General features: G+C 39.2%; 1 long non-coding RNA gene across 2 annotated transcripts; it reads left to right on the top strand.

Moving 5' to 3' along the window:
• Positions 1 to 66616: 66616 nt before the first annotated feature.
• Positions 66617 to 136540, top strand: LOC131982046 (uncharacterized). Of its 2 annotated transcripts, none has more exons than XR_009395347.1 (3): positions 66617 to 66753; positions 115993 to 116122; positions 136454 to 136540. It is a non-coding gene; the product is annotated as an uncharacterized LOC131982046 (long non-coding RNA). The 2 variants fall into 2 exon arrangements; XR_009395346.1 differs by lacking the exon at positions 136454 to 136540 and adding an exon at positions 118191 to 118550.
• The last annotated feature ends 7639 nt before the right edge of the window (positions 136541 to 144179 follow it).

The raw sequence follows: 144179 nt of genomic DNA, 5'->3' as shown, positions 1-144179 counted from the left end.
CTTAAACATGCATTCTTTCTGGTGGCCAGCAGGGGGCAACTCCACTGGCTGCAAAAAGTCCAATATGAAAGTCTATGAGAATATGACCCAACTAAATTGATTTATGACCTCAGTAAACATTCTCATAAAAAGTTTAGGGTCTCAATTGTTAGTTTAAATTCTTCTTCAATACAGCTTGATGTTGATTCAATAAATAATAAAAAGTAGACAGTAAAGCAGGGTATGCTTGAGGGCATAGCTACCAGTTTGTGTGTTGTCTTCTAACTTTGATGAACTGAAAACACCATGAAAGGCTCAAAGTTACTTGTAACATTTTGTTCACCAAAAACCGGCCCCGGATAAGCGGAAGAAATGGATAGATGGATGGATGAATGGATGGCCATTGTTCATTTTTGCATGTTGCTAGCTGATAAATAAGCTCCACCCTCTCATCCAAATATAGTAAAAACAAAAACAAAAACAACAACAAACAAGATGGTAATGGCCAAAATGCCAAACAAAAAAACAGAATGAAGAGTTGCAAAATGGAGATGACAGAAGTTCCCCAGGGCATGAATGGACTTCCAGTAGACCTGCATGCATACACTATGCAGAAACAAAAGCATGGCCCATATTCAGAAAGGCTACGCTTGAGAGTAAGACCTACTGTAGGTAGAAAGATATTAAAATAACTACAGATAATAGGTTCTCAACAACACTGCATTATTATAGTACTTTTTGCTGTAGAGTTTCAGCCCCATGTACTAAAATGTAAAGACCATCAAATACATACAAAGATATATTCTATCATGCTCATAAAGAAATGACAGAAATGTCTACATTCAGTTGTGTACAGAGACAAAATGCCACACACAAAGATACCTACACATATACTGCACACAGACCAATCAGAACATTCTCTAACATTTGTGTCCATGTTTAAACACATGTCCACACATACATACATGCACAGAGTGGGACGGGGCTGCTGATCTCCTCCACACTGAGCCGGGATGCTGCAGCAGTCTGAGGCTGACGGCTCTGAGATTTAAGGCTCGCTGCTGCACTCAGCTGCCTGCACAGGATTTTCTAATTAGAGTTGGCGACTTGGCTTCAGCTTCGCCTCGCAATAAATCACCGAGCCTCTCAGGTGCATTCCCCCCAGCCCTGCTCAGTGGCATTTCACTATCAGCACACTGATTGAGTTCCCCTGATATTTTGGTCCAGGAGAAGAAGAAAATGGAAACACAGTGTGTGTGTGTGTGTGTGTGTGTGTGTGTGTGTGTGGGAGGCTGAGCATCTTCAACACATGACTCAGCCAAACAGGTTTGTTAGAAGTCATAAGAGGCTGGGAATCAGTTAAAATGTGCACCATATGTCACAAATCATGAACTGATAACTTGTTTCTTCACCTCCATCTTATCTGATGAGTGCCAGTCATATTGTAAGTAAACCAGTGTGAGCAGAAGTGGCAGCTTTATTGTTTGTTTATTTTGCTTGAGTAAGGCTTCTGCACATTTAATTCCCTTAACACCTTATTGCAAAGATTTGGAGGCCAATGTTTATCCAATTTTCACTGTTTTGTTTTTTTCCCTCTGTGGTGCAGAATTAGAGTTTGGTCACGCAGAACGAAGCCAATTCAATTTCTTAACCAAACTTTAGCAACCTCAGTACTTTCTAGGGACAAGTGTGCAGATGAAAGTTCATCTTAAGTCATAGTAAGTCAGTTGGAAAATAAGTTAGGTTTGCATGTTTATTTTTGTCTGAATACAATTCTCATATGCTATGTTTATTATGAACAGTCGTTCCTCTTTCCATTATGGCTGTTGTCGTTTCCCAATGTGAGGACTTTGCAAAGTATAAGGGATGTTAAATGTATTTGTCTTAAAATGCCAGCACAGTATCTTTAGAAATCCTGTTCCTAAAGGACACTTGCACTGTGCAATTTATGTTCAATGCCAAGTCAGTGCTGATGCAGGACTTATGGTGTCCTATCTAACCAAATTTGACTGTAGTCGGACTATTGAATGGGACTTCAGCCCATAACTAGGGCCTTTTCTATCTTCTAGTAGATTTATCTGCCTTTCAAATAGGTACAATAGATTTCCCTGCCCATTCAAAGGCCACTCGCTTGTTTAGGCACCGAAAAAAGGCGCTTGTTGGGTTAAGGCTGCAAAACTACTTCCCTAAGGTTAGGGGCTAAAAAGTTCTTGGTTAGGTGTTATAAAAGTTATTTTACTGTTTTAAAAGTAACTGCAAATAAATGCCAAAAAAATGGAAGTAGTTACAAGACAACAAGATCTGCAACCTAAACAACAGAATAGGTTGTGTATCAGTGTAACCCCCTTTGCACCTATCACTTTAAATCAGTGCTATATCTAAGCAAGAGGCAGGAATTATAATCTACTTTAGAAGCGGTTAGGTTATAGGTTGTATTTTACCTGTCATACTGTTAGTATAGACCTATAATGTCAATAAAAATAACAATTAAATAAATAATAAAATAATAATAATTACATATATATATATATATAATTAAATATATATATATATATATATATATATATATATATATATACATTTCTGAGGTAATAAATTAAGTGAGAAGTTTTCAAATTTTGCATTGAAATAAATGGACAGATTTTTTTTTGCAGCCAAACTTAACACCCCCTGCTGGAATTTTCAGTAGAATGCAGCTTAAGGCACTTCCTGGTTTGCCTCCTTGCTCAGACCCGGAGGTTGCCGCCTGATTAAAACGACTCACTTTGGAAAAACGGCTGCCAGCATTTTGCAGTTGTGTTATATTTCCAGAGTATATAGGTTATTACTGGAACACAGGTCATACCTCAACAAGATAGACTAATACCCCGATTAACAGACCAAACATACATTTCGTGTTAAGGTAAAATGAGTAGGCATCCCGTCACAGGATCTGATTTAAAACTGACAATACAACACAAGTATGTAACGTCATCTCAGCTCAATGGGACCATTTCAAGGGTGTGTGACGTGCTTTCACACCTCTAGTTCTCATGGCTATTGCTGCCGTGTGTGCGTGCGCTGCAGCAGGAATGCAGAGCTGCACTGCAGACGAGGCCGAAATGCAGAATGACCGGCGAGCTCTCACTGCTGCCAAATATCAGCGTAACTGAAAAATGACCGCTCTCAGGAGTAATTTACTCTCTCTGATGGTGACACGATTGCATTGCACTTACAATGTCTTTGTGAAGATAAGTAAAGTGTGGCGGCGGAGAGAGAGGGAGGGAGAGGGAGCTTTTATCAGCCTTCACACACTTAAACACACACACTCTAGTGTACTCTACTGATGAGTAAAACACTTGTGTAATGACATGAATGATAAATGGATCTGTAGTGCTGACTGTCACACTGCAGAGTGCCACTGAGGAAGACGTGCTGCTGGAATTTTTCTGTTCACCTTCTGATGTGAGCAGAGTGACGGAGGATTATAATGCATCGGTTTGATTTCAGGTGCCGGACTGTTTAATGACATTATAGGATTTGCATTATCTATGCTCTATTGAGGAATTTAATTGACTGGATTTACCAAAAATAATGTTATCTATAACACATTTCTCAATTGTATTCTCAAATATATATATATATATATATGTAACAGATGTGGGTCAGGCATAAATACGCTGGACTCAGGAATCACTTTTTACTGTTTATTCCTGCAGAAGACAGGTAGGACACGCCGAGCTGCCTCTGGTTTGCACTGCACCTCTGCTCCTTAAACATATAAAAAAAATAACAGTATTTAACTAAATGCAGAAATGTATGTGAGTCACATGACCAGACGACCTGCTGTAGTAAAAACCGGCACCAAAAGAACTAAATAAATACTTCTGCTGAACTAATATTAACAGTTGAACCGCCCAAAACATCTGTGTGACAATACAATATATATATGTATGACGGGTTCCTACACAACTTACCCTCATCAGTGTAAACAGTACTGTGAGGGATGGACGGGAGAGGCTATGGAAGCCCAGGAGGCACAGGAAAGACGAAGTGCAAAAAGGGACATTTCAGGGAAACAAAACGAAAATAAGAAAATAACGGTAAATGAAAACATAAAATTAGGATAAAATTCACAAATACACAATATAATAATTAAATAAAAGCTTAAATTCACAATTGCAAAATTTAAAATTAAAGTACATTTTTGACTCTGTTACATATGTATATATTTTAATTTTATTTTTTATGTTACTATCAGTGTCTTGAGAAAACCATGCATCTCCAAAAGGTCCCCTTTACCTGAAAAAGATTTCATGCCGGTGACAATGTAGCGAGTCTACCTGCATAAAATTGTTAATTCAACTTAATAAATCCAGTTGCACTAGTTTTTTGGTCTAAGATGATCCCTACCTCATGATAAATATTGAATATGTGTCACACAGGATTATCAAATGATCTGTTTATTTCTGTCACACTGTTGAGTCTAGTATGCAAACAATTGGGACATCTTCCTTCATCATGACTTAACTTTACTGACAGTCTACCTCATGCTGTATTTTTGTGGCGGTGTGTGACAACAAGCTGTCATCATGCTGTCATCTGTCGCTGCTCTCTGTGGAGGCTCAGTCGATGTGACTCTGTGGCCCGAGTGCTGACCCGGACCTGCAGGACAGAACATGTTGCATCTATTTTAAGTCTTTTCATTGGGGGACTGTCAGTTCTTGCACTGATTTTAAAATTCTTTTACTTGTTTTTAAAGTACTTCATGGTCATATTTGTGCTAAATTGTCCACAGTGCAGAATATAAAAACCTTTGGTGAGGAACAGCCGGCATGAGGAACTGAATGAGAACAGACGGTGTGTTTTAAAACTTAAACAACTTAAAACTTTTAAATAACAGTGGTTTCATTGATATTTTATTGTATATATGTTGTAAAATGTTACTGTATTTAATATTACTACTATTATTATTATACTATTTTTCTGTCATTCATCTTGTTTTTTTTCTTTCTTCTTTTACAAATTTTATTATGTTTTATAATTTTACTGCATTTTATTGTTATCACTTTTTTATTCGTTTTCTTTAATCTAGTTTTTATTTCACTCAGTTTTATGACCATAACTATTTCTAAAGGCCTTAAATATTTTCTTTTTATTACAATTAGCTACATTTTTATTTGCATTTGTCTCTAATTGCAAATCGTATACGCAAAAGCGTATTATTGGCTTGTCAATCTTCTGTCCGTGTCAACACTTTAAGCTGCACTAGCCCTTATGAAAGGTGCTATAGACATAAAATTTAATTGACTGATTGATTGTGGGCCTAAATAACTAGAAGGGCTGGCTTTCATCCTGCAGAATGTAACCTGATGCATGAGTCCATTCTGGTATTGTTTTAGCATAATACATTTGACATATTATGTATTCAGACAAACTAAGTTTTTGTTCAGTCGTACTAAATCGTTTTGGAATGCACCCCTGTTGTCCACAAAGGTGAATGTGCAGAGGAGGACCTGGTGCAGCTGAGACCCATTTATCTGCACACACAAAATAAGATGAGATTAAATAAAACAAAAACTTAAAATCAAGTCAATTTTATTCACACATCCCAAAATCACTCCCCTGGGACACATTTTTATATCCCAGGGGAGTGATTTAGTTAACTCATTTCCACTGGGGGAAAGAGTTCAGTCACCAGCAGTTATCAGGACTCAGCAGCAAAAAGCAGAATACAAATTTAATTAGAAATCATTTGAGCACATAAGTAAAGACAAGGCTCCATCATTTAAATGTGTCACTTTAAATAGTAGTAATGTAATTGTTGTGAACAGGAAATATGAAGAGGAAAATGTGTAAGAGAGTGCACATTTTTAGCAGTGCATGATGTAATTCTCTGCAGCTTCACCTTGTTCCCTTCCAACTCTTCTGCACGTGTACGATCATATTCCTCCTCTTCCTCCTGATAAGATGTTCCTCGTAAAACCCCCTGGGACGCCCCCTCACCTCCACCCCCCTGCTCCTGTTGCAGTAATACATTGGATTGATCAGGGCAGATCCATACAATTAGCCAGGAGTCAAAGCTTTTGAGTTAGTGTCCTTCATGTCCAGAAGTGCTGACTCAAAGATCTGACGCAGGGCAACGTCAGGCCTCGTCTCCACCGTACGCAGCCAAAACCAGGCTAATGTTTAGCTTTAAAAAGAAAAGTGTGTTTGTCATAGATTAATTCCCCAGTCAGGTGATAATTTTAGAAGTTTTGAGTCAACAAATGCTGATGATGAACTTGCTGTGGAGGAGTGTGTGAGGCATTTTAGCTTCAGGATTTTTGGAGGAGAGCAGCAGTTGTGAAGTCAAAGGTCACGCACCATAATAAAACTGACTCAGAGGCTTGTAAGGCTGTAAATTCACACCGAGTTTAGCAGGATTGAATTCTAACTCTGCCCGGGTTTCACTTCCATTCACTACGCTCTCCAGTAATAAAAACTGTATACGCCTTCATGGCACTTTGAGGCGGTTTGGATGAGGTTTTCAGTCACCCGAGGGAAATGATGAAGTTGGTCGTGGTACCTGCAGCGCGAGGTGAAAAGGCAGGAAGGGACTGAGGTGTGACACGCTTCACGGACAGAGAGAATCAGGGGAGCAACTGCATTTATTATGGTGTGAGAAGTCAAAGTGTTATTTTTTTTATTTCATATGTTGCCTCCATCTCAGTCCAGTCAGTCAAACAGCACAAGGCTGAACGTTTCTGAACGAGTCTCTTCTCAGATTTACTTACTTCCTGTGAAGCAGCAAATACAGAAAATATTAATAATAACCATTTTAAATACTGAGTGTATTGTCTGTTGATTTGAGAAAAAAATTATGGAAATATTGCATTTTTTATGATAAGCGATTATTGCCATATGATAGGTCATAAAAGAGCATAAATCAAGAGTTAATAATTCATTAATAGCTCAAATTCATGAATATGAATGTAAATATACCTTTGTGGAAAAAGTTAAAATGATTGTCCTTTAAAAGAGGTTAAAAACATTTAAAAGTGTGCAACATGGTTTATACTGTTTGAGAACATTCATATACCTGTAAAAGATGTCGGATCTGTAATCTACTAGTTTAGCCTCTTCGAGAAAACTGATCTGTGATTGATTAGTATGCCTGCTAAGAGACGGAAGGGGGATCGTGGGCGCGAATCGCGATGTCTCATTCTTGGGAGCTGCTTTAGAGTAAACATCAGCTGAGTGGTCATTCATTCATTTATATCTCCGCTGTTCCAGGTATGCAAATGTTTATCTTTTTTTAATATGTAAGAAATAAGTTAGCAAAAACTTTTATATCTAGCGGCCATTACAGATTGGCACAAGTGATGATCACGTGATTCATGCATTCTTTAGGGCAGGGGTGGGCAAGTGGAGGCCCGGTGGCCGCATACGGCCCACAACCCTCACTTTAAGTGGCCCTCAGTACAACTACATGCATTTGAGCATGTAGCAAATCTTAAAAGTGCAGTGTAAAAATGCACAAAATTACTTCTTGCAATTAATGTTGGTCTGCTGTTCTTGCACTGAAAAAAAAAGAAATCACGTAAATCAGAAATCAGTAAGTGGTTATTTTTTATTTGCTTCAAACCTTTTGTATTCCTATTTATACTGTTAAACATGTATTTGAGCATGAAATATGTTAAGTTACTGCACTGTAACATATTTAAAATTGCAGTTTAATCATATCTGGTTAAGTGCACAGTCCTATATGTAGGCTTTATTTGCCTACTTTATTTATTGTTTTATTGTCGAAGTATTTGTATTTTGTACTTATTTTAGTATTTAAAATACAATAATTCTCGGGAGCTGTCGTAGAGGAAACATCGTCTAAGTGGTCATTCATTCATATATATCTCCCCTCTTCCATGCTGTAACACCCGCCCCCTCATTATTTCTGCGTTATTTTCACCTATATTGCATGTGAATATTTGTGCAAACTGAAGTCTCTAAACAGTCCGTGAGCTGCATAAATCGGGTATGACTGGAAGGCTGAGACTCTTATGGATTCAATGAGCCCAGTTTTCCTCATGTGTGATAATATTAGTCAGTGAAACTTGAGCTCAGTATGTAAAATGAGCTGCTGTGACCTCTAGGATACAGCCTCATGAAACTTTACAACCACAAACTAGAGACCTGGAGCATTCAGAGGATGGATGGCTGACACACTACACTGACAATAACAGCAGGCAAGTGCTCGTCATACAATCACACAAAATGCACAAATCTACAAAATATTAAAAATTCTTGGAACCAAATCAGAGCATGGATTTTTCTGTGTTGTTGCAAATTTCCTAGTGTAATGATATAATATTCTGGAGGGATTTGTGGCCATTTTAATCCATTCTAAATATTTGAATATGGTTTAATTCAACAGCATGTGTGTTGAACAAATGGTATCAACACACAAATTGCTGCAACAAGTTATGAGACATGGAAATTAACTTCAGAAAGGCAAACATTAATATTCTGAACTCGTATACATCTCAATATGTTTAATGAATTGATCATTTAATCACTTTTTTTTATTAGATTTATGACTAGAACAGCTTGAAACACAGTGTTGAGCTTCATGTCAAATTAATCTTCAGGTTTCAGATGATATTCACCACTTCTATGTGACATTTATTGTTGAGTTAAATCCAAGTGAATGTTTGTGCCACAAATAGGAGACGAACAGGTGGCAGTAGGCATAAAAACATCCCAACATTTGAAGCTGAAATGTCCCCAGCCTTGTTGGGGTTAAATTTCTGTGTCATTCAGAGTGCCATCAACATCCCTCATGTGTTGCTGCTTTTAAACAATTTGCAGAGCTTTTAGTGTTCCACTGAGCTATTAAAGCCCTCTGTACAAGAAATATCACTCACTTAAGCTGCGTCTTGCATTTAAATTTTGGGTTAACAAAGTGAAAGGCTCGGACAAAAAGCACATTTGGCCCGTAACAGCTTTTTGTGATGGAGCAACATTGGAAAAGAGCTTTTTAATACATTAGTGTTTATCATCAGAGTGCAGATATGCCGCTCCGTCCTCATACACAGAAACAGGAATAAGCAACAACAAACGCTCTGATTTATACATTCTGGACAAAGTTATGGATGGACACAGTGTGGTTTATTATATATTAGGTGACAGTCATTAATTTGGTCTGTGATAGTCTTTGAAACGACCTGCCTGAAGAGTTTAAAGTGTCGCTGAATCACTGTCGTCTGTTAAATCACTTCTTTAATCTCAGTTTATGGACTAACTATCACGTGAACTCTTTTATCCCTGTGTGCTTTATGATTGGTTTAATTCGTGACTCCAACTACACACTACTTAAACAGTCTTCTCTCTAGAAATCTATGTTCAATCAATATTAAAACATGCTTTTAACTCTGAAGTAGAAGTGCCACATATGCAGTTTGTAACTTTAGCAATTTACATGGTAAGGTGGGTGCGGTGGAGGGTTGGAGATGGGCGGTCGTTATCTTTTTATGATCATTATTTTCTCTTTTTTATGTAAAGCGCTTTGTGTTGCATCTCTCTTTTATGAAAAGTGCTATACAAATAATGTCTGATTGATTGATTGATGGTAAAGAAAGACAATATGAGGTATTTCTTTCAATTGTAGAATAAGCGTCTGTTCCTAATATTGACATTTTTTGCATAAATGATGCATATTTTTTGTGCATTAGAATATAATGCTAAACATTATTGATGGCTCCTCTCTGTCCCTTTCTGCTGCGTATAAATCTGCACCAGAAGTCACAGAGATAGTCGAGTGCAGCAGTGAGACATCAAACTGTAAGCTAATGTGCATCGACAAGAAATCAACAATCACATCTTACTGAACAAATATGGAGGATGACTCGGAGCGATTCTTTTCAACACAGAGACAAACAGAAGACAGAGTCTCCCCTCACAGAGGAGCCGTAATGCGTTTTGAAGGCTGTGAGTAAGTTGATGGGATCGTCGCAAAGGCACAAAGCTTCTGGAAAGAAGCCTGCGAGCGCGACAAAGCCGCCGGCTCCCGAAGAATCAAAGTTGCTGTGCTGTGACAACCCGGAGAAGGAGAAGTCAAAACGAATTCCCCACGCTGTGATTGACCCTCTCGCTTGAAAAACTTGTCAACTCTGCTATCGTAGCGTTACGAAAAACATGGATCAGACATGCCTGGGAAAAGACATCTAATCGCTCACTAAGAGAAGAAAGGAAAATGAAAAAATGTAAGAGACAGAGCGAAAATGGTTTGATTTATGGAGTTTGATGGAGCTTATCGGTGGCAGGCAAACAGTGAGGAGACATCAAGTTGACAAAGTAAAATTCAAACTGGGAGTCATTTTGGAGCAGATTGACAGTTAATTCCCTTAAGCCTTTTTGGAGTTCTGAAAGTTTGGGGGTCGTGCGTGAAATCTCAAAGTGAGGCTGAACATCAATTTAGCACTTTTGTGTTTCATTTTCAACAGCTGAACTTATTAGTTGCAAAGCAGCATCGCTCACTGCTCTGCTGGAGCTCTGACGCTCACAGTGGACAGAGAGATGCAACATGCATGATGCTCTGACAGCATCGAGTGGAGACTTCACCAGACACCAGGGGATTCATGTTGCTGTTGCACGTGTTATAACTCCAAATGACAATGGTGAAGCACATGCTAGACAACTGGATTCCACATCAGGAATCTTGAACATTGGATGGTTGGATGACAGTAGAGATGATATCAAAAACATCAGAAAATGTAAATTTGGGTTTGAAAATAGCTGTAACTGTTAACAGGAACAAACCCCAACTGTGTTATATTTACATTAAACTATGGTTGAGTTCAAGCATTATTTATTATTTGTTGTAGTATTTGTTTTTTCATCCAAAATCGGCCAAATGCTTCCTAATGACCTTTTTCCATCCCATATTAGACTCATGTTAAACTGCATTTTAAGAAATATCCTGCTAACAATAACCTAATCTGATATGAGACAGACAGAAGAACAGACAAATAAAATAAAAAAGACAAGTGAGAACTTTATTTGGCGAAGGTACTAAAGGCTCAGGGCACAACGCGTTCTCCTCCCATCTCTTCACATACTGACTCCTTTTTACAATGATACCAATGCAAGTAGGTGTTTCACTTTCCGCTAGTAACTTGCAGAGCACCTTTTTCATCTAACAGAAAGTTAACTTGGGTTAGGGTAAAAGAACAGGGTTGGGCTTGAAGAACAATTGATCCATTCTTTTGAATAATACTTGACATTTATTTAATATTATGAGACTAAAAACCATTGAGGAGGCTGCACATTCCCTTTAGGTTGAAACTTTTGTGTTTAGACCTCTTTCACAGAAAAAAAAAATCTTTTATTTATTTTCCTCAATCGTTTTTTGTGTGTGTACAAGCCAAGGATAATTAATCAAGCTGGTGTTGGGTTCTCTAAGAAAATGTTTTTTTATATACATAAATAATGTGGCGTTTTTAGTGCACTAAAAGAGATATCAGTCAAACTGGAGTTGGGTTGTTCATTTTAAGAATGTGTTTTATCTGTTATAACTCTCCATGATGATGGCTAAATCCTATTTCACCCCTAAATGACACTGGTATAGTGCATGTACTTGTTTTAGCTTTCTACTTTCTGTTTTAACATTCTTCCCCAGTTGCTGTCTGTATTACTGCTGCACACTGTGAAACAGCAGCACCCATCAGCATCACACTCAAAAATCAGGTGATTTTAGTCTACAGGCATGGAGCAATGTGGGTTCTTATTTTGTTTGTATCTCATGCTCTTCAGGTTTTGCATGAGGAAACAAATCTGCTATCAGTTTGCCTATTTTCCACTATATGACAGTTTGGATGCAGGTTTCAAAATTATAAAAAGTTTTATGTAGAAGGAAATAGACTGTTAGAACTTGAGGTTACAAGCCAGGTGTTTTGATTAAAATACAGTCAATGTAAACCATAGACTGCATAAATAATGGACGTAGTCACCATGACGTCACCCATTGGTTTGTGGCCCGTTGGAAGCATCGAGTTCAGCGTTACACTCGTCCCATCTTGCGTTGCCATCTTGTTTCCGATACGTGGAGCAGACCATATCTGGACTGTGGAGGAGTGAGAGGGATCTGATTTGCTCCTGATGATGGCTCGCCTTGTTAGCCACCTGTCAATCAAAGGTAGCCACGCCCCAAATCATATGATTCTTTATCTTCTATTTTCTTCTAAATGGGGCCATTATTTGAACTATTCTATCTCTCGAACCACGTGACTATGGACAGGTGAACATGGCGTTTTAGTATGAGCGGTGACTCGCCAGACCAAATTTAACCCCTAAAAAAAAGAAGACAAGCTACAAAATAACACAAAGAGGAGGAATATCTGTATCCACTGGATGTCTCAGGAGCGGGTGACAAGACAGAGAATTAAAGATCAAATCTCTGCAAGAAACACTATGAGTGCAGCGAAGACAAGCGGGCATGACGCCGACGCAGGTGAGGAGGCTCCAGCGTGGGCGAAAAGTTTGTTCAGCTCATTTCAAAGTAATCAAGAATCAATGCCAGTCAAACTGGATGAGATATGCTCTTCTATCCGAACATTATCAAAAGATTTTAAAGCTGTGCAGCACAGGGTCGCAAATGCAGAAAAACGCATAAGCACTCTGGAAGATGACCTGGGAAAAGAGAAATCTGTGGTGCAGGAGCTTTCCAAAAAAGTGGCATTCCTGTGTGATCGGCTGGATGATCTTGAGTCGCGCAGCAGAAGGAATAATATAATGATAATAGGCATTAAAGAAGGCACGGAGGCCAATCTGACTGGGCTGCTGGTCCGCATATTTCGGTATGTTCTGGGCGCAGGTGAGAGTGACCCAGTGCCTGAGGTGGCTCGGGCCCATAGAGCGCTGCGCCCACGGCATAACCCTGAGGATCCACCACGCAACAAAATAACATTTTCTTGAAGAAGATTTTTTTACAAGCGATTGAGACCATAGTGTTCTGAGGTAATAAATCAAGTGAGAAGTTTTCTCACTTTGTATTGAAGCGAATGGACAGAAATGTTTTTGCAACCAAACTTAGCGCCACCTGCTGGAATTTTCGGTAGAATGCAGCTTAAGGCACTTCCTGGTTTGCCTCCATGCTCAGACCCGGAGGTTTCCGCCTGATGTGAACATGAGTTTGTAGCTCACCTTTGCAGCATATATAAAATAAATATTGAAGCTTTTAGTGCAAACTGAAGGGTATTAATAATCCATCCACTCGCTGTGGTACAGTATGTTTGCAGGTGCTTCTGTCAACTGAAGATCCTGTTAGCTGCAGGGACTTTATCCTCCTCTGCTTCCGTCCCTGTCACTCGCTGTCACTGTTGTGAATGCAGCATCGCCCCTCCTCCTCCTCCTCCTCCTCCTCCTCCATCACCATCAGTGTCACGGCCTGTTCAAGGCTCCCCAGAGGGCCAACTCAGAGGGAGGGTCACAATTTATAGGATCTCATTCAAAAAAACATTGATTTTATCGACATGGTCAATGCCAAAAGATCTTTGAAATATTAAAATAAACATGTAAATTCTGCTGGTGTCCTCTGTGATTGAACTGCACACTCAGAAACACGGTTACAGGCAGTAAATACTGTGCAGCTTCACTTCTATTCAGTTCACCTCCATCTGTATTAAAATGCAGAACTGTCCTGCCAAGCCAAAACATCAAGACAAAATATCAAAATGTTTGCATGAAATCTTATTTCCTATCTCTTCCTTTTGTGTCTCCCATAGCCTTTTCTCTTACACTCAATTTTCACAACATACAAACACACTCACACACACACACACACACACTATCTCGCGGGTCACACAGCTGGTCCCTGAAGAGGTGTCTGTCATTGCCTGACATTGTGTGGTATTGTTATTCAGCTCCACGTTCTGTTCGCATGACAAGATATTCCGGCCCTGATGGAGCTGCGTCGTATCCACTGTGGCTCATTTCATGATCGTCTGCAGACACGGTGGGGAAGCTGGTCTGCAGGAGAGCCATCTGCTTTTATGGCGACGAGCTGTGGGAGCAGCGAGAGGTCTCACAGTGGAGGAGAAAACACAATTGCTACCGTAAAAATGTGGAAATTTAAGAGGAAACAAATGTTGGCAGCATGAATTTTGAATGCATCAGAATAAGTAACAATAATGAGAAGAAGGATTCCCTCAGTGACACCTCCATCACTGTGTTATAATGCAGAACTACATCTAGATATCAGCCACATCTCGCATCTATTCATACCTGTGGAGCTTACCGGACACACAATAGATAAAGATAGTCAAGGTATGTTGGCCTGGATGAGCTGATTCAGGGAGGTATTGTAATAAAAGAACCCGTTTTTAATGTAATCAAACAGCTGAATTGTTGAGTAGAGGCCTGGGGCCTCATGTATTAACACTGTGTACGCTAATTTTTCCCGCACACAAAATGAAAAGTGAACTTGCTATGACAATGTGCAGACCGCTGTGCAATCTTTCAAGCTGCTGTGAGAATGTGTGTTGGCACCGCAAACTTTTGTTTGGCAGAAACTGTTTTTCTTTCATGCTCTATTTAAAATGTGTTTCACATCTAAACTAAAACTACACAAACTGGCTTTGTGTTTACAGTTTACAGCTCTCTGACACTGGAGGAAAATGCCGTTTTCCACCCTCAATAACCTGTTCTAAATATGCTGATTTTGATCATCTATTATTATATTTTTATATTTCCCCTGTGTACTGCTGCTTACTTGTGCAATAATAGTATGTTGAAGTCTGAGTATTTTTAACTCTGTTTATTTTTTAAGATTGTATATTTTCTTGAGTCTATATATTTTTGGCTATTTCCACAATTTTTTAATGCATATATACTGAAATTCCCTCTGGGAAATTTTTAACAGATAACAACATTAGGCCTTAATTACTGTGTCAAAGTCACGATTGCTGAGTGTTTCCCCTTTGGTTGAACATGGAGATGTTAACGCTACAGGTGCACAGCGATCCATAACGCACAGATCCCTCTCCCCGGAGAAAAAATGTGTGTGGGAATTCCTTTCAGAACAAGTCAGGTGTGATGCATATTTGATCCCGTATGTGATGATTAATTGGGACAGCGGTTTCGGTACAATTAAGCTACAAAACTACGTCTCTAAGGTTAAGGCAAAAAATGTCCCAATCAGGCATTAAAAAAATAGTTTAAAAGTAAAAGAAATGCACGTAAATGTAGGAAGTTACGGTGTTACAAGTGACACTGTAAGCACCTAAAGTGACATTGTTACTGATGTTACTTCAAATAAGACATCATCAACTTTTGTTTTCACACGTGTGACGGTCCCTTGAAGGTACCATCAGCAGAGTGTAGATTTGGAGCAGTAGTTTTCAACGCTGCTCTTCCTTTCTCGGCTGCATCCCCGCCAGCAGCAGCACATTCTCTTTGTTTGGTTTCTGCTGTTTTCACTTTACAACATTTACACTTCAAATTGTTCACACATCCACATTTCCATTACTGATGTTACTGACTTACTCACTTCACATTTGTACTTATAACCTCAGTTGTTTAAGTTTATTTAAGAAATTCATTAATTTCTAGATATCTATTGTGTCCTATGCCGTATTTGTCATAGCCTAGGAGCCGGGTTGTGACAAATTGGGGGCTCGTTCGGCCGTGTTTGTTCCCTTTTGTGCAAGATTATTTGAAAATATTTTTGTAAATTTGATATTTGATTACAGTTTATCACCAGGTGGTAGGGTGTTTGTTTAGAGCTTGTTGTAGACCATTTTCTGGGGGATTTTTCTAATATGAGGGTCTAGTGTTTTCTTTTTGGTAACTCACACTTAGATCCTTTGTTTTTCGGTTTACCTGTGTACGTGCAGGCCTGTAAAAGTTTGTTTGCTCTTCTGGGAGAGTGTAGAGGAAGGGACGCTTTGGATGACTGCTTTGTTGGGTAAGTAGACTATTTCATAATGATTGTGTAGTGTTTCTTATCTGAATTTGGCCATTTGAGTAAACAAACCTTGAAACAAACCCTGCTCTGCTCAGCAATTCACTTTAATACAAAATAACAATGGGGACCTGGTCTACAAAGATGTAGTGGAGTTTGCTTATAACAATTTGATTTACTCCTTTTTTTTGGCTTTTAAAATGCAGTATGTATGCAATTGAATGGCCAGTTTGGAAGATTTTGGCATTCCATAATTCCAAATTGGTTCAGTAAAAAGGCATGACATTCATGTCATGAACACATGGGGACCTGGTCTTCAAGGATGCAGTGGAGTTTGCTGATAACAATTTGATTTATTTATTTTATTGGAGCAGCATGAATACAATTGAATGGCTATTTTGGAGTCATACAGCTGCGTGACAAACGGGCTACCGCAAAGTGCAATGTAATTGACATTTTATACAGTCTATGGTAATTGCGCACAAAAATTTTGAGTGCAGATGGCGTGACCGCAGTACTGAAAGCATTTTCTTACAGGTCAGTCGGTCCACCATGGGCTATGGAAAAAGTGCGCCGGCACACTGTGCAGTAAATGTTATCACACACTTTTTCCCACCCAGGTGTTTCCTTCTTCCCATTCCTCTCTGTATTTTTGCATCCTTTTCAGTTTTTTTCTCAGAGTACTAGTCGCATTGCTGCCCGAAGGTGTACCGATCTGTAAAGCAGTGCGGGCGTCTATGTCACCGTCACCCATGCATGATGCTTTGTTTTCTTCCGATATCTTCTCCGCGAGCGACAGTACCTCCTCGACCAATGGGATGAGCGTATTCTGTACGCTGTCAGCTCATTGGTCCCAGAGCAGGACAGGGCCTGGGAACAAGTTTACCGTAAAATTTTATATAAAGCACCCTTGTTATTCTTTTTCCATTGCCATTTTACTATTTTTTGACTCTCAGTAATACGGGACAAAGTGCGTCCCTTTTCAGCTCAACATGAGACGGGTGCTTTTGTTTCTAAATACGTGATGATTCCGTTTTTCAAGGGGTGGTTGGCAACCCTACATGTGCAACATCTTGGTTTAGTGTTGTAGAATGCTAGCATTAGCTAATTAGCACTAAACACAAAGAGGCTAATGGTAATGCCATCAGTTTTGCAAGATTTTGGTCTTAAAACTAATATTGAACAAGTTTTAGCCTGATAATGGGGCTAAATTAAAAGTTAAGTGATCAAAAAAGTTGTTACTGGAATGTCTCAGTGAGATCATCTCTTTAATAACTTTTCTCTTTATTAATTATTCATTATTTGGTGGGGACATTAGAGCATCCTGCTAGCATACCAAAAGGCTGCTCATATTTAAAATTATTACAATAAGTATATATTATTTTTGTTTGTTTCTCTGCATATTGACCCATATCTATACATTCAAATAGTGAAAGTCGATGATGGACTCATGATCTCTGAGAAATAAAGGTCAAGGTTAAAATATTGGGGAATATTTTAGCACAATTAGCACAACAATCCAAACAGGATCACTTGTTTCTTGACCTGTGGCTTAAAGTTTCATCAGCTTTTATATGAATTTGTAGACAGGTTATTTTGCAAAATCCTGCTGCAACTAAGTGAGACAAACAACTTCCATGGCAAAAGTAATAAAAGTAATATCACAAATGGTAGCAAATCAGTAGTCGTACCAAACATAGTGAGCATAAAAGTTTATGTGTTGTTCTTCTTTTCTAAAAGTTCAGAGGACCTGAGGGAAAACTCCATGAAAGGCCCAGAGCTCATTAAAGTCCGTTCTGCAATATTCAGGAACCAGCAAACAAATTAGCAACTCAGCCGCAGAATAATGAGAGCAAAAAACAATTTATCACTTTGCATGCAAGTCCGTGCTCATGAGTGTGATGGAGAGTTTGTTGGAAGCATTTCCTCGAGCAGAGTGCTGCAGAGCTCCAGCAGCCCGATTGTGGACTTGATCATCATGAGGACTGAAGGAACGCGTGATGATAATGTCCCGAGTGTCACAACTTTAAACAAAGAAGAAGCTGGTATGAAACATGTGAAGGTTAGAAAGAACAGACACGCTGTCAAGCTCTTCCCACTCCGGTTTTACACGTCATTAACATTCTGTCGCTTGTCTGTGTACCAATCAGCATGTCAAACAAACAGCTGAGGGGGGGCGAGGTGGACCGGGGTCAGAGCTGCAGAGGTCAGCTGGTTACCCGCGTCACTTTTCATTACTGAAATGTTTAAACAGCAGCAGCTCTGACCAAACACCCTGCTGCTGCACAACCAGCACACAGAAGCACTGATGGCATGAACTGTTCTGCGATATTATTTTATTTTTAAATTTCTTCTTGTACGAACATTATCTTTATGCTGCTGCTGCTGAAATGTTCCACATGTGTCTGTGACCGGCAAAGCTTAATACGATGTATTTTTGTATGTTTTCACCCACTTAGCATGTTTTAAACATTTCCCACAGCATAACATGGTGTTGTTGTTGTTGTGTTTTTATTGTTTTATGTTTTATCCACCTTTCAGTCAGCTACTAGCATCCATGGATGTCTATACAATCTGAAAATAGCCTAGTAGAAATTTTAGAATTAAGGCAAACACAACAAGCAAAAACATTGTCATGATTTTTTTCAGAATAGAGGGGGGGAAACATTGAAAACAAACATTTTGGGGTATATTTTAATATACTGTATTTAGTAGATTTCTCCTAAATTCACCAATACCCTTTTTCGACCAGAGCTGGTTCCCGGTTTGCTTTTCCACAGGCTTTAGAGCCATGTTATTACGTCACTGTTAACATCTGCATATGTCTCCGCCAGTGTTGACAGCTCCTCAGTAAGGAGGTAGCTATTGGCTGTCCTAAAAGTCGCTAGACGTCGATAGATGACGTCATCACCAAATTTGCATAATTTACCATGTGCATGTACTTGTAATGGAAGCTGTAGGAGAGAGGAATAACATTGTGGGGAAGACAAAGAGTGAGTAAAAAACACCCTAAATATGTTTAGAACTCTTCTCTGGCTCTCTAAGGAGGCGGTCGGAGGCAGTCGCTTTTTTTTTCCTCTGTCCCTCTGTGTGTTTTTCCTGCTTTGCTCTCTTGTCTCGTCTTACTTTGGAAGACTCTCTACATTGCTCTCAAAACTGATTTGATCAACTGGTCTCCCAACGCAATCGACACCATCTTCTCAACGAGAAGCCGGGGTTCGGGGGAACCCTCCTGCCCTGACGGGACGTTTACAGCTGGCTACACGATGGACGCATGTGAGAGGTGGCGTGTCATGTGCCTGGCGGCTTTTTCCGTGGAGGACATCGAAGATCTCTATCTATTCGGACCTTAATAACAGGGCTTTTGCTGATTGGATTAAGCTTTGTTCTGGTTTATCGAGATACACAGAAAACGGTGACAGCTGTCCAAAACCCCATAAGGCTGCTCGTGATGATTGATACGATGGGCAGAGCTGTCAGAACTCAGACTGTGGTCACAAACAGCACTTTGGATGAAATCAAGGAGCGACTGATGGCCCTGGAAAAGCGACTGGGTCGATCCGGAGACCAGTAAGGACATTATTGACAAGATGAGTAGCAGAAAATTGCTGCCACTTTCGCCTACAGCTGAAATTCCAATCTTATCTGGCCTCCCCACAAACAGCCCTGACTCAAGGTCTTTTGGAAAAATCCTCAGCATAAATGAACCTGTTATGATGAGAAAACAAGCAGTGTTATTTCAGTATAATTAATGGTAAAATAATTAACTTGTGAATGAAAGATAATGTCATTAAAATAAAACAAAATACAAATTAAAATGCAATTTTGGCTTTTCTCAGCATTTGACATCAATCCGGATTTAATCTTTAATATGTATAACACTTAACAAAACTCTTAAGCAGCTGGGTATCACATACTTCCTTGTGCTTTCAGAAATCATAAGTGACTTTTCCAATAATTCCAGTTGACGCAGGGCCACAAGCATTAAATATGCATGAAGACACGGGACAATGATACGTTTGTGTATTAGTGCCACCAGCAGACTTTCCTGTAGAGTTGTTGTCCTGTGAATCTGACAGCAGTGTGTGACTTTGTCAGGGGAGATTTCTCTCCCAAAGAACATAATCCCTTCCTGGCATGAACACCTTTATGTGTGTGTGTGTGTGTGTGTGTGTGTGTGTGTGTGTGTGTGAGAGAAAGATTCCTCCGTTCACTTCTTCTATCACACGTGTGTACATGTGCATAATCCATTCAGCAACTCATGTATGACTGCAGTCATGAGAAAACACGCCTGTGACTCCTGTTAAAGCCCCCGCAGACACACACTCTGTGAGTCTTCTCCTCAGCTTTGTGATGCCTGTTTCTGGATCTGCATAATCCGTCCGCTGGATCACACTATCTGATCCAAGTTCTTAAACACACTAAGGATTCAGCGCTGTCACTCAGCAGCAGCTGCAGCCGTGGCGGCGGCTCTGCAGAGCAGCTAGTTAGCTCAGAGTTCTGACTTCCTAATCAACTGTTTCATTTTGTGTCACTGTCACGGAGGCTCACGTCTGAGAGGCGACAGCCAGCGAACAGAACGCAACAAAGTTGAGCTGTAAATATCCACCAGGAATATTTCAGCTGTTTGCAGAAATGTACTTGTCACCATTTCTGAAACTCAACACAATCAGATTTACATCTATTTTAGTCTATATTTACTATTTGAGTCTATTTAAGTCGGAAAAATGTTAAAAAGTTGGTGACTGAATGCATAATTCTTCGGCAGGCAGTTAGAGGGTTAGGATCGGTGCAATTCAAAACCCTCAAAAGAAAAACAGACATTTTTGAAAAAGACTCATACATCATAAATTGGTTGTGACTAAATATGATTGAGAATTCTCTGTTCTGACGTCCTGGCAGGACATCCTTAATGTCATGAATCAACAGCATCAGTTTTAAGCTCTATTTAAGGACACTTTTTTAACTTTACTTCACAAGTGCACATGGTGTCAAATAATTTGTCAAAGATGTTTTTTTAATCATCAGAGTTGTTGACAGTTTGCATAATCTTTCAGCAGGCAGGGCTATCATGGGCCTAATTCACCACGCAGCCATCAAAAGCAAGTAAAGGAACTAAAATAAATAAATAAAAATTTGACTCATAAAAGGCCGACTCCCTGGCAGGAGGCCCTTCACTTTCCTTTCAATTTTTTCCTGTGTGTACAGTTGTGGTAATGTCCAGACTAACCGTATTACTTGTATTATCCCTTTCACATATCATCTATTTGCTTAGACCACATCAGACCAAATATGTTTGAGTATGAACTGCAGTGTTTCTGTTGTATATATTTTTTTCCACCATTGCAAAAATAATTTCAATCACTGCTTCAGAATTTTATGGAATGCAGTTGCAGTTACACATCTCTGTGCAGCTGTCTGCTCTGCTGAACTCAATCACACCCTCGTGCTATCAGACGATTCAATGGGCATTATCAGCTCATAAGAATGGGTGAGTAGGAGACTGCTCCACCTATGGTTAGGGCAAAAAATGTCCTCATTAAGCATTATAAAAGATGGTTTAAAGTGTTACAAGGTTGACGTGAGCAGTTAGTTATGTCAAAAACATGGGGCTCTGGCTTTATTTTAAATATCACTGTCAACTTTTGTTGTGACCTGGTTTGTGTGATGAACTTACTGTTTATCAGACAACAAATGAGACTTAGTAATCTAGAATTAGCAAAGGGCGCGATTGTTCACTAATCAGAAGGTTCGATCCCTGGCCCGTGCAGTATAATCACATGCTCCTGATTAGCAGGTGTCAACTTGTGGTCAGCAGCAGTGGTTAGTCTAACCTGAAAGTTTGCTAATCCGGGAGTCGGGGCAAAGATCCTAGAGGGAACACAGGGACCGGATTATAGTTGTTGTTTTTTTCTTCTCTTGTTATTGCCATTCCCAGGAAAGTAATTTAAAACTTATCTTTTTATTCCTGAGTCAATGTGTGAGCGAGACATTTAGGTGCACAGCAAAGGTTAACAGTTGGAACAACTGCGTGGTTTCTCTCCCTCTGTAGTGTGACTCATAGCTGACTGTCACGCTCAACATTTATGTTTTCATTTTATTGCTTTCAAACTCAACAGCTCATGTTAGAATAGTAAGTTATTTTTAATCACTCTCCAATATCTTCGTTCTTGTTTCCATTATAGTGCAGGTTTTGTATTGTATAACACCTGTAGTTTCTGCATCACATCGGTTACAAAGTTTTATATCTCGGTGGAAGACATATCATGGATCCATATGCAGAATGTGTTCTGTGATGCCTCCCAGTCCAGTGACTTCAGCTGTGGTAACACAAACCTGAAATATCTCCTCAGCCTGCAGCGAGCCGGCAGACTGTACACCAACTATTGTGATGTATGAAGTGTAACACCAAATATAATCTTATCTTCTGACTCGCAGCTCGGCCAGTGTGGCAGCCCGCAAAGTCACAGCCAACCAGCGCCGTGTTTGAGTGTGTTTGAGTGTGTTTTCTGCCGCTGCGCCTCGCGGCTGCTTCGGCCCCAGTGTGTCACAGCGAGACCATGACATTGGGGACGAGCGTTTTGGCATGGAGTCACAGGGGGAATCCTCTCCTCCTTTTTCTCCTTGCGACCACCCCCCCTTCAGAGGAGAGTCGTCTGCCACCCAGTTCCCATTGACAGCACCAGAGGCTGCGGCTCTGCAGCCCTATTTATAGGCCCATCCCGTCCACGGCTGCTGCCAAGGCCAATCTGTGTGACTCTGGCCCAGCGGCAGCGGATTTAGCTGTGTTTTCCTGATGGGATTAGCAGTGACATCACATTTGGAATCCCTCGAAGCAGCCAGGCGGGCCCTTTTGCGTCTCTCCTCCTCCTTCTCCTTCTTCTTCTCCTCCTTGCACATAGATGCTCGCCGTGTACACCCGCGATCTGATGCCATCTGCTCCCGCACACTCATGGAGCGAGGCCCATTAATAATGAACTAACTGTAGCTACACGGTGCGTAACAGCAGATGACGCCGTGGCTCAGACAACTGGCAGAGATATCGGTTGTGTTTTGACACACATTCAGAAGTACCATAAGCTTTTTATTTATTTTTCTTTCAGAGGTGCCTCGTTTGCATTTCAAAGTCGTTCCTGCAGCATCTGATCATCTGAGCGCCAGTAACCAAACAGGACAAACGTCGATGTTGTAGAGCTAATTGATTTTCGTGCCATTAATCAGTGTCATATTTGCCTCGGCTTCTATTACTCAGTGGTGTTTGTGAACAATCCCCTTTGATGTTGTAAGGAGGGGGGATCCCCCGAGTCCAAACTGTCATATCAAAGTTGCCTTCATTAGCTCTGCCCTTTTACCACTTTCATCCATCATGACTCAACGACCAGCTTCACGACACACGACATGACGCACTCTTTCTGTTAGGCAGGCTAATGCACTCCCTCGCAACTATTTTTTTATTTCTTTTAAAGACAAACTCAATCTGACTGATGAATCAGCTCCCGCTGTGCGGTACAGTCGTCCCACTAATATCTCTGTGGAACTGCAGTCACGACTGTGTAAGCTCTGTGTTTGTCTCCAGAGTAAAAAGCTTGTCATGTCTGCTGCCTGGTGTGAAGGCTTCACGAGCCTCTTGTTTTCTCATACGTGCTGAAAAGAGTCATCGAATCTTCAAAGCTTTATACAAAAAAGAGCATCTGTGAAAATAAAATGCTCTGACAGTGATAAAATGATGGAGAAATTAATCTTTCACATACTGGAAAAACATGGATGATAAATGGACTGTGTGTATGTTGTATTTGTTACAGATGGATACAATTAAGTTGTATGTAAAAATAGCTTTATTCAGTCAACACCAAGGCTGCTGGAGGCAGAAGAGCCCCATACTGAGAGCTAATAAACACACATCTCTAACAAAACAGGTGCCTCTTTAATGTTTTTAGCTCCACTTTCAGAGTAAGTTCTCTCCCAGTAGAAGGGGAACCACGCATGATGTAGATGATTGATCTGGACATGTAAGACAACGCTGATTGGTCAAACTCAGCCAATGCAGCTCCAGCAACCACCATTTTACAAACCTGTTAGCCGTCTAAGAACAGACATCACAAACTATAGCTTGTGACAAAAAATATGCTAGAAAACATGAAATGGACTGCCAGTTAAGTCCAAGCTTTACTGAGCTTATATGTGACGGGGGAAGTACAACGTGATTTTGACTCGTCAATCATCAGCCGACTCTCATCACTTTCAATCTTGTAAGCAGTGTAAAAGAGAAAAAGAGCCCAAAACACCTATTATTACTATATTATTACGCCTGCTATATTTTAGCAATACATTATCCATTACACATACAGCAGAGTTTACAGTTCTGGTCTTAAATGGTAAATGGAATGTACTTTTATCCAAAGCGCTTTACACTACACAATATGCTCATTCACCCATTCACACACACATTCATACTGGTGTTAGGGGCTACCAGGGCACACTGGTGCCACCATTGGGAATTCATTCACACACCGATGAAGGCAGCATCGGGTGCAATTTGGGGTTCAAGGATACTTTGACATGTAGGCTGCCATGGTCTGGTATCAAACCACCAACCATCCAACCAGTTGGTGGCCGCTCTACCATCTGAGCCACAGCCACCTAAAGTTGTTTAGGATCAAAATAAATGATATTTTTACATAATTGAATGAAGGTATTAAGGAAATGTCAACCTAAAGTCCAAATTAAACATGTACAGGAGTGCAGCGGCCACTTCCTGAGCTCTCTTCTCTTTATTTAAGATTAAGATTGAGATTACCTTATTAGTCCCACAATGGGGACCCCTTATAAACCCTTATAAGTTTCAATAAAGAAATAATAAATGAATTAAGTCATTATAATTAGATATTCTTGAAAAGAACAATTTGACACACAGTGCTGAGCTGCATCTCAAATTAATCTTCAGGTCCACCACTTCTATGTGGTGTTTATTGTTGACCTGCTATCTCCCCCTTAACATCCACTGCCCACAACCACCACTTCTCAAAAAAAGGACTTGGAATGGTAAGTAGATACTTTTATATTCATGCACTGCACTCCTTATTTATTGAATTTTATATCAAATTTGACTTTGGTGTAGTTGATATTACAACTTAGTGTTTGGAAATTGCTTTGCTGTAAACAGGACAACTTTATAAACATTGTAGACATAAAGTTGCCTTTGTGTATAAGATGCAATACGCAAAGAAACTTTAAATTCCAAAGATGTGTTTACATGCTGTAAAGCCGATCTATACGTTCAGCCAGAAGACAAACTATCCGCTGCTCAATTAAAAGACATTAAATTATTCAGTGGGAACAATAAAAAGCCAAAATGGGATCTCATCTACATAATACAGCTACAATTTAGAAACTAAAAAACAAATTAGGTCTTGCATCAGCAAGTGTTGCTCTCAGCCCCTGGTGCAACATTTCCCATCATCCTCCCTGCTCCTAACCCTCTCCTCACTTGGTTTTGTTGCATGGCAACATCAGCTTATTGAACAGACTGTGGTGAAACACTGAGACTTATTGCTCCTTTGCTGATTTCATTGATATAACTCTCTGAGATAGATGGCTCTGCCCGGTCCACAGCAGAGAGAGGAGAGCAGCTCCGTCCTGAGGGTGGGGGTGTGATTCAGTGCTCATCTCTCTCAGTCTTCATGCCGACATAGATCTCACTTTTTTATATCACTGAGCTCCATTTGCATTTTAATGGTGTGTGTCAGGGCTGCCGTCGGAGCCCGCTGGCTATTCTATTACTGTTACAGCCCTTCAATTAATTATGCAGAAGGTTACGCATCACAAATGGTGGGCGGGGCACCGGCCCTGCAATTAGCGGCCGGAGAGATTGGATCCTACATCATTATCGGAGGGCGGAGGTTGCACATTCAGCTGTTGTTCTATGCAAAGAAAATTGGCCACTTTATTTATTTATTTTTTTAATATTTAGAGATTAAGATTTCCACAGCTGAGCAAAGAGGGGGGTAGTTTTTAATTAACTTTGTATATAATCGCGGTAGATTGTTTTTTTTCCGCAGATAACACTCCTCCCTCTGCAATTAAGCTGGCAGCAAGCCTTGATCCCTCTCAGCGATAAGGTTCGGAGGCAGTGTGGTTCATGAATGAACAAGCCGCTAATCCAGTGAACTTTAGCTGTCCTGATCGTATTTACCCAGTCAACACTCCGGCAAATGGAAGAGATGTTTCTGCTAAGTGCATTAATGTGCTGCAGTCTCTTCATTAACGAGATACATTCAGATAATCACTTTTACTTCTTTACAGCTGCGCTCGTCTTTCTGTCGGGGTTCAGAGTCTTACATTTCCTTCTGAAATCCATTCTGAAATGTAATGTAAAATGCATAAACATCCATTACAGGTGTTAATCCTGCTTCAGTTTGAGTAAAGTAGTAGCCTACTTGTTATAGTTGTGGTTAAAAAAGTAATAGAATTAATTTAAGTGAATACCATAAATAAGGAAGTAAATTTGTTCTTGCACTGTTTCCATTTTTGGTGCTTTCTACCTTTCCTGCATTTTAGAGGAAAATATTGTTCTTCTTACCACATGATATTTATCTGACAGCTAGAAATGCCTGGTACTTTGATATACGAAATAACATTTTATACACAAAATGTAAAATTACTTTATAAACTGTTTTGTATTGCATTTTATATAGTAGTTACAATTACCTTGACCTCAGCCAGCAGCCTGTCCTCATGAGCAGTTTGTATGAGTTCTTACAGAAAGTAATGCACTGAAGCTGCAAGCTGCAGAGATCACCTGGCAGGTGGATTTGTCAAACCTCCAGTCTTTCAACCAGGAGGCTGGTGTTCTTGACCTGTAGTTGGAAGTTATGTCCATGTTTAAAACAGAGATTGTGACGAAAGGTACAACAGTGGTTAACACATGTCAACAATGTGTACCCTAACCATGTCCTTTCTTCCTAACCTTAAGGAAGTGATTTTGGTGCCAAAACGTAACTCTTTTATAGCAGGTTATAACAGCCGTTATCACATGTCAACAATGTGTGAAGATTATGTATTTTTAAGCCGAACCATTTTCGTTTTTCCTAACCTTAGCATAGTAGTTTTGATGTCTATCCTTAAGGACATGGTTTTAGTGATTTAACTTCCACTGTACAGCATAACAATGTGTTTATAACAGCGTTTGGGACAATAGGTACAACAGCAACCATCACATGCCAACAATATGTTGAAAATATTGTTTTTTTAAGCCCAACCATGTCCTTTTATCCTAACCTTAGGATAGTGATTTAATGCATGTCCTTAACTAAGCGCCTTTGATGCCGTAATCATCTTACAGCAGGTTACAACAGTGTTCATGACATGTCAACAACTTGCACCGTGTTGCAGTCACTTGTCAGCAGTGTACTGAAATTATTGTTCTTTAAGCCTAACCCAGATTTTTTTCTAACCTTAAGGATGTAGTTTTAGTGGTTAAACATGACCTCTGTACAGCATTAACAATGTGACGAAGGGCACAATTGCAGTTTTCACGTGTCAACATTGTCATCAATGAGTTGAAATGATTAATTATTACCCTGTTCCTCTTTCCTGAATTAATGGAAATGCTTTTGATGCCTCAACCTAACCAGTTTATAGCTGGTTACAACAGTGGTCGTTACGTGTCAACAATATGTTGCGGTCAGCAGCTAGCTGAAAATTGCTGTCACGTCATGTTACATAGGATATCATACGAATTGTGCTGCAGAAGATGTAGACTCCCTGTGTGGATGTTGAAGAGCTCTTCAGTTGAAGGAAAGTGAAACCCTACAAACTCCAGAGTTGCTGCTCTGCAGATTCACCCAGTGCTGAGAGCATGAAGGGAAAAGACAGTCTGTAGTATCTGTGTCGCCATGCATAAAATCATATAAAAGGTGAGCTGTCCCCTATAATAATGCAGCTGTATTTTTGCACTTTGGGACCAGGTTTTTTGCCTTGGGGTTGATGTCCAGTAAAGATATTGTTTTGCCAGTTTCATTCGGGAGCATCTGGGAGTTTGGGCATCACAGTTTTAGGGGCTGCTGCTGCCAAGAGTAGTGATTATTTGGATGTAAAGAGAAAAATGTCTGGACTGAAACAGATAGATGTTTTCCAACTGCCTTTACTGACCAAATGAACAGTTGCAGGGTTATTTATTTTATAAATGTTCTTTTTCTGGACAGTGTGGAGCACAGATCCATACATGCTAATTTATAAAGGAACGGGAATTAAATAGTAATTTAACAAGCATTGTGTATTTGCCTGAATTTTGGTAATGTAAATATGTAACTTTGTGAGTGAGATTACATTTAATGTAAAAAGAACAAACTGAGCCTTTCTGCACATGTTATGAAGCACTTTTTACTCCTCCCCCACAGCAGTGATATCCATCTGTAACAAGTGTATCTTATTAAAGCTTCATTATAGCTTATCTTAATAATATCTCTTTCTTTGTGCTCTTATTAAGATAAAATGATGCGGCTTTTGAATGGAGTTTGTTTGAATGGGACTGGCTGTACAGTCCCGAGAGGTCTTTCTGTCATGAAAAAGAAGTAGGTTCATCAACATGTCATATCACATGGACAGTATACATCTAGATGGTACATTTCATATTTTTTCATTCATGCAATTTCAACCTTCTGATGTTTTTATATGCTCAAATATTTAATTTCACCATGCATCCTGCTACATTTGTTTTTAGTTCAAATAAACAGCAACCAAATGGTACAATTAACGTAGCAATTTATCAACAACGCTTACCGCAAACATTTGGTCGTTTTGCAGTTAGAGCATCTCCAAGAATGGACCTATGTGAACTACCAGAGCCTGTAACTAGCCAAACTTACTGGGGATTTCCACCGGGCGCGTTACAGCAGCAGCACGTCAGCTTAGCGAGCCGGCTGTATACACGCGAGATCACGCGATAATCCTGAACGTATGCGAGACCGCGAGATCCCGCGATAAACTGTGTGTGTATAAGGAAACAACAACAGACAGCTTACTTTGCTTCTCCGACCGTCTGAGACCCTTTGATTGATTGCCGGCTGACCTGCTGCCCCCGGGCATGACGTAATGTTGATGTGAAGTAGTTTTGGACTGCATGAACTGCGTATTGTGTTTTATTTTGAAAGGGGGCGGAAGTGTTTTACGCTGATTCTGAGTCGGACTTCCTGTCTGGTGCGATCTGCTCTGTTGAGATTCACGCGATTTGGCAGTCTCGCGGAGAAATAGAAGTCCTACCTAATGCTCGCGTAGAGACGCTGACGTGACGCTGCTGTTACGTTACGCAGCGCGCCTGGTGGAAATGCTCTCATTGATTAGAATGTTACCTATTTGCAACGGCATACGCGACGCTGACGTGACGCCGCAGTAACGCGCCCGGTGAAAATCAGGCTTTACAACGTGGTTGGTGGAATCCTGTCTGCGTTGTTACAAAATCGCTGAAGGTTAGACAGCAGAAACAAGCTTACAGCATACCCTGTTTTATTGTCTATTTAACTCCAAATCGGACCTGCACTTACATAATGGACATCATGTTGTATTGGGGAGGACCATAAGACCATTAACTCATGAGAATTTTCTGTGTTGGTATGTTTTGCTGAGGTAATAAATCAAGTGAGAAGTATGCTAATTTTCTCAGAAGCAAGTTTTTTGCAAACAGTGGAGTCACCCCCTGCTGGTCTTTAGAAAGAATGCAGGTTGGAGTCACTTCTGTATTGTGTTTCATAACCAGAGGTTGCCCGTTGGTTTGTACAAATTATTATTATTATTTGTGTCTTTTTTGTAACGGCACTGCGCTCCCTGCCCCACTTGACACCAAATTTGCAGATCAGTGTTCCAGTTTTCTCTGCAGCAGGAATCTGATCACTCATTTTCAGTCATTGCATTTCAACCATTATAGTGGTATGGTGTAATATAAAGGAAGCACCACCAAGGATGTAGAGGCATGTAGAAGTGGAGAAGGTTGTTCAGCAGCACAGCTAGTATTTGAATTCTGCTTTGCCCTCTTTTTTTCAAGGTATTTGTCAGTTTCACCTGGTCCTGTTGTGAATCTCTGATATGAACTGGCCTTGGGGCTGTGTCTGGACCTGATCTGAAGCCGATCTGGGCCTTCAGGCCCGCTCTGCAGTCGATCTGGTCCTTGGGCCGGCTCTGTGGCCCTTCCTCCTCTGGAGGCTGAGTCTGTCCTCGGGCTCTGCAGTGGGCGCACTCAGTATTCAGCTCAGAGTCCACAGCGGACGGCTGGGGGAAAGAAATACGACTCCACTGTCACACTTGGCTGATGTCCCTGTGCTCCTCGACTCCCTCCCTCATTTCTTCCCTTCCCCCCCTCCCTCTCTTTCTCTCTGGCTCAATATCTAACTCATGTCCTATACAAATGGGCCAGTGGGGAGTGTTTCTGTACGTGTGTGGTGCAGAAGGGAGGCCTTTTATTGTATGTGTGCGGCAAGGAGGGGGAGGAGGAGATGAAAGGGGATGCAGGAGATGGAGGAAAACAGAGATAAATACACAGGAAAGCATAGCATGAGAGAGGGAGTGACAGATGGAGAGAAATTAGACCCTACGTCGGAGTATAACCAGTTTTCCTATGAGCCATTTTTTCCCTCAGCGATGCCTCAACAGCCCACATCCATTGTGTTTTCTGTGAAGGCAAAGCAGGAAATGAAGCCTTCACACGCTCCGGCTCGATATAACAGACCTCTAAGTGCACTTATACGTCATTGAATCACCGGTGACACCTCGAAATTTGTAACTCCATAAACTGCAGGCTTCCATAAACGTGAATGGCCGTCGCAGAGCAAATTCAATTTCAGTCGTTGTGGAGAAACAGTTCTATCTCCCTCGCAGATGCACCATCTTTAATTTAGTTTTTTCCTATCGCTTAGTATCTTTTCTTACTCTTTGCTCTCCATCATCCTCCGCTATTCTCTGCCGCCATAATGACCCAAATTCTCCCTTGGGGATCAACAAAGTTCACTTTATCTGTATTTTCTGGAGCTCCTGAGCAGTGCTGATAAGTGCCGAATGCAGACAGAGACTGCTCCTGTTGGCAGTTAGAGAGGAAGGAGAGAGAAAGAGGTTTTTATGTTGCGTAGATTTAGTGGGAAATAGGCTGCGACATATATTGATGCATATCTCCAATTATTTTTCAGTTATAATGTGCAACTGTCTTGAAAAAAAAAGGAAATTTCATGCAGTTTAGCATTTTGTGAACCTCAGCAGTTGTTGTTTTTTTTTAAACAATTCTGACAGTAGAGTAATTGAAAATAAAACTAAACTGGAAGTGTGAGGGAATTTAATTTGTGTGTGTGTGTGTGTGTGTGTGTGTTTACCAACCTATCCAACAGTGGACTTGGGCCTTGTTATACATTCACCAACAGTGGGCCTCATAGCCAACAAGGGACTTTTTGATAGACATGCGTTAAATCATATATCACATATAACTTTTTTTTTCTATTTCAGCCAAAAACAGACTTGGAAGTGTGTTGTCGAGACTTGTGTTAAGTCTAAGCTCAGCGCTGTCTCTGCAGGCTGCAGCAGGGATTACAACAACTCAATCACACACTTCTTTTGCAAACAATGCAGTCAGTGGACGTTCCCTCTTTGACAGGTAGAGATTGCTCAAAGATGCAAGCACCCTCTTAGCAGTTTCTTTAAAAAAAAACAGTTGCAGTTATATTATGGGAAAATACCATAAAGGTATAATTTATGTTAGTGTATTATGTTATGTTATGTTATGTTTATGTTTAGGATATATTGTGTTTTTGATGTGGTTAAAGACGGAGGAAGAGAAGTGGAGAAGTGATGTTCAATGCACACAAGCTCGGATTCAGTTCTCTCATGCTGCAGAATAAATGAATGAATACAGGACAGAAGGATCTTATATAGTTGTGGCTCAGTGCCAGCTGTTCTTGAACACTGAAGGTTCCTAAAGCATAGTAAGAATGTGTCCTTTCATGGTTAGTCTCTCTGTCTGTTCCTGAAATACACACATACCTAAGTATAATGTTTGTGCTGAGTCTATATGCATACTATGCAGGATCATGAAAAAGCCACCTAACAGCTGATAACGCCCATTCAATCTGTTAACAGTAGAAACGGGTGAAGAAATGGCAATTCAGTGTGCTTTCAACCCTTATTTGAACAGAGAGTGCCATCTAGTGGGCTCAGAAAATACAGAAAATAGTTCATGATGGCAGCACCCTTATATATTTGGCTTAATTTTCATACAGGGGGAGTAAGTGGAGAAGCATCATCCATCTTTATACTGTCTGATGAATAGATGACACTGTGTTTCATGAAGCTTAATTTCCATTTAGTTTACAGCCTCACTGTACGGACAGAGGACGTTCATTACATGTGTAACATGCAGACAAAATTAAGACAACCTTTCTGACTTAAGAATGTTGTGATAGACTTTGTGATCACCAACAGTACAGGCAAGGCAAGTTTATTTGTATAGCACAATTCAACACAAGGTAATTCAAAGTGCTTTACTTACACATTAAAAACAGCAAGACACAATTGAAAACAGTGAAAACAGTCAATTAAAACAGGGAAATAGAAATAAAAATAGAAATAAGATAAAATAAGTTACAGCAGGATAAGAAAAGAGATAAAATAATAAAAAGCACAAGTCAAACGTGGAGTTAAAAAGTAAGGGCAGTAGAGTAGAGCAGATAAGTGTTAAAGTTAAGCGTACGCTGCAGTAAACAATAGTGTTTTTAGTCCTGTTTACAGTCCTCTAACATAAATGTTTCACCCAAGCACCCACCCCAAATGGTAACTTTTGTGCTTTATGCTATGTTTTCTTGCATCCCCAGTCCATCACATCACTCATCAAATCTCAGCAGCTGGCAAAGTAACTGCTGAGTCACTGGTATTGATCAACAACCCCATCAGTCCCTGCAGCTATAATATATTGTGGTCATTTTGTACAACGGGTCAGAAAAAAATATTACCTAATGCCCCTTTAAATATTCTCCTGAGTGTTTGCAACATCGATCTCTGAGCTTGTTGTGCAGCTACGAATGATCCCGGTCAGAACCTCGATGTACAGACAGCTGAAACAAACACGAGAGCTACTTTATATCCATATTTTATTTTCTTCTACATCTCTCTTCTCTCTGTAACTTCACCACAAGACATCGTGAAGCAGGAAGCTGCTGCTGCCTGCCAAGAAGTCTTCATAGAGATGGGCAGTGTTTAAATCTGCCCTCACTTTTCTTTTTCTCCCCCTCCTTGCTGCAGCAGATTGAAGCTGGAGCCTCAGCAACAAACAAGGGCTTTCTGCCCATTTTTAAGCCCAGGCGCCGCCTGCCTCTCCGCCTGCTTGCCCGACTCTCATGGGCCGATGATAGATTGCTCTCTCTCCGCCTTTGTGCTGGGAAATTGCTTTGTTTTGTTAACAGTCTGCCTCTGTTCCAGCCCAGACAGCAGAGATAGCGCGCCTCCTTTTCTTCACTTATCTGCCGAATATGTCTGCGGCCGCGTTGAAATGAATTACAGTTGAATATGTAAAAGGTGGAAGAAGGCTGAGGGGGACACAGACATGTCCCACATGCTCGAAGCATGGAGGTGGAAAAGGAAAGAGTCTCTGTGTCTGAGTGGGTTCAAAGACAAGAACATGCACACATTAAAAAGCAAGGTGGGATTACACCAGTAAGTGTCCTTTGTGAGGACTCATGATGAGTTTCAGACCTGAATAAGTTTATTATTTTATGGAATAGAGGACAGTTTTATAAAGTTAGGACATTTCCTCTCATGTCTATATGTTTCACCTAACATATATATATTTTAAAAAATGCTCTTCTTCTTTTCTCTTCTTCTCTTCTTCTCTTCTTTAACATATAGCACTCCTGTAGCGATGACAGTTGGCTCTTAAAGTTATGTACTTACTTGATTCCTGTGGTCCAAGTCTAGTACCATCAGGTTGAATGCACTTAGTGTAAGTTGCTTTGGACAAAAGCATCAACTAAATGACATGTAATGTAATGTTTATGAAGTATATTCATAAAGCATTAAAGTGTCTTCTCACTGTCTTCGTCTTTGTGCAGCTTCAAAAATTTGCATCATATTCTGTCTGAACACATAGTAATGTGATGCTAGCACTCCCAAAAATTATTTACGACTAACAGTCACTGTTTTTAAAAGACAACGGTCGCTGTTTGAAACACGTTGTTAATGTTGTGATCCAGCACTACTTCTTTAGGTTTAGATGACAAAATGACTTGGTTAAAGTTGGGGGAAAAGAGAAGGATTTGTGTTAAAATAGCTACTTCCGTACCTTACTGCTGGACAAAGATGCCTAGGTCATGTGGAAGGTGACATAAACTCCTTATGGGACTTAAAGTTGTTTTTTTCCACTGGTGATACTTTGCTTATTCCTGGCATGTTTAATATAAAAGTACAATGTGGCTACCTCGAGAGTTAATATTGACTTTTGTGAATCCAGTTTGCTTTTTGTATTATTTTTTTTTAATATATAATAGCTATTTTCCAACGATTTATTTTGGAATTTCATATTTTTTTCTGATTTATAATCACTATATTTGCTGTGGAATACTAAATACTTCCAATTATTTTTCTTTTTTCTGTTGTTTCCAAAAAAATCCAACTCCAACTCCAAGCTCACTGTCTGTGTAGTAGTACAGCTAGAGTGGGGACAGCAGATTGTCAGAAACTGAGAACAGTCTTCAAAACTGGCTTCATTTCGAGAAAAAAAAAACAAAAAAAAAACTCCTATTTCTTTTCAAAAGAAAGCACATTTTGGAAAGTGAAGACAGTTTTGAAAAGAGACAAAATTGTTACAATGTTAGGATATTTGAGAAAGTGCAACACTTCTGCCCTGAGTGACACTTTAGAGGTAAAATACATTTTCAGTTCTTCAAAATTTCATTTATTTTCTTTTTTCTGCTTTTTTAGATTTTAGATATAGTGCATGCATCATGTCAGGGAGCTTCTCCTCACAACTTGAAGTACAAACGTGTGCATGTGTGGTGTTTGGGAGTCAAAAAATCTGAGCTAATTAATTTAATATCCGTATCTCTACGAGAACTGAACATCTTCATCTGATAGTGGTGTGAGAAACTGATTACACACTGATTACACACTCACACACATGCACACACACACGCACGCGCGCACGCACACACACACAGCTACAAGAGAGCAAAGTGATTTCAAACAGAAATCTTTATCCGTGATGCTTTGGCCCGGCTGCTCTTTACTCTAATGGCTGATAATAAGCACTGTTTGAACTGAATAATTCCACTGAATTGACAGACGGTGAGAAATGCATCACAATCGGAGGGGGACGATGCCAAATGGTCTTGCTGGGTTGGTATTTTACAGCTGGCAGGTCTATTAGGCCGCTAATGGGGATGTTTTTATCAAGGCTGCATGTGTTAAAGAGAGTTTAGAGGGAGTTTAAACATTTAATAACGTGGGTGGATTATTTGTATCTCCGGGTCCATTTATTTATTTATTTATTTCGACTTCTCTCAATGATCATGAAATATCAATTTCAGGTTTTTTTCAACAGTTCCAGTTCATATTCCTTCTCCAAGTTATTTCTCCTGGGAAATAAACATTTGGAGCTAATGCAAATAATAGAGAGGAAAAAAGTTGATAAGAAAAGTTCTGAGCTGAACAAACCCTGGAAGACCTTTAGTTTCTCTGGACTCCTGCTGTCTCCTTCCAGCAGCAGGTCACATTAATGCTAACACAGATCACTGGTAACACGGCAAACCTTTTGGCATTTCCATGTCTCTTTGTGTTATTCACTGTGGTTAATGCTGTGTGCATCGAAATACTTTTAGTTTGAACTCAAATGATAAGTTAAAACTAAAAGTATTTTCATGCAAACAGCAATAAATTAGTAAATAAATAAAAATAATTTTAAACAGCCTCGTGCAAACATGCATCCTCTTGATTTTTTTCTTGTTATTATTCTTCTTCTTGATTTTTATTCATGATTATTTAAGTTCAGAAATGCAGTTATTATTGTTATTTTTTTAATATTCTGGTACATGTGTCTCAAGGTATTTTATTACTTGTTTAACCTCCTGTTTTTTCTTTTTTTCTGAGCCTGTCTCATCAGTTCAGCACCTTGGACAGCGACACAGATCCTTCACACTCAAGCTGAATTAAGGGTTCTTTTAAATGTTTATCTCTGATATACTGTGTATTTTGTTGAGTGAGACTCATATTTTTTGCAATGTAGTAAAAACTAGAAGAAAACAAAACTTCCCAAGAAAGAAACAATATTTAATTAAACGTCACAGTATTTTTGTAGACTCGTGTTTTTGATGCACACGCTGCACAGTTAAGTGTGGAGATAAAAGTGTTGATGTAATTGACCAAAAATAATAAATAATTATATGACACAGTACGACAGCCTGTTGGTGCCAATCTGAGAGGAAAATGTGATCAAATTGTTTCTTCTCTGGGGCATTGACGCTAGCTGATGATAGTAAATGAAACAGGGAAGTCAGTGCCACACAAAACAATGGCTGCTGGTGTTCATACACCAACATGTGTGTTGGTGTGAATTTTTCATATCTTTATTTCAAATCAATAAATAAAATGTGTCAGTGTTTGTGTATGTGTGCCTGCTGCAAAGTATTGACGCTGATGGCTTCTGTCCTGAAGTGACGATAGGGACACTAGTGTGTGTGTGTGTGTGTTTGTGTGTGTGTGTGTGTGTGTGTGCGTGTGTGAGAGAGTGTGTGTTTAACATATTGGCTTCACTCGTACTCAGTGTTTCGTGAGACTGGAGCTGCTGCTGGGAGGTTCAACTGTCAGTTCAGATAATCAGTGGAGGCTTTGATTACAGGTGTACACACATACACACACACACACATACACACCAGGGAACAGAGCAGTAGAATGCTCGGTTTGGCCAGAAGCCGCCAGAGGCTACAATAACGCACACACACAAACACACACACACACACACACACACACATACACATACACACACAAGGCTGCCTGTCGAGATGTAATGAAGTCTCTGATGTTTATTCTCATGAGTTTTCTGTTTTGAGTGATTCGTTTTTTAATCCTGTCATAAACTGATATAAGTAACTCTGCGTGCGTGTGTGTGTGTGTGTGTGGGGGGGGGGGGAGGGTATTGACGCCATGTGAAAAATAATTTGGTTTCATAACTAGAAGCAGAAAGGAAGCTGCAGGAGTCTCACTTGTTCTCGGTTTATTTGTTGTGGTTTGAGGTCAGACATCAACAGAGGTGAAAGTCTACTTGTCATTTTAGGTTTAGTTGATTTGAAGAAATAAAAAATGAATAAAAACAGCAAGAATATAAAACAAATATGAATGTGCTGCTGAACAAACTCTAGAAAACTTTAACAACCGTCTCATCTTGACGGAAACAAGAATCGAAAGCAGTGGATACGATAAAATACCACCAATAAAACCAGTAATTAGTATTAACTTATGCTGATTTACCCTGATAGTGTTAACATAACACTGTTTTACAAGCCTGGAATGTAGCTGTGAGCTGCTAGATGTCCCACTTTATTCACTGGTTTCTGTATATGCGCAGCAATCTAAGAAATAAGCTAAATGAGCTTCATGAGTCAAATGAGTCAAGCATGCACGAAATCGCCGCCTCAATCGCATCCAATCAGCGTTGACTAGTTAGTAGTGGTACTTTCTGAGCCGCTATCTGAGCTGCTAACTGGTGAAGTTGGCCGGATCTTAGGCGGATCCTCTCTCCCAAGCCACACCCATAGTGGCTCACTAGAGGGTAAAGTACCGAATAGAAATGCAGCTATTGTTTACTTTTGATTTCACACAGAGAAAAAAGTTACTATTTAGGGCTATTTACTATTTAGAGGACTTTCACCCAACATCTGCCCTAAATAGTAACTTGTGTGCTTTATACTATGTTTCCTTGCATCCCCAGTCCATCACATCACTTCCGCCTTGGCAATCTCATTTGTAATTACTACGGCTGGTAGAGGGCCCAGCTTAACAGCAGACTTGATGTGCAGATGAACTACTGGCCTACCAGCAGGTGGAGCAGGCCCCTAATCGCCCTGATAGAGTGCTCAAAATTGCCATTCAATAGTCTGACTGCAGTCAAATCGAGTGTGTACAGAGCAGTGTTTAACAAACAACACAAAGGCAAACCATTGCTGCCTCTACAGCTATTTTAAAAATGCGTTTTCCTCCTCCTGGTTTAGGTTATCACAAACATCAAACAAGCTGCTCTTAATATAAACTGAAGCCCTGTGAGTGAAAAGATGTGTGTGCTCAGAGATAAACAAAAGGTAAAGTCTGTGTGTTTGTGTGTGCTAAGATGAACAAAGAACAGTCACGATATGAGTGTGTGTGTGTGTGTGTGTGTGTGTGTGCGTGTGTGTGTGTGTGTGTGTGTGTGTGTGCTGGCATGTTGAACTTTAAGGGAATCAGTCCAGTTGAATGGAGCTTCGCTGGTCTCTGTCTCAGAAGACAACACATTGTGCTACAGTGCAGCCCTGATATTTAGTCCGCAGTTCAGTTTTCAGCACAGAAAATAATCGATATAACAAACAGCGACAGCGTCCAAAATAATCAGATGACTTCAGGGACTCGTTTACAAACACTAAGTTGCATAAAAAGCAGGTCGCATAAATTAAAAACAGACCTAAAATCATTTTCTGAATTAATGGAAAAAGCCCAAAAACATAAACAACAATGAAGTCAGAGTTAATTCTCTTTAAGACTAATTAGTCTCACTGCAGAAAGCCTGGTAAGACTTAAAATGCACTGTAGAAGCAGATTATAAAACCATTAGAAAAATTAGAAATTATGTTACATAGTCTCTAGAAAAAGAGCAGATAAATATATTCTGTTCAATCATTCACTCGTAATATTTTAATCCTCTTCACATCGTTGGAATGATTTCATTACAGTCTTATTTATTCATTGAATAATTAACACTGACAGTGAGGTACAGTAAAGAAAAATCATGGCTGAAGAGATTTTAAGGCATATAAGGCAAATTCAGCATGATCAAGGAGTTTTATAATGAAAAACAAAAAGACAGCCTCTATGTCCAAAATACTTCTTGCAGCAAAATTATCAGGCCATTGTTAGATGCAAGTGAACAATAATCTGCATCTTTTAAGTAGCTTCAGACGGTCGTTATCAGCCTGTTAAACTGGTTGCTCTATTATTGTTTGGCCCTAGTGGCTGTTGTAAGTATTACAGGAGCAAAGAAGGAAGTAACAGCATCCATGTGAGGAGGAAGGTTGTCAAAGTAAAAGCATGAAATGAAAAGTAACTTTGTTAATCAATTTTATATCTAAGTCTAATAATAATAATAATAATAATCTTTATTTATAGAGCACTTTTCAAAACACAGGTTACAAAATGAATGTTATCACGGTTTATAGCTGGCCACCTATCCTTACGATTACACTACCAATCTATCTACCTCTAAGGTTAGAGCAAAAAACTTCCCTGGTTAGGCGTTATAAAAAGACAGTTTAAGAAGTAAAATGAATGCACGTAAATCCTGGAAGTTAACTCTATGGAGTCTTTGGCTATTTTGTCCATTTTTTAATCCTTTTCATGTCTTTTTGTGTCTTTGTAAGTCATTTTGTGTCTTTTTTGGTAATTTGTGTCTTTTTTGGTCATTTTGTGTCTTTTTTTAGTCATTTTGTGTCTTTTTTTGGTCTGCTTTGTTTTTACGTCTGGATGTGATGAAGAAGCCATGCTTTGGCACTTTTTGAGACAAGGAAAACATGAACAAGATGTAACATAGTTTTGTAAGTACCTTATAAAATGTGACACATCGTTTTGCTGACTTCACATGAGACATGAAAGTCCTGGTTTGTTTTACACTTCCACCTCAACTCCAGTACGCCCAAAGAGCGACTTTTCATGTTTTATACTCTGTTTCCTTGCTTCCTCCTACACTTTCACACTCTGTAATGCCACTTTAACCTCTGAGACATTGATAATAACAAAACCCATAAGAGTGTGCTGTTGTGTTAAACAACACACGTTAATACAGTTGATGACAACCTACTGGACCTACCAGTAGGTAGAGCATGCCTCTACTTGGCCCCACTCATGAGCTGATAACCGTTGATAACACTCGTTCAATCGTCTGAAAACATTTGAGGGCCGCTTGTGCTTAACAAAGTGTGAGAATACTCTACAGTGAATAAAATATACAATTTTAAAAAGTACATTTTTGAAAGTGTCTATTTGTCATGTGACTTAAACTATCTAATATTCAGATTCTGTTCTATAAACTCTGAAAGCATCCATCCAGCAGCAGCACAGACACTTCAGAAGAACTGAAGAGTCTCAGCGTTTTGCAAAGTCCAAGTGGAGAGATGCTTTGGTGTCCAGAAGCATTTGTTGATAAAAGGTTGCATTAATCAACTTACTCAAGTGTAAAATTTCACTCTTTGTCGAGCCCAAAACACACAGAACCTTCTCTTTTTTCCTGAGGTTGCTCTCAGCGTGCGTCCACAAACCCCCGCCGAGCGGAGGGAGGAGAGAGATAAACCAACCGCCAATTACTGTGACCCCTGAAATCTGTAGAGACAGTAATGTTCCATCTGATTTATCCAAGTCTTTCTTCTTTTTCTTCTATAAACCCACAGCCAACCGCAGCCCAACTTTCATTTTATTTTTAGTTTTCATTATTTAAAGTAACTGTGTGGCATTTAGACTTTTTGTATCATCAGAGAGGACGTTGTTTTCATTGAAGTGACAGAAACACTGAAAAATCATATTTTAGTGAAGTATATTTAGCTGTCAGACAGGATGCAAAGAGATTAATTAAATGCACTCGTGCTTTTTTGATTGTACTGCTTTTTTTATGAATCTTTTCAAGTAAAATTGTTAATTTTGCTTTCCCTTAAGTAGACTTTGATAAAGACTGATTGAAATATTAATGACTACTTTCCTTTTCTGCTTGACTCGAGGACCTTTTCTCTCTAAAATTCATTTGTGAGAAGCACTCTTGAAAAAAAAAAAAAAAAAGATAGTCTAGCTTTTGGGAGCAGCACTGGACTGCAGAGTTGCTTGTTTGTAAGGAAATATTTGTGCATGCGCACACTGAGTCCAGTCTGACACAAATCACCGAGGTGCCACTCAGAAATCGTATTCCACACACATCGGGTTCAGGTGAACTTCGCCCGGGTCACCAGTCACTCAGCACGAGGTGAATTTACTCTTCATCCTATTTTTTCTACCAGCCACCAATCCATCCATCAGCCCTGTCACCCCACACACCCATCCATCCATCTAGCTATCATTCAAACATCTGACCCTCCATCAGCCACCCATCAGTGCTCTCAGCCCTCTTTCTGCCTGAAGACAGAAAGAAAAACACTGCAGGGGGACAGAGAGAAGACATTTCTGCTATGAACATCTGATGGACGTTGTAAATACATGATAATTACTGTTATAAACATTTGGGGACAATTGTGATATGTAAATAATCCAGGTTAGGTGACAAAACCACCTTGTTAAGGTTAGGGGAAAAAATAAGCTGGTAAAAATGACTAATTGACGCATAATTGTTTGAATGGCTTCTATTTTCACTTGTGAATTGTGTGTCAAGACTCAAGACTGACATGAGACTCAAGCTAATTTTGCATGCCCACACATCTGTAAGCCAACCTGCTACGACAAAAAAAGGTCTTGCTGCGCAGTACTGTACATACCTTGATACAAATACACTGACTCTTTTACTAAAAAGAGGACAAGACCTACAGCAAAGCTGCTTTTAGTCTGTCTGGCTGCAGACAGAGAAGCAGTCGGCCCTGAAACCTCGGGGCTTTACTTTATTTTGCTTTATGTCTTTTATTTGACTGGGACAGTGCACATTAAACAACAGCAGCATGTTCCAGAGTCAATCATATGGTTATTTTGCCTGAAGGAAGGGACATTAAAGACAAGAAACACAAGAGTAAAAAGCAATTACTCATCAGTGCGATCCGAAAATCTGGTACGGAAATATGTATAAAATCCACATGCAAATTGGTCCACATCACTACTGTATATATTGGGTCCAAACATGGATTGCATTAATTTCCATGTTCTGTCTTCCAGACAGAAAAGCCACACTATATGGCTAGAGATTGCCCAGCATCTGGGATATGATAAAAATGATAATGTAGCTGATATGCACTTGCTAACGATATATTTTCCTCACGTAACAGGGTTTGGGTTCGATTGGTTTCTGGATTGCATAGTAAACATCAGGTACCTCAGCATCTCCATTATCTCAGCTGCTGGGCGATCCAACACATATATTTTCCTTTATTTGCAGTGTTTGTCATACAATGTTGGGTATTGCGAAACCAAATTGATAACTTTCCCATATTTTAGAAGCAAGCTAGCTATGACAGTGACCTCGAGGTGTGACCTCAGTTGGGTCAAAGGATTTTATTGGTTAAATTTTTGGTCTATATTACCAGGCGGCAATCTCCATGTCTGAGCTAGGAAGCAAACCAGGAAGTGCCTTAAGCTGCATTCTACCTAAAATCCCAGCAGGGGCCGCTAAGTTTGGCTGTCCATTCATTTCAGTGCAAAATGAAAAAACTTCTCACTTGATTTATTACCTCAGAAATGTTTTTCGGACAACACTATGGTCTCAATCACTAGTAAAAAATCTTCTTCAAGACAATTTGATGTTAATAGTTCAAATAATGGCCCCATTTAGAAGAAAACAGAAGATAAAGAATCTATGATTTGGGGCGTGGCTACCTTTGATTGACAGGTCACTGACAGGGCGAGCCGTCATCAGAAGAGAAGCAGAGCAATGCGTATCCACGGCAACATGTCAGTAAAGTTATATATAACGTTATATAGATATAAAAAAGGACATTTACCGATTTGGTCTCATAACTTTGACCCTTTCACTGTATTTTCAATTAATTAGTTGATTTGAACGTTTTGTTGAAAGATAGTGACACAAGATGGCGACGAGTATAACGCTGAACTCAATTGCTTCCAACGGGCCACAAACCAACGGGTGACGTCACGGTGACTACGTCCATTATTTATATACAGTCTATGATATTTACGTAGGCAGAAATTCACTTAAATCGAGGTCCCTCTGAATATTTTCCCCCCACATGTGGATGAGTGCTGTCGAGCAGTGTGCAACAACCCACAAAACCTGTTTTTATACTTATTTATTTCTGTGCAAATTTACCAGATGAAATTCATTGCTTAATCTAATAAACAGGTTTAAAATAAGACTTATAATCTCAATAATCATCATCAAACATTCAGCTCATTTATTTTCAGATCTGTTTAGCACACTACATTGCACTTTCATGTATGAAATGTTCTGCTTTACATACAAAATGTGATCTTTCAACCATTCATCTGCACATCCATACATCCACTTCTGCATTCATTCATCCGTTCAGCCGACATGATGTACGTTTGTGTGTGTATGTATGTACGGGTCACTTCATTTTCTGTCCATGTTCACGGACTTGGAAACAAGATTGCCAGTCTAGACGGTCTCATATCTGCTGCTCTGATAGCTTAAGTGTTGACACTGCTGCTGAAATGTTCACATACAACACACACACACGAGTTTGCTGGCAACACACTCTGTAAAATGGGTCTTCACGCAGCATGAAGCCGTCACTCTGGAAGGCGAGGGGCTTTAATTGTGCTAAAAATGTGAAAATGTTCACTTCAGACAGCACTTGAAAAGGAATGTGTTCAGTCTGCAGGCGAGTTAGGATACAGAGCGTTTTCAGGTGATGTAATAGCTTCAACCCTCAGGTCACCATGTTGGTTAACAGTGAAGCTCTGAGTTTGACTTTATCATCAGAGCAGAATGTAGCAGAAATCCTTAATATCTGTGCAGTTTCTGAACATATAAAACTGATAATTTAGCTGCTATCCAAATGTTTTTTTGTTATGTGAGCATGTAAGATACTGTTCTTTTATTTCACAAAGGTTCAAAAGATAAACACCAAACCACATAAAGTTGAGTTAATAAATAAGCTCATCTTTCCTTGAGTTGGGTACCATTCACATTTGAATAGATACTGGTACTGATAACTGGAAATCAGTAATGATACCCAACATTACCTTTTTTCAGTACTTTTATTCTCTCTGTAAAAATGTAATTTTAGTTGACAAATAAGTCCAAATTCCTTTATTTCAACATTGTTATTCCATGTTCAGAACATGTTAGTATTTACATAAAACATTCTACACAACAATAATGGTTATAGACCCAATAATTTTTGAGATAATTCAATCTGGACCAAAGTGGTAGACCCAAGAACTGACATTTTCATCAATGCTAATACTGTTAGCATGGTTAAAATGCCAAAAATTCACTATCCATGCTTTAAATTACCTCAGGGAATGTACTTGTTTTTACAAGGGTTTTGTAAGGGTAAGGGGCTAGAGAATGCATAATGTCAATGAAGGGTCCTCACAAAAATAAGACAGTATAGTATGTGTGTTTGTGTGCCTGAGGTCCTGCTAAACCGTCTACCTGTGTTCATGAGCCCGAGCAGCAGACGGTGCAGGGAGACGACCTCCACCGCCATCTGTGATTCTGTGGCAGCGTGCCACCCTGCTAACACTGATCCACCCATCCATCTATCTATCTGTGGAGTGGACATCGAGGGTTGTATTATTAATATTTCTTCCCTGTGTAGTTTCAGTTCATGTTTGTATTTTGGTCTGTCAATCAATGTGTGACTTCAGGCTACAGCATGTTTTGCCTTGTGTGTGGGCTGGTGTGTGTCAGCAGGCCAGTGCAAGAGGGAAATGAAGACATCCGCAACATAGTTAACACACTCTGTGTGTGTGTGTGTGTGTGTGTGTGTGTGTGCGTGTGTGTGTGTTTCAGCAAACACTGCTCAGTTTATATTCCACAAACCTCGACCCCTTCAGTCTTGTTTTTATGATAATGGGATTTTTTGGATGCAGGTTAAATTGCGCTTCAAAATTCAGGAGCACGCTGCAACAGATCTGGGAAGGCTTTTGATTTTTGGTTTGAAATAAAAACAAGAGTTTTTCTGCATCGCTGAATATTAAACTGCAGACTTTATTTCTTCGCTGAAACACACTTTTTAAGTTCCTACAAAACAAGTTCTATGCAAACAGGCATATGCATTTATCACCTATAACTTACTCACAATTCCGTCATCCCCCTTGCCACATGGTTGTATAACACATACAGTACTATATCAGATCAAAATGGCCCCACAAGCATGAGGAATGGGGATGTATTGCCAGCGTTGCCTTGGGCTTAACCTCAAGGTTTCCCAGAACTCAATCAGCTCGATGGAACAAGCCCGGTGAGTGGCGTTGGCTTTTATCAGTGCAGACAGCACAGTTTATAATAAGTGAAATATATACAGTCATCATCCGGCTGCACGCTGAGAGGCTCTTTATGCTGGGAGAAGCTGACACATTATAATTATCATTGGACCCAGTGGTGCTATAAGAACTAATATTACACACAGGTTTTAATGAAAAAGCGCGATAGTGACAAACCTAAGAATAAGTTTGTGTCAGCATTTTGAAAATGTTCCGGCACTGTATGTGTTTATTAACTGAACTTCGCTGTTACATAACAACTGAATGCAACATTTATACAATTCATGCGAGAAAAGTCACCGCTTCTATTGATTTTATGACCAAACAATTATATGCAAACTTCCTCTGCATTTCAACTCAACTCTAACGTGAATTCTAGTTTTACGGATCTTTTAAATTCTCAGTTTGTTATTGACACTGTTAGAAAGGGGATAATGCTAATATCTGTTTATTGTTAAGGTGTTGGTGGTGTTGCAATGATTGATATTGAAAGGTGTTTCTCATATTTTGTCCACCCATGGAGCAGAGCTGTGGTATAGTTGCATGTTGTTATATATTCATTGGTGATAAAGTTGAGCAGCTTTGTTATTTTCATATTACATTTTTTTATGTTTTCAGATCGGTTGCTCACTATTTCCAAACAGCGTCAACTCTTGATAACTAATCACCAAGGCTGATGCATATCAGCTCGATATTAGCACATTATTTAACAAATAAGTCGTTACTTGGTAGTACCTTATTTTACACTTCTGATTTGCTGTCTAAATAAAATAAGAGACCTAGACTCGAACTAAACTACTTGGTTTGCTTTAGGGACCAGAACGTCTTAGTTCAGTTAAGAAAAAGATGGTTTGGTGTAAAATAAGTATGTGATACAGTTACGTGCTACTTGATGTGGTTGCGTAGCTCGTAGTTCCAAATATTAGTTAAAATAACTTGACGTTTACTTTCTACGTATGTGGACTTTGTCACTCGTTATACTTTGCATTTATACTTACCTGCCTTCCTCGTATGCTGCCATCAAAATTTGCAAGACCACCAGAAGCATTTTTGGGGTGGAAACAGTATGAAAGCGATGCTGTGTTTTGTGACACTGCTGCTGTGTTTTGCACTGAAATGAGTCTTGCCTTTCAAAGGATATAATTCTTTGTTTTTGTATAGTTTTCTTGGTCACAAAGTGGTAAACTCTCTGGTGACTTTGGATGCTGTTATAAGAATTGTGGTTGAGTTCTGTGGTGTGAAACAGAGAGGTATGTAATGTTAAGTCGACCCTCTATTGATAGAATTGTGTACCTGTACTGTGTGTTTGTCAGTGTGTTTTTATGCACATTAAGTTGAGTCAGGGAATCGTTCAAGTTGAGAGAGACATAAAGAAAAGGAAATGAATTGTGTGTGTGTGTGTGTGTGTGTGAGTGAGAATGAGAGAGTCAGAGAGCGAGTGAGTGTATGCGATGGAGTATCAGAGTGACAATAGCATTTGACAGTTTAGCCCCATGGTGTTTGAATATAATGGCCTCTGTGTCGCTGGCTGCCGGCTCAGTATCTCACCTTTTGCTCTCATACATACCAATGGGTGGCTATTCTCATTCATGGCCTGTGCAAACCGACTGAGTCAAGGGCAAACATGATTATGCAACGGAGAGAAAAAAGAATTAATCTAAAAAAGCAAGGAGACTCTGGTTACAGCCGAGTGCATTTAATGAGTATTTATGCCATCTAATGGAATGCAGAGTGTGAAATGAACGCTGGGAAGGTTTTTTGGGAAGCCTGCTCGTTCAGCAGCTAACATAAACACTGAGCTGGTTTGCCATTAAAGCTGGACTGAATGGGACAACAATGGACCTTGCGGATGGAGAGGCTAGCCTGTGGTTGTAAGGTTTTAAATATAAATCTCATGTCAGTGGGGATATTAAAACAAAGATGAAAGAATCATTTTATCCAACCTGAATTACCTGTATTGAATATAAAAGAAGGAAATGTCTTTTAGACTGTTGATTTTCGTCCCTATATGGAATTATTATTATGAGTTCTTCTTTCTAAAGGTGTTCCTCAGGGCTCAATTGTTGGTCCCCTCTTACTCCCATATAGGTGGATCACTAGCAGTTTTAGTTAGATTCCATACACAAGTCTTATGCAGCTCATACTCAACTATATCTCTCCTTTAAAACAAATAAGAACAACAACAACAACAACAACAATAATAATAATAATAATAATAATAATGATAATAATGATCTGCATTTTTAAAGCACAGGTTTCAAAGTGCTTTACAAAGAATTTAAAGTGTACAAATTAATTTAAGTGTACAAATTCCAAAAAGCAGTCTGATAAAAACATTCTGTGCAACTAAAGACAGTTCAAAGAAAGTAAAATCAGGAGAGGCTCTCCGCTAAAAGTACATTTTGAGAAGAGACTTAAAAGCAATCACTGACTCAGCCGACCTGAATCTGTTTAGCTGCTATACAAAACAGAATATTTTACTTTAACTCACAATTAACATGGTTAAATAGCCCATCCATGGAGAAACTATAGGTGTTATTGTTGTATGGTAAAGTATGTTGCTTTTCTTAGTAGTGCTTTCACCTATTTCATACAGTCTATGGCTTTGACCAATCAGGTCCTGTGAGGTGCTACTGACAGCTATAGTCATGCTTCAGCTGTGTGTCATGACACAGAGAGCCCCTGATTGACTCTGATAGACAGATGGTTCATCCAATCTTGTTGCCAATGACGTCAGACAAACCATCCGGTGCTTCAGCTTAGCGTGCTGCAACGTACTTCTGTAAAACCAGATACAGAACGTGCTTAATTTTGGTGCTCCGGTAGATCTCCAGCAGCTGAGGACTTTTCAAGGGAGCCCTGGTTATAAGTGGTACTGTTTCAGTTAGTCTACTGCAAAGTTTAGACAATTGGTAAGCCAATCATTTCTTTTCTCTTGTAAGAGTGCAGATTCAGCCAACAACTCACTTTTGTGTGTCTTGTCCAAGTATGACTTTAATTATTCTGCTTCACCTCAAGTAAAGAGAAGCACTCAGCGATTGTTTGAGACAACTTAAACAAGTGTTGATTCGTTTCTGTTGTTGTTGTTGATTTGTTGTTGCTTTTCAACCTACAGACTCACTGTAAGAAGGGTGTTGAATAAGTATAACTATTTTGTAAATGCATCTTCTGGGTTTTTGTAGTGCTGCTGGTTGACAGCTGTAAGACAGCTGGCTGACACGCAGGTATCTCTAATGGGCTTTTGAAACTTTTCCCGACGTTTGCTGTCATGCTGTTTCGTACTTCAGCAGACCATTAAGTGAGTCTGAGATTGTCTTTCTCAGCTGTCTATTTCCTCTGTTTCCTTTTTCTCGCTAACAATTGTTAACCTTTGAGAATTGCATTGTTGTGTATATTTTATCTGAGTTCTTTAACTTTGAATGTATTTCGTCTTGAGTGCATGAAATTGCTTCAAATATTAAATTAATAGATCTTGATTTTTAAGCATCAAAAACAAGCAATATTTATGGACCACATAACTATTGCTGTTTTCTCTCTGTGTTCTGATGTCTCAGGCAAAGGCAAACACTAGTGTTTTCTTCTGTTTAATAAAGTTGTATTTTCTTTAGAGTCTAAAGTGCTTAATTTCCCAAGCTGTCTCAGAAGCTGCACTTCACTGACATGAATTATTCCTCTGAGGGAATGATCGTTCATCATGAGCATCTTATTCCGGCTGAGAGAAGGCCGTAATATGAAACATCTGGATATGCAAATCACTAACTACGGCTTTGACATTAAGTGAGGTAGCAGCGCATACAGAACAAGCCATCCAGCCTCCCTGAACTGTGTTTCTCACACTTATTGGCTGTTGTGCCTGTTAAATAACATCCATAGTTCAGGGTGTGTGTGTATCAGGGTGACAAATGGTGTAAACACAGACGTGCATACACAATTTGGTTACCTTAATGACACAAATATATAGAAAAAAAAATATATATAGGGACAAAAGCAGATATATGAGAGAAGAAATACATCTTTATTTTACTTAAACTGCGTTGTTCCAGCTAGGTTTTCTGTTCGCTTACTGCTGCATATTTTAGGTAAAAACTCCAAACTTTCAAACTTAAAAATGCTCAGTTCAATTAAAAGATTTTCCAGACTACCATTTAAGTTCTTAATATCTTTTACATATGGTACGACGGATGTTTTGTCGACTGGAAACTAGTCAAATCTGATGATCTCCTGTTTTATTTGCTCTGGCAAATGATTCTGTCCCGGTCAATTACAACCGTTTAGCACATTGCGTAACACTTATATAGCACTCCTGTAGCGGTTACGGGTGGCTTTGAAAAGTTACTTGATTCCTGTGGTCTGAGGCTTGTACCATCAAGGTTGAATGCACTTATTGAAAGTCGCTTTGGACAAAAGTGTCAGCTAAAAGACATGTAATGTAATGTAATGTAATGTTTATCTCATATAAGTCAGATTTGATATTAACTTATAATAATAAACTTTATTTGTATAGCACTTTTCTTAACAAAGCTACAAAGTGCTTTACAGACAAGAGATAAAAACAGTGGATGACAGATAAAAATTACAATAAAACAACAAAGCAAAGTAAAGTGCAATGCAGACAAGTTGGAATTACAAATGTCAAAACTAAAAAAGTGGCAAGAGCTGGGGGAGAAAAACAACCAAGAGATTAAGTAGTTAAAAAGGCTTTGCGATAAAAGGAAGTTTTCAGTAGGGATTTAAAAGAGGCTAGTGATGTTCCAGAGACTTGGGGCCCTGACAGCAAATGCCCGGTCACCCTTGGTCACCAGCCGGGATCTAGGGACCACCAGAAGAGCCCCGTCCACAATGTACACACTGGGACATAGGGGACCAGAAGATCAGAGATGTAAATAGGGGCAAGGCTATTTAAAGCTTTAAAAGTGAGTACAATTATTTTAAAATCAATTCTGAATAAAATGGGTAGCCAGTGCAAAGCTGCTAAAACTGGAGTTATGTTGATGACATGATGATGACATCCAAAGCAACTCATGAAACTCAGATAAAACTCTCAAACTAACTCTAACTCTTCAAATGTTTCCAGAAACACATTTTAGTGACAGTTTAGCTGTAATTTGAGAAAGTTCATCACCAAGCTGTCACATTGTTCATGCTTGAACAGAAAAGCACTTGGCACTTGCCAACTTGCCTGTGTCACTCAGCGCTACGTCACACACTCTGTGGCTCTGATTGGTTGTAGGTGTATTCCAAGACACAGGGTTGAAATGGGGGAATTACAGTTTCAAGGTGCGTCACGTGATTCAATTGGTTCCAGAAAGACTTTTCCCATGGACCTCTGTAAAGAAACGTCTGTAAATCGACTAAGAATTTTTACTGATTGTCACAACCCATGAAATGACTTTCAGAATTTGTTAAATTCAGTCCAATAATATTTGAAAAGTGTAGACAAGCCACAAGGTTAAATCGTTTTACTCACATTAAAGTTTGTGGAGCGCTAAACAGGAAGTAGAGGTGTTTAGTGTGCTCCTCCACAGGCCCAGTAGTTGGAGAAGAGCAGCGGCAAATCCAAGTACTTTTTATGTACAGACGTTAAACTTTTTTTTTAGCTTAATGCTCCACTGAGCAACTTCCATAGAGAATAAGCAGAGCTTTGCCTCCAACACTGTATCCAGTTCTCTTATACATCCTATTCAGAGGTATTTTGGTTTGTGCTCATTGATAACGCACCTTAGAAATCAAAAATGAACTGAGAGGATCCAGACTAATGCACATATAGTCTGCCAAAGCCAGGCTTTATGTCTCAGGAATGAATGTTCAAACTAATCTCTGACTTCCAACTGCTTCCAAGTTCAGTCAGAGTTTTCATGAGTTTTTTTATTTTTATAAAATAGTTATGTATTTAGTGGATGATGTAATTCACACAGGGAAGCTGTGGTTCTTTAGAGAAGGGAAAAACAGAAAATTGCCCTCAGCCCCACAATTTCCATTCTTCACACACATATTATACATCAAAATGTTTACACAAGGCACAGCTCTTTCAAATGTAAAATACAGGAGTTGCATTTTCACATTCTGAATGAATTATGATGCTTGAATACATGAGAGTAGGTAACAGCCAGAGAAGACAGGTGTGTGGGCTGATTGGGTGTTTACTCACCCTATGGCTGTGTATGAAATAAATCCCTCATTCACGACTCCTTATAAAGAACACTAAGCAGTTCACTCTGTTGTGAACAGAACAGTGGAAATTCCATTAATATTTAGATATTCATGAATCATCATTTTGATTCATCCCTGAAAATACCTGCTCCTTAACCAATACCTTTCAGCCATCAACAACCACATGCATCTTCTTCAGAAAAATGTTTTTAGTCCTATTCCTGGTAAAGTGTGGACTTGCACGTGTGGCATGATATAACCAAGAGCAAAGGCAGGAGGGAACTTGACACTTCTTTTACATTTTCAGAGGAAAGCAAAAATAGTCAAAACTGGTGGAAGAGTGTATTTTCTTCTCATCCTTGAAACCGAACGACCTCATAGGTTGTTTGTTCTCTTCTGAAATGACTCACAGGAGCGTTTCCTAAATTACAGTATCAGGAGATAACTACGTCCTCATTGTTAAATGTAATAAAACACATGGTTGCATTATGTTTGAGCAACAAAACTACTTCCTTAAGTTCAGGGGGGAAAAACATGGTAAAACTAGGAAAATAGACTTTGGCATGAAATAAATAGTGCTGGAAGTGATGTCAAATATGGCGTACCTATGCATAGAGCTATGCATGGAAGTAAAATTCCGTCACTTCAAATCACAACTTTTACTTTTGGTTTCACACAAGATATTAACCTCAGTTTCCCCGGGTGAAATCCTGTGTGTGTGTCTGACCTATCCATCCACCCCTTCTTACTGGATTTTGTCATTCTTTATACTCCTTGACTTCTGTTGCAGCTACTAATAGAGGTAGCCACCTGACCAAAAACAGAATTATAGGTTGAAATAAACTGCTGAATGTTATAATCTGGCAGAGAGCAGTCTCATCAAGTGAAAACTGATGAGACTGATGAGTAAACACTGTACCCAAATAACACCACTAAACACTGGAGTAAATACTGCTGTAATGCATAAATCCAAATGGATCCAATAGCTTTCTTTCTGTGTGTTTTTCTATACAGTTTACACACACTACACAATATACTTAGTGTGCATATGTGTAGGCACACAGACATATGTTTCAGCATCTGTGTGTGTGTACATGTCTATCACTCCTACACACATCAGCTCATCTGTTAAATCCCGTCCTGAGTGTGTGTCCAGCTGGCCGCCCACTCGCTGTACAGCACCAACCACCAGCTGTCAATCATAACTGGAACCCTGCAGACATTATCTCCCATCTTCTCCAAGTATTTCTGACTTTAACTGGCTGAAACAGATGAGCCACGGTGGGAAAATAAAAAAAAAATATTATGACAGCAGTCAATGAGGATGCTATCACCACCACCTGTCAGTCAGGTTTTATACTTTTGTTTAGCACAGGGAAGCCTGACTGAGTGGTTGTGTTCCACTCCTTCAGAGCTACATGTCAATAAGCAGGTCATGCAGCTTGACGCCTGGCCACTGGGAAACGTCCTGTCAAAATAAAGGCCGTTAAAGAAACTGTCTTGCTCAAGGTCATATAGATGGTAGTGTGAATACTGTGGATGGCTGTTAGTAATTCTGGGCTCAACTAAATCAAACCTCAAGGAAAGACATTTTTTATATCATTCTTTATATACAGGCAGATATGACCACTTGGTGGTCATAAGGCTGTAGAGATGGTAATGTCAGTTAGTTGGTCAATTGGTTTATTTTTTCTTCCTGTAAGTTGCGTTGGATAAAAGTGTCTGCTAAATAACTAAATGCAAAATGTAAATGTAAATTTAATTGTTTACAGACGGGCATAATACAATTGCTTGATGGTCACATTTGACAGCTGAGGTCTTGCTTTTTGGTCTTTTCTTCTTTCTTGTTTGTCTTATCTGATTGTCAACTTTTTGTAACTTAATTGTAACTTTTTATTAAATTGCCTGCTGAGATAAACTTCTCATGTTCCAACAATGTGGATTGATTATTGCTGCTCAAATTTTTTGGAATAGTCAACGTGTTTTAAGGTAAAAGTTAAATAGATCAAGGCACCCACACTCGCTAAAAGGCTCTGGAGATCACAATATCGGCTGAGAGTCAGTTTGGCTGGTAAAATGGTTGATCAGTCTGTTGGTCCACACTGAAATCTCTCAACAACTATATGATTTTCATCAAATTTGGAACAAATCTTGGTCACCAGAGGATGAATTACAGTGACTTTGTGGATATACTTGCTGTTTAACCATGCATACTTGCATGTGTACAACATATTACTGCAGGTTTCACTAAATTACACTGTATAGATATACCAGATTTGCAGTATGTAAATAACAAAACATATCAACACCTCAGGTATATATTACTATTACTATATTGTTCATTTCCATCGGCCTCAGCTGTACTCTGTGTTTAGCGCTAATAAGCGAATGTTAGCATGCTAACAGGCTGAACTCAGATGGTTAACAAGGTAAACTGTTTACCTGCAGAACATTAACATGTTAACATTGTTACTGTGTCACTGTCACAATCATATTAGCATGATGATGTTAGCATGTAACTGAAATCACCACTGTGGTTCAGCCTCACAGAGCTGACAGAGCTGCTGCCATGGCAATTTTATGATTTGTTCATGCAGTTTAACATTTCTAACTATTTTGAAAAAATAAAGTAAAAACGTTTTAAAAGTTAAAGTTAAAGATTTTTCATGAAGCCCTAAGGTCATTTAATTACACCATTGTATAAAAAGACCTCAACTTCAAAACTTAATGAAACATTTTTAAGAAACAGGCGTTTCTAAGCAGACGTGTGTGGTGTCCCCTTGACTCTTCGACTAAACCGCAATAAGAAAAGTGTATTTCATCATTTCTGAGTGCCGGAGGGAGAATCCATCCTTCTCTGTTTGACTTCCTGACTCACATTTGGCAGAGCAGCTGAGACAGAAACAACGCAGCATTCACCAACAGCTGTCTAAATACAGAAACCCCTAATAACCATGGAGCACCATGAGCTGCCAATCAAATATAATAATAATAATTGTTCCCTATCCCTCATCCTCCACAGCTTTGGATGGATGCATCATCCTCTATCTGCGGTTTCATTCCAGCAGTTTTAATTAGTTTGCAGTAAACGGTTTCCTGTTTTTTATTATTCAAGTTTGACAACCACAAAATAGACAAATGATGGGTCAGTGGAGTGGAGTGGGGCTCTCTCTCTCTGTGTGTGTGTGTGTGTGTGTGTGTGTGTGTGTGTGCTCTTCAACTTTTGTTTTTCTTTGTGAGGACCAATTCTATTCAATCAGAGTGGTGTCAGAATATTTTGTCCCGTCCTCATATCAAACTGTTAAAGTTATAAATAGGTCAATTGTCACCACTTACACACTTAAATTTAGTAGTATGCATTAAAATAAATGTACGTAAACACATATATTAACACAAATATGCGAGGCAGAGACTTAACAGTTGAAACTTTAGCATTCAAATAGAAATAGGCACTTGAGTTATCTTACAGTGAAACAAAACAAACCCAAATATGGTAAAGCAATGTACTTTTACTGCTCGCTGTATAAAATAAACACACACACATAAATATATAAATACTTACTATTTTTTTAACTCATAACAGCAGGTGAACACACACACACACACACACACACACACACACACACACACACACACACACACTCAGGGTTGCAGGGTACGTTGAACTGTACTTGAGTTGCCCTCCACTTTATTCTGCAGCTCAAACATTTAAACAGCAGCCTGGCCAAATGCTTTTCATTTCACAGGTCATTTCAGTCGAGTGCGTAAACCAATCAGATCCTTTATAAAATATTGCCCTTGCAAATAACCACACAATTGTGGCTGCAGGGAGCAGCAGAGGTACTGCAGCTGCAAACAACCAACAGCTCGAGCTGTCCAGTAGATCCACAGATGAATGGACTTTACACAATACTGCCAGATATGTACTTAAAATAAAAGCTATACTGAAGGTAATTGGGTATTACAAGGATCTGCATCCTTGAAAAAGAAAATAGAACTGAAGAAAATCAATTCTTGCTGAAGGCAATAACCAGTTTGGAAGGAGACTTACTAGTCCACAGAACTAAGAGAGGAGAAAAGGTATCAGTTTAACTTTAAGGGGCTGAGTCCACTCAGACACAAGCAGGAGGAGCACAAACAAAGACAATAAACAGTCTGAGATGAAAGCAATCACTGGATCCAGTCAGAGAGAAGAATGTGTCTGCAGAAAGAAGAGAAAACATACCAATACAAGTCAAAGTCAGTGCACAAAGGACGTGTGGTAGAACAAAAGAAAGAAAGACAGTGATTCACAAAGAATGAGGACAAAATCCACTTTGGTTTGTGCTCCACAATGACAAACGTGAATTGACGCATAAATATTAAGCCAACTAAATCAGTTGGTGCAGTTGAAGATAAAGCATAAGTTCAACAATTAAATGCATGTTTGGTTCAGGTTTTGCAAACCCAGTCACCAGAATAAGATGTTGGCTTTGTATGTTTCTGCAAACCACAAATCTCATTGTTTCTGATCACTTTATTTCTTTCCTTATATATTATATAAGGATGGTTTCACATTGGGGTTAGTTGAAAGCCTGGTGCTTCTTAAAGCTGTTTCATGCTTCTTGCTGTCAGCACAGTAGCCGTGGTGCAGAAAGTATGCATTGTCCCAACGTCGTTTCATACTTATTGTGGTCAGGGTAGTTCACAGAATGGTAGCGAGCACTTCCGGGTCATGCAGCTAGCCAATCATTGCTACACCGTCTTTGCAACCCTGTCCACAATATTACAGGATTTTGAGGTGCACCACACTGACAGCAAGAAGCATGAAATGGCTTTTATGCAGAAGTATTTAAAATCGATTTCATATGATCAATGTGGTGACTTCACTGAAGATGTGTGGGGTTTTTTTTACAAATGTTTTAAATTCAGGTGGTTTATGCGAGTTGAAAACACAAAACATAAACATTATAAAAATTTAAAACAAAACAAAAAAAAAATTCACATATTAATCCATATTACACACATTTCTACGTATACATCATTACAAAATCTACTAATACATATTGTATGTGTACATTCATTCTACAGCATATACATTATAATAACACATATATATCTATAGAAATATACTACATACATATAAATATACCATGTTTGCAAGTGCTGGCTTTGTGGCTTCTCTAACCTGAGAACTGCTGAAATCAATACCAAGAGGATCCATGATGCACACACGCTGAACACACAGACGGTGTGAAGCATCTGATTTCAGCACCACATACAAGACAAACCCAGAGAGAAAACATGAAACAGCTAGCAGCTAAAGAACCAGATATTTTTCTCAAGAGGTGGTGAAGACCAAACCTGGAGCTAAAAGGAGAAGAAGATATTGAACAAAAACTCTAAATAAATGATAATGTTGCTCTGTGTCTGCTGGGACTTTTTAACCAATAGTTGATAAGTTATTGATACATTGATCAGTAGCTGTTGATGAGTAGATATGTCCCCAAGTGACCAAAAAGTCAATCTGTGCAGCATTACAAGATTCAGCATTTCTGCTTTCTGATGCAGATTAAATAATTAGTATTACTGAAATACCAAATTTAGGAGATTGACAGACAGAATATAGTGCTTTCTAGTTTTTTGTTTTCCCTTTTGAATGTCAACTTTTTTTTATTCATACATATTTCATTTTTATCTGACTCATATTCCTCCTACGCTGTGGATAAACACCTTATTCACCTTTAAGACACTGTTTATTTCAAAGGAAGACAAGAAAACAGAAAGGAAAGAAACCCTGACAGCAATTGGCAAACTCTATCAGAGCACAAACCGTGTGTGTGTGTGTGTGTGTGTGTGTGTGTGTGTGTGTGTGTGTGTGTGTGTTAGAGAGAGAGAGAGAGAGAGAGAGAGAGAGAGAGAGGGAAAGGAACACAGTGTCAGAGGTCGTGGAGGTGACTCTACTGTCGACTTCAATTACAGCACAGAGCCGAGCTGTTAGCTGGACTCATATGCTGCACTGACTAAACCATTACTACCACCATTAATCACAGCCTCATGTCCACTTACATCACCGGGCCGCACCGGACAGCTGCAGAGGAAGAGCTCAGCACAGACTTTCAAAGTAAGAGCCTGGCTTATCTGAAGCGATGAGACTCAGGGAAAGACACAAACACAAATAATAAACAATGATTATGCTAACAAGCTGATATTTAGCATTGTTTGGTAATTAGCACCATATATGAAGCTAAAGCTGAAGTGCATGCCATTAGCTTTGCAGGTATTCGATGAATGGAAAAAAACAATCAGTCAGAAATCCATGCTGTGATTTGGTTACAAAAACTTTTGACATTTTGCAGATTTCTGTATTTTTGGAGGTTGGATGGCAATCACTTCTGTTCTCTAAACTGCTGAGAGACCTCCTTATTGTCAATATACCTAGGGAAGATATATCGTCAGCTTTCGAGTGATGTCCAATTTATGAAATTCACAGGCTGTTTAGGGACTCCAGTATGCAGAATTATTCAGATACAACGGGCCAGAATAACACATTTCTACTGCCTGAAACTGCATTTTATCATCATAAAGCAGGCATGTATGTAAGGAGGAGACTTGTGGGTATGGAGCCCATTTTCATTCAGATTTCAGTCGTCTGATTGGCTGGCATCTTTGTTTTCTGTATTTTACATTTGGACTTTTTGTTTTCTTTTTTAAACAGTGCTTGTTTGGAAATGTTTTTTTTTTTTTTGGGGGGGGGGGGGGGGGGGGGGGGGGCAATGAAGTAGAAAATCCCCATTAAAAAAAATACTTGCAGCCTAAATGTAATACTAATCTATCCAATAGTTGCTTGGATATTTCATTACCCAACCAGATTGCACATGAGAAGGCAGAGTCAAAGCTTTTAAAGGGAACAAACAACAGGGTAAAAAAATCAAGTAAATCATGTTCAAACACTTAAAAAGTGGAGGAACCGAGAGCGACGAGACTTATGGGAGATGGGGTCTTAATTTAGAGAAACACTGAGCAGTAAAAGTGCCTGTAGTGAGGCCACAGAGACCACTAATCATCCTCACGCTGTTGTCATTTGGCCACAGTTATTGAACTAAGGTGGCACTGTTAAACTGATATATTTAATTTATCGATGATTAAAGATGCTTCACTGAGCAGAGAGCAGGCAAATTTAGGAGATCCGACCCACCCAGACTGTGTGACTGTCGGCCCTGGATCGTAAACAGGTGTGTCAGGGGCAGATAAGGGGTTTATAGTTCATATTTACTCTCAGATGAGGACAATTTCTTCTGCTTGAACGCTCCTGTCAGTACACACATCTTGCTTACCCAGGGGTTGTATTAGCTACCTATGTAATGCACTTAATACGGGTATTTGTGTGTAACCAGGAGGAGGCCTACCTGGCAGATAGAGGTTTATTCTGTTTGTACAGAAGGAAAAAAATCCCTCTTATTTAGCCAGGAGCAGCAGCCAGATGCATGTGGGATGCTCTGGTCATGACTGGAGGTGCTGCAATCCTAAATAAATCTGTCTGCAGTCAGTGAGCTGCTTTACTGAAAGTTTGCTTCTCAGCTCTCAGCGCTGTGTGGATCAGGCAACAGTGGAGCTGTTTTGTAGGAAGTAAAGTGTAAAGAGAAGCACCCAGTGGACTTTAATGTTGTAAGAGAAGCGTTTGATGCCATGAGGTGTTGTTAAAATCTTCAAAACTGTTTCAAAAGCCAAATACCTTAATTTTTCTCATGCAAATCCTGCTAAAGAGCAGTCATGTGACCACATGTCCTAATTAAATGATAGTTGGACGATATGCTTTTTGCACATAAAATGTATTTGACTGCTTTCAAGAGTTACTTTACTCACTTTAACATGATTTAAATTCACAATAGCAGATCTGGTGTTCTGGGAAAAAAATGCATATTGTCAGTATTGAATTATTTAAGGAACCAGGAGTCCATGCTGAGAAGTCTGTTGAAACATGAGGAGTTGTTTGGCTGCTTTGTATCAGTCGTTATCTAAAACAGAAAAAAAAGATAATTTTTCCGTGTATAAATACTTGAACTATGTTTGATTAATGTAATTGTTATTGTCAGTGCCAGTGAAATCTGAATTAAGTTAAAGTATATGTCATGCCTGTAGCTTTAACTTTTTTTAATTTGGACAGTCTTTATGCTAAGCAAGGCTAACTACATACATAACTACATACACAGACGTGAGATTGATCTAAAGCCACTGACCACATCACACACTACCACTGACTAAAGTGGTATAGTTTATATTGTTTGTTCAAAGCAAACTTATTATAAATTAATTATCTTAATGGAAAATGTGGAAATGTGTGAAGGCAGCGCTCATCACAATGAGGACTCGTTGCAGTGGTTTGGAAACTAGGTCCCATGCTGAGTTATACAGTATTAAAACATAAAAATACCATGTATTTCACCATGTTCTGCTATAAAAAGCCGTATGGACAAAGTTAGTTTTTTATTTTCCAGAATTGAATGCAACAATACAAAGAGCTGAGGCTTTGCTTGCAGGGTATCAGATGGACGCAGAAGCTCCACTCTCCTCTCAAACCCTCTCTCAGACTGACAGGTTTTATTTTGTCTCGTCCTCAGGTTGAATCTCACCTGCTCTCCTTCCTGTTTTGCAGCATCCTGAGGCCTGTTTGCATGCATCACGTTGCAGAGCCTTCAAACTCTGTTTACATCCACAACAGGAAACTTTCTTCTTCTCTGTCCATTGCCTATGGATGCTGATTTATAGACGGTTGCCTCACTGAAAGGATGAAGTTGGTAATGTTCTATGTTTTTGTTATTGTCAGTAAATTATAGTAATAGTTTTGAGCTCTATGTCACAGAGGAATGAGATATATTAGTTATTTGTGTACACAAACAAACGTATTGGTAGATACATTTATTGTTAGTTTTGGTCTTTTCGTGGATATTGTTGACAGAAAGAAAAAATATATGAAATATTGGATTATACTTTAAAAGGCAGTTTTATTTTTCATAAGAAGAGCAGCACATAAAAGTCCCAGGGACAAGGACTAAAGTCAATAGACTCTATTAATGTGAAGGCGAAAGAAAAAAAAGTGGTGCAGAAAGCCAATCAAGTTTAAAAATGATGAAAAAAAGACCTTTTTAGCACTTTTCAGCCCACAAACAGAAGAGACCATAATTATAAATAAAAGACGGCCGTCCTTCAAAGCCTTAAAAGAGGATAAACCTCACATAGTTAAACTTGAAGGTAAAGGTCTCAGCTGCTGCTGTCCTTGTTTGAAAAATATCGAAGGCTGAACAAAAGTCCAGATCTATCTGTGTAAAAAAACATTAAAAGACTCGTTTGAACTTTCGGCTCAGATATGATTGTCAGGTCATCATCACCTTGAAAGGATTCCTGCAGCTCAGCCCGGAGCAGGGCTGTGATAGACCGAAACATTTCTCTTCACTGTGGAGTGTGTTTGGCTTTTTGACAAGGACCATCAGTTTAATGACCTCAGCGTGTCAGCCTCAAACAGAAGGATGAAAGCTGGCTTGTACACTGAACGTGAGCCTTCTGCTGAAATTAGATGTAACACAGAAAATACACAGCAGCAAAGTTGATAAAAAGCGCTAGGAAATAAATGGAAATAAACATTTAAGAACATAAATAAGGCAAGCAATTTAAAAAAATCTTAAAATGCCAAGATCATCATGTCCTCTTCAGACTGTATGTATCACATTTCATTAACCATTTTGTTCCCCATGTTTTGCTCATGTGTTCAATGGAAACAAAAAGTTTTAGAAATTGGTCCAGTTTTGAGAAAACAATGTACCAATCAGAAACAAGTAAAAATGATAGAAATAGAGTCAGCTGTCTAAAAGTGTTGGCTCATGGTTGAGGAGAACTGGTGATAAAACATGATAGGTAGTTTTTAGAGACAGAAGTCCAGAAACTGCTCGAGAGCAATGCACCAATCAGAAGCAGAGAGATTTTGATGTAAATCTAGGCAGTTATAGAAAAGTGCTGAGTCATGGTTAAGAAGAAACAGGTGATAAAACGATAAAACATAATACTAGGATGTAGAGACACAAGTTCCAAACAAAGCTAAAGAGCAATGCATCAATCACAAATGGATAGAAACTGATGTAAATATAGGCAGTTGTGTAAATTTACCAATCAGAAACAGAGAAAAAATATGGAAATCTATAAATTTGTCTAAAAGTACTGAGTCATAGTTAAGGAGAACTGATAATAAAGCACAATAGTAGTATGTAGAGACAAAGGTCCCAAAAACCCTTGAGAGCAATATACCAATCAGAAACAGTAAACAAATAATTGAAATTATGTAAATCTTTGTTTAAAAGTGCTAAGCTATTGTTGAGAAAATCTGGTGATAAAACACAATAGTAATATGTAGAGACAAAGGTCCCAAAAACCACTTGACAGCAGGAGTAAAATGTATGGAAATAGAGAAAGCTATTTGTCGCTAATATATTAGTAGCTTTCTTTGGTCGTTAGACTTACTATGACATGCTTTATAGAGGTGCAGCTGCTAACTTCAGCTTTAATGAGAAAATTGTAATCAAATGTGCAATGATAGTATTAGCTGCTAACTTGGGCCAAAATAAGGTCCATGCAAACCAAATGTACTTGATTATTATTAGCTGCTAACGTTTGTTAAAAGTAGTGAAGAAAGGGCAGAAGAGAAAGTTTTTTTTATATAGTAAGAAAAGATTTAAAACTACATTGAGCTCTCTCTTTCTCAGTACTGGACCATTTTTTTAAAAAAAACTGTTTATCCCATTAGTCACTAAGACACAAAAGCATAGAAAAGTAAAGTCCAGTTTGAAAAATATTCAAAAATCTCCTTTAAATTCCACCTTTCTCACCTTCAGCTTCTTTTCGGCCTCACCTGTTGTTCTTTTTATCTTTGATGTGTTTCTTTTCTTATTTCAGTTATTTCACGTTTCCTACATCAATAACTCGATATTTTCTCCTCTCAGCATGCCACAATGTTTGCTTTTGTTTGCAGTACATGTCTTGAATATATAACATGCATTCATTACTGTGTTCATGCCGGCAGCACAAAGATTTCCCACTGAGTCTATTATTTCTGTTTCTACTTGATAGTATGGTTCAATGATGTATTTCATGTATACAGGCTGAGAGGTGTTCTGAGCCTGTCAAGCAGAATGTGACTGTGTTTGTGTCCAAACTTTCATCCTCTGACACAAAACAGCTTCACACGTCTTTGCATATAAATAGTGTCTTTAAATTCATAATTATGATTGAGAAAGACATTTCTGAAAGCTCCTATGTATCTGACTTGTTGCTCAATGTTTTGGTTTCCAAAATAGCAAACAAATATGCCAAGTCATATGCCATCATTCATAACTGTAATGACTATAGGGCTACAATAACAAAATCAGTATTTCTAACCCTAACACAACCAACCCTTAAGTCAAAGTGACAAAGTGAATGGCTGAATTTCATGCAGATAAGAGTTTCTTTTTTAAAAATGTATAATTTCGGAGTCAATAGAAATGTAAGTTGCTTTACAAATCACTACTGCAGTGCCCGTAAGAAGTATGTATTCATATAGTGTGCAAGATCCAACATAAGGAGTGAATAAAGCTAAACCTCTGCTTAGCATGCTAATCGCGAATAACAGAAACAACAGGAAATATTGTACAGTTGAAATATATATTTCTTAAGTGTTTTATGTTTCCTGTTAATATTGCTTATTTCTATTTATTGTCATTTTATTGATGCTTATTCTATTATGCTATGCACTTTTTGCCTCTCTAACAATGGAACTTTTCTCATTTTGGGACTAATAAAGGAATATCTTATTTTTTTCTATTTTATTTTTCTCTCTCACTAACTCTTTCTCTCTCTCTCTCCCTCTCTCTCTCTCTCTCTATATATATATATATATATAATCTTGGTTCTAGTGATCTCCCTGTTTGTTTTTCTCCGTGAGTGCTTCCTTGCTGCTCTAAATAAAACTCACATCTGAATCTGCAAAGTATCTCTTGTTGTCAGATAAAGTTGTGCAGTAAAAATATAATATTTTCTTCTTATATCGAGAAAAATAGAGAATCCTTGGAAATGGAAATACTCAGAATATACTGCTACCTGTGAACTTGTGTGGAAATAGTGAGATCTGGGTGATGAACTCAGGGTTGGTGCTAACTGCTGCCTTCAGAAAACTCATCTTCAGGGAGAGGAAAATGCCTCTGTGGTCTGTGTGTTTCTCGGTTGCTCTCCAGCCTTCCGTGTTTCCGGCAGGCGAAGCCATCGCGTCGGGTCTGTGCAGCGGCTGACTCACACTGACTCACAGTGAGACGCCGCAGCTGAAGGCAGCGTTTCCCCCCCGGGGAGCGCCGAGCTCATCAAACTGCGGCTTCTCGTGTCAAAAAAACAGACACTTCTCATCCTCTAAAGCGCACTTTCATGTACTTCCCCCGCGCCAGGAAATCAAACGCAGATGTTTCTCACGATACCCCGATCAAGCAACAAAATAATTTCTAACCTGGACAGCTTTACTCCTCCTCTCCAGATGCTTCAGACTTCCAACATAAACCTGGGTCAGGTGTCATGTTTTAGAGGATGTTGTATTTTTATTTTTCTTTGAAGTTGGAGGCTTGTGTTGTGTTGGCCCACATAATGCCGAAATACACCCCAGAAACATAAGGAGCCAGTATAAAAGAGGGTAACCTACAGAGAATATCACAAAGGCATATCATTTTAATGTCTGGACTATAATCTATCTACCAGTCACATTTTCATGAGTGAGGACAACATAATTCGACCTTTGACCTCTAATGCTGCAATAGGGCAAATTCTGAATGCCAAGTGCAAATGCTATTATATCTAACTTTATATTGATCTGATGTGCCTATGGATGAAAATATATATTACATGAATAACAACAATAACAATAATAATTTGCTAAAAGAATAAAAAACATAATTTTGTGAAGTTTGCTTATGAGTAGAATGTTTTGAACGTTACATTGGATTATGTTAATCGGGCAATTTGTAAATAGATTTCCAAGTAGTGACCCAAACCAAGCCAGAAGGCTCATCACTTAAAAAATATCAACTCATTCTATTCCAACCTTTGAGTTTCTGGCAGGACTGACTTCTTCTAATTGAGGCCTTTTCATAGAGCTAAAGAGTTGAAATCTTTCGAACACATTAAGTGTCTTTGTGAAGAAACTCCTCAAAATTGCACGATTCACCTTTACAAAATGTTTTTATTTTACAAATTGAATACATTAAAATATTCATTCAACAATCATTGGAAGTAGCAAGAATGCTTTGTCATTCTCTAAAGTATTAAAGTGCTTATTCTGAGAGTTTATTTACAACTATTAAGTTGTCTTGCAATGCCATTTTATACAGTTGCCTACCACACCACCATTATTGCTACAATAACAATAACTGATGATTTGTTTTTTATGTGTTTTTTTGGCATCTAAAATTTGTCTAGGATTCCAGATCTGCTCGATGTTCTCTTATTGTAGTTTCAAGTTGCTTATATGGTTTTTACTCTAAATATGATCTGACAAAGACAGCGTGGTTGCTACTTTGGAGACTTGGAGACATTAATGTTGCAGTGGCACCAATTGAAGGTATTCATACCTGAAATGCCCTTGGCAAATCTCAGACTCTCTCGTAGCTCCAGGGCTAGTCTTTGATTACTGAACCCTGACCTTTGACCTCTATCCTTTGCAGGGAAGTTCCCATACAGAGAGTTACAGTGTCAGCGCACACTGTGGCATCTACTTGTAAAAACCCGACTCTGTGATCGCTCTCAGGCTCAGTTTGGCTCCAGAAGTGTAACGTACCTGCTCCCCAAACCTCCAGAGTGATTGACTGTGCGTGGCTGCGAAACAACGCCTCACTTTCAGATTAATCATCAAAAACATGAGTGGTGGGGGGGAACCGGCCCATGTGCTTTATTCAAGATTCATCACACTCTAATTACCAAATTCCATGTAAAGATTAATCAAAATATAATTAAAACATTAATCTTGAGAGAGCTTTCTCCATGCTGCAGTCTATCAGTGACACAGCACCATCTATGGATGGAGGAGATTTCTCAGTCTGGATGATCCCGAGCTACTCAACACAACCAGGGTGCTATTCAAAAGAAAATATTGTTCAATTTGAGCTCATGAAATTATTGTGTTAAGGTACTTAATTTTATCACTTTATTAAGGGATATATTAGAAACAGTCAGGCAACTTACTTACCAAAATAACATCACAGAAGAACAACGTGACAGATTAAAATTGTCTGAAACACAGAAAGAGGAAAGAAAAAAACAATTGTGGACAGCAAATAAACATTTTATGATAGAAGACAGATCACCAAATAATATGTTTTCTTTCTCCATTCTTCTTACAGTCAGGCATGGATTATCCACCGGGCTGATAGAGCCATTGTCTGGGGGCCTCTGACCTCTAGGGTTCTCCAAGAACCCACCAACTGAGGGTTTATTCCCCCAGTGGTCACTACCTGATCTGTACTGGAAACCTCCTGTCAAACTACTCTTACGTCTCTTGGGTTTAATTAAAAAATAACGTTATTCTTGGTTTTTAATAGCTATGAAATAGATTATTCTAAAAGACAGAACCAGAAGTCTGATGTGTTCTATTTCCTGTCAGAGGTGGCTAAGTTAAGTGATTTACGGCAGTCTCTCTAGGGTTTAAATTAAATAATTGTTTTTACTCGTTAAAAATTAGACAGTTCACATGTTAAATACAAGTTGTCTTAAATGTGGAGCTAATAAAAATAGAAGATAACATTCCTCCTAAAACACTTTCGGTGAACAGTGACTAATATATGTAGCTAATTTCTACGTTGTTTGTATATATTTTTGTAAAACTATAAAAATAAAAAAAAAATAGCCTATATGGAGCTTATTCATCATCTGTTGGCAAACCTGTGAAAAAAGATGGAAAAGATTATCAAAAAGAGACCCTTTTTTCTGCCTTATTTACTCAAGCATGAGTACATGTTAAGTGAATTTATTAACGTTGTAAAGATGACTGTGTCTGTGACATATTAACTGCAGCGTCATTACTTTATTTAAAAACAAGAACAATACTCTGATTGGTTGCTGGGTGTGTCCGTCATGATGATGACGTAGAGACGTCAGGTGTGCGTGAGAATTTCAACAGCGTCGTGCAGAAACTTTCGGCGGTGACAAACAACTGAAGGGGAGCGCTCATTTTCCAACACAGAGAGGATTCAAACTGAACAGAAAGGCTTGTGGATACAGTCTGAACTGGATTTTACTGTTGTGATGGAGCAGTTTTTTGAAAACTTTTTTTCAGGAGAAAGAACAGAAAGAAGACCGTCGTTGAAGTTGAGGTATTTGTTACTTTTCTAAGCTAACCGTTGCTATCTCGCAGTAGTCGTTGGCGCGTTGTTTCCATGGTAACGCTGCCGTCAAGGCTCCCATTGTGCCGTGACTCTGCAGGAACTCTGATCTTTAGTGTTATTGTTTATTGTTTGTCAGGACTTTGTGAGTGACTGACTTCATGTTAATGTTCCTGTTGTTCATTCTCAAAGTGCAGACAGAGTAGTGAAATTTAAACTTCATGAGATTTGATCAAATTATTAATCAGCTGCTGCATATAATGGAAACTGCAGATTGTCATAATTCAGTTTAATTATTCTTGTCTCCACGTTTTGTAATACAGTGAGTTGACATTGGTTGTTTTTGAAAAACATTAGGCTATTTTTATCTTTGTGTGACATGATATAAAACCTGTATGATAGCAGGACTGAATGTAACTAAGTACATTTACCCAATTACTGTGGGCAAGTACAATTTCGAGGCACTGGTACTTTACTTTTTCAGAGGATTTCCACTTTATGTAACTTTATACTTTTACTCCACAACATTTTAGTGTTAAACACTGTGCTTTTTACTCCACTACATTTAGCCGCCAGCTTTAGTTACTTTTCAGGTTGAGATATAACATTAAAAAAATTATCAATTTAAAGTAAACCACATAACAGTACATTAAAATTAGCTCTATGTTAACAACAGTAAAATGCTGTTTACATAAATGCATCAAAAACAACAGTACTATAATGTGTTTTAAATGTATATAATAATCTGAGTGGGACAGTACATTTTGCTGCTGAGACTTTTGTAATTTAACTTCAGTAAGTTTTTAGTAATTTCTTAGTGTGGTGTTTATACTTTGACTGAAGTAAACGATCTGAATACTTCTTCCACCGCTGTTTTTAAAAACATTTTTAAACATAGGCTGCTGTATCATTGTGCCAGCAAGTGTAATGTGATGGAATTTTTTTATGATAGGATCTACCTACTAAGAGCAGTATGACTGAGTGTGTGTGATAAAATCAACCTGAATCATAAACCTGTATTGGAGGAGGTGGGCAGTAAACATTGTATGCTAACTTAATATTGCCGCCGCTGACCCAGGAAAGTATTGTTACATCATGTGGTGTAAATCCTGTCTGATAGAAGAGATCTACAGGTGTTGATGTTGTCCTTCAGGTTCTGATCATAGACTGTAGCCTGTCAGTGTAAAACCTGTATAAGATACAGGTGTTCCCAACACAGTCCGCTTAAGACCTCTAATAGTCAGGCAGCTTAGCTAAATAAAGGGGACACGCCGGACAAAAGCCCCACATTTTTTCCACATACGCTCTATCTCCATAGGTTTCAATTTTTGGTGGGAGCCACTTCATCAAGATTGCGGATCGGAGATGGCAGCCATATAAAGTCTATGAGAACCAATATATCTTCCAAGCCGCTTAAAAGGTCCATCTTGGTGTCAAAATATACTTTTTCTGGGTCAAGGAATCATTTAAACTATTGAGAATATCACTAGATTTTTTGATCAAATAGATATGTTCATTTTCACTCAGACTGGTAGGCAACTCGTTTCTACTGCAGCAGGGAATCCTGAGTTGAAAATGTTTGGAATCTGTGTTCACGGGAGAGTGTGGATTAGCTGCCTTCTACAGGTTTTGGGCAGGAATAGGCATATTTGAGGGATGGAGAGCTTTCTTCTGTTAATCTTCCAAACATTTTCAAGTCATGTACTATAATAATACATTATTGTTTTACATAATAAAATAATATAATACAATACTAAAGTTAAAGTGGCAATAGCCAAGGTTCCCTAAAAGCATCACTTTCACTATTTAGTCCTATCTGCCACCAGATCTGGGAAATAAAGGCTCCATTTACACCAGCAAGCAAGTGCCTTTAACTTATGAAGGTAATAAAATAAAAACATGAAGGCTCCGCAGTCTGAACCAAGACAGCACATTGCAAAGTACCAACCAAACAGCTCACAACTCAATAAATAGTTTCACAGTGTACACTGATCGGGGCCATGATTCTTTGGCCAGGCTGCTAGCAACAGCATGTTGCAAATTTAAAAATAAAGGCAGTGTGTCTTGAGTTGTTGGTGGATTACAATTAGGTAACAGCCAACAATCAGCAGTTGAGTTACCACGACTTACAATGTGACATTATTGTAAAATGAAATGGAATGTAAGAATACTAGATGTGTGTGTGTGTGTGTGTGTGTGTGTGTGTGTGTACTTGAAGCTCCACCATTGACATTCCAATAATCTCAGTAGTTTCAGCAACACTCTGAATTACAATTGATTATTCTAAATTATGATCTGGGCTTTTTGGTCACACTGAGCATTTATGAAGTTATAAAATATATATTTTGCCATTGTGTTCTGTACTCTATAGTTCAGATTTAATTTGTAATTATCACAGCTCTGTTGCAGTAACATTAAGAATTACATTTCCATCAACATCAGTGTTATTTACCTTTGCAAGGACTGAAACTTTGTTTACATGTGAACCAGACGAAAAGCTGCAGAGACCTTTTTAAAAAAAGATCTGTGTTTTGGATTGAATTGACCTACACTCCATCTCACTATTAATTGTATCCATTCATAAAAAAAGAAATAAATTCAGCATAAGGAATGTGTGTGTTACTCCTCCAGAAACATTGCCCATGCATGTCAATATCCCAAATCTGTCCTGAGTTAACCACCGGGCCTCCGCAGCATCTACAATTGACTCAAATTGAATCAAGCCGCTGTGATGTGTTGTTCAAACTTCTCCAGCCTGACGATGCACGCCTCTCGGATGATAAATAGAGCTGCTGAAAACATCTAATTTGTGAGGCTGCTGGCTCCCCAATTGAAAAGCAATCAATACGCCCATTAGCTTCGCTGCCATTAGTTTCCAAACATGTGAGCACTTTCCAAACGCCCTCAGAGCACAAAGTCATTCAGGCAAATATTTGTAGACAACCATCTTCTTCCACACACCAGCATCTGGCTGCAGGCTGCAGGCGGGAAGCAGAAGACTTATTGACATCTAGGGTGTGTGGGGATTTTTTTTTCAGTCAGATTCGTTCTTTGTAATGCTCCCATTAATCGCATAGTGCCGTTACTTTCAGTGTGATTGCACTAACTATATGCCAAATGAATGTCACAGTAAATGCTTTGTTTGCATACCTGTTCCTGTAAATGTGATCGTGTTGAGGTGAACAGAAGAATTACATCCATTAAAACCTGATCAGAAGATTCTAAGGTGACACTGCCAAGCATCTTATTATATTATCAAGCCTGTCACAATATCTTTCCAGTAAAAAAGGAAGGGTTCACCATTTTGGAAAATATGTTTATTTGCTTTCTTGTCAAGAGTTGGATATTGTAAGGGAAGTATACTTGAGTCTTTATGCTAAGCTAACTGCTGCTCGCTATATCATTATATTTAACAAAAACTGTGTTATGATCGTGATATTAATCTTTGTTTGTAACTCACAGCAAAAAAAGAAATATAAATAAAATTCCAAAAATGTCAGACTGAACTCGAGCATCATATTCATCAATAGCATTACCATATAAATGTATGGGATAAACACAACTTAGATAATGCAAAAACATTAAACAAAGTCAGAGTTTTTTTGCTTTAACTTATTATTATGAGGTTGTTGTTGATAGCCCAATACAATAGCTATAAAGCAAAGACACCATCAGTGTTTATATTGGCTTTAACTGTGCAATTCTGCCTGCCACTGGATACGATCTCCCGGGAAAACAAAGGCTTGATTTACGGCGCAAAAACAGGAGAGGATAGTGCTTGAGCTGCATTATAAAAATAAAAACACAGAGGCTCTTTATTTTGTCTCTATTTATTTATTGTCTCCCATACTGTCAACGTCTTGGTTTCCTGCAAAATGTAAAAAAGCCAAACTCACCCAAACTCACTCATAATCACACTTACATCACTCACAGCTGATCATATCCAACATGCATGAGTCTAAATTATTTGGTAATTATGGCAGTTATTGAATATTTTAGGTACAGTGAATGCAGTCCTCTTTAGCATTAATGTGTTGCTCTGCAGAGCTTCTGCAACAGTCTTCTCTCTTCCTGCTGCTGACTGAATGTGTTCGGTGCCCTCTAGTGCCGTGGCAGAACTCACAGAGGGGCTCTCCTGTTTGTGTCCCGAGCATTACAGACGGATTATTAATCCTGTCATTTAGGTCTTTGTGGGAATCCCTCTGATCTAATTAATGTCAGTGTTTGTATATTTAAAGGAGCGGAGTCAGTGCACGACTTGATAAACCTGCGTCTAACGCCAGCGTCCTAATGGAGTGATTCAATCCAGCCCTGTCTCATTACTGTGGAGGGTAAACAGCTAAATAGCTGCACATCACCCCCTCCTTCTTCTCCTCCTCCTCCTCCTCCTCCCTGTCCTCTTCCTCCTGCTGCTTTTGCTCACTCATGCGGTTTCATTTCCAGAACTTGATTTCTATATTTTTACTGTTTTGTTTTTTACGAGCGTATTGTCCTCGCACCCTCCACAGAAGTGATGTCCTGGGACTTTTTTTACGAGTACATTCTCAGTTTTATATGTGTTGCAGTCCTCTAGATTAGGCCGAGCGATCTCATTGGCCACCTTGGAAATGTGTCCCTCCCACTTGTGTGATGCTGCATAAGGTGACATAGCAACAGCTGCTGGATGCTGCTCATCAATCATATGTGGCTGATGTGTCTGCGCCCGTTTCCAGCTACGTGTCCATAATGCCAAATGTGAGACGTGGCCGTCTGTACCTTGTTGCGGGAACACAAAGTGTGTTGAGAATGATAATTAATCTGGTTGGAAACGAGATGGCGCTGCCGGAGGACAGGCGCTAATGTTGACGGAGAATCTTTTCCACTGATGGTGTCGTTAATGACCGTGGTCATTACGGGACGCTCGGCTCATATCCGTGTGGATGTGTTCTGACGATATGAATATGTATGACATGGCTGGTTTGGAGAGCTCCACACAAACTCCCCCACAGGCTCCGTCCTGTCAGTGGAGCCACATTTCCTTTCTGGTCCGGATTTGTTCCTGATCCTCCATCATAAACTGAAATATCATATCTTTATGAAATACTTCACCTCCCTCCTCTCTCATATCTCCCCCAACTCTAATAAGCTCCTGTCTTGAAGAAAAATCTTCTCATCCTTTTCCTCCTCTGATCTTATTTTCTTTACTTCCTCCTCTCTCTCTGACATGGTCATACTTCACGTCATAGAGATAACTTTCAGCCTCTAAACTTACCATGAAACCTATTTTTATCATAGTTACTATTTTTACATTAAGTTACGACAGCTTTCTCATGTCAAACTTGTGGTATCAAGCACTGACTGTATAAAAAGCAGTGGACATAGGGTGTCCCAGAAGCTCACCTGGTTACCATGTCTCCTATATACAAGATACTTTTGCTGCATACTACAGTGACTCACTATCGCCCCTGGAGGCACCAAGTGATATTACGAGACAGAACTGGACGATGCTAGCTGGTTAGCTTTCTCATTTCAGTAGATATCTCTGCAGAATCTTTGACACAAGGTCAAGACTGTTTCTTTTTAATGTTTTAAGCTAAAATTCTGGCCATATTTTACAAGTTGCAACTTGAGAATTTTGGCCACTTCTCCCTGAAATCTTCTTCTTCTTTTCCCAAAGCTCGTATGTAAGTGCTGGAACATGGACTTGCAAATCACAGGCTTTATCTTTAAAGACAGACTACTTGTTTAGCGCCACATCAACTGGTAATCCAAAGTAGCCAAGGGGAATTTTGATAAATAACCTAACATTTGATTTTTTGATGTGTGTAGTCAGACCAAAGAATGGGCGTTTGCCAGTGCTCTATTAGGACGAGTAGGGGCCTGCTCTGCTAGGCCAGTAGGTTGCCATCTGCCCATTGAATGGGCTGCTATATTTATGTGTTGTTTAGCTATTGTAATTATGAACAAGGTCGCCAAGGTGGAAGTGATGTCCAGTATTACCACTGTACTCGTAACATAATTTTTGGCATTTATGTGTAGTTGTTTTACTTCTTAAAGTATATTTCATAACACATAACCATCAACATTTCAGCCCTAACCCGAGATAAGTAGTTTTGTAGCTGAAAGAGAATGAATCCGCAGCCTTTTCGTAACAAAAGTGAAATGTAATGAAACATCAAGCAGCCATTGAGTGAGCAGGGAAACTATTAATAGGCAGATAAACCTTTGAAAATGTAGATCAGGACCCTAGTTATGGGCTGATAGAGCTCTGATTAGGGATGGGTACCGGATTCGGTACTTTTATAGGTACCGACCGAATTCCGTCGGTACTACCGAGTACTGATTCATGTCAAATCAAACGGTACCATGTTTCGGTACCTAAACGGCGTTACCTTTAAACTGATCATTGATTTCAACCTGTTTTCATTTGACGTCTCTGATTAACAAGCGTGCTGACTTTATTTGACGATTGGCGTGCCTGATTTACCTCCTCGTCTGGTCCTGTCTGCTCACCGCGGCCACTAGCCACTAGCTGTTGCTCTCTTCCAACCCGGTGCAGAGACGAACAGCTGGCTCTCGGCCTGTTAGCCGCTAGCTGCTATCTCTCCAATGTCTCTACCCGGGCTTGGCCTTCGTCTGCCTCCAGATTGGACCTTCCTTACTCCGTTTGCTCTCTCCATTCTTCTGTAGACCAGTCATTAACAGCTAGCAGCTAGCTGCTGCATCTCTGGTCCTCCGCTAATACTCCGCTCTTCAACTCGGGAATATTACCGGCCACTTTACTCCAAACTGCCTCGCTGAAATTAAATCCCTCGGACTCCTGCGTCATCCTCGATATGTGCACAGAGCAGCCCAACTCAACTTTGTTTATTCCAACCATGCTATCCCCACAATACTGTCTGACCGGTGCTGCGCCGCACAGCTACGACGTCATCACAACAAATCACACGTGCGCTTGCAACCTTTTTTTTTTTTTTTCTCCGTGCACCTGAGAGCGCTCCTCTGCATTCTTTGATAACACTGCAACCTTCATGTTACAAAATGCACGTTCACTCAACAATAAAGCACTGCTCATCCTGGATTTTATATTCTTTTGATATATTTTTAAAGTTATTATTATTTTGAGAAATAAATATGTTGAATTGAAAAAAAAAATAGATTTTATTATTAAACAAATTAACATTTATTACCACATAAACAAACTCAAAAGTACCGAAAATTGGTACCGTTGAGTACCGGTACCGATTCCCAGGTACCGGGTATCGGTACCGTATTGGTTCAAATGTGAAAGGTACCCATCCCTAGCTCTGATATTCGTTTGACTGCAGTCATATGGTGTGTTGACGTGCTCGCTCCACTCTTCTGACAGGATGTAGTCTTTACTGAGTGTCTGGTTTAACAGACCCTCCACGCAGCAGCCAGACTGCTGCTGTTGATAAACCTCCTCCAGTCGTCCACATTAGACCACAGGCCTCTTCATGAATAAATGAAGCGACTGTTGCTGACTTATGCTGCCTGGAGATTTAGCTTGGTGGGGAGAAGGACCTGCGAGCTCAGTATGTTAATGTCCTCCGTATAGATTACAGTGCTTACTAATTCATGGAGGAGGAGGTAATTTATTGGGCTTTCACAGAGGTCCCCAATGGGAGATAAATGCTGTCTGTCCAGCCCTCTGCAGGGACCTCTGAGAATTCATCAAGTGGAGGGTAAATTGGTTTTTACTGGACTCCATGGGGAATCCTTTTTAGATGGGTGAGCACTGGTGGACTACTGCACTTCATTCAGCCCCTGGTAATGCAAATCGGGATTTCATCCATGAATATATTATTTCTTTTATTTGTGATGCCCTACACAGTGCAAAAAGAAATACGCTTCATTTTCTGAAGGATCCCAAGCAGCACAAAGTTCAGAAGGTCAGGGGTCAGGCTGCAACATCCTGACAACATACTGTATATAAGAAATTTTGCTGTGACCCAACCGTGACCAGGGCTGCAGGAGGAGGGGCTGGTGCGAGGATAAGCGCTGAGGAGGCAGAGATGATAGGAACTTTAGTGATCCCTCAGGGGCAAACTGTGCAGTATGGATGTGTGTTTTTTTATTTATGATCCAAACACTCTGGCAGTCAAGGGTTCAGTGTCTTGAGTTCAGCTTTAGGCTGTTGGATGGGTTGACTACTGAGCAGATATAATATAAATCACATCAGTATATTTAGTTGCCTGGTTATCAGCATGGCCCAAAGTTGTTGATGTCTTTATATTTCTGTCCATCAAACAGTTTGGGACCACCAGGAAATCTGATATGATTATTAATGGACAAGGATGATCATAAGGAGTCATTTTGATGATATCCTGAATGTTCCTCTTACACAATTATTCAGTCAAAATGTACACTTGACATACTTTATTTCAGAACCTGATAACAGCAAAGTTCATGCTTGATTTCAATGAACTTTGCTTGTCATGGGCCACAGAGGATGAACCAGCCCCTTATTGACGCTTTCCTGTCAGACTAAATGGCCAGTTTTGCACACAAGATAAAAAGAGCTGATAAATAAAGGAACAAACCAAAATAAAGTCTTAATGACAATGGGTCTCATGCAAGAACCACTCATTTTTAAGTTGCTTGTTTGATATTTGAGATCTTGCCGAATTCATCAACTTCCTTGCAATTTGAATTTTCTCTTTTTTTGAGTGGTCCAGAGCTGTTGTAGAAGTCGTGCAGGTTTTCACTACTACTTACTGAAGGATTGCGAGTTTGAAAATCCTTAATAAAATCATAACTTGTAAAATTAAGATAAGAATATGATAATGTTGCATAAGGCCCATTCATTTAGCACCACAAGCATACATTACAGTTTGAGGGCCCCTTCGGAAACATTTATTTCAGATATTCACTCAGTTGGTGTTCAGGTGATTGGAAAAGCGATAGGAAGGGTAAAAGAAAGTGTCGTCTCATTTGTGACTTCAAAATCTCTCTTGGTGTTCCATTAATTTAAGGAGTGGTGACTGTGAAGATCATTCTCAGGCATAAATCAATTAAGTGATCATTCTTATCCTGTATGGAAACATCTCCATTTGATCCATTCCTCCCCACATTTTCACATTTGTCCTTCAATTTGTAATCCATCTATATCTATGGAAATACTGAAGTGACAAATTACTAGATGGACATCCAGACAGCGCAGACAAGGCCATGCCCTGTCTTGCAGTTTTAATGAAAGTAAAATATTATTTATATATATATGCCCTGTGATTCAGATCCCCTGCACCCTTCCACCAAGCTTCATGAAAATCAGGCCTGTAGCTCTTTTCAATAATCCTTCTGACGAATGGACAAACAGAATGACAAAAGACACAACCTTCTTGGTGAGGGTATTATTTATTTTTAGTCTTTTAACTTAATAGATTGGTTTCCTCTCACCAACCTCCACCCTTTTCAGCTGCAGCAGCGTTGGTTGCACAATTTTTTACTGCAAGTGTTTTCTGGAGTTTTGACCTCTTGAGACTCTTTGGAAGTAGGTGAAGGTATGACATAAAGCCCACTCAGCTGTTTTCTGCTTGGCTCTGACACACCCACTATATCCTACTCGCCCAGGCGAAGGACAAGCTGGTCAAGAAAGTTTGCACTATCTTGCCAGATAGTTTCGGTTACCTGTAAAACACTTTGAATTGCACCAACCTGTATGAAAAGTGCCATACAAATAAGCAGAAATGTGATCCATTGAATAAAAGTACTAAGACATACTGAATGAAACCTTATCCTAATGTGCTCTGCATGTAATTTCTAAACTCTCATTCACAGCTACAGCTAATTGAAGAAACAAGTAGCAGCTAAACAGGAAAACTTTAAACTCCTCCAGATAAATGTGATCCTCATAAGTGCAAAAACAGAAGAAAACACTCACATTAGCAGGATTTGGAACCTGATTATGTCCTTTTCTGAGGCTGGACAGCGCGTCCGTCTTTAAGCTGATTGCTGCCGTTCCCCCGCTGCAAGTCCGCATTAAAGCTGCTTGATTACCACCGACTCCTTCTCCCAGTCTGAGGGGGAAGCTCGCTTTCACAGCCACACGAGCCACTTTATTCAGTTAAGTGTTGAAGACAGAGATGAGGTGGCCAGCCACCGACTGCTCGAGACGCAAACAACATATTAAAGCGTAGGCGTATCTCCCTGCGGGCTCGTTCTTTACCTTTCTTTGCTGGATTGTGCAGAGAAAACACACAGATGACTCTGCAACAAACAGGCTCATTAAGGCCAAAGAAGTTGTTTATTTATAATTTTGAAATACCCCCCTCGCTAAGCCGTTGATACTTTAATTAACTTCATCAGTCATCGTGATAATGCAGAATTTATCGGCTCTCCATTGTTCATTGTTTCCCTGCGGGTCGGATTGTCTTTGCTTTGCTTACGTGACCTGTTTTGAACTGTGCATGTAGAAGAAGTTCATCATCCCGGCCTCCTCCTGTTTGTGCGAGTCACTGCAAAAAAATAACCATCGTTCTCCTCCGACCCCTTCTGTGACGAATGTGAAACACAGCCGCTGCAGAGAGGAGCAGACAGAGGGGAAGTGCAGCTGTGTCTGGATGGCATTGCCAGGGGAGGGCAGTAATTTGTTTTTACCCATGCACATTTCACATTGAACCATCTTATTTCCTAAAAGCATTTGAATCCATTTTTTCGTGGGGCTGTGGCTTGATGTGTATGCCTGTTGCAAGGAACATTTCCAATTTATGTTGCCCCGGGTTTATTACCAGCCTTTAGGCCTTTCAGAGCAGCGTTAGTATAACCAGGGGAGGCCTGTAATTCGATTTTCCACATAAACACTGGCCCATTTCAGTCAGTTATCCAGATGGAAAAGTAATATGTGAGGGAACTCTGGGTAATCCAAGAACCATGAAACAACTTCACCCACACTAACAGGCAAAACTTTAAGCCACTCCATCAGCAGTTTCAGCACAATCCCTGTACCTCAACGTACCTCTGATCTGGCTTTTTCTGATATATATTTTATTGTGTTTAATACCCCACTTGTGTGTATTTTTTTTATCTTGTTCCACCTGCTCAATCTTCTTGTTTCTACTGTAGCAAACACCTGCTTGGCCCCTCAGGGACCAATAAAGTCTCATCCAATCGATGCAGCTCTGCCTCGCCACCGGTTATATGACCACTGCAATCCAGATGTTGGCTATATGAGTCAGTAATTGTGTGCAACACCAGATGATGATCTGAGCCGGACTGAAATCACCTTGAGAGAAATACTGGAGATGGAACTTTATTTGATGCATGAAATAACAGGAGTAGCTATACATTCTGATGTAAAGGTAGATATTTTTTGCCAATATCTTCTCCTACATTATGCCAAAAACTCAATATTTGACCATTTTCATGACCCCTATGTCATTTCTATTGCTCACATTTTCCTTTCAAAACAATAGTATTCCTGTCAGGGAGGAAAGCCTCTGAAACATTAAAATCATCCTGGGGCTCTGTCTTTCCTTCAGGAGGGTTAGCAGCAGCTCTTTAAAGCACACTGAGGCGATTCTCCCTGCAGGTTTCCAACACTGTGGAATGAAATCATTCAGCAGCACAGAAGTGATTCCTCCGGTCAGATGTCTGGAATAGAAATAACGATCAAAACTCACTAGCTGGGATGTGTATGTGTAAACCCTACCATTTGTATTAGATTTCAAATATTCTGTAGATAATTGTATAGGTTTTTGTTCGAAGAAACAGTAACTGGAGTAATTTTCGTCACATCCATCAGATCCATGGGGAATAGGTGTGGTAGCATTGGTGTCCACTGCAGTGACTTGTTTTGATTGAACAACTTGGCGGTGCCAAATTTAGAAATGTATCATTTCTACACAGAGTGGCTTTAAGGGACAAGGCTGGTCAATGAATGGGAAGGTAGAGCAATTGCTGTTTCAAACACATAGTTAACATTGTAAAATGGAAAGACTTGGTTAAGTTTACTTGGTAATTAACTACTTTAACATACGGTGATGAAGAATGTGAATGTGTCACTTTAGTTTTTAACAACAAACGGGAAAATGGAGCAGTTAAGCATTGGGGATATATATCATAGATGTATTTTTATTTTTTTTTAACATTAACTAAGTTCTGTGGATGCACAGAAAACACATATAATTAGGATCAAATGATTGTTGCTTTAGGTCTTCTTTATTGGGTGTGTGGACAATAATAAACAATATAGATTATTACCAGCCTTTTTCTTTTTATTTCCCTTCCTGTAGTAAGATCACAAGTGCCCAATAAATCAAGAGATAAGTTTGTAACCTCCATATCAAATAAGTCACCAAATGTAAACTTTTGAAAAACATTAAGAGCAGGATAAAGAGATTTGTGCCGTTATTGGATTTGTTTTCTGTACTTTTTATGACAGCAACAGTGAGATCAGGATGCTGCTGCATCTATTAAACAGGAGATGACCAGCAGCAGATGATTCAGTGTCCCCCTGAATCTAGTAAACATACACTATATTTACTAAAGATGGCACCTCTGGGAAAGACGCACTACTCAGAAAATGGCCACTGAGATCAAGAGTGCTCATAAAAGACAAAACAGTGGACACCAACAAGTGTGTCCTCCCAGGGGGACATCTTTGACTGAAGTGAGGAGAATAAACATGTTCAGAAAGGGTGTGAACTTGTAGAAAATAGACAAATAAAAGGAAGGTTTTCTTTTATATGTAGAATAAAATATTTAAAAGTCTTCTAAAAGCCCTTTTAAAATAAAATGATCTCCCAATGGACCAGTTACCGAATCAGATATTTACAAGACGTCTTTTAGTTACAACATTAAACCCCTATTCCTATTTAACATTCATATATTGCTTTAAAGCTGCACACATCAATATTTTTATATCAAAGACCATGAATAATGAATAATATGAAAGGGGCTGCATGTTGTGACAAACGATAAGACTTATCACCCAGCTGCTCCTCTCAGTCTCAGTTATTTCTGTTTCATGTTTTATTTTTGTACTCACTTTGTTTCTCATTTCAGTTGTCTTCACTTCTTCCCCACTAGTTTCACCTGTCCCTTATGAATTTAGTGTCTGTCCATCCTTTTATCTATGCCGGTTTGTTTTGTATGTCTTCTGTCAGCTTTCCAGCCTGTTTCTTTGTCTCATCTATTGACTTGTTTTTTTATGTTTTATGTAATTTGCTCAATGTTGAGTTGTGCTTTTTGGGTCCATTTCCTCTGCTGAACCGAGCTTTTGTTTTGTTTTTTCCACCCAGCAAATTCCATTATCATCAAGCCAATTAAAGAAGCTGATTTTGGTGTAAAAACTCAAGTAAACATACTGTACACTGCTGCCCCAGCACCAAACAGCAAACAAAACAGCTGATGAGGGCAGAAAAAAAAGCAGCTAAAGTTGAAAACAGGATAATTATTAGCTGCCCTCAAGTGGCCAAAACTCAATTAATGCAGGTTGAATTAAATTCTCTATCAGCTTGTTCCAACTCTTTATTCAAGCTTTATGAAATTAACACTGACATGTTGAAACCCAAGACTGCATCTTTTTATGTGGTTGCACCGGAGCATCAAATAGCATAATGGTCCACATTCCCAAAAACTCAGCAGGAAATATTTGTCCTGAATTTTTGCGAAGTTCATGAGAATTACAATTAATTTGAGGGTTATTTGACTATTGAAATGACTAATAAATTAAAGTGTGTTGTTTAATGGTGCCCTCTTTTGGCTGTAAGCAAAGGAAACGGAGTATAAAGCATGAAAAGTCGTTCTTAATGGAGTATGGTGTGTCAATTCTGGTCCTCGCATTGTCCTCATAACAACTTCCGGCATTCAAATGCATTTATTTTACTTATTACACCTAACTACAATGTTTTTTGCCCTAATCTTAATATGTGTTTTTGTAGCGTAATCGTAAGGAAACTTACAACATTAAACCACTCAATCTTCTGATAACATTCGAAACGGGTGAGAATTTACAAAGTTCTGTAGGTTTGGACAGTGTTTGACAGCACAACGTGAGTTTAATCAGTGATGTTTAAGGGATTTAACACAGTTGATGTTGTGCTTTCTGCAGCTGAACTACTTTGTTTGCATGAATAAATTAATTGAATATTCAAGAGGATCTCAAAAAGCCACAATGGTGTGTGAGTTTAATGTGTTTGCAATGAACGCAGTGAGATGTTTCAGGGCCACATCGTCCAGTTTAATATGGAGCGAAGCCACTGGGAAACTTAACTTTCTCATAATATGAGTAAGAGTCTTATTTTGAATTCACTAGCTTTATTTTCTTCAGTAAGCAGAGCCGAGTTATCCGTGCATGTAAAGGCAGCCAGTATTTCAGAGAGAGAGAACGAGAAGACCAAGAAAAAATGAGATAAGGAGAGAAAGAAGCACCTAAAGACGTCCTGCATCTTAAAATCCCCCTCATAATTTAGAAGAGGTGCCTCACTTCACCACTTGCTTAATTACCCTTGACTGTTCGCAGCTACATAATTAACATTATTACATATTTCACCAGCAGATGCAGAATCCTAATAGGTCAGGGTATTGTGTCCAGGTTTTGACTTTGGGAGAGGTTGTTGCATGACCTCCTATACCTGCCGGGTAATAATAAAGGCTTTAATCTCGCCTCAGGGGTAATTTATAGGGTGTAGGAGGAGGGGGTCCTGAGGACACCTGATAGATAAATCAGCTAAATGAACAAGGGGACTGCAACCTCACCTCACGCTCGGTCAGACAGCAAGAAGCTTCCCGCAGACAATATGGCTCCATGAGCTAAAACTGGACGCTGCAATATGTGGAGGTCAGAGTGTCTTGTGTGACGTTAAGTTTTTGTAGCTGTGTTAACGCACCACATGTTGGAAGGACACTTAGTTACGTTTCTGGCTGTCTGTGTGATGAACTGTTTATAGAGAGAGTAACTAATTTACAGTTTGGAGACATCTGTTGGTGAGAAAGCAATGTAACAAAGTTTCAAGGGCGTTCACCTGGGAATACACGTCGTACTTTATTCTACCCGCATTGTTCTCCAAATACTTTGAGATTTATTTACTTACTTTTGTTGCACTGACTGCACTTTTCCTATTCTCTATAAGAAAATAACTGCATATAAATGCAGAAACTGTACACACCAAGACAAGATTTTGGTATCGGAAGAATTCTAGTTTCATTTGTAGTCCGAGTAGTTTTAAAGTTTGGTCGGACTTTGGTTCTGTATGGAGAGCAAAAACAGGCAGAACACATTGGCCAAAATGCAATCTGAAATCATCTAATGAATATATAGCTTTAAATTAGTGTGCTCTTATTTTTTTTCGGCATTCATGTACAATTAAAAAATCTGGTACAACTCAATTCTTGCTTTGCTTAATTTGTAATTACTACATGTAGTGAATTAACCGCCTGAACACTTTAAAATTATGTTTTCTTTAGAAAAAAACCCTGAAAAAAACAGCAATAATACACTAATTATAGAAACTGTAAAAACAGGCATTATCCTCTTCATTTGAACTTTCTGACGGTCCTCGAATGGATCATTGGTTACAAATGTTTCCATAAGAAAAAGTTACGAAAACCAAGCTTGTGAAATTTCTGTCAAATTCACTTTCTTGAACATGTTTCACTTAAAATGCCCCCCCCCCCAAAAAAAATTGGAATAATTAGATGATGACTGCCATGATTGATTCTGCTGAGACGAACGATCATGTGACAGATATTCACTGAATCTGTTTACACAGAGCCGAGAGGAGAGGTCAGAAACATGCAAATAGTTCAATATGTATAACACCAATTTACACATCCTCCTCAGCTTTAGGGGTAAAGTGTGTTGCAGCTGTCATGAAATACAACATTGCCTGCAAAACCACAAACCTTTGGTCAAGATTTTTTCTTAAACATGACTTTATGGAAACCTGCGTATCAGGATGAATCCCATCATCCATGTTTCACCATCGGAGGCCTCAGATCCTGCAGCAGGTCTGCCCAGAGGCCACCAGCTGAACACGGTCTCCTTCTCACACCTGCAGTCACAAGTGAACCAGCTCAGGTGAACCGGGGCAAACACTGGTTCACTTTGTCTTCTAGTCCACAGCGTGCTGTGTGTGCAGAGCTTCAAACAATCTAAGTACGAGGCTAATTGGCACATAGGCATGGTGTGAGAAATATTGTCAGTGGAAGGAAGCTTGCCAAATGGAGGATTTGACCTACATCAGCTGGTGGCTGGGAGTTTTTTTGGCGAGCTCGGCGGATGCCAGCGGCCGCAGGTGGAGCTGAGCTACAGATCTGACACTAATTAGGAGGAAGAGGACAGTTTCCCTGAATCTGTCACGGCTGCTCATCAGCTCCACGATTATCAATCTCTCAATATTTTACTTCTCTCCAGGAAATATCTATCTATCCATCCATCTTTCTGTGTCTACAGCATCCATCCATGGTGCAGCTTGTTGCAGCGGATTGTGATGCAGGGCCTTGACAGAGCTCAGAGTTTTGATTAATGGCCCAGCTCTGAGTCAGAATCTAGTAATTGGCGACTGACTTTCACTGCTTTTTCTTTTTTTCCTCTCTCCGTTACCCGCTGACAGAGCTCTGGCTGAAGTGTGAGCACAGCTCTGAGCGGAGCTCTGAAATGTCTTCCGAGTTAGTGTCAAATCTGGAGCCAGCCGTGGCCCGGAATAACATTGTGGACACTTTTTCTTTTTTTCTTTTTTTTAGCAGATTTGAGTCATATAATGCCTGAGGAGAGAACATAAACAGAGGCTGGGAGAGTTTGTTGGTGTTTATTTGTGAACTTGGCTGGCACAGCGTCTTAGGCTGTATACTCTCAGGAGGCTGGCGATTTGATCAGCCTCACTCTCTGCTCTGAACTTAGCCTTGTCTTACAGTATAACCTCAGCCTTAACCTGCTTTAACCTGCTCACCTGACTCAAATGTCACTTTAACAATCAAATGCCACCTCACAAATCCAGCTGGACCTAATCCCCCCTTCCATTTCCTTTGAATAGATAAAGCTAATTTGTTTCAGTTGCATCAATATGACAATAAAAGAGCCCAGGAAAGCAGTTTCTAAAGGTCATAAAGATCATTACCAGAAGATTGTAATAAACTAAACACTTAACAAGAATTGAGATGGTGAGTCCATAAGAATAGAGCTCTGAATGTAGTTCCAGCATAAAGGTCGTCATTGAAGTGGTTCACCCTCTGGGGAGCATGACTGTGCTCATGACAACCTGCCCTTTTCATCATAAGAATAAAAAAAAAAGCCTGATGATGGAAACATGGGGTAATCAACTGGAGGCCATGAATATTAACTTCAAACGGAATAGACACGGGGTAATTTGTTTGGTGACAAAACACAATGTTGTTTTGATGATAGTGACAGAGAGTCTCCTTAAATGTCACATCTGAAATGCTCAGCATTATAATGTTTCTGGGGGACCAATTCATGACCTGCAGTAAGTTTATTTTACACAGCCCAACATCAGGCCTGTGAATTATTACTGTTGTCTGTCATGAAACGAGCAGCAGTCTCCTGTGTCCAGCCCCAAATGCATTAGCTCTTGACAGTCGACTACGCTTTCTTTGACCTCGATATTTCCCCAAAGCCGGGCTCAGACTTGAGGAGTTCTGGGCTGATTTATCCCTGAGTCACCCCTCCCAACAACCAGGAGAAATCTGATCTGGGACCTCGGTCAGTACTGATGTTCAGCCTTGATTATCTGTAAATGTGAGCAGTTTACAGATCCAGTCCTAAACCCCCCCGACTGGAGCACCCACACCACAAATGATAACTATAATGACAGCTACAATGATCTGACCATCACACTGATGAACAATAAAGTTCTGTAAACTGTGGCACCAAGCGCTCAGCTCCACATGTCCCTATTCTGCATTATTGTGTTTCATGAATAGCATCAATCAATTTACATAACAGAGGTAGTGGGAGCAGACACAACATTTATAATGGACTTGATTAAGTCATCATTATTTACTATAAATATTACACTTTCTATATAGAGTGTATATTTGGATGGGCTGATGGACTTTCTATTGTTCACCGCTGCCTCGGCTTGTCACGATAATTACTATATTGACTTACTGTTTGATATATAAAATGGACATGATAGTTTATTTATATGCAAAAGTTTGGGCACCCCTGACAATTTCCATTTTTTTCATTTATAAATCATTGTGTGTTTGGATCAGCAACTTCATTTTGGTCTATAAAAAACTGATGGACACAGTAATATTTCAGTTAGGAAATTAGGTTTATTGGATTAACAGAAGATGTGCAATATGCATCAAAACAATATTAGACAGGTGCAATAATTTGGGCACCCCAACAGAAAAGTCACATCAATTTTTAGTAGAGCTTCCTTTTGTAAAATCAACAGCTTCTAGATGCTTCCTATAGCCTCTAATGAGTATCTGGATTCTGGATGGAGGTATTTTTGGACCATTCCTCCTTACAAAACCTCTCCAGTTCAGTAAAGTTTGATAGTTGCCAAACATGGACAGCCTGATTCAAATCATTCCACAGACTTCCAATGATATTCAGGTCTGGGGACTGGAATGGCCATCCTAGAACATTGTACTTGCTCCTTTGGATGAATGCCAGAGTAGATTTTGAGTAGTATTTTGGGTGGTTGTCTTGTTGAAATATCCAGCCCGTAACTCCAATTTAGTGACCGATTGTTGAACATTATTCTCAAGAATCTGCTGATATTGAGTGGAATCCATGCGACTCTCAACTCTAACAAGATTCCCACTACCAGCACTGGCCACACAGCCCCACAGCGTGATGGATCCTCCACCAAATTTTTCTGTCGGTAGCAAGTGTTTTTCTTGTAATGCTGTGCTCTTTCACCGCCATGCATAACACCTCTTGTTATGACCAAATAACTCAATCTTTATTTCATCAGTCCACAGCGCCTTATTACAAAATGAAGCTGGCTTGTCCAAATGTGCTTTTACATACCTTAAGCGAATGTGTGTGGCATGTGTGCAGAAAATGCTTCTTCCGCATCACTCTACCGTACAGCTTCACCTTGTGAAGAGCGATGAATTGTTGAATGATGCACAGTGACACAATCTGCAGCAAGATGATGTTGTAGTTCTTTGCTGCTGGTCTGTGGGTTGTCTCGACCGTTTTCACCATCCTTCGCTCTTGCCTCTCCAATATTTTCTTGGCCGACCACTTCTGGCCTCAACAAAAATTGTGTTTGTGGTCTTCCATTTCTTCACTATGTTCCACACAATAGAAATTGCCAGCTGAAATCTCTGAGATGGCTTTTTGTAGCCTTCCTGTAAACTATGATGTTGAACAATCTTTTCTTTCAGATCATTTGAGAATTGTTTTGAGGCCCCTATGCTGCTACTCTTCACAAGAGATACAGAGAGAAAAACAACTTGCAATTGGCCACCTTAAATACCTTTTCTCATGATTGGATGCAACTGTCTATGAAGTCCAAGGCTTGATGAGCTCACCAAACCAATTTTGTGTTCCAATTAACCAGTGCTAAGTATAGTTACAGGTATTCAAATCAACAAAATGACAAGGGTGCCCACATTTTTTGCACCTGTCCAATTTTGTTTTGATGCATATTGCATATCATATATGTATATCTTCTGTTAATCCAGTAAACCTAATTTCCTGACTGAAATATTAGTGTATCCATCACTTATTTGAAAGATCAAAATTAAGTTGCTGATCCAAACACCCAATGATTTATAAAAGAAAATAAATTGTCAGGGGTGCCCAAACCTTTGCATACCACTGTAGATTGCCCTGTCTCTTAAAGGAGCGACGCTACTCTTATAATGTGATTTTATTGAATATTTTTTTTTGTCTTATTTTCTATGTTGTTTTTCTGTGTGTTTTCAGCATTTAACGTAATGCTGTGAATGTTTGAAAGATGTAGGATTTTTATCGACAGTTAAATTGCCCGTCGATCAGTCATTCCAGGTGTTTATATATTGTTTATAATATATATGATATTATTTATCTCAATGCAAGCTTTGTTAACAGACCCTGAGAGTCTATTTTATTTATTGTTTTGATTGTGGTTTTATTTTATTTCTGTTTGATTTATCTAGGACATTTTAATACTGATGTATTAACCATTACAGAAACATAAAAAAATATTTTGGAAATGACTAATGCTGTTAATTTAGGACAGCTGTGGCACAAACCGATGGTCTAATGAATTTGTTAAGTGCTGTATGTTTCCTTATAAACATTCCAACAATACACCCTTATTTCCTTTCCTTAAGAGATCTGGTAGCCGTTATGACCTCAGATCCAATGATATTGTGCACCTTTCTGTCCCTCGTGTCCAGACCGAAAAAGGTAAAAAAGCATTCAGTTTCTCTGCCCCCTCTGCTTGGAATACCCTTCAATCTGAGCTGAAACTATCAGAACTTATTCCTTTGGGAGCATTTCGCACAACTCTCAAAAAACGTCAATGTAAATCTTTTGCACAGTGCTCATGTTCCTAATTCGCTACTGTATTTATCACTGCTGCACTTTATACTGCTTATTTATGCTACTTATTTATACCGCCTATTCACTTGCACTTTAGTACTTTTAATATGTTGGATTTTTCGCTGCCTGTTTATTGTTATTGTTCGTCTGTCTTGTAACTTTTGACGTGTGCTGCTGCCTTCTTGGCCAGGTCACCCTTGTAAAAGAGGTCTCGATCTCAATGGGTTTTTTATCTGGTTAAATAAAGGTTATTGCCAAAAGAAACGGGCATTATCAACAGATTCTCAACTTTCAGATGGTCCTTGAAATGGCTCATAGTTTACACATATTTTTGTTAGAAAAACTAACCAAAACAGAGTTTAAAATTGTGATATTTCTTCAAAAAGCTCTCTAAACTTAGAACATTTGCAATACCCAGATACTGTTAAAAACATTAAATTCTGCACTCCTCGGTGACACTGTGTTGGTGACGTCTTTCTTTGGACCAAAGCTGTTGGAAAGAACCAAGGATTAGCAATTTTGTGTTTGTAACAATTTTTTTTATGAGCAGCACAGCTGTCAGAAGTGTCTATAGGTAAAACATCCACAGTGCTGCATCAAGCCTTAATATGTGTTATATGTATGACATGATTCATTCTCCAGATCAGTTTATATTTCTTTGTGTTTCCTCTGCTGATCAAGCAGAACCAATATGTATTAATCTATTTATTATTTCTCCATGATACATGGAAGCAGCAGCAACCAGCAGAGATGATTTTATGATTCCTCCCAGCACCTGAGCCTCATCTTCCAATAATCTGTATCCGTGCATATTATCTGTCACGGGAGGTAAATCCCTGCAATCCTTGAGTGTCATGAAACTGATTTGATTTCTTTTTTTTTAACCATGGCAATGTATTTCTCATTTCCATTCAGCTGAGTGATAATGTAGATCGGTGAGCTGTTAAATATAATGTGTTGTTCTTTTTTTTATTTCAAATGCTGACATGAGAGGTGGGGTTATCACTTTTCATCCTCTGTAATTGTATTTCGTTGCTTAAAGCACTGCACATGCAAGACAGAGATAGTCAAGGACAGAAAAATGCTAAGATAATGTCCTGGGAATATTTTTTTGCACATTTTCATGCCGTACTACACAATCATTCTCCTCAGCTGATAAAAGAAGCTGCATCATTATAAAAGACACAAAGTGGGGTGTTTGTTTTAGCTAAATGCATTTTTGGAGCATTTATATAGTTCAGGATGTTCAAGATAATAGAGCTTTTTTTAGCAAAAGAAAAAAAACTCTACAGTCTACAGTTACAACTAAAGAATATATTTGTGTGTGTGTAGCAGGAGGAGGAACAGAAAGGTATTTTAAGGTCAGTACTGAATCAGAGGCAGTTCTGGGTGATTCAAAGTGGTTTGAATAGGGAGCATAAATCACACATACCCCGGGGAGGGTTCATTACCTTGAAAATAAAGCTTTTACCACTGATTGCATTCGGTTGCCTTGCACAGCTCCTACAGCCAAACACAACCCTTCAGAATCAGTTTGCTTCGTCCTTGTTCTGTTAACAATGAGAGCAGGATCTGTAGATTTGATAGAAGAATAATGCAACGCATGATGTTGTGTTGGGTTTTTTTTTTTTTGTGCGCCTGGTTAAAATTCACACTGAGTGCTCTTTTTCGCAGAGTCATTTCTCAAATGCCATGAAGAATGGCGCCGCGATAACAGATGTGATTCACAGTCTGCGTTAGTATGCCGGGTAGAAAATTGCAAAGAAGACAGCAAGGTGAAGGTATTCCAGTACTAAAACTCCTCACATCATGCCTCCCCCCTCCCTCTCTGACGGTCCAGCCTCCCACTTAAAAATCGGAAGGCGATTGCTGACGTCTGTGCTCTAGGTAACGTATCAGTGTTGTCTCAATAGCTACAAATCAATCTGTGTCCGGACAGCCTCTGCAATGCAGGCACAGGGCTCCTGCTTGGCCGAGGCGACGAGTGCAGTTTGCTGGCTGAGCTGCCCTGCATGTTTGTCAGGCTGGGAGGGAGGAGGGTGGCTTCACACGGAGGAAAACAAAAGGGAGCAGAGCTGTTTTTGCATTAATCTTCACTAATTCCACTCTCGATTCTGTTTTTCCACTCACTTATCTGAAGCCCTTAAGAACCAGACGCCATCAGCGAGTTTTGGCTTAAGATATGCATGAGCGTGTGCAGTTAGAAATTCTTAGCTGATTCAATTAGCATCTCTCAACAACGGCATTTTAATGATTCCCTAATGCTGCTTTTACATTTTAACAACAGTGGAGAAACACGCAGGTTTATCACAATTTGTGAACTCACTGTTTCATTGTGGGATTGTTTGGGTTGAACCTGGTTTGTACGTAAAGGCGCATGTTCTGAACAACTTTAGGGACACAGTTTTAGCTGAGGTCAGTTAAAAAATTAATAATCACAGTTATTTATTTGTTTATTTACAAGGGACAGTACATGGCTTTCAGTCGTACCAGAATTAGCTTCTAGCTAAATTTCATCTGTAGTCCCTGGGCAGCAACAAATAACATAAATCTAACACAAACAAAAAAGCCTTTCAAATAGCAACAACAAAGTTTCACACTCTTAAAACGCAATACAACACAGGACAACAGCAAGGGTAAGGTCACAGTATTACGACACAACACAAAACAATGTTAAAATACAACACTAAACAGATTGCAAAATAGTGAGCTAATGAGTTCATAGTTTGTAGGTGCATGATTGAGTGGATTTAAGCCATGATTTTATACATAAAACTAATCTTGTGATTTTTATTTATTTTATTTATATTTCTTAAATTGTACATAACATGTAACATGTCTGAGAGGCTTAATGAAGCTAAAAGAACAGCAGATGTCACCAAGAAAGATGTTTGCTTGATGTTTAAATATTACTTGATTGCTGTCGTGTGACTATGAGTCACAAAATCCAGGTGTAGGGCAGGAAGTGAAAATTGGAAATCGAGTTAAGTAATGACATAAAAGGTTTTGGATGTACCTGCACGGAGCAGGTAAACAAAAAAGCTAAATCCACAACTTGGCTGATTTGCCCAGTTTGAAAGCGATTATCATGACAAATGACCTCGTCCTGCAGACAGATGTGGGACATTTTTGGGTTACATTGGAATGAATAGGATTGTATTACTCTTGGCAGTGTTTGTTACAGGCTGTGTGTTAGTGGAGGAGCACCTGATAGTCATCAACATCTGAATGACTGGAGAAGTTGTGTCTTTTATAGTTGTTCATGTGAGCACCTCAAGGTATATAAGTCAAGACAAACTGTATGTTTACCAAAGGTTTTGATTCATCATACTCAGTCTATATTTTTTCAGAGAACCAGCAATCCTCAATTTTCTGTCACAGTAAAATAGTTTAGACTAAAGGCCTTTTTGTGTGTTTGGTCAGGAAGTATGATTGAAAGGCCACATCTTGCTTTTGGCTCAGTAACTAAATTAGCTTGAGAGTTACTCTGTTTTTACTGGTATTTCAACTCCAATATGTACACGGATGCATCGCTGTCTTCGGGCTATTAGCTAGCTAACTTTAGCTCCTATTTCCTACGTACAAAAAGTGTCAAAAAGTCTTTGGTTTTTCCCCAGTTTGATCAATTAGAGTGGCTGTAAAAAGCAGAAATCAGAGGCATTCGTGCTGGTAGACGTTACCTCCAGTTTCCTGCCCTCCATCTGGAAATTGCATTGATGTATTACGTTATTTGCAGAGAAACTATATCTAACTGGTGTACACACTGGCAGAAAACATTAATCTTCCACTCACCAAAATTCACTTACCAGATCATAAGAAAGAGTCTGGACGTTTTCATTTGCAAACGAGGTTTTGGCAATAGCTGCATTGATTTAGATGCCTGAACTGAAAAGTAAAATTTCCAATAACACACATACTTCTGTTACTGAGAAAGCATGCATGACTGTCCATGATGGAAAGTCCAAACTGTGCTCTCAGGGGGACAATTATTTTAATTGGCAAGCCTCTCTCCAATTGAAAGTATTAGAAATGCATAAAGGTGTGCTCAAATATTATAATAGTGGTCTTTTCCAACACAAATGGTGGTGTGGTGAAACTCTGTAGCCGGATGGTGTAAGGGCTGCTGCAGTTGTACTTCAAAAGTCAGCACACTTTCAATCACAGAGCAGAAAATCAGTCAAATCAGCTGCTGCAGAGATCAGTCTCTGACCTGTGTGGGACGCGGATGGGAATCCACCGAGCTAACTGTCTAAAATGTCAAGGTAATTTTTCACTATCTTTTTTCTTTCTGAAGTATAGTTTTGGGGCAGGGATGAGCTCTGGGTGGGAGGAGGAGGAGGAGGGAGAGGAGGCCGTCTGATCCCCATTAACTCTGCGATACGTGTGCGGCACTTTAGTTAGTCAGCGCTGAAAGCTGGAGGTGAGGAAGTTCACACAGAGTCTGCTGAAGAGAATGAGCTGCAAGAACACAGAGAAGAAAAGTAAAAACCCGTAATTTGGCCTGATCTCCCCCTGTCATCTCTCCCCTGTGTGTGTGTGTGTGTGTGTGTGTGTGTGTGTGTTACAAGCAAACTCAAGCCGGGAATCAAACACAACAAATAGCTTCTCAAATAGGTTTTGTCAAGAGAAATAAAAGAGATAGTAGAGTATCAGGGCAGTAAACAGCAGACTCTGAGCACATTTATCCGTTTTTGATCAGCATTAATAAATGCACAGTGTATGGTCTTTGAAGACAGGGAGGAACTGTGTGACATAACAACAGAACTGCCTTCACCAGAAAGAAAAAAGCTTTTTTCTAACCCTTAATATGACCTCTTGTGGTCATGTGTATAACGGCTCTCTCAGCAATACTGCAAAAGTGCTGCAACATTGTTATCCTGACCTCTGTGCACGTGTCCTCTCCTGTCATCAGATAGTGCTGGTCTCCCTTAACCACGAGGGCAGTCCTACTATGGTTTGAGTTGGTTTAAGTCGGACACAACAGGACTTGTACTAGCTCAGCATTATACAATGCAGCGTGAAAGATAGCCTGACTTGAGATCCTTTAACTTGTGTTTTTAAGTAATTATTATAAAATGATATTTAAGCCTGTCTAAATAACTATCTTTAGCCCCTTTCATAGTGCCGTTTCATTCCGGGACATTTACAGCTCTGTAACATCTCGCCTGCACTATGAACGCGCCAGAAGGGGGATGCTGGGATCAAGTGGTGGGACTGTTGGAAGCGGGACCACTTTGAACGGGCCATCACGGCAAGGTGGAATATTTGACATTGCGCGTCTAACACACATCCCCCACTTGGTCCGACAGTCATCACTTTTCAGCTTCACAACAACTGCAGATGCCCCAGCTAACCGTGCACAGTGTCAACCGCTTATTGTAAACAAACTGGCATCCCTAACTGTACACATCGTATCCGCCGCTGATTGTAAACAAACTGGCATCGCTAATTGTCCACAGAGTGAACTGAACACATACTGCTGCAGCACACACATACTGTACTGCTACAGAGCTAACTGTGTAGCCTATTAGCATTGTGCTACTGTGCAGCACTGCTGCTGCTCTGTTGCATGTCAATATCCTCTCCTCCCACGATCCTCCCACCTCGTTCCGCAACGCCGGACTATGAAAGGGTACGGATATCACGCCTTTGCGGGATCTATACAGACGCCCTAAGGTGAAAAGCCGGCAAAGATCTTTCCGATTATCCTGCTTATGTCCAGATATGATCACAATAAGTCCATTTTGTAATTATTGTGAAAGGCCAACTGATAGTTCAACCATTCTAACATTCAAACAGTTATTCTCTGTTTCATTTTCTCAGTTCTGGCAGACACAAAGCAACATTTGCATTTATTTCAAGTTGTATTTGTGTCCACCTGATGGGTGTAAAACCAATCATCTTCTTTTTTGCTCTGGTTTGGTCTCCACCAACTCCTGGGAAAAATTATGGCTCTTAATCTGCGTAATGTTCCACTTTGTTCCCCAACTCATCTCTGTGTCTGCTGTTTGCTGCTGGTCAGGTTGCGTGCAGTGGATTTATTAGACATTTCTTGGTGAAAACTGTTGCTGTATAACTCTAAACTTTTCACATTTGCTCCTTGGATCAACACTTATTGTACCATCACAACATCTTCGGTCTGAGTGATGTGTCTGGTGTGTGCTAATGGTTAAAAATGATGCACTCCAGAAGGCAGCCAGTGTGTGCTATCCATTAGAAGTGATTGCATTTCACACCAAATACCACTTTTATTCACTCAGAGCATCAAAATAAAAAATATTGTCTTTTAATGCAGTTAAATCCACTCAAACTTCCAGGTCGTAGATGCTTTTAGCCCCTATGAGTGGATAGTAGGCACTTGTTTATCAACCATTATCTTTGAGTGTGTCTTAAGTTACAATCCTTTTTGAAAGTGGCCTTTAAGTCTAGGCAAGTTAAGGCGATGCTTGAAAAAGTAAAATAGTAATTCAACACAACAATCCAGTGAAGTTACCCGGCAGCTGGAAAAAACTTTTTTTGCGAGGTTGGAGGGAGGCTGTCGCCATATTTTTACTACACCAAATCTGTAAAAAACAAAGCTGAGAGAGGAAATGGACTGTCTGCAATGGCTCTCCAGATGATAAAAGTAATAATATGTTCTCATGAAACCGTGGCCTCAGGCACAGCTAAATGTCTTCTGCTTGGTCTCGGGGTAAAAACCAGATTTCTCATTTGGTTCCCCACTGAAAATCTTAAAAAAGACAAATGGAACAGCTCCGGGCGACCTACAGCAGCTTGAGAAGCATCACATGAAAATGCACAGTCACTGTGCCGGGCGCTGTACAGTCACTGTGATCCATCTCTGCTCATTTTGTTTTGTCTGTGACTCTACAACTTCCTCAGGCAAACTGTTTGTCATCAGACCGAAAGCAGCATCTGCAATCGATAGATGAAACAGAAAAGGGAGCTTAATACAAATAGAGAATAAACTGCTGTACTGTACTCTAATTAAATCCTGTTTTTTCCACTGTAAACTCTTCAACAAAGTACATGAACATGATGAGAAGCATCACATAAAAAACACAGGATAGATTTGTCTTTTCCACCTCAGTGCATGTTTTTGCCACATCATCACCTTAATGTTGGAAAGTATATATATTTATCTATTGGTTAGTGTGACTGAATAAAAAGTGACTCTTAAGTCAAACTTTAGGTATAAATAATGCAAACACCTATCGAGTATTCACACTGCCTTACTGTCTTTAATTTCAATCATATTGCCTTTAAATTACCAGACAGTTCTACATGAATTTGGTTTTTCTTAAGTTTAACAATTTATTTACATTAATCCGCATCTTGAGGTCATTCAATTCATACTCAATACCATCTGAAAATAATCTCATAAAACAAAAAGACATGGTATTATCTACATACAAACAAAATGCAATGAGTCATGAACGAGTGTAGGACCCAGTACTGGCCCTTGTGGGATTCCACATTCAACAATCATGCTTTTTAATACATTTTTTTGCTCCATGTATGCTTAGTTGTCTCGAAACAACAACTTATCTAACCTTTACGTACCCTTTACCTGTAGTTACCTGTAGGAAAGTAATATATCTTGATTTATGTTGTTAAATTATAAACACTTTGCCCAAAGAGTTTTTGGATACAAAAGACCAAAGGCTGTTTCTTATATCTCTGAATGTTGTAGGTACACGACAGTCAGAGACTATGGTTCACAGGGATTTTTTCTGCACACTGATCTCATTCTGTCTCATACGGACGATTGTTAAGAACCCCTTGGCGTCAGTTTTAAATGCATCTGGTATTTATGTACACTAACATGTATGCACAGCCAGAACGGCTCCAGCAACAAAGAACAGAGACGCACAACACAAACAGAGGGTGTACGACTTAATTCTCTGTTTGCTGCTGTATTAATGATCTAAATGTCGTGTCAAGAACCTTTAATTAGAATAACCAGTATTTATTCCCTGTTAAAATGTTCTCATTCTCACTCTTTTCATTTTGCAGTCTGAATAAATCAGCTAATCTGAATCTTGATAGTTTGTTACAAACATAAGAGCTCCCTTCATTTCTGTGTTGTTTATACCTTCATCAGAATCTCTGTTTTTGGATGTTTTTCCTCATCTCAGGCAAGGTGAATGCATCATATGTTATAAACTGCAGCTATTTTGCATTTCATTTGCGTGTATCATTACCATGCATATATTTGACAGCTTGTGCCGACTCAATTCATCTTACAGTTGTTAATTCAAACACCACATTAACAGAAACACACTAACTTTTACAGGCCTAGTTATCATTCATTTGCATAAATTCAAATTTCAGCACAAATCTGTATGCCATTAGAGACGGTTTGAGTATTTCTTGTAATTCCAGTGGTTTTCTAGTCATGTTGTCATCTGGGGGATTAAAGACTGACCAGGCAGAAAAGCTAGTTCAAGTCCAGGGTCAAGTCATTCCGGCTGAAAAACGACCTCTCCATCTCCAGCCTCAGACTGTCCATAAAAGCACAGAGGGCCTAATAAGTTCACATTAAAACATTACTCATGTTGTGCTGCCTGACAGAGAGGCTGTGACCTTAATCCACGACCAGAGGTCACACACACACACACACACACACACGCACACACACACACACACACACACACACACACACACACATACATACAGCCACTGTGCAGGAACTCATTCCACACTCAATAAATGCTTGTGCGGCCAGGCAGACAAACCCTCTCACAATTTAACTTGTCAGAAATGGTTTTGTTGGGGCTAAACAACCTCTCTGCAGCTGTGCTCCACGCCGGCAGCCAGCTGGAGCTTTGAACCAACAATCCATTGACTTTGTTTTAAAGTGAGTTCAACATATTGCATATTGCAGGTTCCGCCTCTCTAACCCTCATGGCTGGGGAAAACTACAGTACAACAGGTCTGATTTGATCATGGCTCCACACATCCACAAGACTCCGTGACAAATCTGTGTCTGCACTCCAACGTCTCAGCACAAAGATTTGCTCCCTCTGCAGCAGCAGCAGCATATGCAGAGGAAGAGGTGGAAATGTTTGGTTTTGTTCTTACTTAGATCATACATCTTAGCGCCTACACTGTGCGGAAACTGTGTATCATTTTAAACATTACGATTTGTCACAAATAGAGATGTAGTCACCCATCACAGTCGTTCTTGCATTACTGACACCTCATTTATGTAGATGTATCACATACTTTAAAAACTTGTGAAAAACTATGTGATTCGATCTCATGCTTTAGTTGTTTTAGCAGTACACAAGACATTTCACTCCCTATATTTGCAACCTTTGGTACAAAAGATGGAACATTTTAGAGATTATAAATCAGTGTTGCTGCCAATGTTACATGGTTTACTCTTCAGACTTTCATTTTGTGACCTAATAGATGTGTTTGGTGGATTTATTTATTTGTTTTTGAGTTGTATTTTAATTTCCCTTAGGGGGGATCTATTGGCAGAATAGGGAATAGGATATACAAATATATTAATTTTCATTAGTTTATAATCACAATATGTCCATTTTGGTTTTGTTGGTGTGAACACTCAAAGGAAGTGGTGCAGACCAAAAATGGGGGTCTCAGAAGAATCAACAGTGGGCAGTAGCAGACTTGTGGACAGACGTGGTGTAATGATTAAGTAAAGGATCTATCACATTTGCTTGTGACTACACAAAAAACAACTAAATCTTCAAATTATTTAGTAATATAATGAAGCTAAGTGTGAAAGCCAGTCAAACCAAATATGTGAAAGCGCCCTAAGAAAGAATTGTGTTTGTTGGCTTGGAATGAGTCTTTCATATCAACACAAGAAGCAGGTCCTCTTCTACACAGTCCACACACTGAACAAATGAATGAACAAACTGCTGGCTCTGTTTAGTTCCTTTAATAACATCCAACACACACAAACATCACACAGTTAATAGAAGAAAACAAAATATGGAAAAAAAGTGAGAGACAGTGAAGGCAGGAAGTGTGCTTTTAATAGATTGAGTCAGTTCATTGCCTGATGGTTTTGAAGCCGTTGCACATCAGGTCCAAACTGAAATTCATGCAAATGCAAAAATGTGGGGAAAAAAAGCTTGAGTGCAGTCAAACTGCACACTGAGCCCATGGCAAAACTCTACACCTCTTTGTTTTCCATTTTATTTGTGCACCACTGATCAGCAACAGAGTCTTCAAGCAACACTAGCAGCGGTGATTATATTTTGTTTTTCATGTTGCAAAACAGAAAGAAAAGAGGTTTGTGTTCACCCAATTTTGGTGATGTGATGAGAGAATTGTGATATTGATGGACTGACGGTGTGGACGGTGTATAATCTGAATATTTTAATGCTTTTAGAGGGCCACTATGGTTCATATATGAGGAAAAAGGAAACTGTTCTTGTTGACACCACAGATTTTTTATGCAGACTGGCATCTTATTTATGTTAAAAAATATATCTTAACCCCCAAATTCCCCATGTCATTACTTTTTCTTTTTACTGAGATTTAGAAAATGGTTAATTTGATTTGTTGGCAACCTGACTGCACCTAGCTCATGGCAACATAAAGTTACTTTCCATAATTCAGGGTAAAACCAAAGACAAGGCCAAGACTATTGAGCATTGCTACACCTCTATCCTGATTGACAGGATGCGGAAAAAGTTTACTGAGGTAATAAATCAAGTGAGAAGTAGGCTCATTTTCTTCCAGACATTCATACATTCTGAGTTCTTTTGCAACCAGTGAAGTCGCCCCCTAATGGCCACTAGAAAGAATGCATGTGAAAAGCACTTCTGCATTGACTTTACTTTTCAGGTCCCTTTTCTGCAGTCTGTGACACAGGTGACCTCAGACTCATTTGTTTTTAAATTCACAAATACCTGCAAGCTTTTATCAGCAACATATCTTCCAAAAAGTCCATACCTGCATTCATAATAGAGCTGATATTAGTGTGATATTTTCATAACAAAAATGTGTTGTGAAAATCATGTGTTATTCTTCTTACTTGTTTGTGTGCATTTGTTTATGTAGGTGTCATTATGGCAAAAAATACTGTGTTAAAACCATTCAGTTTCATGTTTTACTTAATGAACATGGTACTTTAACTCATTTTTTATATATATCCTGTTGTGGCTCTTGTTATAATGTTTTTTTTCCCACAGGATTCACTCCAGGTCAGATGCTCCCGGGTCATCTATAAGGTTCACATAATGTAGTATACAGTTTGTGTGTGGCAGAATGCTAAATATTACATGTGATGTCGAAGTGTATGTAGAGAGCAGGACAGAAATAACTTGGTCATCTCCTGCTGACATTGAACTCTCTGGGGCTTCACATTTCCTAAGACATGCCTGTATCCCCGGAGAAGCAGAGAAAGAGAGAGTGAATGCATGAATATTTGTGTGCAAGTGTATGGAGGAATGCATACCTATAGCTATGTGTGTGTGTGTGAGTGTATGTATGTATGTGCACATACTGTCCATGGCTTCATTAAACGCCCTCTCCCTGCCTGAAACTGTTTGTTTCCTGGAACAATATAAGTACAATAAGTGTCCTCCTGGGGGATTCTGGGTAGTGGTAGCACAAAATAATACCAGCTTAGGGTGGGAAACAAAAATAATAGCCTTTGCAGTTGCTTCATAAATCTCCCAACCCAACAACCATGTCTAGTTTCATCACGTAGGAGGTTTAACAGCATTAGAGGTGTGTAAAGTCTGAGTCTATACACACAAGACCGGAGAAAAAAGGGTGAAAAAGTTCTTCATGCAATTTAGTATAAAATTTTCTGTGACACAGTAAAATGTTGTTTCTTTGGACGAAGTCTCTGCTGTCATGTGGGATGGAGGAAATGGCTGAAAGAGTTCCGTGCTTACAACTTAAAATTCAGCGCATCAACAGACAATTAACGATGGTGAGCGCGAACAAAGATTCCTCAGAGTAAATGTATTGGTAACGCTTTATATTAAGGTCCTTGTTATAACCATTAATTAACAAGTAATAAGGCCCTTGTAAGTCCTTACAAGATGCTTATTAACATTATTGTGTGTTTATAAGCTTATATATAAATGTTAATAATGGCATTACAAACACCCATGACCCACCCATTATGTTTTGCCATGCCTTTATTAATCTTATTTTGTTTGCTTATTGATATTAAAATATACTTTTATTGCGTAGCTATTATAAGTTAACTATAAGTTAACTATGCTTTTTGCAACTACCGGATCTAAAGCGAGAACAATGCCTTATTACTTGTTAATTAATGGTTATTCAGCACCTTGTTATAAAGCGTTACCAATGTATTTATAATATTCCACACACCGTACCCAATAACAGCAGGATCTCGCCATGTCTTAACCCGAGCATGAAATACAACTTAATTAAATCTGAATCTAAATTAGCCCCATACTTTACCAGTCAAAAGTTTGGATGCACCTCATTCATTTTTTATTTTTTATTAATTTATCCAAAGTTCTTCAAAAATTGGTAACTCAGCATGTTTTTTTGGTTTCGTATTTTTGCAGTGAAATATTTAATCACCCACGCTGAACTCAGGCATGATTCTCAGGATGCGTACACTCTGTGTCCTACTTAGAAGAAGGCCGAGCAGAGCCAGGCTCCGGTGTCATCCAGCCTCGCTCAGTAATCAATAGCCGTCCTCTCCAACACGCCGGCCCGTTATTTATATCTGCCTCTGGACTTTATGTGGATAGGTCAGAGTGAGTGCTGTCCTGAAACCGCTTACTGCAGCACTCCAGCCCGTGCACAGAAGGGAAATTTATTTTTCTCATTTAGTATGCTGCACTGAATCCAAAGTTGAGGAGTCCATTGATTGCCGTTGCTGGGGCGTTCACTTGTCACGTCTAATGTGTGCAGTGTGTGGGTTTGCTGGAGTGTGTGAAGTCTTAATGGGCTCTTTGGGAAAGTGAGAACACAGGGTTTACCTTATGCTGTATTAACGCAGCTTTGCAGAAGAGTGCAGACTCTCTGAGTTAATTAATGTCACGTCCCGGTAATAGTTTTCTGAACTTTCACAGCGATAACGCAAAGGCTTAGACCGGCAATATCTGGAAACGCGTCCCCTCGTGTTATTGTGCTGAAAGTTATAAATCATTTGATATTGATTTCTGGCACCTGCGAGAAAGAAAGAAGGGAGCGTCCTCAATAAACCAGACAAAGATCAAAGATTTTGTCTGTCCTGATGTCAGCTTGTGTGATTTTCCAATAAATTCCCTTTGGCTTTGTTAATGTGGAAGTGTGGCACCTTCCTCTTTGTTTTCAAGTTTGAGCTTCCCCAGTAATGTTGTTCTTTGTTCGACTTTAAAAGTGAACTATTAAAAAGAAAACAAGACACCAGACATCTGTTATTCCTGAAAACTTTAGGACAGAATTCTGTGTTGATGTTACAGTAAATTTTAGTTTTGTTATCGTCCATTCAGTGTATCTCTCTCTGGTTGTTTGACACAACTGAAGTGAATACTTATTTATTGATGATACTTAATTGTATATATTGTGCAGCTTTACTTAACTGCAGCCTGGAGTCGACGGAAATTAAACATTGAACTAGTTAATTTCTTATTCAAAAAGTATGTCGATATTTGGTGTTTGGAGATGTGAGGTTCATCTTAGCTACTCTGGCTTTAACTACTAAAATAATAAAATAATAATAATAATAATAATACCAACTAAAATAATCAGAAAATCACGTTTCTACTTTTTGCATCCAATCAGTGAAAGCACTAAGTGATAGCAAAGAGGCTATTGGATAAAAATAGCAAACGTCATTTACCAAACATAAAAAATATACAGCAACTAGGATAAAGTGTCATGATTGCATGATAAATATACAGCTACTTCAAAATAACAACAGTGACTTTGAGTGGTGCAACTGCAGCCAACAACAAACCGTGATATAATATTATATAATATAATGAGGAAGATGAAGCTCTGCTGTTATAACAAATACCTAATAGCCTACCTAAGATAGCCTACACTGACAAACTGTTATAAATCAGCAGTTAATTAGAAAGCTACAATGCCTATAAAAAGTATTCAACCCCTTGGATGTTTCACCCTTTTGTTGCTTTTACACATGGTCAATATAATTTGGTTTTCTGACAAGACTTTGTAAAAAAAAAAAAAAAAAAACAACCTATTAAATATCAAAGTAAAAACAGATTTTTACAAAATAATGTCAATTCATTAATAATATAACTTGAAAAGTATAAGTCAAGAGATGGCTACAAAAAAATTCAACTCACTAGACATCCCACAGAGTTCAGTAAATCCATCATTAAGAAATGGAAGCAGTATGGCACCTGTTTAAATCTGCCTCAAACTGGCGGTCCTCACAAACTGACTGATCAGACAAGAATTACTATTACTGTTACTATAGACACTATTTTGTAAAAATCTGTCTTCACTTTGATATTAGAGAGGTTCTTTTAGCAAATTTTTCTTCAAAAAGCCACATATATTGACCACGATTTCATGTGTAAAAGCAACAAAAAGGTAAAACATCCAAGGGGGGTGAATATTTTATATATGCATCATATGTGTGCACTTTATTTTGCAGGTTTAAAGAGGCTCATATTCAGTTGCATGTTTGCTGCAGGTCAGTAATCCTCTGGATTTCTGCTCATAGAAAACAAAAGCACAAGTATAAATCACAATCATAAATGCTGAAGGGGTGTTATCTCTATCTGGGAATGTGTTGCCTTTAAAAAAATGATGCCTTTGACTTTATACTGACTAAGTTAAATCCACATTCTCTTCTTTGTCACTCTTTTATCTTCCCCTCTATTTCCCCTACATTTCTTCTTTTCTGTTCCATATTTTTCAACTTTTTGCTCTCATTTCCTTCCTTTTTTTCTTTTCGTATTACAACCTCAACCCAACCTCTTAATCTCTTTTTCAACCATATCTGTATCATCCTCTTTCCCTCTCCTCCTATTTTCATCCCTTGTCTTCTCTACTTTCCCCCTCTTTCTCCTCCTCCTCCTCCTCCTCTGCCCTTGCCTGTACGATCCTGCCGGCATCTGCATCCTACGCAGCGTATAAATCACCTTTTACCACCGAGAGTCAGCGCTCCCTCCTCCCGCTGGCCTGACTCTGTCAGAGGAGGAGCTGATGACGTCACGCCGTGCTGCTATCATGGTATGACCCATTTGGGAAAACCTCAGAACAACCTGGTCGAGTCTTTGCTTCTTTCTGCTTTAAGTGACGGATCATTCTGTCCGTTGTGAGGACGTTTCCATATTTTGGCAGCGACTCCTGTGACATCAGCGACTCGTCCTTCTTTACTCCCTCCCAGGCTCTCCATATAAAAGGTTATGTAAGACACTAGAGAGGTCCTTAATGGTTTCCTTTGAAACCACAGCAGAGAGCTGCACAGAACCAGAGAATATTCTTTTAAAATGGGATGGATGATTTCCAGATATGCTCTCAGACGATTCTTTGATTTTCTGGAGTTATTCTTTTCAAGGTAGTGAAGGCATTTCAAAGTCTGCTCTTCTAACTGTAAAGCAAGTACTTGTGATACAAGTGCCAACACCGGAACAAGGTTTAAATGCCTTGCTTTAAGAAGTATAAAAGATATTTTTTGTTATCCAACCCCTTTCTGTTCATTTTCTTATAGAAGCAAAACTTCTGAAATGTCAAATATTGTCTCTATCGTCATTTAACATGTCATTTTAACAATTAAAAAATATATATAATGGCCTACAATCGGACAACAATACCAATGTGTGTGTGTGTGTGTATATATATATATATTACTCAATAAAACTCCATGGTTACAGGTTCTTCACATTAGCTTTACCTCACCTGGTTCACTGTTGCTGTGTGTGTGTGTGTGTGTGTGTGTGTGTGTGTGGTGTGTGGTGTGTGTGTGTGTGTGTGTGTGTGTGTGTGTGTTAAAGCTGCCTAAGTTTAGTGAAACTCCATCACAGAAGCCAAACAGGAGGACAGAGAGGCTTGAAATTACTTTAAAAAATTTCTCAGTTTGTTTTATTTCTGTTCATCTGGCTGAGGCTCTGCGTCCAGGTCTTATGATAGTTGCTTAATATTATAAGATAATATAAGATATTCCTTTATTAGTCCCACAACGGGGACAGCAAAAAGCGTAGAGCAAAAATAGATAGATAGATAGATAGATAGATTTGTTATGGATGGATGGATGGATAGATAGATATCTTTATTGTCAATGTACAAGTACAACGAAGTGTCATTGGAGCTCACTTATAGATGCATACAAATATTTACAATAGAGTGTATGAAAATAAGGTACTGATATTGCACAGTTTGTGTACATTATAGAGCAGTTTGTAAGTGCTGTTGCATAACTGAGCATCATTTGTGAATTCATAATTTAATGTAATAAATAGATTCAAAATGATTTGATGGAAGGTTAAAGTGGTTAAAAATGTAATTCATAAGTTAAGATACAACAATCTGCTGTCTTAAAAATAAGCCATACGTGAACTATTATGAAGTTTACATTTTATTTTGTATTGTGGTGGAACTAAGTTTCCTGTTCCTGTTTTGTGTTGTGAAGTAAATGTGCACGCATGAGCTAACTCAAATTGCTAATAAGCTGAATGGAAAGCTAACATGTAGAGTGCTTTAAAAGACTGTGAAGACTTTAAGGAACTCTTTTTCATGACAAGCAGCCAACGAAGTATTAGTGCAAGTTTAATGCCTCTCACATTGTTGTCGTTAAGTTTATTTTGCATATGAAACGATGTAATTTAATTTCTTTAATTTGCACTTGATTTCAATGCAGTTCTTACAGCGTGAGAAGCGAAAGATGAGACATTCTCAATAAACGCCCGTTACAAAGAGCTACAGCAGTTATTGTTCAGTGTTGTTCACATTATTAAGTTCTGTTTATTCTTGTTTCTCTGTGAATAGTTGTAGGATGCATTAATCTCATTTTGCATGAGCAGCCAGTGTCCAAACCAAAGACCCTTTAAGGGATTGTGTTTCTTCAGGGTGTGGGCTTGGCTTTGTCCTTTTGTTTCTGCAGAATTTACTGGATCACGTCTCCAAACGACGTGTCCGTTTGAGCTACGGTGCCTTTGCATCAGCCATGTTTCACCGACATATTGGAGATGTGTCTCGCAGAAGAAGCCGGTTTATTATTTAATGTAGTTTGCAGTTCAGGCGAGCTGGTGACACCGGTTCACAGCACCACGGAGAGGAGTTAAGTGATGCAATCGATCGGGCCAACCGGCTGCGAGGAGAGGACGCCTTCTGTATGCACAGAGAAGAGGAGGCAGCCTCTCCCTCAGGACACAAACAAAACCCTGATGAACAGCGAGCAGTTTAATGGGACGGAGACAGACAACACTGCAGCTGGCAGGGATTAGAAAATGGCAGTATAATAATAAGATTATTATCATCAGTTGTTTTTGTTCTAAAACAGAAACATAATGGACATAAATTATGCAGAAACTTCGGTAATCATATAAATTCATTGTGTGTGTAAAAATATGCTTCAGGGCCGAGGATAAAAAAGATATAAGCTGTTTTAGTTTAAGCTTCTCAGGCGCACGACGCACTGAGCAACAACAAACAATTAACATATAACTTTGGGCTGTATCTGTTCTATAAACACTGCCAGGAAATTATATATCAGTATAGCTTTGTTCCAAGGATAACAGCCTTTATGTGTGTTAACTTACAGCTCTTCTCTGCTTCAGACTACAAACAAAACATGTATTTAACATCCTGCATCACATGATGACAGTACCTTGCTCTTGGACAGTAAGGTGTTGGATAAATAGGGTTTACTTGCTCTGCTTTCAAGCTGGATCCATTTTGGAAATCGTTCATTTGTTTTTCACTAAGGAGGATGTGCAACAGTTTGCTGTGTTTTGCATTTGCAGTGTCTTATTCACTCTGTTTTTCAAAAAATGCTGATTTTGAGATTCTTTCCGAGCTAAATATTGCTAAACACATCAAACACAACACAAACCCCCTTTGTAGAAGCATTTGCACCTGCTAGAAAGCTTTTATTGTGTTTTTTACAGAATACAAAGAAATTAGGAGAGTTGATCCTGATCAGTGCAATAAAAAGAGGAAAGGAAAACAACATCTTCAGTGAACAAACAACACAGCCAACAATGCAGGCTCTAAAAATAATAAGCAATGTAGATGTAGGTTTTTTTTTGGTTTCATTTAAACAGAGAAACAAAACATTAACTCAGCATCCTAAATCGCATAAATCATAAAGGGTTGTATAGAGAGGGTTTATTTTCTCCAAGCATCCTGCTGTAGATGACAAACAAAATGTTAGAACAGAGATTTTAGAAATCTTCATTTGTCCACTGAGAAGGATGTGCAAGTGCAGTTTTTGTAAATCATTGTGCTTTTTTGCAGTACATTATTAATGCACACTTGTGCTGATTCTGACACTTCTTTCCAAGCTAACATTTGCTAACCTGCATCAAACAGCATGAGCCCTGTTTGTAACAGCCTTTCCAACACTTAGAAAGCCTTTATTGTGAAATGTATGCCCTCATTCACTCCTACAAGAAATTTAGAGTTGTATAACAGTATTTGTGGAAGAATAAAAGTAACTATTGTATTAGTATGAATGTAATTATTAACATAATTATTGCATGTAATTATCAAACCAGAACAAATGCAATTATTGCACAAGATCTAGTAGGTTACCCTTAAAAGACAGTTACCATATTGAGTGCTGGATTGTTGTTGGAGTTCTGTGTGCTTGTGTCCGAGGACAAGAAAAAAGTTTATAAGTCTGGTGCTCAGTGCTCTGATGGTCCTGTAGCCCCCGGCCCGGGGGCAGCAGGTCAAACAGGTGGTGTCCAGAATGAGAAGAGTCCTTCAGAATGTTTTTGGCTCTGCAAAGGCGACGGGAGCTGCTGATGTTTTCCAAAGAGGGCCGAGTGCAGCCGGTGTTGATAACCCTCTGATGAGCTCTTGTGTCTGCTGAGCAGCTTGTGTTCCACACTGAGACGCGGGAATAAACTCGGTGGAAGGCCACCAGCTGCCGGTTTCATCCTGAGTGTTCTCAGGAAACGTAGTCGCTGCTGCTGTGCCTTCTTAACAACCGCAGTGGTGTTTGTTTGAAGACCAGAAGACGTCCCCAGAGATGTGGGTTCCCAGGAATTTGAATGTGGGAAACCTTTCCAGACAGTTTAAACTCTAAGCCGCAGAGTCCCCCGACACAGGTTCAAAGATCCACATCGTTCTGTTTGCACAGTCATGAGACACATGACTTCACACTCACTGCTCTCTGTTTGCCTCCGCGACGTTCGGCACCACTCGGGTCCACATGTATGCTCAGTGTGTTCTCTGATCTTTGTATGATTAGTTTGGGTCTTATCACAGAGAATCATGGCCTCAAAATTGCATACTAACACACTGCATACTCAACATGTATGTATTTCATACTGCATACAAATTAAGTATGCCATGGCCAGCTGTTCACACTGAAGTGTACTTGAGAAATATGTCTTTCAGCATCTATCATCATTGTTACATGACCATGAAAGTATGTTTGGTTCATTATACATGAAAGACGTGTTTTTCCTCTTCACCTTCACACTCAAGGCAAAATCCACAATGGATCACACTACATACTAACCTGATTTATATGTTATCACAAAGTTAAATGGCTGTTATCAGCTGTGATCCTTATCATCTCTTAAGTATCGTTGAGTCGAGCCTGCTCCACCTTCTAGTAGGTTCAGGAGGTCGATATCAGCCTATTAAATGGCCGCTCACTAAAAAACTAAGCAGTTATGTTTAGTTAAAAGGCTTTGTTATTTTCATAAACTATTTCTTTAAGGGTTAAAGTATTCCTGGTTAGGTGATTATGAAAACGTGTTTTGTTGGCAGTGCGACGCCAAGATGGAAGTGATGTTATGGGGTATGCAAGTGTAGGGGAGGCAAGGAGACAGTGTAAAACAAGAAACATTTGCTCTAAGGGTGCGTTTGAGGGCAAGTGGATGAACCAAAAAAAAAACAGGACTTTTCATGTCCCATAGGAAACAGAATTCAACAGTGTATTTTGAAGAAACATCACCTAACTTCTGTGTGTCACATTTAAACATTAGGCACATAACTACCTCACTTCCAGTACTTCAATCATCCTTATAAGTACTTCTCTTCCAGCATTTATTGTACTCCTTAAACCCATCTTTTTAAAATCTTTCATATCGCCCAATCAGGAACTTTTTTGCCTTAACCGCAGACTTTTAACTGACTTTTTTCAGTGACCAGCCATTTAATAGGCTGATAACAACCTGCTGGACCTACTAGCAGGTGGAGCAGGCTCCTACTAGCTAACCGCTGATCATGCATAATTCAATCTTGTGATGAGTAATGCTAAATACTTATTTAATGAGGACATGAACGCCTCGCCTTCAGTGTATTATTTGCTTTGCACCGCCAACGTTTCCCTGATCCCTGCAGCACAACTTTTGCCTGCAGTATAAGAACACAACATCTCCTGAACTAAAAGAAAATTTTACTTTACTAAAACTTGCACTCTTGCTTTGTCATAAATTACTTTTGTTTGTGCTCTGGGATCTAACCAGCCTTGTTTTCATGCTGAAAACATATTGTAAATTACACACCAGCTCCGCTCCTCGCCACATTAGAAAAACATTTTGTAACATTAATCACTCAGTGCTGACATTGCTTTCCCACCCACACTGTAGATGAGTCGCTCTGCAGACAAACGGCTGATCAAAGCAGCAAGAAAACTTCCATCTAGAGACTCAGGTAGCTCGATGACCTCCTTTGGTTTGTCTCCGGCTCTCCATCCCTCCTCCTACCCTCTGCTGACTCATAAGTGGTCACCAAAGCCAAATCCCCTGGTAATAAGTAGGAAGTGATAGAGCTGGAGTAACTAAGAAAGAGACGCTGGGAGAGACATGAGATGAGGAGGAAATGAAAAGCCACGCAGCGAAGAGGAAGAAAAAAATCATAAAAAAGAGGTGTAGATGAAAGATAATGGAGACAAAGCAGCGAGAGAAAATGATGAGAAAAGAGCAGCGGAGAGAAATATACTCAACAGGAAGACAGATGGGTCAAAAATGAGAAAAGAAGACTACAAGGTCATTGGGGAAAATGCTTTTTTGCCCTTGCTGAGAGCATTATGAGAAGATTGATACCATTGTCATGTCTGTACGGAGATTCTGATGCTACTGCCAGCAAGAGATTAGATTAGTTTAGCATACAGAGTAGAAGGAGTGGGAAACAGCTCGTCTGGCTCAAAGGTCTCACAGTCCACCTACCAGCACCTTTAAAGCTCACTGACAGCATATTGTAGCACATTTGTTTAACACATAGTGTAATACAGCAAGAAGGTCATCCAGCCAAGAAATACTTCGTCCCAGATGCATGGCCATGGCACAATCTTTGTAATGAAAGTTAGAAGTATTTCCTCCAATTAGTTTGTAATTTCAACATATTTCCAGCAATGACTTCTGAAAGCTGGTGACTGAAATGTTCAGCTTTCTTTTGAGGTCAATGCAGGACTGTGATTAGGTAAAGGTGGATGGATCGAACAAATCCTGGACTTTGACCCTGGAGACTGGTGTTCATGACCCTGGAGTCAATGTTGTTATTTAAAGTCAACCTGCATAGAATGGAGGATGTTTTTAAGCCCAATTATGGTGTTTAACCAAAGCTTAGTCAATTGGTTTTATTGTCTCAAGTTATGTGCTTCCTGTGAACGCAAAGAAGTTTATTTTGAAAAGCTACTATGTATGCAACTAGTGGAAGCTGAGACACCATCCCTGACATAAGGGTAGTAAACTGAAAAACAAACAAATCCAATGAGAATAATCAAAACAACAATAGCAATAGTCAAAATAAAAGCTATAATGTGAACACAACATGTCCGTAAAGGAGTAGGATGAAGCATATGCTTATTTAAACCTACCCCTTCTCCACTACTCAATTAACATTTTTTTCCCTGAACATAAATATTTACATAATACATATTTACAAAAAAAATAGAAAATGAATAGATTAAATAAACAAATACATAAATAATTTATCATTTATGAAAACAACCGGATCAAACAAACAGAGGACTGTAACCAGGACAACAGGGTTTGTGTCTTGTGTGAAAACAAAAGTAAACTACTTCACTTCCGGCAATTATGGACATTAATTTACTGTTTGATTCTAGTTTAAACTGTCTTTTAGAACGCCATTTTTGCCCTAAACCTAGGTCAGTGGTTTTGTAGCCTAAATTCACAAAAAACTGCAGCCTTTTTTACAACCGTGACCTGTACGTGTATGTATAATGACGTGTGTGCTATTTTTAGAATGCTCCGCTCAGTACCGTGAACCACCAAACGCTCATATTAGTCTATGTGTGTCGGTCTTTTCCGACATTTAGGTTTGAGATCTTGTTGGTCTTGGAAACTGCACGTGTTTGCGAGTTGCTAAGCCTGTTAAATGCTTACAACGTGATTGAAGCAGCAATCGTCACATGTCAATGTTTGTTTGCTGAAACATTTATTCTACAGTCTCTCTGAGCAGGAAATACTTAAAGTACTTAAAGGAAAACATAACAGCTTAAACCTTACCTTCAGATAACCTCAATGTGTGACAAATACAATGAGATTTTATGTCCCAACTTGTTCTTTTGTCACGTTTTTTAAAGTGTCATTGTCATTTCATGGTGGAGGATGAAATCTATATTCAAACCCACAAAACATAAGCTGCCTTTTGAGGGCTTTTTTCCCCCACTTTTCTTTTTCCCCCCGCAACATTTCATCAGTCTGTGTCTAACCCAAAGCTACTGAGAGAAAGAATGGAAACATGCACACAGTTTATAGGAGTTAAGAGAGAAACTGAACATTCAGAGAGATCCGTGGGAGCTATAGCCTGTAGCTCTGCTGCATACAGAGAATATAATAATATAATATTTAGATTCTAAGAGAGTCTGCTCTAACAGCAGATTATGAACCACAGGAGACCGTCAGCTTTGATTAGCTCAAACTTCACATTTTCTGAACTGAAGCCAGAAGTAGCCAGTAGCTATTAGACTATCAGTGCTTTTAGTATTCAAACTCCCACCCGACCCACAACCCAGCCACCCTTTATTTCTAACTCGGTTTAAGGCTGTATAATTGCATTGTATATCACCAGTGAAAGCCAGGCAATCAGAAGAAGCATGAAATGGCCCTCAGTTTCATTGTAATTCCATTCAGATGGCTGCATTTTGTTTTTCATTACTCTCTAGCAGGCCTCATGCTCGCTAATTACAAAACGGACCGAGTTTGAGGTCTCAGAACGACTGTAATATTTATCTGGAATAGACTACAATAAAAAGCTGGCTGATGCACTTCTTTTATATTAGAGTTCAAGACAGCTGCAAGTGAAACAGAAGCATCCCGTTGGCTTTTTGTCGAGGGGACCAGGGTGATGCTCGCTACCAGGTTAACCTATTAAAATATGTCTTCCCGGCAGCGCTTTAGTTTAGAAGTCAGCTCTGTAAGCTTGTATAAAATATTAACATGCAATCACAAGTTAATGTCAAAGAGATGTAACCCAGTCCGGGAAAGCTAGATCCAGATTGCACAAGTCACATGTCCAGTGGACAATGTAACACCGACTCTGAAAGTGGCAATGGAGCTTTCCGGCTGGACAGTCTTGGTTATTGGCGAACACAATTTACAATGCTACAATTTCATTTATCAGACGCTTTTATCCAAAGTGACTTACATTTGAGAGTTCATTCAACACAAGCAAAGATCTGGTCAGAAGAAGACACAAATCAGTGCCGTGAGGTTAGGATTGAGTCTAATAGGACCAACTAGATCTCCAACCTAAACGACAAAATAGACCGTTTGTCAGCACCACCCATAACGACACATATGAGAGTTTGGCTGCTCACGGTATAGAGCGGAGCGTTCTAAAAATTGTACACACATCATTATACATACACGTGAGGGTCACGGTTTTAAAAATGGCTGCATTTTCTGGAAATTTAGGCTGCAAAACCACTGACTTAACTGTAAAATAGAAAATGTTGTTTATACGGTAAAATACTGGTGGGTCGGGTTGCCAGAACTTCACCGTAAAAATATGGTGACAATGTAATAGACATTATGGTATGTTTTCTTGGCAACCATAATTTTCATAGGTTTAAACTGTTGTTTGATTACGGTACATTCCGATGAAAAAAAAATAAATTGTGGCAGTTGTGGTTGCCAGAACCAAGAAATATTGTTGAAAATGTCAATGGTTAACAGTTGAGGTACCGTAAAGTGTTTCATTAAGCCAGTGCTGTGTTAAAAGTTCAGTCTTGACAGTTACATTCAATAAGTCCATCTTTAACATCTCTCACTCCACTCATGATCAGAGAGATCTGTGATGAGAGTGAGGAATCTTGGGTTCACTGACAGCTGCTTCTTGTTTTTTTTTTTTTTTTTTGTGCCCTTGTCTGGATTCATGTTGAAGAAACACCTTTGTGAACCACAGACTGTATATAAATAATGGACGTTGTCACCGTGACGTCACCCATTGGTTTGTGGCCCGTTGGAAGCATCGAGTTCAGCGTTACACTCGTCGACATCTTGTGTCGCCATCTTGTTTCCGATACAGGGAGCAGACCATATCTGGACTGTGGAGGAGCGAGAGGGATCTGATCACTGACTACAGCCTCTCTACACCTCAACCTGACTGAGAGAAGCTGCTGCTAATTCATGTTAGCATTAACTGGGATGTTAGTTTTGGCGAGCAAAAAACAAAAACAAAATGTATGTTTCTTACCTCAGAAAAATGAACGGCAACTCCTTGGAGTGTCTGTTAGTCCAACCAAACGCTGAACAAGACATTTTAATGAACAAAATGTTCAAATAAACTGTCATGAAGTGAAAATACAGTGAAATGGTCAAAGTTATGAGACCAAACCGGTAAATGTCCTTTTTTATATCTATATAACGTTTTATATAACTTTGACAGGTTGCCGTGGATACGCTTTGTTCTGCTTCTCTCCTGATGACGGCTCGCCTTGTTAGTGACCTGTCAATCAAAGGTAGCAATGCCCCAATTCATACGATTCTTCATCTTCTTCTTGTTTACTAGCGATTGACATTATAGTGTTGTCCTAAAAAAAATGTCTGAGCTAATAAATCAAGTGAGAAGTTTTGCACTGAAATGGATGGAGAAAATTTTTTTGCAGCCAAACTTAGCACCCCCTGCTGGAATTTTTTGGTAAAATGCAGCTTAAGGCACTTCCTGGTTTGCCTCCATGCTCAGACACGGGGGTTGCCGCCTGTTATGAACACAATAATTCATAACCACTATATACAGTGATTTGTTCCAAAGGAGGGAACAATACAAATTAAATTATCTTCCTCTGAAGGAACTCAAGTGTGGAGCCTAGACCCACAGGATAGTGGATATTGAGGCAGTTATAGCTCCCAAATATCAGACAGATGGCAGAGATGAAGGTAGGGATTTGGTCATTTACAACATTGCTGTCTAAACTCAGTATAAACTGCTTTGATGCAAAGCAGGGGGTTTTTGTAAATAAGATACAGTTAGAAAATAACTAGAAGCACACAAGCCATCACCATCTAAAAGTGGTCTTAATAAGTGCCAGTTGTGGTTCTACCCCAGTGGTTTTTACTCCAAGCTTGACCATCAGCTCCTTACTTGTAGCTTGAATAAGTGCGTCACCTGGCCTGTTCTAAATGAACTGGATCCGAACCGACTAAACAAGAACATTTTAGACTTGATAAAATGTTTTAAACATCAAAATGGTGATATTTGCTGGTCCAGATCCACTTAATTCATTTTGGAGTCCCATTTTAGCACTTGTTCTCAACACAGGGAAAGAGCTAAAGGTCAAACTTAGAAGATCATTGCAGGTAGTATTTCCTTACATGAGCTTAGGCTCCTTCAGTAAAAGTCAATGTCAACTTACCAAATACAATAAAATAGGGTTTTTTCATCAAAATATGCGAGAAGGAGGACTATATCTTTGACATCTTCTGATCAACTGTCCTCTCAGTATTTTGATGCGTTTTTTATTGTAACGTATGTTTACGTGGCTCACATCACCCTCGTAGCTACTTTACTTCCAGCATTTTTGTACATTTATTTCCTATTTAAACTGTCTTTTATGACTTTCAACCACGAAGGTTTTTGCCCTAAACCTAGGTCAAGGGTTTTGTAGCATAAATTCACAGAAACTTTAGCCTTTTTTACAACTGTGAACCGTACATGTATGTGTAATGAGGTGAGTGCTATTTTTCGAACGCTCTGCTCTGTACCGTGAGCCACCAAACGCTCATATGCGTCGTTGTTAGTGTTGTTAGTGACAAACGGTCTGTTCTGTAGTTTAGGTTGGAGATCTAGCTATATTTCACTTTTCTTCCATACACACCCTGGCAGAGTCGAGGTATGATGATACAATACGACTAAAGCAAATGTTGCAGCACTGATTGATTGATTGATCTGATACACCAAAGAGACTGATGGTTACTTGCTTCAGTGTTGGTGAAAGTGAGCACTTCAGTTCTTGGCTGCAAATAAGTTCTTTGTTAAAATGTGACTTTATTTTTCTGTAACTTAAATTAGGTAGTTTAAATTAAAATATATGAAGGTTGTATACAGTCAGGGTTATGAAGATGGGCTGCCCTAGCTTGAAAGTGCAGCAGGAGTTGCAGCGGTCAATGTTAAAGAAATACTAATAGCAAAAAGTTGTTTTTATCTTCCTCATTGATTGAGAGATTTGTAAATTTGGTACAGCTAAAAAAATGACTTCTGGATTCACCTTTAATGTCCTGAATTTTGAATCTATTCTGCTCTGCCTGACACTCTGGAGAGTTGTGCTCTCCATTAGCTGTTCACAGGACTGTCACTATGGACTCAAAGAAAAAAATACTCCATTTTATATTGAAGAGAGGAAGAATTGCAGATGGTAGAGAAACACTGAGGAATTATAATAATACTATTAATAAAACATGTATTATAAATAAATTAAAAGAAAAAAGGAAATAAAAAGAGAATCCACAGTGATCAGCATGCTTAAAAGTAGAAATATCAAACATTTTACAGTAGTGAAATGACTTTGTCTTTGCAGCAGGGAGCTCATGAAGAGCTCAGAGTGAAGTCTGTCACACACTGTGCAGCAACAAGCATAGAGAGAGCATAAAACGAGGGGGGCAGACAAAGAGAGGGACTCGTAGTCTTATAGCCAAAGTAGTATTTTTTAAAAGCTCAAGAGGAGCGGGGAGGAGACAGACAGAGACATAAAGGATGTCATGGAAAGACTGTCTGCAGGGGAAGGAAATGAGAAACATTCATTCACACATGAAGCCAAAAAGAGAGAGAGAGAGAGGGAGGCAGGGCTGGCAACAGATGGAGAGAGAAGGGGAGAGAGAATGGGAAGAAGACCAGAGGGGGGAAAATGGCAGAAGATTCAGGACAGAGTGATGGAGGAGAGGAGAGAGGGAGATAAAAGTCGCTGAGGGGCCGGCTCTTTTACCATCCATCTCCTCTGTGCTGCTGCAGAGAGAGAGAGAGAGAGAGAGAGAGCGAGGCAGTCACCGGCTCGGCCATCAAGCACTTATTGACAGTACTGCAGCAGCCCCACACACACACACACACACACACACACACACGGTACAACAGCAATTACAACAGGCTTAGAGCTTCCAGGCAGGCCGCAGGGAGGACAGAGCACTCTCCAGCAGTGCTGTAGCTGAGGGGAGCTCCCACACTTCTTATTAGAAAAGGTCATTTTGTTGCTTGTGATGCCAAGATTCATATATTTTTCTTAAATAATAGCGATAAATGATAATAACAAAGAGTATTTATCTTTGACAGGGTTGGTAAAGTTGTATAATGACCAGAGTAACATATCTTCCTAACTGGACACCATGTGTTCAAGTGAATGAGCGAACACAAGTTTTTCCAGATGAAAATGTCTGAACCTGTTACATGCATCAGTGAGCAAGCTGAGCATCGCTGTTTGAAAAAGTACTATTTGCAACACTCCATCACAGTCCAGCAAGTTACATGGGTTAACTTGTTTCTACTTTTTGTACATTAAATAACTTCTCTAATGTTCATTTATAACTTTACAGGCTTTACAATCTTGAGCTTGATAACTGTAGTTTAACAGAAACATTTTCCCAGAGCTTTCAGTCACATCTTACAGTGCTTAGTTGTCATGAGGTTGGTACATTGATAACATCAACAAAATGGATGTATAAACAGTAGGGATGCACAATATTATCGGCATGATAATCCAATATCGTGCATCCCTAATATACAGAACTGGAAACAGCATTGAAGCCAGGACCTCATTCATTTGTATGACATTTGCTCAGTGATAAAGTACTGTAATAATCGATTACCTGGTCTTTGGCCATTTATTCAACCCAGTTTTGTGTGTTAGATTGATATAACTAAGTTACATTAAAGTAACTTTTCATTTCTGAGTAAACTAGCAGTATTTATTTAAGTTTTCTTCTGGTGTACTTAAAAAAAATAAGTTATTTACAGACACATTTACACACTATAAGTAAATGTAAGTCAAGGGGAGAAAGGTTTGTCATTTTTACTTCAACACTGACACTGTTTCAGGGATATTGCATCCCATATGGATTTAAAACCAGACAGGACATTGCTAAATAAAAGGGGGCCACCAGAAGAATCCCAGTAGGACTGAGACTGAATGTGACTGAGTTGTCAGAACATCTAAAGTTTTCAAGTCACACAGAGTCAACACTTTTTCTTCCTTTTGTCCTCAGATCTCTGCTGACACATCCTAAAGACAGGACCAGCGTAAGAGGTAAACTGGAGAGTACCAAACCAAAGATGGTCACAGCGTCAACTGGGAAGGAGTGGTAAAGATCCACATCTAACGCCAGACACCAGCAGGTATGTCTCCATGTATAAGACCACCTCATGGGACCAAAGTTCCATACTTAAGTTGTGATGGTGTGGTTTTGACATGATATAAACCTGGAATGATGCAAACAAAATCTGTTGAGAAAAATGTGGATGAAAAGTTGTAGAAAAAACAGATCACTGTGGATGTTAAATTAAAATTGTTGTCAGAATTAACATGTCTTTCAATTTAACTGGCAACATGCAAAGTATTTCCAAAGCCAAGTGACTCACTCTGATTTCACTGTTAACAGTCTGTCAGCTGTGTTAACTAATGCAGTGCAAAATAAACAGTGGTGACCATCGCTGAAATAATGTGACATCATAACTGTGTCAACAGGGACACATGTAATGATATAATGTTCATTTATAACTATGAAATAAAATACCAAACCTATCTACCTAGCCAAGTCTGGTGTTACAAGCCAATAACTGAATGAGGTCAGTCTGGATTCTCCTGATATGCCCTGGAATCTTTAAATCTCTTTTTTAGCTGAAAATGTCAGAAAGCATCATTAGTTTGATCTCTTTAAGGTCAGACGTGTCACGGCTGCAGCTGATCCTCCACCGTCCCTCCTCAGCCTCCAGCTCCAATAACTGGGGCCATTCTCATGTCTACTAATTGGCCCTTAATTTAAGGTGAGGTCGAGACAAGTTCCTGGACCTAGATTTTGTCACTGCTCCAGAGATTTTGCTAAATCAGAGAATATCCAAACTATTCTGGGTTATGAAAACACCTAAAACCCAAACCATGCAGGTTCTCACAGGTTTAGATGATCAAAATCTCCAGGTTACAAGTAATACAGTTCCTGTTGTGTAAAAGGGTCTTTTCTCGGAGCCCAGAACTAGAAATTATTGCAATAAACGATATTATTGTAATTTTAGGACCAATTTATGCAACTGGTATAATGTTAATAGAATAGGTTACATTTGTTGTTTGACAGTTAATTGGACTTGCTTTATTTTCTGCAATTAAGAAAGACATTTGTTTCACTTTTAAAACTTTGAAATATCATAAATACTTCATGAATCTTAGTGGAGTGCTGTCATCTCACTGTTAGACGATATATTGACCCAGAAATTATCGTGATAAATGACATTATTGTAATTTTAAGATCAATTTATGCAACTAATATAATGAAAATACAACAGGATTATATTGCAGGTACACTGTTTTAAGAGCAATGAAATTTTAATTCTTAAGAATATTCATACATTAGTCTTCACTCCCCTGGTCTTTTTTCTTCTTTTTTTTTCTTTTTCCCTATTTCTTTTTCACCATGTAAACTGTACGGCCTTATATATCTGTACAAATGACTGAATGACTGATAGTAAATGAAATATGTGTAGGTAACACAGTGGTAACTTACTATTTTTCATTTTATTTAATTTAATTTTTTATTTGTTTATTATTATTATTTATTTATTTTGGTGTATTCCTTGTCTGCGTGCTGTGCTATTTGTTTATTTTTTCCCCTTTTCTGTGGTTTGTCATGTGAGTGCTTTATGTGGGAAATAAAAAAAAAAAAGAAGAAGAAGAATATTCATACATGAATGTGAAAAAACAGCCGTTATTATGTTTTATTTCTGTTCATTGGGCTTAGGAGCTGCTCCCAGGTCTGATTATAGTTGATAAAACCTGTTTGTCAAACATCATGTTGACTAAAACGTTGCTGACATTATTAAGTAAACAAACCTGCAGGGAACACAATGTGAGAAATGGAGGGCAGACACAGTGATCATGGTCATGTCCATATATCATATGATATGAAGTTTATATAGTAGTTATCCTGACAGGCCGAGCCGTCTGATGGTCCCAACAGCTGTTTGCCATTTTTCCCCATTAGCTCCCAGTATATTTAGCCCTCACTCAGTCTCACAAGACGAATTGTACACAGTTCTTCTTGATTATCTGTCTCAGACTGTAGAACCACTTCCTCACCTGCCTTTGACCCTTTAGTGCTGTTGCTCATCTGGACTGATCTTTTGTTGTCGCCACTTAATCAAGTAAAGGCGATTCATTCTGATCTGCTCTGTGTTGTCTGCGTTTGGGTCCAAGCTCTTTCCAAGAGGAGCAGGTGCAGCTCGGCCTTCACTTCCTCTGAAGGACACACGTTCAGCTGCGTCCTTTGATGGATCTCGCTCCTCAACTGGGACACGACTCGCTCTGTCTCCTGACTCTAACCTCACTTTTCCTGTAGAAGCCATTTCAAGGCATTTTTTACCCTTTTTACATTTTACTCCTTGTAGTTCACTGCAATATATAAAATATGTATTTAATCTATAAGTCCTGCAGCTCTATGGAATGAGCACAATGATGGAATTCAAAAATGTCTTTGTGCAGAATAACAGTTATAATGACATAAATCATATAAAAAGAAAAAAACACAAGTTTAATTTCTCAAAAAAAAAAACATTTAAAAAATGATTGGAATTAAATAGAATTTATATATATTATATAACACTTTTTCAAGTGCCCACGAGTGAATATTGGTCAAAGAAATTGTGTCTCCACATGCTGTTCATATTGAAGTATTGTCATGTTTCCAGCCTCTCCTGTCCTCGCCTCTCTGCCCTGTGTAAACAGAAATATCACAATTTTAAGCTTCATTTTTTTGTCACTTTTTCTAACAGAAACCGATGAGCTGTTCATGCACTGTCAGAAAGTCCAAACTCTGAAGATAATGCCAGTTTCTTTCTATGATAAACTGTGTATTTTATTTATTACTTTTATATATATACAGTATATTCACCTGTGGGGTTCAGAGGGTTAAGGGAAAACACATTGGAGTGTTTCAGTGCCAGTAGGCTGATAATGCCAATCTGTGGAGTGTGTTTTAAGAAAAAATAAGTTTGGTGCATGTCATGCATCCATGACACATACAAAGAAACCAATATGAACTTGGTTTTGAATGTGCAGTGAACGCCAGCAGTGTCTTAAACCTTCTCACTCTTTCTGTATCTTTTTTCTTTTTTTATCTCTCTCATGTTTGGTGTCGGTCCAGCATTCCTCCTTCCTCTTCCTCCTCTGCTGTGAATCCCCCTCTCGCTCATTTCCCAACCTCATTCTGTCAGTCGCCCCGCCCGCCCCGGCTCGGCTCGGCCCAGCCCAACATATACATCACAGCGGCACTATAAAGACGCTGTGCAGCCAGCATGGAGGTGCTATTGGCAGAACTATAATGGGGACAACGATTTATTGTCCGCATCAGGTGTGTGTATGCGGTTCTGTGTGTGTACATGTGTGGGTGTGCGATTGAGGAATAGCACTCCACCACCCTAATGGACTTTTCTTAATTTAGATGGTAGATAGAGAGAAAGAGAGAGAGAGAAAAAGAGATGAGAATGCTAAAGACGAAGCTTTTGAAGAAGAGTAATGCTGGAAATTGGAAAGTGAGAATCCATCATAAAAGAACTGCACCATGTGTTATTATTAAATCGCTTTATCAATTAAATTTGGTGGGAAATCTTTTGGATTGTTTTACGGCTTCAAACAGCAGAATCTTGCTTTATTGGAGAGGGGCCGAGAGTTGCATTAAATTTGCTTACTGTAACCTTTACAATTCTGCAGAGGCTTGGGTCACATTGAAGTATTGTGTATTGATAAGTTTTGATAGATTTTAGCACTGTCGCCTCACAGCCAGAGGACTCAGAGATCAAACCTTTTGGCCGACTTTGTATTGCATCAGCCAGTTTGGTTGTTATAAAACTATTGAATGTGCATTCATCAGCTGTTATCAGCTCATAAGTATGGGACCTTCTAGTAGGTCCAGTAGGTTGTTATCAGCTCATTTAATGTGTGTTGTTTGGTGCCACCCTCTAGTGGCCATAGTAAGTAGTGAAAGCAAAGGTGGATGTAACGGAAAGCAGTGCATGTAAAGCATGAAAAGCTGCAGTTCGGCTGTGAGGGTCAAACAGACCAGGACTTTAAGTTAACAAAAGTTAACAATGATATCTGAATTATTGTCACTTAATTTTGTCATGATTTTAAGTAACCTACGTAAGTGTGTCACTTCTACTATCGGCGTCATCCTCGTAACAACTTCACTTTTGGCATTTAAATTCACTTATTTTACTGTTCAAACAATCACACCTAACCAGGGACTTTTTTACCCTAACCTCAGAGAAGTATTATTGGAGCATAGACCAAAGAAAACTGCTACTTTTAACTAAATCTAACTGCTTTGTTTCCATAGACTGACCATTGAATGGGCTGATAACAACCTGCTGTACCTAATAGAAGTTAGAGCAGGCCTGTGCACATTGTGGGAATGATAACTGCTGATGATGACTATTTAATCAATGTGATGAGTAATGATTGATTCATAAGATAGGACATGAACCTCATGAAATGCAGCCTTTTTTTAGTGTCTAAACCAAACAAAACTGAAATGCAACAAAACAGCAGCTGGCCACTGAATTGGCTGATAACAACCTACTGATAACGCCCATTCAACTTCACACAGTGAAGGTGTTAATTGTTGACTCTAAATTGTCTGTAATGACTGTGAGTGTTAAAGTGTCAGCCCTGTGATTGTCTGGCGACCTGTCCAGAGTGTACCCGCCTCTCGTCTCTGTCAGCTGTCTGTGTGTGTGTGTGTGTGTCTCTGTGTGTGTGTCTGGACCGAAACTAATGGTGCATTCAGGCAGATAAGTGTCCAAATTGCTAACAAGAAAAAAACATTGAAGTTTATGTCTGACTTGCATTATTTACATCCTGAAGTGAATTCTTTGTTGGCACAGACTTTTTGATCTGGCCAGAGGCTGATGACCACCTGAGCACAAACAACTGATAAATGCAACATGGTCACAAGATAGAGGTTTAATACAATTTGATGATCACTTAGAGGCCCTGCAAATGAAATGACAGGGCACATAGTTTTGCATTTTCGAAGTTTTGTTTGTGTTTACTTGCTGCCATCACCACTTTGGTATCTTTTTGAAATGCAAAATTCAGAATAAAAGGTGTTTTTATAACGTGGTTTAATTCAGAATGATCAGAGATCACAGGAATCTCTTTTAAAAGTAAGAAAAATTATGCATTTCTCATAATTTAGAGAATATGGAATATGGTAATGGTAAAAAAAACATTTTCAATGTGTTAGTTTAACCCTCTGGAGTCACTGAGTCACTCACACGCTGGAGTGAGCAAATCACACAACTTCTTCATGACGACTCGTTGTAAAACCTTTAGTAACGTGTTTCCAGCCATCAGCTTCCCTCTAAAGCAGTAGTTCTCAACCTTTTTGAGTCGCGACCCCTAATTTAACATGCATGTTGTCCGCGACCCCCGCTCACTGAACAGAATCTCACACTCACAGTTCAGATCATACAAACTCTCAATTTTGGACAAATAATAAAGCAGACAAATACTAAAACATCTCTCTGTCTGTGCATTTATATATTTTTATATATTTGTTACTTTTAATCTAAGTCCTTTGCTATAAGTTTAAAGGTCCATTCTGACACAAAATGGCCGAAAAAAGAAACAAAATGACCAAAAAAGACACAAATTGACCACAAAATGATCAAAAAAGACACAAATTGATCAAAAAAAAGACACAAAATGACCAAAAAAAAGACACAAAATTAAAAGAAAAAAAACACATTAACACAGGAACACTTTAACACAGTGGAGACAGAGCTGACTTCCAAAATGATTTGGCGACCCCCAGAAATCATCTCGCGACCCCAATTGGGGTCCCGACCCCAAGGTTGAGAATAGCTGCTTTAAAGTACTGGCTCAAACTCCATGACAGTTTTTGTTTTGATGATGATCAAGTATAAGGATAAATATATCTAGTATATAAATATAGAACTAGATGTTACCCTCATTGTACCTTCTTATATGTTATATTATAACCAAGTTTTAATTTTGGGGGGTTCAAAATGTTGATCCAGTGAGTCAAAGTGAAACATAATCATTAGGTCATATAGTGAGATTGTGCTGAAAACAATGATACCAACGTGGCATAGTAAACATTTTTTAAGTGGTTTATACAGGAAGAATGAAGCGTCAAAAACAGACAAAATAGCCCAAAAGGTCAAAGTCAGAGTGCATAAAGAATCACAACGGTTGTTGTATTTTTCTGGTGGAAATACTTACAGTTTAAAATTGAACAATGGAAATAGAAGACGGAGGCTCTCAGACTCCCCGCTCAGTCAATCCTCCACTCGCTCCACGCTTCATTTTAATGTGTATGTCTCATATGTTCCGGTAGATTCTGTTTATTGTATGTACCGTGTGGCACCCGTTTGCTGAAAAACCTAATTTCAAGGACAATAAAGTCTCAAACTAGATTTAATGCAAGAGACAGCAGGAGAGGTGAGGTGCTAAAGGTGAACCGTTGAATAATGGAAGACTTTAGGAGGCGAGAGAGGAATGGAGTGATGGACAGAAAGAGATAAAGGTGACGGAGAGAGCGCGAGGGGGAGTTCTGGTTCCACCAAACGGCGGCAAATGAGCTCAATATGTTGGAATGCAAAGTGCTGTGTATGGAAATAAAGAAATATGTTTCCACTGCAGGAATACCATCGATTTAGTTAAAAACAAGGTATTAAAACATCAATGTGTGGTGACTGTGATATAATGATATACCTTTAAAAGAAAAACGCTGAGTCTTAAATTCTTTATCCTTTCAGATTATTTTCACAACTTTGAGGATCACATGGTGATTGCCTATTTTGAAGCCTTTTTCTATATATTATTATGTAATTTATTAAAGTGATTTATGCCAACAGATAAAACTTGATACTTTTGTTATTTTTTTGTGCCATTCCTAGAGGATTTACATTTGGAGTTTTAAAAAATACATTTTTAATATTAAAAGTAAACAAAACATAATGGATATCTAAGTTTTCAACTCAAGTTATTTTATATTTGTACATATAAAAAATAATAGGCCAAACTGCAAACAGGCAAAATCACACCATATAATAAAGTTGTTTATTTTTTATTCAGATTAATGTTTTTTTTCTCCAACTCTTAATAACAGCTTATTTCAAGACATCTTGACAAGTTCCATTAGCGTTTTTTTTATTTCAAATGCATTTTTAAAATTTATTTTTGAAGTGTCATTTTTCCTGTGCATTTTCTTCCTTTTTTTTTTTTTTTTTTTTTTTTGCAATTGTGTACCTCTGTTTAAAAGAACACATCCTTGCTTTAGTAGTACAAACCACCAGGTTGATTTTTTCTGCAGTAATGCAGCTCTTTAGGTTGTTAATGTCACAAAGAAAGTTCTCTGCACTGCTAATAAGATAATACTTCAGTTACATTTCATTTTAGGTAATTTAACAACACCCATCCCAGTGGAGACTGACTTTAGTTTGGTTGTTGGGCAGATGAACAATGGAGCCCTGACTGTGTTCCATTAAATAGTTACTGTCTGGTTGTCTGGTGGAGTATGAACTCAATTTTTTTACCAACATGTGACTGATTTATTGTGCCTGTGTTAGAAATAGCTAACATGCCTTTACAAGGAACAGACTATCTGATGAGGAAAGAGAGGGATGAATGAATTCTGATGCCCTCACCTTGTCTCAGGTCAGGATCATCTCAGCAGTGACCCTGGAGCTCACATGGTTTGGTGAAAGATGCTTCAGGCTGGAGGCTGGATAATAATAGTTTCCTCCTCCTAGCCCCCACGCTATTTCACAGATCTAAAACAAAACAAATAATAACCCCAGAAATATGATTGTACAGATTGGCTCCTGGGTGCAGGGGAGGTGGCTCTGCCTCCTTCCTGCAGCCCTTTAAGTGCGTGTCATGTTTTTAATAAAATGTTCCTCCGTCCTCGCTTCCCTTCTGCGAGACGACAAACAGGACCTGAATAACAATCTCTCTCTGTTTTACCGGGCGGCTGCCGGACGGCTGCAGTTAGCATGCTAATGCTCAGCTTTCATTCATACGTATGTGTCTGAATAACAGCAGTCAGCAGTCTCCCGTTACACACACACACACACATTTTGCACCATACTTGCGAGGACCCTGTGTAACCTCCTAACCCTGAACATCTCAAGTACATGTTTAATCCCAACAATCTTATCTCCTTAATTTAATTCTGACTTCAACCCTAACGCCAAGTCTTAACCTCTTAATAGATCATAACAACACAACTATGTTTCCAATGCCATTTTTGAATAAATTGATCTCTCTGACTCTGCCAAATGTTTCATACTGAAGCTTTGTCACGGCCCTTACCGGTGCACATGAAGCCTCTTTGCTTTGGTTTCGGTCATGTCATGCACAGTGAGTCACTTCCGCCAGTTACATGCACAGTGCCTTTTCAGAATAAACTTCAATGTTCACAGGAAACGGTGAACTTCAGGCAATAAAACCACTTGAGTAAGTTTTGGAGAAGCTAAAAAAAACATCTGTGCATGATTACCGGATAGCTGGTTGACTCCATATTACAACACTGACTCTGGTTTCACACAGGACACAAACACCGGTTTCCTGGGTCCTAGTCCAGTCTTTTTATTTATTTTATACCATTTTTTGACCTGTCCATCTCTAATCTCACCCTCCTACCCTCACCAGTCCTTTGCACTGTTTGTATTACGTCTGTCTAACATCTCAACATTGCAGCAGATGGGTTTAAGCTACAGTCAATGGAAATTTGATTAGTTATCAGTTTCACTTGTGCTTTTCCTACTGTGGCATGTCAAAATGTCTGCTGTGAAAAGGTCGATTGCACAGGAAAACTGGCAAGTACTGTAGCTGGAGATTGAATTCTACCTGTAAATTCTTGGACAATGATGTTATCAGAACCAGTAAAACTGATGGTCAGAGCTACAATCCCAAGCTGTAATGAAACAAAATCCTAGTTTATGGCTGACTGCATTTGGTAAATGTTATTTTGCAAAACTTAATGATATAATAAACCTTAGAAGAACAACAGCGATTTTGCACCGCTCAGTGCTTGGGTCCTGATAATTACCTTCGAATGAAATGAGTGAAGTAAATCTGTCCATAAGCAGCAGATACACTGTGAATTTAGATCAGATTTGTGCAGGACAGGAACCCAGCAGTCCTTGTAAAAGTGAGGGGTGTCCTGGTATCTCACGTGGTGTTTATAGGGCACATACTCGGGCTGAGTTGTTACTGCAGCTGCTGAGCTTTGATTCCAGTGTGCAGCCCTTTGCTGCATGTCCCCCTGCCCCTCTTTCTCCCACCTCACCTGTCAATCAGCAGCTATAATATCAAATAAAAGCAAAGAAGTCCATATAGTTGTCTTTTCAATAATAAAAGCATTAAAAAAAGAAGTGGGAACCAAACAAACATCGTCATTCTCCAGTGAACACTAAAACTGGTCCTCATAAAGATACATCACAAATGAACACACACTCAACTAAGTAGGTATGCACACATAGTGTCGTGATATAAATACATGCATGCTTAAGTGCACAGGTACAAAGGTAGAAACACACACGCAGCTACTCTGACACTCACATGATAACATGCAAATGAAAACACACACACACACATAGACATATATACGGGTGCACACACACATAAATCAATGGTGAAATGTATGCTTCCACACACGCAGGTACCACATAAAATGCATAAATGTAACGCTACACGCTCACACCTAAACACATGCTGTCACACACATATATCCATATCTAGCCATGCATATACACACAACAGTGGAAACACACACATATGGATATACATAAATACAGATACTGCAGAGAAACACACACACACACTCCATCAGGGGCAGAGGGCTGTGACACACAGGCGCTGATGCAGCTTAATGACCAGAATAATTTAAAGTTAAGCTTCATACTTACACACACACAAACACACACACACACCCTCTTCTCACACTCCAGCAGCCACAGTGCTTAGCCCCCACTCCGCCTCAGCTCACATGAATTTTTAAAGGATCGCTTTTATTACGCTTTGGTTTTATTTGTGAACAATAACGGCGTGGTGAGTAATACCCACCTCACCCCCCCGTCCGCCATCCCTGAGCAGCTCTTGCAGCGTGGGGGGGTGGGGGAGGAGTTATGAGCGTGCACGCCGCAGCCCGGTGAGATATTTGCTGAATAGCAATTACATTTCAGCACGGTTGTTGGTTTGCATCTGAAGGTGCGGCAGCAATGCACGAATCTGACAGCGAGGACGGTGTCCTTCAGTCAAATGTTAATGTTCTCACTGCAGCGTGCTGGAGGTGTGTTTCTCCTCATCACTGAACAAAGCCAGCCTGCACATGCATTATATATTATGTAGAGGAGCACCTGAACATCTAAAGCCATCCAGTAGACTCTCCAAATCTGAACTTCCCAAAAGATACAATGAAAAGAAATGTAATTTAGTGTATAAATCGCCAAACACTCTAATTCAAAAACTCTCAGCCTTGCAGCTAAACCCAATAAGTTAATTAGATGTAAGAGGGCATTAACGCCCGATGATTTTCAAATGCCTTTTCAAATGCTTCTGATTAAACACTTTTGTTCAACAGTCACTTAAATTTGTCTCCTGCGTCCCCTGAAGTGTCTCCTGCATAATGTGAAAACTTATTTCCATTAATAGATATTTTAGCCATATTTTTCTCAAGGGAGTCCTAAATTAATTAATTACCTTATAATTACCAAAATAATATGTTCCCTCTGATAATTATTGATTCCCCGATCGATCCCTGTCACCTCGACTCTCTGGCTGCACACATTACTTATTTTAATATTAGACTGAGACACCTGGAGGCTTTCGCTGTTCAACACAACTCTTACTTTTCTTAGCCTCTGTGAAGATGTAGCTTATGCTACCCTCTGTGCACAATTTAGTGTTTCACAGTTGCAAATAAAGTATGCATTACAGACAGAGAATAAAATACTATAGAGTATAGAGAATTTTTGTGACATGAGGACACAATTTATCAAGAGATGTTTTTGGACCTGAGGAACTTTATGACAGTTCTAAGAATCTGTCGTTTTACTTTGTTCACACTGGAAAAAGTAGGAAGAATTACAATTCTTAGAACCCCTTTTTTAGGGACTTTTTTAGCTCTTATAGTAGGAACTCTTCCTGCGGGCTACATGGTGGTGTAGTTTTTAGGTTTTTCTGTTAACAAAGTAGCCGTGGTTTCATCTAAACCACAGACTGTCTGAAGATTGCTCAATGAGTTGAGCCGCAGTATTGAGTTCCCGCCCAACCAATCACGAGTCAATTACAGTTTTCAATCATGACGTCATAGTCCCGTTTTATAGACTCAAGTAACTAATTAAAAACCAACCTGATCAGAAAAATTGAACAAACATCAGCGTGATAAGAATGACCTAAAATGACAGAAACATTTATTTGAACTCTGCTTTGAGTTTTAGTTTTGCTCATGTCTCATCCACTAACATGGAGGGGGCGGGGTTTATAACCTATTCTGAAATTCGCCACCAGGCGGCAATCCAAATGTTTTAGCCTCAGTAGTGGGGAGCTGCCATGCTGTCAATCTTTATATTCAATCTATGATCTAATTTGAAAGGAGATAGTTTAGTCAGAGACCCCCTCCACATCATCCAACAGGCTCACTTTCAGATTCAGCTCAGTTACACCTGCAGCCAGCCCAGAGCATGTATCTATTTCTGAGTGCAGGGGGAGGGGAGAGAGCCCCAGTGTGCCCGGTGTTTCCCAGATGGGACTTGAGGCCACTCATGTTTATAATCCAGGCCAAAACAAACCGCTACACAGCGAAGCGTTGAGCGGCCGGTCCGAGCCCAGAGGTGTCACGCTGTACGTCAGCGGCTTCCCGGTGAATGTTCAATTACTGCGCTCAGCATCCCCCGGAGTGCTGCATGATTGCTCCTTTAAGAGAAGCAATTTAATACTGTACATTACGCATGGAGCCAAAGGGCATAGCTCATAGCAGAGAGGAACACTGGGTAAACAGGATGCAGAGCGGCTCCGGAGAAGGAGAGGGGAGAAGTTAATTTACAGCAGGACTCTAACTGCTGCATGGCCGCGCCAACAGGACCCAACGCTTTCTGCTTCCAATATGATGACACGATGGCTGTTACTGACTGAAGAGTGTCAATCCTGCATGAATCATCATCTTGCAGGACTTTTCAGTGCAATTTCTGCACTTTTTCAGCCTTATTTTTCATTTTGTGATAGTTTTAGACAAAATTGGACTTGGTATTTTTTTTTAAATACGATCTTGCTGACAGATTTGCTTGCACCTTAAAAAAATCCCATTAGATTTGATCCAAAATGTCCATGAACTCCATCTTACCCAACAATATTTATTTTGTCTCAACTCAATATTATGTCCTGCTGTCTTGCAGTGTCCATCATATCGTGCCCTAAAGATCATAACCTTTTTCATAAGTTTCTATAGTCCGCAAAATGTACAGAACAGAATACAAAATGAAAAAGATGAGAAAGAAAGAAGGGCTGACAGAGAGAGGATTTGATCTATAGTGGAGTATAAGAGAGAGAGGTCCTGACCAGAAAAAAACCTTCTGAAAGAAAATGGTGATTAATACTGTTGATTGAGTCTTCACACACCAGTGGTCAGCTGAAGCCAGTCTCTTAGAGAGAGTCTGTGATGCAGCGGGTGGATGGACAGCAGAAGAAGAAGAAGAAGAGGAGGGGGAGGAGGGTGACATCATTTGTGGAAAGGAGGGCCTGTCAGTGCGATCACATCAGCAAACTCTGTGACCTTTGAGACCGAGCCTTAAAGAGTGAAGCCGGGGCTGTTTTCCCTCCTTCCCGTGTGACGGACGGCTGTCTAATCTGCTGACAGATGACTCAGTCAGCCTCAGGTACCCGGCTGCAGACGAGACCTTTTTATCTGCTCGCTGGATTACACTTGATTTCTACCCTGTAAAATGTTAGATTCTGTTGTGTGAAAGCAACTTATTTCTCGTCATAAAAGGTGGAAGTTTTGAATGTGCAACATCCATTTAAAGAGATGAGGAAAGTCTCTGATGGGAAACACTGATGACACCTGATTTGTATGTCAGACGATGGGCGTTATAATTTATGAACAACGTCATGATGGAAGTGACATTAGGGAAGTGACATTAGGGAAGTGACATTAGGGTAGTGACGTTACAGAGTATTAAAGCAAAGGAAATGGAGCATATAACTTGGGGTTTGTGTCCCATGCAAGAAAAGTCTACTAATTGAAGAAACGTCTGTGCGTCATGTTTTTACATAACCCATATAACTCTCAGTTCTGGTGCTCACGTTCTTGTCGTAACACCTTGGGATTTATTCATTCACTCATTCATTAACCGATATCCTTATCCACACTCAGGTCGCGGGGGCTGGAGCCTATCCCCAGGTACACCCTGGACGGTTCGCAAGACAATCACAGGGCTGACACAGAGACGGACAATCACGCACTCATTCACACCTACGGGCAATTTAGAGTCACCAATTAAACCTAAGTGCATGCATGAGGAAGCTGAAGTACCCTGTGAGAACCCACGCTGACATGGGGAGAACATGCAAACTCCACACAGAAGAGTGGAGCCAGCGACCCTCTTGCTGTGAGGCAAGAGGGCTAACCACTACACCATTGTGCAGCCCCACTTCTGGGATGTAGGTGCATTTATTTAAGTTATTTAAATTTTTTTTTTTTTGTAATTTCTCCACTCTAGTACACACTGACAGAGAGAATGGAAGAGGGAGACAGTGTGAATTACCTGCTGCAACGACCCAGTTTACACGTTTTGAAATGTGTCTTGGGCGATCAGATCACAAGTGGACAGATGAGACACTTTAACTGTTTATACCTGTGTGTATCAGAGTCTCAAAGGGTCTCCAGCTGACCATGTATTTAGATGTTGGTACTACCTGCACCACTTCCGCAAGGTGAAACTGCCCCGTTCACATTTCTTACGTCAGATAACACCAACTCCTTGAGTTGCTAGCTGCTACCCTCATAAACAGCCTGGTAATGAGTCCTCCATATATACGATCGTTGGACCTCTGTCATCAAAACGACCACACGGGCTGCACTGATGATGTATTGTCCTGTTACGTCCTTGTTGTCGTCCACATCTCAAAATATATGTGGTCAAATGTGTTCTAGACCACCTCAGCAAATTGTTTGAGTGATCTGATCACAATGCATCTTACACCCTGATTACACTTGAATTTAATGTATATAGTAAGTAAATGGGCTCAAAGGGACACGGGTATCTACCAGTGATCCACTGGGATGTCTCTATTTTACTTTTCTAAATATCTTTTAAAACACCTTACCAAGAAGTGTTTTGCCTTAACCTTTGGGAAGTGGATTTGTGGTGTAACGGCAGCCTTTAAATAAAACATAACAGCTTTGCTTTCCGCGAGCAGCTATTGAATGGGCTGATAACAACCATCCCAACCTGCCAGCAGGTGTAGCAGACCCTTACTAGCCCATTCGTATGGGCTGATAATCGCTGATAATGCCCATTTAATCGTCTGAAACAGGTGCTGTTGGTGATCAGTGATTTTGATACAACACAACTCCATAAAATTAACCTGTGAGTCAAAGTCCCAGAGCTTAATATTTTCAAGCTTCTTTCATCAACAATTCCACGTAATGCATCTTGCATTCATTTTACATCATGATGAGTGGTTTCAGGGTGTTTGTGTGAAGGTAAATAAGTCTGTGAACATATTTGAGTTTTCCTGCAGGTTTCATGTTAAAATTCAAACACTAGTGTGCATCTTCAGTCTGTGAGGATCAGGGGATGGATTACATTGTGATGACATTTAGATATTTATTATTTTGGTTAACCCACTTGTTAACCTGCCTTTACTACATCTACCCTGGATTCAACAAGTTAAGTAGAAACATTTGTGTTTTGGCTTAGTTTTACATCTTGCTGCATTCTGGTCTGTTTCTTTGCTCCTGTTGGTGAAGAAGCTGAACTCTGATCTCTTGCTCTTTAAATTCAATTAAATGATGTTTCAGTTTCATCCTCTTCTGCTTCCTCTGTTTAGTCTTGCACTTTATCAACATCTGTTGCCATTTTCCCCTGAGTTCTTCCCCGCCTTTTCCAGTCACCTGATCAGTCTCCTGCCAATCATTTAACCTCAGTATACTGTATAAACTCTCTAGTCCTTGCTGGGATTGTCAGTATTGCAGATCAGGTTGCTGTACTGTGACAAATTGGCATAAGTAAAGACTATTTTATCCCTTTTTTCTTCTGTTCAGAGTTCAGAGAGTTTGCTTTGGCCCAGGAGAGAGGACGCTTACAGGCCAAGAGAGATTCTGGGTGACTGTCCTCTCCCTCTCATCTGTCTCCGTCCTCTGGCCAATCCTGTGGCTCCAACTGCCCCTTTATCGTTTCTGTGGAAGTATCTTTATCATTTTTTAAAGACTGACCACCAACAGACTGTTGCTGACTTGTTTTATATGAACAGCAAGGCTAAAAATAAAATAAAATCATGGGGCTCAAAATTTAAGAGAAAAGAAGCTTAAATCCCAAAAGCAGATGCATCCAAATTCTTCTTACTAACTATTTTTGCATTCAGTGAAAACAACAGTCTGGGTGTAAGATAAGTATAGACAAGAGGGATGAACTAATCCTGGTTTAGTTATTAGAAAAACACCAGGCTACTTTTCTCAGTTTTTTACTCTGGTTTCATCAGCAACATGGGGATTCTTAATGTAAGAAATAAAAAAAACTTTAAATATTAATTCTTATTAAGTATGACTTGAGGGTTGGATGAGAGATGATATCTCTCCAGGTGGACTTTGGTGGTCTAGATTAAATTTAAAGTTATGGGCACAGTTTAATGAACAATTTCCATATGTTATTATTGGAAGCATTTATGCTGATGACATAGAAGGTGACATAGAAGGTGACATTGAAAGTGACGTATCTATGTTTTAATGTTGCAGTCCGGTTTGTCTGGTAGTTTAAGTGCAGAAGTAGCTGTTTTGAAGCCGAACTATGTTTTTCTTTTTACCCCCATCTTAGTCAAGTGGTCTTATGCACCACTTCCTGTTAACGTGTTTTATTTTGAAATCCCACTATGCATGTAACTAGCAAAAATGGTCCCTGACAAACCTAAAACCGAAGCAAATCGGTTCAGTGTGTGTCTGTATCATATGCAGAAGGCTGTGACATGGATGAGTATGTGTTTGTGGACTTTATCGCTCTGTACACCACATTGCCTCACTTCTGCCTCTGCTCTCATCATAATAACTAAAGCCACTTGAGGTTGCTGTCTGGTGGCTATGTAATGATACCATTTTTTTTTTAATAAAAAGAAATAATGAAATAAAATGATTAAATAACTATAGTATCATTTTCTGCATTATGATCTTCAAAAAGGAAAAGTTCTCATAATGGGCATTTTGGACAACATTTGAGCTGGTCATGATAAATCAGCTGATAAGATTAGCTAAATAAACAGGCATAGACATTCTTTAGACCACAAAAAGTTTTAAAATGACCCTAAAAATCTGAGTTGCTGTAAGTCATGGATATGAAAGAACACCAGGCGGGTCATAAGTGTCTCCAAGCTTACAAATACATGCCTTATCTCCAAATTAGCGCTCATTGCATTTCAAAGGTATATCACCACAAATAGTGAGTGAGAACAGCCTGCTGCGGCCCTGTGCTGTGTTTATACAGCAACATTAAAACGGATGATTGAATACTAAAGGAAACTGTGAGGTAAATAATAAAACTAAAGAATGGTTCAGCAGCTCCACCAGATGATTTAAGTGCTGAAAGTTAAAAACCCAAGAGAATAATAAGAGGTAATAATAATAATATACTGGTGCAGCCCTCTCTCACTCACACAAACACACACACACACACACACACACACACACACACACATTCATACATACACTGCCCCCCTGTAGAGAAGTATTGTAAGTACATGAGAGGCTGACTTTCGTACAACTAATTAGTCCCTGCTTGTTTCCCACAGTTGGTCCCTGGTGACTGACTGTGTTGAAATCACAAAGCTCTTTCTTTACTTTCTCCCTCTCTCTGTGCTAATACTTGCAGGTCTGCATCCAAGGGCATTTTCTAACTATCAACACAAGATTTCAGCTTCTTGCAGGAACAAACCAAACAAAGCAAACAACAAGGATTTTAATGTTTGTTAAAGCAGCAACAAACAGAGCAGAGGCAGTAATAGTGGCAGATAACAAATTCTTATCGTGTCTTTGCCATCTGCTCTCAATAAACGAAGCGGAGGTCTGCCCGCGATGCCTCAGCCTTTCATTCCTCAAATCTGTCGCCACCAGCTGGCTCAGCGGCGGCGTTTAGGTGTACGACGAGAGCGAGCCACCAACCTGGCACTGCCAAGGTCACACAGCCACCCAAATTAAAAAGAACAAATACCTCTTTTTAATCTTTCAGAGGTGACTCCAGCTTTGTGAAACTTTACATCGTAATGTTTTTAAAGACAAAGTGAAATGGAGTAGTCGGGCGGCGCCGGAGAGAAAACTTCTCTCAGGGGAGCCGAGGTGTATCAGTACTTGGTATTCAACAAGGATTACAGGTAGCTAATGCTGACCTTTAAAAGTCAAAAACACTTCAGTTATGAGCCACTCTGCTCTTTTTTCTTTATATGGTTTGTGACCTTGATGTTTCACTCAGAGTAATAAAGCAGACGCTGTAATGGAGGCTGCGGGTCTGAGACACCTGAGGAAACCAAAAGAGAACAAAACGCTGTGAAATGTTAACATTTTCCACTGAAATTACTTCTGAAAGCATACGGGACTTAGATCTTTTAGTTTTATGATTACACTAATTGTTACATGGCATTCAGTGTGTAGGAGGCGTTTTTAAAAAAAAAGAAATATTGATGTGCTAAAGCTTTTGCCTTTGTTGAATTTTTTTCCAAGAACCTTTTGGTTTTGTTCATGAAGGTTAACCGATGATTGCTTAAAGCCTTTTGTTATTCAGTGTTTCAACGTGGCAATGCATCTGCAGAAAAGTGACCAAAAGCCTTGATAAAAATGACTTCATGTAAAAACATCCAAGAATACAGACGTTTAATTCTGATTCTTTGTTTCAGTACAATGAGGCTTTTTCTGATTTTCTGATGATGAAGCAAAAGCTGCTGCACATTATTCACAGTTTCTTACCAAAGACATTCATCATACGACATTAAATATTGATTTGAAATATCACTTACAAGCTTCAGAGAGATGTATAGCTGTTGCATCATACTACATATCATGCAGGTCCTTGTATCCGGATCTGTCCTGCCTCAAAATGTAATACTACATATGAAGATGTGGAATTTTCTCGTTGTTGTTACTTATCTTATTATATCACACAAGTCTAATTCCATCAATTGTTGTTTTATCTGAACCTGATACAATGACATGAAATAAGATTGTCCTCCCCTAGTATATGACTACACAGGTGGTTTATATTAGCAGCTTGTTCGGGCCCATATTTACAATTATTGTTGGGCAGCGCCCTCTAGTGGCTGCACTAGTTATGACAGAAAAAAAACATGAAATCAGGTGACGTTGTAGAAAGAGCAACAATGTGTTTAAAACTGCCATTCTAATGTTGCTACTGGTCCGCCCTCCCTCAAAAACGTAAATATAGGTTGTTTGTACAGGCAAAATACGACTCATATTTACGCTTCACTGTCCTCTGATGCCATCTTGCTGATGTAGCAGTATTGATCAACAGCGATGCAGAGTTTAAATGACGGATGTCGAACAAACTGCAGATTTTCACCAGGAGAGCAGGGTTCATGTCCCTTCCATGGCTTACGTCACCCTCGTAACTTTAAGCCAGGAACACACCGGCCCGACTGTCGGGCGTTGGGGACAGTTGGATGACGTCGGGTACGCGTCTGTTTGGTGTGTTCATCTGCATCTGGGAAGCGAGGAAGCTGCATGCTCGACATGCTTAGTCTGGGAGCGACGGCTGTCGGGAGAGCAGACTCGTCGGGTCCTCTGATTGGCTGTGTGCTAGCTATGGGCGGATCTGATTGGCGGTGCTCTAGCGAATCAGCACGGTGTGTGGGAGGGGCAGAAGTGACGAGAGTAAACAAAACACGTCTTCGGGCAAGAACGAGTCTGAGAGCAGACAACGCGACTATCAGCTCAGCTGGAGCGAGCATTTTGCAGCAAAGTTTTGTTTTCCAAAACGTCCAAAACGTCTTCTCAAAACTAATAACAAGCTTAATGCTGTGTGTGCTTTGTTTTTAATCTCCATGGTTACTTCTATGGTTTCTCCGTTACATCATTTCCTGTTTTCATGTTTTGGACTACAGTCACGAGACTAGCGCCACCCATTGTTAGGGAGACTTATTGCATCTCGTGCAAGCGCAGAACGTACAGGCTGCTGTGTAGTTGGCAGTCGTCGTGGCGACGTGTTTCACTGCTTTTTTTCACCCGACTGTGTCTGACGAGAAGCGTCGGGTCCCGTCGGGGCGGTGTGTGGGGGCCTTTACTTACAGCATTTACGTGCAATTATTTCCTGTTTAAACTGTCTTTTATAATGCCTAACCAGGAAGTTTTCTGCTTTTTTTATAACCACGACCTGTACATGTATGTGTGTGTGCTATTTTAGAACACTCTCACAAACGCTCATTGATGTGTCATTATGGATTGACAAACGGTCTATTCTGTCATATATATGTTAGAGATATTATTATGACAAGAGAAAAAAAAGGCCTCATTCTCTGCGATCAGGAGCTAAAGAGCTGAAGGCGACTGCTCCATCATGTCATCAAGGTTAAAAACACTCATGCTGCGCAAGAATAAACAAAATCTGATCGCGGTTGCTCGTGGCATGACAAGGTGAGAGTGTCCAACCCGCTGACTGACCCATGGCTCGACATCCCCTGCAGTTCTCATGTCAGTCTGTTGTCTTTGTGTTATCGAGGCTCAGTTTAGAAAGACGTGAGTCTCTTTCATCCTTTGCTTCAGTGCTAGTTTCCCCTTTAAAATCATGTTGTTGGAAGTGATTTTTGGGAAAAGTATACTATAGGATGACTACAGAAACCAACACAAATGTCATGTTTGATGGTTTAGAAGTTAGGAGTTGTTCTGGCTGAAAATGCCAATAATCGCCTCAAACAAGTGACTAAAAGGAGAAGAGATAAAAGAAGAAACGACACCACATCTTTATGGCAGTTTCAACTATTAAAATCAACATTTAAAAACCTTTCAGAGACAAATACTGAAGTTACAATAACAGCACGACTGCTGCTCTAGTTTTGTTTCTAATGAAGCCGAGCTGTGTCATCTATAAACACTGTTTTCTCTTCACATGCATTAAAATCTTCAAGGTTTCATTTAATGCTTTTCAAGCAGATCTTATCCTCTGAATATCTGTTAAAGAAGCTCTCTTCTCTTTCTGTGTGTGTGTGTCTGTGTGTTTCAGTCCCTTTCGCCTGCAGTCACATTTTTTAATCAGGCTCTCAGATGTGATGGTGTGCTGCGACAGGATTTGGTGTTCCCGTGTTTTTTTGTTCTGTTGTGCTGCTGCTGCTGCCAGCTCCTGTTAGGACCGGAGAGTGGACAAGACACGACAAGGTGGGGGAGGAAGCGAGGTGAGCCAGCACACATGCAAACTGCATACATGTGTGTTTTTCTGCATTCATGAGGACCCTTACATTCATTGTATAACAGTCACACATCAAGCTAACTTAGACCGAACACTTATTTCACCCAAGATAGAAGTTTAAACCAAACGACTTGTTTAAAAATATTTCTCAAACCATGAACTAAAAGTTTTAGGCTATTTTATCCATTTTTTTTTATCTTTTTCATTCTGCCTGTAAATAACACTTAAATGTTGTTGCCATGTTGGTATCATTTTTTTCAGCACAACCTCGCCTATATGACCTGATTATTATTATTTATTTATTTTCACTTTGACTTACTGGATCAACATTTATAACACAAAAAACATAAAATCAAATTCTAAAAATTATGGGGTTTTTTATCTTTCAAAACACTATCAGGCTCAATGTAGAATTTTAAGTGTATCAAATGTGAACACAGGTTGTAAATGTGACATCTAAGAGGTAAAATGAAGATAACATCTACTTCTATATTTTTATATTAAATATTTTTGACCTTATCTCCGGTTTTACTTGGCCTATCATCAGTATAATGTCTGCTTTGTGCCTGTATTTCCTTGCCCTTGTAACATTTGTCCTCACAATTATAGAAATACAGCATGCACACAAACACACTCGGCCACACACACACACACACACACACACACACACACACACACACACACAGTTTACAGGCATGTACACACGAATACTCATAAAAGAATGATTCATACATGAAAAAAACAGATTCTCTACATATGAGAGAGACGTCACCATTAATGGTCACTGTAGTAAGTACAAAAATGTATGCACACACACACACACACACACACACTGATGCCCCTGGCTTGCAGCCAGAGTGACCATATCCTCTCCCTCTGCGGACTGACAGGACATTAACACCTCAACACCTCTGGCAGATGGAGAGGAGGACATTTTGTTAGTGAGAGGGGGCAGAGCAGCCTAGTTTCCTTTTTCGTCTTTATTTCTAACAAAAAAAAAGAGTGTGAGCAGGAGGACATAACACATTAGACATGAATTCACCCTTAATTTTAACCAGTCATCTAGAAAGTAGAACAGATTTCTGGGGAACACATAACTTTACCTTTTAAGTGATTAATCTAGTAAATTTAAATTAACAGACCTCATCAATCACAACTACTTACAGCTGATTTGTTTTTTATCAGACAATTGAATAGTAATTTTTCAGCTGTACTCCACCTTCTAGTTGATCCAGCAGTTTATCGGCTACTTCAAAGTGAACTCTTTAGTGGTTGGAGTTGGAAATGATGTTACAGAGTGTGAAAGCAAAGGGGGAAGTAACATAAAGTAATATAAAGCTCATAAGTCACTGTTTGGGTGAAAGGTGAAGGGGTTGGCCTATGGGTAAAACAAAACCAGAATTTTCTCCCAGGGGGTTACAGATGTGCCAGCAAAGACCATGACTTCTGCCTTTTTTTCGTTGAAATTCAAGAAATTTGAGGCCTTCCCAGCTTTAATGTCATGTAAGCACTTTAGGAGTGGGTCAACAGGAGTCAGTTTTTTTGAGGGGGACATAGATCTGAAACAAAATACCATGTTTCCTGAGAATGGACCTAATGGGAGTAGATAGAGGGAGAATATAAGAGGGCCAAGCACAGAGCCCTGCGGGACCCCACATGAGAGAGGAGCAGTGGAGGACACAGAGTCACCGAGGCTGATGTGACAGGTAGGACCTGAACCATTGTAGTGCTGTGCCACTGATGCCCACCCACTGCTCCAAACGAGCTAACAGGATTTCATGGTCCATTTGGTGTATCAAATGCTGCAGTCAAATCTAAAAGTACCAGGACAACACAATGACCAGAGTCAGTAGCTCAAAAGATATCATTAAAAACTCTGATTCTGTGCTGTGCAATGTTTTAAAACCGGATTGGAAAATCTCAAGAATATTTTGTTCACCTAAAAAGCCCATGAGCTGGGAGTAAACAATCTTCTCTAAGATTTTAGAGATGGGCCTGAAATTTGCCAAGACAGTCAGATCCAGCCCAGGTATTATTTTTTTTTTTAACAAAGGCTGCACAACAGCATGTTTAAAGTTTACAGGGACCACCTCAGAGGACAGACTGCTACTGATAACTGTGACACAAGATGGGCCAACAGTGTGAATATTAGCTTCATGATGTCCAGATCAGCTGCTTTGGTGCACAATTACTTTTTTTTCATTGAGAATTCATATATAGCATTTAGTTCTCTCTGACGTCTCCACATTATTCTCCAGATATCTGCATATAAATGCAACGTGCATTTTTTTTGGCCCCAGACTTAATCATCAATCCAACATGGCTGTCAACTTTTAGTGTTGTTAAATGTCTTGAAACATTTGTTGACCTTCATGGGAGTGATCAGTCACAACTGGGATGCCAAATCATGTAACTTATGAGTTGATATGAGTGTTTTTAACCAAATTTACAGATGAGGAATGAAAAAAAAAATCTGTAGAAGATTAAGATAGAAGAAACAAACAGTAAGATTGAGCACGTATAAAAATTAGAAACAAAAATCAAATTACACCAGGAAAAAGCCAGTCCCAGAATAGAAGAGGAAATAGATAAAAGGAGAAGAGCTGATGCTGCTGCGTCTGTATCACACACACACACACACACACACACACACACACACAGCGACTGTTTGTCCCACTGTCCCCCAGTGAATCATTTCACTGTCCAGATGACAGAATGAAATTAGTGATGTGCATGCATTTGAGTTTGTCCGCAGGCGAAATCAAATTACCAGCCTCCCGTGGAGAGGGCTGTTTGTTTCACAAAACTCCTGCAGTCCTGGAGTTAAAATTATAATGCTAATTGCCTGAGCTCTTCCGTCAATACTAATGCCATCTGGAGAGGATTGAGAGAGGGTAATAAAGTTGGGAAAACATAAATTGCAACTTGTTGCCAGAGGCGGAAAAAGTGACCCACAGGATCAAAAATATGGATCCAAACGAGTTCAGAAAGCACAATATCCCTGTGTGGTTAAACTAACAATGCTGAGGCAACTTATTCCATGCTGTTATCTGAAAAGTCTCCCTGTGTCTCCACTTTAGGACCCTGGCTGAGACTCACAGCATTGAGAAAAACATCTCTGATTGTTTTTTATTAGTTTGGTGATTTGTTAGTGAGCTGGAAAACTACAGCAGCAAGAACACTAGTCGTAAACTGGACTCTTGATTTCTTGATTTCTTGATTTCCGGTCTAAGGAATGTATACGCCATTTGATTCTCTCTGTCTGTTATAAAGCCAATTTGAAAAAGCTGATTTTATTATATATATATATATATATATATATATATATATATTATGGTCGTTCAGCCATGCCGTTCAGGAAATTATTATAAATATATGGATTCAAAACCTGAGAATATATATTGAAAGTCTGAGAATATATATCCAGTATATATCCAGATTATTCTAAAACATATATCTATATATGTTTTAGAATTATCTTGAAGGGTTTGCTTGGGTAATTTGATTTGATTTGATTTTAGTGCGCTCTGACTCAGAAACAGAATAAGAAACAAAAATCTGCTCTCAGCGATGTCAACTCTATAACATAAAATAAATAAAAGTTTAGTTTAGTCAGGGAAAAAATGACTTCTCCTGATGTTGATGGTAATTTTCCCCAAACATTGGTCCCATTACTGGCCAGAGGTGATACATTTTTTGTGGTTATGTAGACGTTTGTGTTGGGCTGGGTGTTGTGGTGTATGCCTATTGCTGTTGATGTGGGTGTACTCCATTTATAAGATAACGTTATCTCATGTTACACACCGTAGGGGAGATGAAAAAAAAATCCAGAAATCCTTTACATATAAATGAGTCCACAGACTGGTAAAGGCAATGGAGAAGTTAAGCTCGTTAAGCTACATTATAATACGTTTATACGAAGCGATTACTACAGTCAAATTGTTTCAAATACTACTTTCAAACAATTTTATTCAACAAAAATGTGGTTTTGTTTCAATACATTTTTTTTCTTTTCTTTAAAGTGCAACGTTACAGAGGTAATTTTGATTGAGGTTTGGTTTTGCCTCACTATCTCTGCCCACCTTATTATCATGTTGAGTCAGCGCTCTGCTGTCTCGTGACGTCTTTGTGTCTTCAGCACGACTTGTTTTTCTGAATGGAGCCTGATGAGCGGTAATGAAGCTAAAGGACAGAAGCTGTCATCTCTGCTACATGACTCATTGTCTGTGATGAGGATGTGAGGGTGGTTTAGTTACATACATTACACATGTATACATTCGCGCACACACACACACACACACACACACACACACACACACACTACATGTAAATTAGCAGCTCGGCGCGACCACGGGCCTCGCTGCTGCAGCTCCATTAGAGTTTAAGCGGCTCGTTCAAGGACACTTTGATGGCGGCCATTAAAGGAGAGATGGAGCGTCTCATTCTGTTTCCATAATCAGATTCTCTTTTTTGGAATAGAAAGAGCCAAAAAAAAGGCATTAATGCAAAACACACTCACACACACACACACACACAGAGTACATCTCTGAAATTGAAAGACTGAGGACTCACTAATGTCCTGCATTAGGACGGCATAGCTGCAGGGGGAGACATTATACAGAAAAACAGAGGCAGCAAACACACACACACACACACACACACACACACACACACACTCTCTCTCTCTCTCTCTCTCTCTCTTTCCCATCCCTCCTCCTTACCTTTAGCTCTGCTACATTTCATGTCACCCCCCCAACAAAATCTATATTTTCAGATTTGAGACAAAAAAAAAACATAAATTGCAAGAGTCAGCACACTGTAAAAGGCTCAAAACTGTTTCTTTTTAATTAATGAGGTGACGTCTCCATCCTTTAACTTTAGCCTCCTTTTTCTTTTCGGGCAAAAAAACTACAAAAAAAATATTTTTTTACATGCAGAATGACCAAAACGCTGCCTTATGAATGGTCATCCAACAATAAGGTCGATTAATAATTTAAATAATTTATTTTCACAGCAAACAAAAACCACCTCAGTACATTAAGAGGTAAAATATGATTACACAGGTTAGATAAGAAAATAAAAAAGTATACTGTCAGCGCTGCACACAGGAACAAAATGTACATTAACATTCGCACACATACTGTACAAACACACAGCGTTAGACAAACAAGCGTGCCCTCTCCTGGGACGGAGGAAGATCAGCTCTGATCATTATCTGAGTCCACCGTGACACAGTTGCTTTTGTGTGGCTTAAGAGTGTATTGATTCAAAGATTATATCAACCTTGAGATGAATATCCCGTCTGAGTCTGTGTGAGAGGTGAGGATGTGTTTTTCTTTCTGTACGCTTGAGTCTGGAAATCATTTCTGCAGCTTAACGGGGTAATAAAGAGGAATAACTGCTGCCCACACACAGGAAGTTTGCTCTTCATTCATTTTGGCTTTTTTTTAAACCTCTGAAGTCCAGGAGATTTTGGTTCAAATTTGTCAACTTCCTGTGCATTCGTTTCTGTCTCTGTTTAGCATCTTTCAGTGCACATGCATGGCTCCTTTTTCTCGACACAAACTTGGCTGTCAGTCAGATTTATCCTTTTATTTTAATTACCAAAGTATAAAGCTGCCAGGAAACGAAAATACAAACAAAAGACACATTTATACACACAAAAACAGCAGAAAAAATACTAAATAATATAACTACAAAACAGTCTATTTGCATGTTAATAAAAAACAGTAATAGTTTTCATTGTAGAAAGAAAATTCACATTTTAAAATGGTCTAGAAACATAAATGGCACACTGTTAAAGCTCCTATGATTGCACTTTCAACTGGCTTTCTCAGCTTGTCTACATATCTTACAGTTATTACTGTAAATAAAACATGTGTATTTTCAATAAATAGATGGACTCCAGAGGGTTAAAGGCAGAACTTATTTCATTGGTGTAGTTAAACCTCAAGGCTCATTATTTGGGGTGAACCAAAGCAGTGCTAATGTCTTTGTGATCACAGCCTGACTCTGGTCAAAGGGAAATATTCAAAGAAAACATTAAACAGAGGAACATCCAGCTCCTCTTCTAGTTTGCCAAAAGCGACATTTACTCAAAAAAAATCAAGATAATTTAATTGCAAATCATACTTTCATTGGTTCCAAGTGCTTTTCAACTGATAAAGAAGTCGTGAAATTTGCATCACTGATGTTGAAACATCAGCAGCCAGACTAACTATCCATTAGTTTCAACTTATTAAATTCAGTGTTTCTCAATCTTTTTCTTGTCATGGACCCCTAAATTGATTCACATTAGTTCACATACACCCATTTGACCCCAAGATCTTACTTCAGGGTCCTCCATCTGAAATACTTTACATTTTTCAACTATACTGATCAGTAATAACATGAGTTATGCAGAGTTTTAGGCCTGAAAGTTTTGCAGGTTTGGATTGATTTGGATAATAGTAATACTGCGGCAAACCAGTAAACCATAATTGTTTATTGATGAACTTTGAAGTATTTCTAACTTTACTTCACTTTGTGAGCAGTGTAGTTGTGGAGGAAGTGAAACATATGATCAGAGTAGTCACTCGTATGATTCTTACTTAAATTGAGTTCACTTTTATACTGATTTTGGTGGTAAAAGTGAACAATTGACCATTTTTCTGTGTTCTGCCTTGACCTCTTTTTAAGCAGAGAACTGCTTATCGAAGCTAACTCACTAAAGTAACTGCTAAAGATAAAGAAAAAGTTGCAATGTGGGAAGGCTGATTTCAAGCCCTTGATGATTCCTTCATGAATTTATATTAACAGAAGAAGTCTTTCTCAAGATTTTGACTTGACCCAATGGATCAAATTCTGATTTCCCAAATTGTCATTTTGGGGTATTTTCCTTCAGATTATATCCTGGGGTGTAAGTCCCAGAAGTAAAAGTTTGTTCTCCACATAGACAATGTTAAGATACTGACAGTTAGGAGGATATATCTTCCTTTAATAAAAAGGCAAAGGTACAACCCAGTAGTCTTACAAAACCTGAGGACTAAAGACAAGTTCATTTAATTAAGAAACCGATTCCAAAGTCCGATTATGGAGCTAAAAAATATGTTCCTCTTTGAAGAAACTCAGTAAAACATTCAGCAGTTAAATAAATCTTCGTTTTTCAAAAATAATCTTTAAAAAACGATGAAATAACAAAACCTGACAGCCATTTTTTGATATTTTTACGTAAATAATCCAGAAGACTCTTGTGTTTCTATATTGGGGTAATTAAAGTTTCTTTCTCAGGTTATCTAAATAACATTTTCAACTATCCCCATATTGCTTCATGTCTCAGTTGTGTCATGTGTTGGAACAAAAGCTCCAATCTGCTGCAGGTTTGTATAAAATGCAGATAAGTTGTTTGCCGTGACAGAAGCCATTTGGCCAACACATTCCTCCGTGGCGCCTCACCGGACCAAGATGGCAAACGTTTGAGCGTGCAGGACCTCGGTGGACGGCGAACCTCTAACCTGGCAGTGTTAGCGCCACGCTGTCCTCTCTGTCTTCAGCTGCACAGGAA

The sequence above is a fragment of the Centropristis striata genome, chromosome 12 (assembly GCF_030273125.1).
Source record: "Centropristis striata isolate RG_2023a ecotype Rhode Island chromosome 12, C.striata_1.0, whole genome shotgun sequence".
Lineage (NCBI taxonomy): Eukaryota > Metazoa > Chordata > Actinopteri > Perciformes > Serranidae > Centropristis > Centropristis striata.
Note: the sequence above shows the minus strand (reverse complement) of the source record. Positions and strands in the feature narration are given on the sequence as shown.